General features: G+C 40.6%; 1 protein-coding gene across 2 annotated transcripts; it reads right to left on the reverse strand.

Annotated features, from left to right (window-relative positions):
* Window positions 1–10,534: 10,534 nt before the first annotated feature.
* On the reverse strand, window positions 10,535–95,923 carry npnta (nephronectin a). Of its 2 annotated transcripts, XM_072678470.1 has the most exons (13): window positions 95,601–95,923; window positions 84,434–84,534; window positions 66,023–66,115; window positions 53,568–53,672; window positions 47,491–47,610; window positions 38,327–38,446; window positions 32,387–32,521; window positions 30,641–30,766; window positions 24,207–24,647; window positions 16,919–17,008; window positions 15,725–15,823; window positions 14,426–14,685; window positions 10,535–11,448 (listed from the first exon to the last, which is right to left on the reverse strand). In XM_072678470.1, the coding sequence occupies exons 1-13, from the start codon at window positions 95,669–95,671 to the stop codon at window positions 11,338–11,340; spliced, it is 1,872 nt and encodes a 623-aa protein (XP_072534571.1). In that variant the 5' UTR covers window positions 95,672–95,923; the 3' UTR covers window positions 10,535–11,337. The 2 variants fall into 2 exon arrangements, with proteins under 2 accessions (XP_072534571.1, XP_072534572.1); XM_072678471.1 differs by lacking the exon at window positions 53,568–53,672.
* Window positions 95,924–104,839: the final 8,916 nt, after the last annotated feature.

Genomic DNA, 104,839 nt, shown 5'->3' on the forward strand with positions numbered 1-104,839 from the left:
GAAGGTTGTTGAGTCAATCCCCAGGACCAGCAGGGAGTGGGGGGTTAAGGTACAGTGCTGTCCTCCTACTCCTTCAACCTTCATAGCTAACCCTTGAGCATGGCACCTAACTCTCAGTTACTCACTGGGCACTGCAATGGCTGCCCACCACTGCAGATATGTGTGTGTGTGTGTGTGTGTGTGTGTGTTCACTGCCACAGATGTAATAAATACAGAGGCTGTGTTGTACTGTTGTGCAATGGCTAAGAAGTCTGGTTAATTAATCAATTAGTCAACATGTTATGATGAATGGATCAGTTGAAGTTCTCCAAAATGACTTGGAATAAAAATGGACTTCCACTAAAAGTTGGGAAGGGTCTTCCATCTAATGTACAGTCATCTAACTTTTGTTTTTCAGTGTTTTAATAAAAATAAATCATACAAACATGTCAAACAATAGAGCTTTACTAACATGCTATCAATTCAGTAATAATGTAAAAGAATTGCAGTTAGGATGAGCTAGACGCCCTCTTGAGGTAATGCTCCCAGAGGTCATGTCCCTCTTTGTCAGCTAAAGAGTGTCAGAGTACACTCGCTTGCTCTCCTGTTTGTTTGCTTGTTTACTTTGACTGCTCTCTGACTGTTTGGCCTTTTGTTTTCTTCATTGATTTAGCTCAGCCATTATAGAACTTGTTGTCTATGTGTGAACATGTTGCATATATTCTTTATTATTTTGTAATAAACTGCACTGGTTTTAGGGATTGGCTGGCAGTTTATTTGGGTGCTGGGTTTGAGCTGACTACAAAGTAGAAAAGATAATAATATGAAAATCTATGTTATTTACATCTGTTTTATTTAGAGCACATTTGTGCTAAATCTGTGTTTACAACATCCACAGTTATGAATGTACATGAGAGACATGGACTTCTGACATTTTTGGGGTATGGATCACATGGTTGTGGGTTCGATACCCAGGTCTGCCAAGCTGGGGCATTGAGTAAGGCACTTAACCCCTTAACGCAGAAAGTCTTAACACACACTAAGGTGTATTAATCAGTAACTACAGGCACTTCTGAGCTATTCTTTGCTAATAGACGTTTGTAATAACACTTTCATGCCCAAACAGGGTTAACCCCCTCTCTGCTCCTGGGGCACTGTAGCATGCCTGACACTGGCTTTCTAAAGGCCAATTTATCGTCGAGTCAACACAGAGTCTACAGTGTAGCCTACACAAGCTGCCTACGCCATTGTGAGCATTTCTACTTGTGCGCAGATGCATCTACATCGATCTGCAGCCAAAACACCAGTCTGACAAGGGGGGTTCTAAATGCCACTTTAAATGATGAGGACTGAAACTGAGTGGACACAAGCTAGAGAAGATGTCAGAGGAGGAGTGGCCATTGAACCGAGGCGGGAGGGTGATTTTCTGTGCTTGTCTGGCTATTGTGGCTGCGCAAACCATGATCCATGATTTTTGTCCAACTTTTTTTTTTAAAGTAGTGATGAAGGCAGAGATACAATTGCAGATATTTCAGTCTACGTCGCTGACTGCAATAAGCATAGTTACTTTTCTGGGGAGGTGCGCATCGGGGGACCTGGCTACGCCGCTTTGTGACTAGATTCGAGGCAGAAGCATAAGTATGGCCATGAGCTGGGATATGCAAGGGGATCATTTAGTTTTAGGGTTTACTGACAGGAAAGAAACTTAACGGTTGGTTGTAACAGTGGGCTGACCCTGCCATGCAGAGGCTGTACTTTGGCCTAGCTGGCTCTCACTCTGAGCTGTGCATCTGCTTCCAACACTCAGAATCTTTTGAGCTAGACTTGCTTTGAACCTATTAATTAACAGTTTGACATGGTTTAAGGTAATGATCATTTATATATGAATTTATTTACACAGTGCTAACTGGTGAGGTGTACATGTTAGCAGCATAAGTGTTTTGCCTTAACTGCTAAAGTAGCTTACTGGTTGACTGCTTTTGGGGTAAGGGGATTTTTTTTTGACAAACTTTCTCCAAGTTGAATAAAACAGAGTTTCAAATTTGAGTTCACACAAATGATCCAGAAGCTTGAGGCGGAGAATCCCATTTTCTTTCTCACTGGCTCTGAGCATGACTGGCTGTTGGCGAAGCTCTTTGTAAGGAGTGTGGAATTTACCGAACATGAGCTGGAGACTCCCATTTGTCACATACTCACCTTTTGACCGGGGTCTTCACCTTGGCAACCCCATGCACCCTGCCCTCTCTTCATCCCCTCTTTTTAGTGGCCATGACCAGTTTTTGTTCCAGTTTCCATAGAAACACAGGAAAGCTTTGATACACAAGCAGAAATGAGAATGCTTGATGTCAACAGGAGCTACCTCGAACAGTAAAGCTGTAAATCTATGCTCAGCAAGTATCTGTGAGAGTCAAACACAAGCCAGAAAATGATCATACTTTATACATATGAGAGAAAAAGTATACATATAATTATAATATCTTAAAACTATTATGGGACTGTAGTTGCCAGTAAGTATGCATGGGTTAAAACCTGTTTGGTTTTTCAGAACCAAAGGACCAATGTTTAATTCTAGGATCACCAGTGCCATGCACAAAGAGATACACTATATAGACAAACATATTGGGACCCTCCTCTTAATCACTGAATTCAGGTGTTTTGTTCCCATTGCCACGTGTGTATAAAATCAAGCACCTAGGCAGATGTTCAGATGGAGTGGTGTAAAGCACACCATCACTGGACTTCTGTATCTGGCAGTCTGACGGATGAGTGTGGGTTTGGTAAATGCCAGGACAACGTTATCTGCCTGACCGCATTGTGCCAACTGTAAAGTTTGGTGGAGGAGGGATAATGCTATCGGGATGTATCAGGGGCTGGCTTAGGCCTCTTAGTTCCAGTGAGGGGAAATCTTAATGTTTCAACATACCAAGACATTTTGGACAACTGTATGCTTCCAACTTGGTGGAAACTTTTGGGGAAGCTCTTTTCTGTTCTCTTTTCTGAGTTTGGTGTGAAAGAACTTGATTGACCAGCACTAAATTTTGACCTTAACCCCATCAAACACCTTTGGGTGAGGTTGTGTGTGGCAGACGGAGTCAGCATGAGTCATACAGCATATATTGGTGCTACATACATATATTGGAAGCAGCTTCCCTACGTACAAAGCAGATATCGGTTTCTTGTATGGATTTCCATTAAATGGTGCTGCAGTATTGCATGTGCACTAGGGCCAGAATGTAGCTGCTGCATCATTTAAGGTGTAATGTAAAATAATAATTTAAAAAACAAGTAACTGCCTGACTTTTCAAGCTCAGTTTTCACTGGCTATAGATGAGAGCTATAAAGATTGAGCCGCTGACCAGTATACTACTCCTAGATCACACTCAGAGTCGAGTCTGAAAAAATCAAATGTTCGACATGCTCCGGCTGGTCTGAACTGCGATTGGGAGTCCAAGAATTAGAGGCTGCGCCCCACACACACTTCTTGATTCCCTCTCCAACTGTTGACTGACTGATGAAAAGACCGCAGACTGGAGCCAGCCAGCACAGTCTCAGCCAGACTGAGAATCAGGGTAGAAACTGTAAAGTGTAACCCCAGCTTAACAGGAAGTTAATAGGCCTTGGCTTTGGGAAGTCAAAATACGTTGTGGAACTTTCAGCACCACAGACTTTAGATAAGTAGATGTATGAATAATGTAGACCATGTTTTGATTTTAGAAAACCCCAAACAAATTAAAATTTGTGCACCACATTCTTGTTCTTTTAAAAAACATCTTTCCCCCAGTGAGAGAAAATATACCCCTTTCTAACATTACTTTCATGTGGTTTCAACTTAGCAAATGGTTATCTTTCTCCTTTGTCAGGCCAGTCTGACCCAGCCTAGTCTGATTCGATCCAGTCTACATTAGTCCAGTCTGATCGATTCCAGTCTAAACCAATCCAATCTAAACAAATCCAGTCTGAACAAATCCAGTCTCCTGACTCCTGAATCTGCCTCCTGTATGCCGGAAAATACACCAGAAAATAAACAGCTAAAAAAAATCACTGAAAGTCTAATATTGTGTTGCCTTTTTTGTAAATAAAAAAAGCAAATCATTAATTGCAGTATGCACATTGTCTAACCCGGGTAAAATCATTGCAATGCACAGCTTCTCATCACTTACTGCTGTAATTCCCTCTACCACTAGGGATCCCCAGGTCTTTCCACACAATGGCAGAGCTTGTTGATCTTCACAGGATCTGCTCAACATGCTGCAGTCAACAATAGGCAGGTTATACAATATCATTTTGCCTAGAGCAGACTGTAACCATGTTAAGGCTTGTGCCAGCATTCACAAAGCACCTCAAAATATGGGGTGAAATTACATCAGTAGAAGACAAGAATAGGTACTACCGTCATTATGGTAATTATGGTTTAACAAAATTGTCTGAGATACTTTGTGAATGCAGACCCTGCAGACACCCAAGTACTAAACTTCCCAGGATGATCTTCTTTTTTTGGCTTTCATGTCGTAGTGAAATGGGCTGATGAAGCTCATTGTTTTGAGACAGTGATTGTACTCCAGTATGCTCAACCGATGCGGGAATGTTGTCTGTTTTTTTTTTTTTCCCAGTTTGACGTCCACCTTTCTCAGCAACTGATTGATCCATCTCAAAAACATTGGTGAGAATTAAATATTTTATAGCTGAAATTAAATATTTTAGTCTAATATTTTAGTTTAGTCTTGGTCTCTCCCCTTTAAATAGTTTTCTATTTTCTTACCTGCAGGTTGGAACCTCCCTTATCTCAGAATGTCCTCAGACTGGGAAGCTATTGATAATGGAGTGGAGATTTCTACTTAAGATCTCCTCACACTTGATGAGCAGGCAGTTAGTCTGGTTAGAGTGGAGTTAGAGGCTCATGTTTGACTGAATAATGGGGAAGTCCTGACCTGTAGAAGAGAATATGCAGTAAACAAATTGGAGAGAGGGGGCAGTGACTAAAAATATCTCAAAACTGGATCAACTCAATATGTAAGCGCACCTGGCAATCAGTTACTTCATCATTTTAAGTTGGTACCTTTTTTTACTGTGCATAATTTTACAGCACATCTTTACAGTGTAGTGTTTTTTATTTTGGTAAAACCTGATTGTGGTTTAAAAATATATGGGAAAACTATATATCTGACAGTTAGCGACTCAATGGGATGTAAACAACACTAATAGGCATGTGTTCTAAATGTAGGAACTGAAAGATTGGCATTTTAGCACAGAAAGACAACAATCATGTAATGCTGATGCCAATAAAAGATAGTAAAATTAGCAACATGAAAAGGCACAACTGCACACTGAGCCTACACTCCTTTACTCCAACAGTCTGTTGGCTTTAACTTTTGTCATTTAAGAAAAAGGAAAGATTCCGGGGTTGGGCCTGTCTCAAAGCTTGTACCATTGACTAGAAAGTAAATGGACAACAACAGACTATAAAGTATTTAATGTCAATCTAAGAGCTACTCCTCTAGTAGTCCAGGCCTAGTGTAGTGTATTCTTGCTCTATTCTGAACAGTGCTGCATCATATGAAGAACAAAGCACTGCACTACAGTTAATGAACATATTGTTTTAAAACATTTACTTCCTTTTTCACATTCCTGCTGTTTCCACTTGGATATTGCCCAGAGGAGCCCTTCAGTTAGGCCGTACCCCTTCAGCAGATTGAACAGTTTAGGAAAGATTTTAAAAGCTCTCGAGGGCGAAATTGAGGCAAGACACAAGGATCTACAGCTTCCAATATGACTACTTAAATCCAAAGAATGTGGATGATAGCATACACCTTTAAAAAGTGCATCATCATAATCAATCTAGTGAAAAGATTTGAATTGCACTCCCAAACATATTTTTGTGTACCAGTTTCTGGTCTAGTGTTCTGACGCTTCCACTGAATGGAAGGAAAAGTAAGTAGCCTAAAACAGAGATGTCCCTATATATTATTTATGATAAAGAGAAATTACTTTTTAAAGTAGAAGTATGTAAGAGTGTAATATTCTATTCTATATTCTAAAATATATATAAAATATATATTATATATTAATATATTTTATATTATAATATAAAAGTATTTTGGATAATTATAGAAAGTCATAAAGCAGAAAGAAACATTTTATACTGGAGATTAAAGATATTTATGACATATAATACATTACTTAAAGCTGTATTATGCAAGAATGCGCATTTCTTGCTCACAGGCTCCCCCTACAGTCTGGAAGTGTAATTGTGCTCAGCTACCTCTAAAGGACGCGCTTTATACATGCTTTTCTGAATGCAGTTGTTCAATCTGAGAGATACAGAACTAGCATCTGAAAGGTAAAGAAGCATGTGGACTGAGGTGGTAGAGTAGTATTGCAGGATTTTACATGAACATGACTCGGGTTACACTGTGATCCGTTCTTGCAGGCCTGCAGGGCAGTAGCTGTGGAGTACTGAGTGGCAGTGATAGAGATGCTAGTCTCCTTATTGCAGATCAGTGGAGCATCAACATGAGTTTAAAGCTGCTATTTTAAGGTAAAAATGCTACATAATGTTGCTTTAATTTCTTAAACCACCAGTCCCGTCGGCCCCCCATGTTTGCATTGCTTTGCATGTAGATACCAATCAGTAATCCTTAGGGTGTAATATAATTTACAGAGCAGAATTGGTTAAAAGAATAGTTCAAAAAAGGAAATCAAATGAGCCAAGACACTGATATCTGATGTTTGCAGCTGGAGATGTAACAAACACTGGATTTAGGCCTTTACCAATCTCATCTCTGTAAATACACACCCAAATCAAAAAGCTACATAACCTAAACCTAGACCAGAAGAAGTCATACTGTGTGTCTGTACAACACAAATGAATATCTGGATGTGTTTTGATCCGGTAGAGAAACATTTTTGATCCAGTGTTTGTTAGCAATGTTAGCCTAGCATCTCCCGTCCTGAACTAAAGGTTCTTCAGACACCAAACATGTCTTGGCTGATTGACTGCGACTGGGGTGTGTCATAAATCACATTCATTACATTTTTCGCTGAACTACTTCTTTAATCATGTTTTACAAATGACTGATTATAATAAATGATCTGCAGCTTTCCTACGTCTCCTCCCTGGTTCCTCACCTGCGTTGTAGTTTGTTTTCCCTTCTTGTTTCCAGGTGTTTCGAGTCCTATCTTTGGTAGAAATAGCTCTTATGTCTGTTTGTCTCCATCAGTCTTCTTTTTCCTCTGTGTCCTTCATGTTTGCTTTACAGTGGTTGCAGTGTTTTTTTCCTCAAGTTAATTATACTTTCTTAAACCTTCTTAACTGTAAATGGGCGTCAATGTGACATGATTTTATTTCAAGTCATTTTAAAGCTTTTCTATTGGTCTATTTATCATAAAATACTGACGAGTAAAGAACAACTCCCAGATTCACATACAGGGGTTTTGTCCGACAGCAAAGATATGTAGTTACCCTAAGTGTAGCGGCTGCAAAAATGTTGCATATACCTTAAATATAATTTGCAAAAAATATCCCATAAAACTGACCATGAATTGCTTAAGTAAAGTTTACCTAAGGATTTGGAGACCTACAGTTTTCAGCTTTCATTTTGCTAGGGTTTACAAATGACACATTATCAGGATTAGTGACTGTCCTATGTAAATACTTATTATATTATACACACATAATATTTTCACTGATAAAATCTATTTTTTTAATTTTTTAATAAATACTTAATTATTAAAATGAAAAATACATTCTTAAAACAATATATATCATAAAACTTCTTGTATTTGTGTCTTAAAAATGTAGACACTTATACAGCTTTAAAGTGTTGACTGGAAGATAACTAGATTGAATTCTAGATATGCAACAACAATCCATGAGCAGGAGTTCCACACAGTGCTACTCCTGGGTGGGTCCTCCTACCACTTTTAATGATGCTAGCTGGCATCTTAGTTCTTAGTGTTCTCCACCAAACTCAGCTGATTCTCAAAAGCTAACATTAGAGTTAGGATTAGATTTGGGTTTAGTTTAATTAAATTACATTATATAGAGCATTATGAGAGTTAAGGATAAATTGATCATCTACAAAACATATATAAGTAAAATAATACCTAAATACAGTAAGTATTTTGTATTTTGTAACTTTGTTACAAAAACTTGCAACCTAGTCAAGTCAAGTCAAATGTATTTGTATAGCGCTTTTTACAACTGTTGTCACAAAGCAGCTTTACATAATTAGTAAAGTACAAAAAAACAACAACCACAGTACAACCTACAATACAGAAAATGTCTGTATAAAAATGTAAATATGATTAGTAAAAAGAGGTTATCAAACACTAGCAAGTTTATTTTTGACCACAAACAAGAACCAACACAATAAAACTGATGGAAATGTTATATACAGGATGTTATATAGGAAGTAAGAACCTGTGAAGAAAAAGTACCAAAAGATGAACCTTTCTAAATTCATATGAGGAAGGTATGGAGTGTGGAGGTAAGGTATGGAGTTCTCTCATACCATGCGGCTTTGCCTGTAAGTTGTTCAGATGCCTCAGAATAGTGCTACATTACAGACAGAGGGTCATTCAGTTAGCCACCTAACTTTACCACTTAAATTTGGGTTAAACCATGATGCACAGACTTCATCCTAACCAGCAACTGAATCTTCATCATCAGATTAGACACTAAACCTAAACAGACATTGCAAAATAGGTCCTGTATATCAGTGGTCTTTTTTATTTAAGCTGATTCAGAGAAGAACCCAATTAAAACCTACCTAAACAATTCTTCATGGAGAATATGCTCTTAAATGCTGGCCCCTAGTGTTTAAACTCCCCTAACCTAATTAATAATGAATATTATAATAAAATTAATAAAAAATAATTTATTAATATATAGGAGAAAAAGTACAAAAAAACCTGCAGCCAAAAATGTACTTTAAATAAATGACATGAAGGAGAGTCTACATTCCAATGCACTACAAGAGTATGTAAAAGTATGAAGTAAATGTTAAACATTAAATACCATTTAAATTTGTTTTGTGGTGTGTGATGGGTGGAACCAGTCCTTGCACAGTTTAATTAGTGTGGTTTAATTAATTTAATATAAATTTTGTTGGATGTTTGAAAATACTAATAAGTATTCAGTATGTTGAAAGAAGTAATGCAGTATTTCAGTGAAATGCAGTGAAAGTCTGAGTACTGGTGATGCTTCATCTGGAGTGCTCCTTTTTTGATAGAATAAACACTCATCAGACTCTCAGGAATATCAGTGATTGAGCAGCAGTGAAGCATCTAAATACCTTCAGTAGATTATTAAGAGGGTTTTAATTAATGATATACAATCCATTCATAATCTGCTGAATTCAGCTGTTTCACTTTGTTCTGAGTGTTCGAGTTCAAATCTGTAGCTGTTCTGCTGAGAAATCACTGATCATGGTCTAATACAGACCTTCTTAACCAGCTGTTAAAGATCTGCTACTGACACCAGTCTGGAACTGAACCTTAACTGGATTAGGTTGAATTTAAGTTTTGCGTTAAAGAGGTTAAAGTTAGAATTAGGGCCAGGATGAGGGTTATGATAAGGTTTTGGTTTGAGGTTAAGGTTAGGATTAGTGTTAGGTTTTAGGTAAGGCTGGGTTAGGATTTGTTAATGGTAGTAAGATATTAAGTCTTCCTTATGTAACAGATCAACAGTGAATCTGCTGAATGTAAGTATCAACGCATCAACAGAACATCTTCAAGATATTTCCCTTAGTGTATTCTGATCCTGGACTGATCTGTTGGTGATGTGCTACACTTCTGTGGCAGTGGTGGCTCAGCGGTTAGAGCTCTGGGCTATTAATGCCAGGGTTGTGGGTTTGATACCCAGGCCTGGCAAGCTGCTCTTCAACACTCTCTGCTTCCCGGGCGCTGGAGTTAGCTGCCCACCACTCTCTGTGTGTGTGTGTGTGTGTGTGTGTGTGTGTGTGTGGTCACTACCACAGGTGGGTAAAATGCAGAGGACACATTTCACTGTACATTGGACAGTCACAAAATGTGCACCTTATTATTAATCTAAAAAGTCATCTTAAAGTTCACCAGAAAAGTAGAAAATCCTCAAAAATAATACTGGAGTAAACTACCAAAGTACAATTATTTTAAAAAGTATTTTGCAAATGCGCTGAATAGCTGGATCATGTTGAAACAAGACCTGAGTGATCTAAACGAACCTGTTTCTGATTCCTGAAAGAACTTTCAAATGCTCTTACGGTGAACAGCATCACTAAAACACTTGTGAACCTGTTAACTGATGCCATAGAAAGAACCTATTTTGGTTCCTTAAAGAAACATGTGTATAAGATTTTTATGAGTATGAAAAACCTTTTTCACTTTTTTACTTAAAATGAAGATCTATGGATATCCACACTACACTGAGTTTCATTTAGATGAACCTCTAGGAGCATTGTTGGGCACACCTTTCTTAAATTTCTTAACTTCTCCACTGACCACCATTCATTTCAGCTCATCAGTTCTGGTTCAAATCAATCCAGCACGCATCACTCATTTATACAAGATGTACATCTAGAGTTCATGACTTTTATTGGCATAAATCTTTGAATACTGACATCATCTGTCTGTTAAAACAAGAGTGAGGACCACAGAGTTTCAGGTCAAAAAGGTCCGAACATCCTACTGTAAAGATTTTAAAGGGCAAGTATGAGTACCAATGCCAATACAGGATGGCTGATACAGCCACTTAGAAACTGTAATGCAAAACAATTTACTGGTTTGTAATTTACAATATACATAATGTCAAGAAAACACTCAAAGTCGGGTCGTGTGAACATCGCCCTGCATCACTTATACATGTAGAATTCACATACTGTAATTATGCACCAGCAAAGCATACATGGGGTCTTGAAATATATATATATATACTATATATAGCTATATACACACGGATACATTTACAATAGTACAATGGAAACTGGTTGTCTCTTGACTAGCGCTTAAGTGCTCAGATGAAGCACATAATGCTCTCATTGGCTAGTTTAAGGCTTTAAAAAGGCAGTCTTAAGAGCATATATGTGTCCACAGCACAGCGCCTTCCATTCCACTAGACTCATTAGGGGTTGAATTCAACTGGAAAAAACATTTACAAAAACCAGCACATTGTTTTTCTTTTCCAATTTCGTTTTGTCATATTCACAATTTGAGCTGGGTGCTGTAGGCATCGAGCACTTGGCTACTGGAGCATGCACTGGCAGCCTGGGCAGGAGGCTGGAGGAAACACACCCAGAACCTCCAGGGATCTGCCAGGGAAAGCATGTCCCTCCCTGTGGGCTGCTGCAGCGTTAGGCTGAGGAGTCCGTGTGTGTTGTGGTGTTAGAGCCTCCTCAGGTTGTGCTCTTCCTGACAAGAGCCTCTCCTCAGGCTGATGTCGTCCAGCGCCATCTCGCCGGTCCGACCTCTCCGCCGCTCGCCCTTCACGATCACCTGTAACGAACGGCACATTGAGCATGTAAATGATTAATTGTTTCCATCAATGGACTAAAACCTCCTAGATCTGTCATGGCATTTTACATACATATGTTTCAGCCATATGTAGCCATATGCTGAACAATTGGAAAAATACAATTCAATGATTTTATCATCTATTTTTCAAGACACGGGTTCAAGTGTCTAGATGCTAGTCTACGGTGTACGGAGACCTGTCCTGGACTTGATCATTGGTCTTACGAAATGTAATCTTTTGAGGGTCCTTCAAGGGTTCTTTAGTAAAGGCAATCGGTCTTTACAGGACCTTGACAACTCAACAATCCATTTAAAGGCTTTTGCATTTCATTAAAATTGTTCATTTCATGTCTACCTTTCTAATTATGCTGCAGTCGTCTCAATGTTGATATATATTACAATCTTTATTAGATATTATTTACTATTAATACTATCATCCATGCTGGAGAACTTGCTAAATAGGATAGTTGTATAGGACCTTTAAAACTGCACCAAAAGACATGCTGTGGCCTTTATAGTATTTTTGCATAAACTGCATTTACATTTATATCATTTTGTCTGATGCTCTTCTCCGGAGTGGATTACATTTGAGTCCTTTTATACAGGTACGTGAATATTATGTTAGAAGTCTTGCTCAAATACTGGTCTGTTTGCTTGGCTAGGGAATCAAACCTAATCTATCATGTGGAAGGTGCTGTTGTGACCCACTGTTACACCAACATTACAGAACCACCTGTGTTATTATTTAACATAATTATAATTATGCAGCTGCACATAAATAATCATGACAGTAATAACTACACTTATACGGGTGTAGATATGAGCAGTAATTAAATTTTTAAAACTGTGTTAAAAAGAGTTCTCTCCAATTCAGTCCTTAAGGGTGCTCACTCACTCAGCCATTGCTCTCCTGTTTCAGCTCCAGGACATGATTTTACAGCCTCTGATTACCTGACTTGTGTCAGGTCGACTCATGTCATGTCAGGCACTGGCACACAGGGCGCAAGTGTGAAATGGCTGTGGGCTGCTGAGAACTCATTTGCTTTTTCCAAGAAAAATCTCAATTTAATAAGCAATCTTCAATTCCATTCGTTCCTTATGGCTAAGAAAATAAGAAAATGTGATGTGATGAACCTTGCAACAATGCGTGAAGAAATCTGCACAGCTGTCACTTCATGTCAGTGAGCATGACACACAGCCAAGACTAAGGGCAATAATGTTATTAACCTGGTTATCCACAACAAAATCAGGCCGTAATTTAATATCAATTATTTCTCACCCAAAGTTCAGAAAACAGAGGAGAGAAACTTTCAAAATGCCACAAGATATGACTTTCATTTTGTCAAATTACTAGAACTGTCAAAGCTTCATTATCATCCCTGGTTTGGAATTAATTTGGCCGATTCCATCACCTCCACCCACCATACAGGAGCACTGGCGGTTCTATATTTATAGAGGCATGCAACATCACTGGGCAACCAATGCGCCTGGAGGGAAGCACCACATACCCGGCCAAGACACACCAGCCCACTGATGCCAGTGATAGCCAGCGCCATCTACTCACCCTGGAGAAAGCAAGGCCAATTGTGCTCTCTCTGGGCCTCGGCTGCCGATGGCTATCAGTACCGGGATTCCAGCAATTCTCTGATCATCGTGACAGCGCATTAGTCCGCTGGAACATTTCAGCCCCTTTAAATCACTTTTAAAGCTATAAAGGTGGAGCTTCACTTGACACCGACAGCCTGCACTGTAGTAAGAATCCACAGGCTCGACAAACAAGAGCGACCACTGGCTGTAAATGTGATATATGGTCCATCCCAGAATTGGAGGTACATTTCATAAACCTTTTGCTTTTTTTTCCCCCAAAAATAGTCTTTATTAAATCCGTTTTGAATAATAATACTAATTTATAAGCATTATTATAGTATAAAAAATACTAATATTACATTATTTTTATACGATAATAATGCTTGATGTATATTTGAGGCACAATTTTTACACAAAATATGAACTAAATGACATCCAGTGAATTACTGTCTTCGTCTTCTAATGCAGGCATTCAACTTGGATTTTACATTAAATAATACTATATATTTCTATTTAATAAGTCTAATATTAATTTCTTTTGTGCTTACTCTTTTAACAGTTATAAAGTCAACTGCACTTAATATCTCTTTTCTGTACAATATGTCATTTCAGTAATTAAAAAATACACTTTGTGTATGTCCCAATGTTCAGGTCAAACCTGTTACATCTAAAAAGTTCCAATAAAAAAAACAAAAACAAAACATGACCTGCACTCAGTGAGGTCACTTCCTCTGACGGGGAAGGTAGTGAGATGTCGTGAGACATGTCAAACAACTTCTCTCATTATTTTGTATAAAATGTTGAGGATAAATCAACAGTGTTTTAATTATTTGTCAGATTTATTATTGTAATGTTGAGTGAATCTCCCCCGAAATGGTGGAAAATGGCAACTCTGTTATAGTTAAACTTTTTAAACCATTGAAAGTATTAACAGAACCATTGACAGTAACAGAGTTGACAGTGGCAGTCTGTCTAACCACATGGTTGTCATGTTCAGCTTTGTGTGCATTCACACTGTAAAATGAACTATAACCTATATAACTAGAACATGATGTGCTGCTTTTGAAATTCAATTTCTTTAGGGTGAAAATAAAGCAAATATGACTAATGCAATTCATTGTGGGGTTAGGGTTCGAAGCAGACTGATTATTTATCTAAATGCGAAATGCCTTGAACTCACAGTGCAGTGAGTTAAATCTAAACTGAATGCTGGGAAATGTTTCTGAGCAATATTTCTATTGCTTATAGTTAATGAACAACAGCAAGGTCCAGTTAGCTTAATGCACATGAGCACAAAGACTAACGGCATACTCGGTCACTTCCTTTAATACCTCACTGCAATCTCTCCGAGACTAATGAAGCGTGTACTCACACTTTCCAGTCCATTGCCCCACAGTGTGATCTGTGTGGACCTCCAGCCATTCCCTCCTGTTCGACCCCACACGGCCGGGCTGTGCTGCCGGCCCTTCTGCACAAACACCTGCAGCATGCCCACATGGTGACCCGCCATCTTGTGTCGGAAAGCCAGGCACAGGTTGCCCTCGTTCCAGGGTGTGGTCAGTGGGAGGACCAACTGAGCTCCGCGTCCACTACGCTTACCCAGCACCTCTGAGATGGTCAGATACTTGCCACCTAAAAAACATCCAATCACACATTGCGCAATTACAAAAACAGAAGTCTGTTTGATGGTGATAGGTATTGAGTAAGATACTCGATATGGACAAAAGTATTGGGACATATGCTTATTCATTGATTTTTTTCTTAAATATAAAACAGGATTTATCCTGCTTTTGTTGAAGTGACTGTCAGTTTGATTGCATTCAGCGACGAGCATTATTGAGGTGTTGGATGATCAACACTTCAACTCATCCCCACCATCAGTAAACACAGTTCCACTGTTTCACAGCTCGGTGCTGAGGGCTTTATACCCCTCTAGCCCACGTCTGGCATTAGGCACGGCACCAGTAGGTTCATGCTTATCTGCTCCAGAGAGTCCTATTCTATTGGCAGTTCTTCTCTGAAGGGAAATCGACAAGCTGTATGTGTGTGAACATTTGCATATCTGTGTTGGCAATAGGTGCAACTTAAAGTAGCTGAATGCATTCTTTAGAAGGGGTGTCCACAAACATTTGGACATATGGTGTATATTTATTTATTCAGCCTAAAACTAAAAATATTGTAGTTAAAAATGTACTTACACTGTGTATGACACTATTATCTATATATCTATTTATTTATGAGGCTTTTTAGCTATGCAACATACTTGCAACAGATGATGTGTGTAAATTAAGCGGCAAAATTGGCCTGTTCTGAATTCATTGTTTTCATGAGCTCACAAAAACCAAAGCGTTTACAAGACCTCAACCCTCAAAGCGTTTACAAGGTTAAAAGACCTCAACCCTCAAATAAGATACAAAGATACTGTAGGATGTAGGACCTTTAAAATCCCCTTTAGAAGTCTAATGATTGTTAGCTACATTGTCCTGTTACATACATAGCCCTGTAGCCCCAGTGCAAAACTAAAGAAGCATGTTATTTCATTCACTTCAGACACTAAACATGTCTTGGCTGAAAGACTACATTTTAGGGGAAGTGAAAAATATGGAAATGTTAATATATTGTTATTGTTAATGGATTCCCAAAATGCAGAAGCACCTCATTAAAAGTTTACCTGAAGGGTCTGGTACTGTCTCCCAGTGCACGTCTCCCTCTCTGACCTGGATCCAGTCACAAAGACCATGATCAAACGAGCAGCTCAGATATCCGGCCTCTGTGGAACACAGTATTACAAAACCGTTCAAATATGCAGCTGGATTAAGAAAAAAGAATTATCACTGAATCCACCAGTAACACAACTAAACATGAGTTTTAAACAGGGATCAGGCTAGCATCCATCACCTTGTCAGAGAAATGGATATTTACATTTTTTCATGAGCCAATGAAAGCTCTCTCAATGCCAAAACTCCTGATCCGGTGTTGATGCTCAGTGGTGGGATGAAATCATTAGCGCATTTCGGTACTTCTGACCTCATTTTTAACTGTTTGCACATAACACAACGGATAAAGACCTGGGCTGACTGCCCGGACACAGATTAGACCTTGTTCTAGGCTAAAAAAGGAGTCTGCGTTGGAAATCTGTGCAGTTTCCAAGACTAGGTGCAATCTATGACCAGAAACCAGGTCAGACAGTACGTGCAGTAGATTAAAACTGTTACAAGTATTAGTTACACACACTATATGGACAAAAGTTTTGGGACACACCTCTAAATCATTGGATTCAGGTGTTTCATTCAGCCTCGTTGCCACAGGTGTATAAAACCAAGCACCTATCTGTGTAGTCAGACTTTACACACATTAGTGAAAGAACAAGATCACTGAATTCCAGCGTGGAAAGAATATGGGTGCTGTTGTTACCACTTAAATTAAATTTTTACTTTCTTATCTTCTTATCTTTAAGCCCTTAAAGCCATTCACCTTTGCATGTAAGCTCACATTTTCTTACTGTTGCAATTGTCATCAGTTTCACCGGCCCTAAAATAGAACCCTGTGGGACTCCCCAAAATCTGGTAAACTAAACTGCTAGACAATAGTTTTTGCTTTAGGATTAATGACTGAATGACTGAATAATTAACCTACATTAACAACACATGAACGATTTTATTTTGGACTGATTCTATTGGTCAATATATCATAAAATGTCCTTAAGTTTTAGACCTACAGAAATACAGAATGACTGGCCAACCTTTATAGTATTTCCTGCACTGATGCTGTATTGATCTTAAGCACAGTTGAGATGTTGACAGTATTGACAGCAGGGAATGGAAAATGGAACCAAACTGGACGTCAGAGACATGAGCTCACTTACCTGGGTCATCTTGTACTTCTTCCTCTGTGTTCCCCAGTTCAATATCCAAATCGATACCAAGGCCATTGTTCTGGCCATGATTCCGTGGTACTGTAAGGAATAGAAAAAAGGGTCAGGATTAGAAGCAGCATAACTGAGCTCAGCAGTAAGTGACTGTGAAACTGCATTCATGTTTATTTGGACTTTTTTAGAATGAAGTAAAATGGAATTGCTGGAAGTGCTTCCTGACTGCTCTGTGAACCCCAGACACGGCATGGATTTGTTTAGTTCCACCTGCAGTTCACCTGATTTACTTTAATAAAGGACTGTTTAGATAAACTAGATCTGGAAATGGACAGGAACTGGAAATTACATTGGCACACAGAAACCTCAAATCTCCACTTTTGCAGCTTTATGACATAATGTGAATCTGGCAGATGGACACTGGCTCCAAGTTTCATTAAGAATGGACCAATAGAAATGCTCCAAAATGACAAAAATCTTAAACTTAATTAATCAAATATTTTTACAATGATCTCTACTGACCTCTATTATTTTTCCTGTAAAGTTGGCATTTTTGGAGATTTTTGCATGACAGCAAAACAAAATACTGGCCTTCCTTTTATGTAGCTTTGAAAATGACTAAGCTAACCCAGTCTCAATATATTATAATGTAATATATTGTTTATTTATTTGTTGTAATTTTATTTTTGAACCATTTAAAAACTTTGTGTCCAGATAAATGGTTTTACCCTTATTTTCTTTACAGTAGTTTTTTACTGCACTTCATATTGTACTCTCCTCTAAGCTCACAGTTCTCTTGCAATAACTGCAGTGCTGTAATGCACTTTATTCATGTGGGAATAACTGAACACATCTGAAGTATATCCACTGCATTTTCAGTGTCGGCACAGGTGCAACTAAACACAAAGCTGCTGCTTTAGCTGTTTGAGAAAAATCCCATTCAGTTCATTCCACCAAAACCTTGGCCATGAGAATCTATCCATTTGGCAGCCCTCGTTTTAGGGGACAGGATTGTCATTGCAAATAACTCTTGTGTTGACACTGTTGACTGTGCTATTATTGCTTCTTTTATTGCTAACTGGACGGTGTTTCTTAAACCAAAGGCTGAGCAGAAAGCTGCAAGCAGGTTTTGTGAAGAGCAGCAATGCCCTGGCAAGTGCTCGCTGCTTATCGCACTGCGGGAGAAATATGTTTGAGAGGCTTCCAAGTCTGGAGTAACAGCAGGACAACTGGGCAAAGGCTGAATGATGAAGTAAAATGTCACCTCTGCCTTCGTGAACAATGAATTCTGAAGAAACAGAAGCCAGCCTAATAATTCAGCCATAAAGAGTGAGCTCAAAACCACCCACCCAAGCCTTTTAAGCACATACATATAGATTATTAATGTATTAGAGAGCTTATGGCTTGAATTAACCAGTTTCAAACAATCAGGGTAGAAGATGGTGTAAATTAGGCGAGGACAATATCATATATTAGAATTATTAGATGTATTGATATCTTGTGTTAATTTCAGCAATAAAAAAGCAGGATTGGATATTGAGGAAGAAAATACAGCCTACATTTATGCATGCTTGTTTTAAAAGTAAATAAATATTAAAAGTATAAAAAATATATATTGGAATTTGGCATCATTAAATGGTCAACATTCAAAGTGGTTTGGTGGGAATTGTTCTAGTCCAGAAAAATTTACATAGTCAGCTCCCTGACAGTTAGCTATTAAATGTAAGGAAGCATGAAATGGTTATTAATAAGCTGCCTGATGCCTAAGACCTTGTTTTATTATGCTTTGCGATGAGAATTTTGGATATATTTTGTTCAAAACTTTCAACATAATAGTTAAAAATGGTGTGTGGAGGTTTTGGATCAAATGGTTAAATAAAATGGTTACATTTGTGTTGTACACATCGCAACCCCAGGTTCCTAGCACCACCCTAAAAACAGACTGTGTAGGCTTCTCTGCAATTAACCATTATATACAGAAACACTCCAAATAACTGTTCACATAAACGATTGCTAAATCATTAACAATTGGTGGAATTCTGTAAAGCGAAGTCCTTGACAAATTATACCTCATGTTTAAACTCAACATTTAAATATCAGTATTGGAATTATTATCATTTGTATTATAAATATCATATTATTATTATGAATTGCAACCACAGTATATAATGGGTATTATTTCATAAGAACGTGTACAGTAAGTAAATGTCAGCTTATTGCCCCCCCCCCCAAAGTTTTTCCTCACATTCCTTCTTAGATTGTCTGTAAACATGAAAGCCCATTCCTGCCACTTAAAACTAATTTTAAAATCATCTTTTTATATTAAGTGAATCATATTATTTTTAGATGCTATGTCATTGTATCGTTATCATTCTTGAGATTCCAAGTCATTATATATCATAATTATTATTTTCAGATACTCATTATTTTCAGTGACAAAGCCATTATTTTGAGATGTTATTATTTTGAGATACTAAGACATTATTTTGAGATATTATTCTTGAGTTACAAAGCCATTATTTTGAGATGTTATTATTTTGAGATACTAAGACATTATTTTGAGATATTATTCTTGAGTTACAAAGCCATTATTTTGAGATGTTATTATTTTGACATACTTTCTCTACATTTATAAATTATTTCTTGTTATTGTGAGATGATCTTTACTTATTTTGAAATCCTCTTCAGTTCATTTTAAGATGCCTTCCCATTCTTTTGAGGATCCTGTCTTGTTATTTTGCAGTTCCATATTTATTTTACGTGGCAGGAATACCACGATACCTATCGCAAAAAATGTCTTCAAGTGTCTTGAAGTTTGAGACTGTCAGGTCAGATGCAGATTAGGCTCCCAGCGGGCTGATACAGGTTTTCATTCAGGTGCCATTGGCTTGCTTTCTCAATTTTAGATTGCTTTTTGATCACGGCTCTCCATCTCTCTTAAACCCTGTTCCTATTCATTGCTTTTTCCTTCATCGCAAACATTTGGAAAGTCAAACAGAGCAGTGCTCAGAGGAGATAAACAAATGCTCGAGGCAGGACAAGCTGCCCTCTCAATCTCTTTTCTCCCAAAAGAGGGACGAGCACCTGAGGGTTGCTGACATTTCACTGCTCCGTGTATACGTGCCAATTACAGGGCAGGAGAACAGCGAGGAGATAAGCCATGCCGAACGGGCCACAGTGTGTGATTACTCCATTGATTTCAATTACCTCCCTATCGTCTCGCTGGAAACAGTATTCACCAGACACTCTCCCCTTCCAGCATGAAGAAATAAGCCATGAAATAAACAAACTCTAGCGCACAGTCATTACAGACCACTACAGGTGTTAAGGAACTGCTGCCGTTAGCAATGCTGCCATCACCGCTTCACGCGATAATTATTGTTTCTAATCAAATTCAGACTTTCTTATAATGAGCTTCTTCTTTCTTTGCCTAACATCACAGCCACGAGATCACTTCAACCGCTGTGTAAGACTCTGGTTCCAGCACAGGGTAATTGATTGATGTCCTTTGGCACTGCCGGCCGGTAATGTAATCGCTGTAGCTGTTGTTTCTGTTCTCATTATGTGCTGCCATCTGGAAGGAGGGGTTTTCAGATGCAATTTTCTTTTTCCTAAACCAAACTGCTGCTTCACCTACTGGTGAACCCCTCTCTCTTTTTTCTCTTGGTCTGAGAAAAAACAACCGGCAAACTTAGAGACACAAACATTGTTGTGCTTAATAAACTGCTTAGAAATAGGTTAGAATGGGCAGTGACAATCAACTACACTGATTTGCAGATTTTATATGTTCTGGTTTAACGGTGGACAAAACGGTGCAAAAAGGTGAAAGATAAAAAAGCAACAAAACCCAAAATGCAAAGCCAACCCAGGTTCCTTTTCATTTATATGAACACAAAGTTACAATCCGTCCACCTAGTGCTGCATATTTTCCCATGAGGTAGTTGGTACAGCCTGTGGGGTAAATGTACATTTGCAGTTTCACAACTAGCCAACTATCACAAAACACTGTCCTTATTCAGCCTACCGTCCATGTCCAATTCACCTTCCTCGTCCAATATGGCCTGGTTTTATGAGTTAAAGCAGCATTATGCCAGAATTGGTCTTTTTTTTGCTCCTGGGCTCCCCCTACAGGTGGGAAGTGTAATTCACTCTTAGTCCACAGCCAAAAAATACAAAGCATGCTTTAAGCTCCCTCCCAAGGATGCGCTTTAAACACACATTTCTGGACAAGCTGAGAGTGTTAATGACGGAGACACCGTTCACCCTATTACAGGCAGTGGAGCATCAGAACGATTTTGAAGCTGCTATATTTTATATATATGCTATATATGCTATATATTTTTAATAAAATTTCTACATAATGTTGCTTTAAAATAAGCTGGATAAGCTTTTTACTGGAAACAGAACAGTGGGTGATAAAGCATAAAGAATAAAGTAAGAAAAGGAAACTGAACAAATGTAAGTCATTCTCTCTATGTGTGGCAGCAAAAAAGAGAGTGGTGGAGGAGGGGTGGGGGGAGACAACAAGCAGAACTCCTAAACCCACTACAGTTCCCACTTAAGGTTTCTGGGTGGAACTCGTGCTTATAAAATTAGGTTCCGCATTACATTTGCCAACCTTTATCTGAAATGTGAGGGTGCTTTGTCTATAGTTTACTGTGTACGGTGTATTATATGAATCATGACGTCTGTACCATGACGGCACAAGTGCATTGTTACATGCTTTCTCCACACACACACTAACACACCTCTGACTGCCTCACAGCAACTGAAATGTGTATTACTGCGGAAAGTCACTAAAGACATGCGCTAGAAGGTTATGATATGTTTTGATTGATCACACAGACAGATGACAGAGAGCCTGACCATTTATTTTCTGGTCAGTTTAGGTCAAAGACACATAACTACATACCTAACAGGCTAAACCGCTTCTCCATGAACCCCTTAACACTCCAAGGCTTATTACACACTAAGATGTGTTATTTAGTAACTATTTAGGGACCTCTGTACAAACTGATGGGGCTATTCCTTGGTAATAGAAGTTTGCCTGTTTAAGGGGTTAATATTCACTGTTAAACTTCAGTGATTTGCTGTAAAGCTGCAATAGAAGAGTGAAAAATACTCAAGTTTCTTACCGGCTTTAGATGTTGTAAGCTTCTATGGTTTTGGTTAGGTCTCCCTCAGGTAGTATCAAACTCAGTCTGCATCTTAAATGGGTTTTTTTTCTGTACGTCCTATATAGAGTACTAAGGCTGAATCTCAAATGACTTTTTGTTGTGTGATATTATGCACTATTGAGATGCAGGAGACATTACTTCAACACCTACAGAGGACATAGTTTGGGAGCCTGAAGGCTTAAACTTGAAACTGCACAGAGAGGCTAATGGAAATTAGCATTGTTGTCGCGGGGGTAATTTTGTAAGCAAAAACTACTTATAAGGCAAAGATTTCTCAATTAAACGCTGCTACATTAGGCTATCTGCATTATTAAATGACAAAACAAAAAGTTCATGAAATTACTGCAATATACCATTTTCTGTAATGGTCCGTGGTTGCTTGGCAACAACAGTATGCACTATTCAAAATACATTACTGGGTTGGTTTATTAGGATTGTAATTATTAATACTTATTTTATTTATTAAATCTTTGTGTATTTTATTATAGTTTATTCTGCTTTGCATGTTATAAAAGCAATAACAGTGATACAACACTTATGAGCGCTCATTACAACAACTTTATCGCGGCTAAGGGGGTTTTACTTTGCGTTGTGCCTTATACCCTTAATGAAGGACTGGCCATAGGGACCATAGCTATTTGTCCCAGACCTGTTGCCTACTGGTAATTCCCGGCACCTGCACACTCCAGACCTTCCAACAACACCTCAGTCTTATTCAGATGTACCAAAACTTGGATATGTAATGGGACTGATTCAGCATTTTTAGCATGTCTACTACTGCTCAGCATATTAGTGATTTTATACGGTTTTAAGTGTAATTACATGTTTCTGAGATAATACTTTGTTCTTGGTTTTATTTGTTCACAGTAGATCACAATTTTTATGGTTTACTGCTTTAAAAATATATTAATATTATAATTATTTAAGCATAATAAATTATGCGCACATTTTTGGTCATCATCTGATGAGTAGCCTACCTTTCAAAAGATGTTTAAAGAAATGTGTAAAAACCTCTAAACCAGCCATGGATGTTGAGACAGTTCCTTCAATGTCCCCACCTCACATTTCTAGCAGTCCAGGGAAATTAACCAACAACCTACCAGCCCCAAGTCCCCTTCTGCAACCTTTAGGCCATGGTTTCCCCCAAGACTATGACTGCCCTCATTAGGGTTTTATAGTTATGGTCACAAATAGTTGATGCTCCACTAAATGTAAAAGAAAGAATAGCAACTCTATCATTGCCACTCTGGGTTTAGCACGCTGCTAACTGCACTATGTGACTCAACGCTTACAGAACTGAGGAACGCTGCGTAACTCCAGTCATATTTGTGTAAAATTCTGTCACTTTAATTTACCGCCTCAGTCCCCATACTTTTTGCAATTTCAGAGACGGTTCTGTAGCTCTCAGTGTTTTCACAAATACCAGTGTGGAGCAAGTCCTTTGCTGAGAATTTCCCCACTGTGGGACTGATAAAGGATTATCTTATCTTTGGAGGTGGCAAAGTGCAAATGCCATTTCCTGGCTGTAGGGGGAGCCCAGGAGCAAAAAATACTTATACTCTCGCACAATACTGTTTTAAACGTCTATGCAGTTTTTTAAATAAAGGTGCCAAAAAAGCCATTTGTACCTCTTTAAGGGTACTTCCACCGAATGTACAGATTCTATACCCTTTAAAGGTTACTCTTACAACTATTGTCCTTTTCATACTTGGCATTAACATCTGTCTCAAGTAACCTGATCACAAGTGAAGATGGGAGATGTACAGCAGTCTAAGCTTGGCATTTCCACATCTCTCAAATGTGTCTCCAGTGACCAGTGATTTTGTGGAGGAAGTGAGTGGAGGAAGGGTCTCTATGTATCTATGTGAGAAATATTAGCTATCACAAATTATTAACAAACAGGAGGAGAGATAAGGAGAGGAGCTAAGCAGATGCATTAGGCTCTGCTGTGATGACACAGCTGATTCGGTGGCTCTCCTTAACTGTCCAAAACGCGTAACTGTGCTTTAATGTTTATACTCTACAAATGCTACAGGGTCATACATGTCTCTGACCTAATTCAAGGACAAGGATTGAGGTGTAACGCTAGCATGGTGTCTTGTACTTACTGTGGACATCTCCTCTTTGTTTCTCGTTGAAGTCTTTATGGATGTTGTTGTCCAATGGGGTCACTGGTGGGGCAGGAGGCCTTTTGGTGGGGATCAAAGAGACCTTTGGGGTGGGCACTGGTGCTTTGGTGGTGGGAGGTCGACGAGGTGGGACGTATGGCTTTTGTGTGACGACTGGGGGCCTGCGAGTTGGGACAGGGGGCCTGCGGGTTGGGATGGTGGGTTTCTTAGGGGGTGGAGGAGGTGTCTTTGGGAGAGAAGGTGCTTTGGTGGTGGTGGTGGTGGTGGTAGATGGTGTTGTTGGAGAAATCCTCTTGGGAGTGACTGGTGGTCGGACAGTGGTGGTGGTCCTTCTCTGGTCAGCGTCTGGAATCCTGTTGTTGTTGTTGTTGGGCGTGGTCTTTCCAGGCCTGGGAGGCTCTATAACCACTTTGGGGATGGCTAAATGGACAAAAAGCACTTTATTAAACATAAAGCATTTACAGAATACATATATAGACACTTACTCTTAAAGGTGCTTCAACTGGTTCTTTGAGCAATGCCAGGGAAGAAACACGTTGGGTTCAATTAAAAGAACCATGTCTGAAATAGGGATGTGTAAATGTGAAGAAGCTTTCAAAGGTCTAAAGAACATTCACTTGATGTAAACATACTTTACGTGTTTAAAGGATCTTCATACTCTGAGAGAAAGACACAGTTCTTTATAAAACCAAAAGTGGTTCTTATATGGCATCGCTCAAAGAATCCTTTGAGGCACCTTTATTTTTAAGTCATCTTTTTTTTGAGTGTACATTTTTCAAAAAGATTTCCCTGACATTCAGATTCCAGGCAGTAAAGTGGACCTTCTATGTGATTATTTAAATTAATTGCTACAGTTTGCTATGGCAAACAGATTTATCCTAAAATCCCACCAGCAAAACAAGCACTAACTCAGTTTTTACTAGTAATGCATCACTGTAATGCAGTTTGTACTAGTAGAAGCTTTCATTTCAGATAATCAAGCTATTATCCTTACTAGTAATAATATCAAATCTACAGATCTATAAAAACTAGTCATACTGGAAGCACGACGTATACTCGTCATTTCAATATAATTGATTAGGCACATGTTACCATTCATTTACAATTGCATTTCAGCTAGCAGAAAACTAATGTTGGACACTATAGTGCAAAAGTAATACAGCATTATCCAGCAGAGCAAAATGCTTCTAAGGCTTTTGCTTTTACAGTCGAGGTTTCAGTTTTTTGGAGGGCTTTATTGGAGAAAACTCAGAAATGAAGGAGTCACTGGCTGTTCATGCTGAGGATGCCACATCCCAGGACTCCATACCAAGTATGAACATGTGTGTGAATGACGCAAAGCCCTAACTGTAGCTATAAAGGTAACCTGGTAATGTGCCAGGTTTGAGAGTAAAAAGTGCTTTAATGGAGAAGCAGTTTAAAGCACTTTGAAGTCGACTCAATGTTCCTGCTACTTCTACAGAAAAATATCTGTTACAGAAGGAGAAAATCTGTTTATTGATGATGCTTCAAATATCACTTCTGTCCCCAAAATAATCAAAATGGCCCTTTTTTATCAAAGCTGGGTAGAAGCAAGTGCAGATTGCCTGGAACGACGTCCAAACTACTCCACATCTGATTTGTGTGCTGAGTGGAAATGAGCAGCATCCCCTTATTTACTTATCACATGCAAATGATGCCCTAATTTATCCTTATAAACATATATTTTACATGAAACACTGCCTGACTCATGCAGCTGCTGGGGTAGTGAGCCAATAAAACCTTGAATGACTGTCCTCCACTTAAAAAAAATTGGCCACTCAAAAACAGGGATGTAAGAATGATACTGCAATATTATTAATTTTAATAATTGATCAAGCATAATATCGATAATTGCTTTTAATATCGATAATCTTTTATTACAGTTGTCCTAAAATAATTTCAAAATCACAATATTTTGCCAGGCTTATAGTAGTGTAATATTTCACTACATGTTGAACAGTAGCCCCTGTCTCATGATGCATATGGTATTTGCAGGTCTTTGCCAACAGACAGTCCTATCAAAGAACACCATTAATCAGCATGAATAATCAAATATAAATGGAGTGATACTTTAGAACATTCTGGTAAAACCTCTTTACATTATGTAAGAGACATCTCTGAGACTAGAGCTTTGATATGTAATTTCACATGGGACGTAATTCAATCTCCTATCAGCTCTAAGAAGCACCTGGGGTCATATACCTATATATAGAATTGTTGGGAGTATGCACGGATCTAAGGCCAGTTTCATGTACTAAAGAACAGAATTACAAGGCCGGTGAAAGCCGATCCTGGTAGACAGCCTGCAATAATAGAATAAATGGAATAAAGGCTTATGAAGGGTCAGTTGCCTAAGCTTCAACAGCCCATTTCCCACAGAACACAGATACAAGGCTTAAAGGGGAATTCCACAGATGGTTAAGAATTTCTGCATAATTCAATCATTGGGATGTAAATGAAATCATTCAGAGTGGTTTGATGTGAAATGGTTCATTCTAGAGAAACTGACTTTACTTCTTTACAGTGGTGGTGAAAGGAACCAGGGCTCTTGATGTCTGCTACACAAATACAGCTGTTCTATTCACTATTCAAAACCAGATGTCATGTAATAATTGATTTTTTAAATAGTCGTGAATGTGAATAAAATCTGTTTTATTCGGCTATCATTTTGACTGACACTACATGTGCAAATGTTTGTAGACTCTCGTTCTAATAAATGCATCCAACTACTTTGAGTTTGCTGACACAGATGTGCAAATGCACACACACACAGCTTGTCTACTCCTTGTAGAGAAGTATTGCCAAAAGGAATCTCTGGAGCAGATAAACATGAAGCTATTGGCGCCCAGCATTGAATACGTTCTCTGGGATGATGGTTGGTGCTCCATCCAATATTGTTGGGATGATTGTTGGGATGGGGGTGGGGATCATCCAACATCCTGACCTGAATGCAGTCAAATCTTTACAGCAATGCTCCGGAATCTAGTAGAAAGCCTTCACTGTACGGTAGTAGGGTTATTAATCCTTGATTTCAGACAAAACAATGAATGAACAGGTGTCCAAATACTTATATATATATCCATATTATATTAACCAGCCAATACTATATAAACAACCTCTCAGACATCAGACAGCTCATCCATAACCATTTCACGTAACAGGTTGAATTCTGAGAAGAAGCTTTTAGGGGCAGTACACTCTTGAGACGTCTGGTTCCACATAAGCAAGTTTAAGATGGCTTAACAGCTCAGTGTGTAATGATTTAGGTGCTCAGTTTGCTCAAAGCTAATTGCTACACAAAAGCTTCCATTACTGACTACATTAGCCTTACTGAAGAAGCTAACTTTAGACGCCCACCATGTCTTTGCTGATACCTGTGGGATAATGGCATGGTTGTGTAAATGTGACATTTGCCTTAATCTATGTCCAAGGAAATAAACAGTTCCACTTTATTGGATACCCCCCCCCCCCCTGCTAAAACGAGAGTAGACCAGCATCATATACTGATAAGAAAAAAGAAGTGAACCTCTGTGTTAATTACTTCTCTAAGAGCTAATTGGCAAAAGGTGTTTAAATTAGGAAAAAGAGATTGGAGGTGTGGGTTTCACAGTCTGCTGTCTGGTGACTGACAAATTCCTAAAGACCTCAGAAGACATTTTACAGAAAACACATGTAGCTGGAAAAGGCTACAAAAGTACTGTTTAAGACCTGGGTGTACGTCAACCCACGTTATACTATTGTCTACTAATGGAGAAACCTCAGGACAGTTGCTACTCTCCCTTGGGGTGGGTGTCCATTTAAGATCACTGCAAAAGCAAAACAGGCAATCCTGAAAGTGATGGGAAGGAACCCAGGGGTGACAGGAAATTACCTACAGAAGACTCTACAGAAGAACTGCAAAAACCTTTGTGTCTGAGTGTTCTGCTATTAGAAAAGCCCTGAACAAGAATGAAAAACAATGGTATTCATTTAAAGACATCACAAAGAAAGCTTCTTCTGCTGTCCATGTCGTCTTGCGGCCCATCTCAAGCTTTCCCAAGACCACCAAGATGTTCCACAGTGCTTTTGGGAAAATATTCCATGAATAGATGTTTGGAGGAAAATAAATATTGCATACCAACACCAAAACCTCACCCCAACCGTGAAGCACAGTGGAGGGAGCGTCATGGATTGGGGCTGGTTTGCTGCCTCAGGGCCTGGACAATTTGCAGTAATTGGTGTATACACTGAGGGAATGCACATTTTACATGAGAATGGAAGCGCAACAATACATGACCTCAAGCTAAAAAGGCATTGGGTCATGCAACAGGACAATGACCCAAAGCAAACAAGTAAATCAACTAAAGAATGGTTGAAAAAGAGGAAAATTTGTGTTTAGGAATGGCCACGGTCAGAATCCTGACCATAATCCTATGAAGATGCTGTGGCGTGACCTGAAGAGGGATGTGGTATGCAAACTCCTTTGTAGGGAGGAATAGTCTAAAATTCCTTCTCAACGTTGTACAAATCATATTTGCAACTAAAGGAAAGGTTTGGTGGGAGTAATTTCTGCTAAAGAGGGTTAATTAAACTCAGGGATCACTTACTTTTTCTAGCCTGCACTGTTTACTCAATTTCTCCAATAGAAGGCTTTAACAGTTTAGTTAAGACTGTGTTTGTCAATGCAGAAATCAATGTAATTCCAAAAGGGTTCACTTACTTCTTGCAACTGTATGACTTCACTATCTGCTTTTTTGGAGATGATGTTGAGCGCCGGTTGGAAAAGAATGTTAACAGTGTCTTGTGCCAGTAGAGGTTGTCTTACCTTCTAGAGGATTAAGTCATACATTGATTTTAATGTTTTTTCTGCCCCAGTGAACAAGCAAGAGCTTTTAAAATCTTTGGGTCTTGTCAGTGAAGTGTAAGCTGGTGAGAACAGACACCATACCCTGGGGGAAAGTGTGTGTGCGCGCGTGTGTGTGTAGCGTGTATTTGTGGAGCTGCCATTTGATGTTGTGAAGGAAAGGTATGCCGTTCTTTTGTCTGCAAAGACTGAAACGCTAGAGCCGTGAACCTGAAGAGACTGCTGCTAGAGAGCGGAACAGACAATAGGCCTTCGGCAGCAGTGACGACAGACAGACGGGAGGTTTGCTTTCAGCACTTCTGAGGAGAATCAATAAATTCTAGAAATGTGGTTGAAACACTGTGTGAAGTTCTGGGGGAGCACAATGTATTGAAAGCCATGTGAAGTGATTCCAGTGGAACATCTCTTTAGTATTGCCTTTACAGCCCTGGTGATTGACTTTGATGCAGGACAAATGTTAGCAAGGACAACATGAAAGTGTGAGGCTGCTGCACGGCCGTGTGGTGAGGGGGACTTTCTCTGAGGAGCAGCATTCTGAGAGTATGATCACAGTGAGTCGTGGTGTGCTGAGCTTTGTAGCGTCTCTGAACACTGTGGCTCAAGGGTCATTTCACACATTTTGCACATTTACATTTTTCTCATATTTTCTGTCTAAAACCCTTTTATGCTAAGCTGTAGAGGGCTGGTCTTCTTGCCACGTATGCCATACATCCAATACACAAGTTTAAACACAATTTAAAAATCTTTTTTGACTTTTAGCATTCTATAAAGTACTTTATGCTGCATTTACATGTATGAAAGGTGATATACATATCGCTGCTGTCCAATGAAAAACGTATCTTCATTTTGTCCATTTTTAGTGAACCCTGTAGCTGCTCTGCACACTGTGTAAATAACACTGGATGAATGGACCAATAGAAATGCTCTAAATGACTTGGAATAAACTCTTATTTCTCCTTGACTTCCATTTAAAGTTTTTTTGCCTTCTCCTGTAAAGTCACCATTTTGGAGATACATGTGTTCTATTGGACAGTGACAATAAAATTCATATTAATGTATTAATACAATTGTATAAATCTTATTATTATTATTATTTATTTATTATTATTTTTGTGAGACCCACATTTCATTTCCAATTACTAAAAGTAACGCCGATACCAATTTAATATTTCTTCTTAAAAGAAACTAATCTTTAGTAGTGTGTGTAGTGTGTACAGTGGCTGTAGTGTGCAGGGTCCACATGGAACCTGAGGCACTAAGCATGTATTAATGGTGCTGGTGGGGCTCACCAGAAAGCCAGTGTGGTTCTACAGTTACAAAAAAGAAACAAGAAGAAACACACAGCTAACATCAACATCATGAGTGTGTGCTGTTCCAGGTGAGATCTGTTAGCAGACTGCCATTACTGATGCCAATTTATATACATATGCCATCTCTAATTATATATATATATATATATATATATATATATATATATATATATAATTACATCTAATTTTTTTTTGTGCTGTGTCCCTCGTTGCTGCCGCTCAGTGTGAAGCGTACTCACGTTTGCAGTCGTGGCCAAATCCACCACGGAAGCCATCCTTGCATTTGCACTTGAAGGAGCCCGGAGTGTTGTAGCAGGAGGAGTAAGGGCCGCACTGGTGCTGCCCTGTAGAGCATTCGTCCACATCTGAAAGAGAAATACACCACAAGTTTAACCTGTGACAGAGTACTTACAAACCCATGCAGCCAATATACACCAATTAGTTACTCTTACTAAAAGCGGAGATCTGTTTAACGTCTCTTTGGGGCTACATCCTGAGAACACTTAGTGCTAAAACCTCAGACAATATGACCAATTAGTTTCTGCTTCTAACAGCAGACATCCATTTAAAATGTTTTCAGGGCTACAAGCCCAAACCTTTAGTACTAACAGCCACTTCCATCTGTAGTATAATCAATACATTCTCTTGTGTCCATGCAGAGGAAAGCAACAGAGTTGAATGACTCTGCGCTAATGAGAAAAATGAAGGCTAAGTCCAGCACATTATATAGCCTTTGTTACTGGCCAGTTCTTTGATCAATGGTCATTTGAGGGTTACAGAAACACAACTTTGGTCGAACTAATATTTAAAACATTAGAACACTGAGAACCCAGAAACGCACTTTTTAAGATATACACTACTGGTCAAAAGTTTTAGAACACCCTCAGTATGTTTAGTAGTCCACTGGCAGTGCTGCCTAGGCAAGACTGCTTTTTGTATTTTGCCATCTTAGCCATGACTTTCTTGCTGTCACTGTAGCTCCAAGACTTCTCTTTAGAGTTGAACTTCGAGACTTGGTCCAGTGTTAAGCTGAGCTACACGCTATTATTATATGAGCTGCTGACTCTCGCAAATTTCTCGTATTTTGATGCTGTTGTGGATTTGAGTGTGTCAGGCCTCTGTCTGTACCCGACTTTTTCAGTTTTCTTCATTTTTGATGGAAAGTGTACTCACCACACTTTGTAATTTCTCTAAAGAAGTTACAATCTGTATTTCTTGGTTATGTGTCTTTCTCTGGACAATGTTGTCTAAATGCTGCAACAGAATGCAGTAACACAGTTTGTTCCAACACCATTTGGCATTTTTGGCATTTTTTATTTTTTGTTTACCGAATTCTTCCCTTTTTCTCCCAATTCTGTACTAAAAATAAACCCACCCTTTTGTAACTCCCCCTAGCACTAGCAATGCTCCTGACACTAGGAGATTAAGGACTTAACATGTCTCCTCTGATACATGTGAAACCAGCCACCACCTTCTTTCGAACTGCTGCCAATGCAGCATCAACAGATGCCGGTGTCAGCCAACATCGCTTTTAGAGTGATGATGGGAGTGACTACCATCTTCCCACCTGGAGTGTGCTTAGCCAATTGTGCTTTCTGACAAAGCAGCATTAGATTCGAACCCTTGACCCACGGGCCATACTGGTAGCTATGACAAAGGGTTTGTTATCTGTAAATAGCTTGAGGTCAAAGGTTTATGCACTGGACTTGTCATTAATATTGTTAAAATCTGGAAAACTTGTGAATATGCTAAAATATCTTGACTGGTAGATTTGTAGGATTTGTGCCCTTTAAAGGTTTGGTCAAGTATCATCACAGATAATGGTCAGTTCACTGGACCTCTTTGATATCTATAAATATGAATACATGCTTACTTCCCATAACTGCAGTAAGTGGTTTTTTTTCCCCCGCTCTATGCACACACTGGTCAAAAAGCCTAATCAGATACATGACCTATGTGGCAGTGTGTCAGGTGACTGTGTTTACCGATGCACTGGTATTTCCCGTTGATGTACTGCAGATCGAAGCCATCGTGGCACTTGCAGATGTAACTGCCGAAGGTGTTGATGCACTTGCGGAAGCGGGGGCAAACGGCAAGGCCTGCAGCGCACTCGTCCACGTCTGAAAAACAAACAGCTCTATTCATCATCTACCAGCCGACTTCTTCCATTTATTCATATCATCCCTCTCTTTAAACCTGCTCTAATATTCCCAGGCTGGGGAGATGTGGATTAAGAGCTAATGCAGAAAGAAAGCCTAGGGCAGGAGAAGTTCAAGCCAAAAGGATCTCTGGACTTGAAGTGTGCACGGATAATTAAATACCCAGTAAACTGTTCCAGGTGTCAGTGCTCAGAATCACTATTTAGGTTACAAAAAGGCTGCATAACTTCAGGAGAAAATAAGAAAGTTAGGTCTGGCAGTTCTGTGACACAGACAGAACTGTTGAGATATATAATGCAAGTAATGCCTTACCAAACAACGGCCAACGGCTCAGTCAGCTTTATGCTGTATTAACCCTCTGGCGTCTAAATTCGTCTTTAAGGCACTTCCATCTTAGATAATACCCACATGTTTTATGTCAAAATGTTCAGACCAATCTCATCTTTCTCTAGAATGAGGCCCCATGTAACCTAGAACACTGTGTGGAGAGATAATCCGGCCCTAAACCTAAAAAAATGGACAAATTGTTTTGGTGCTTAAAATGGTTTTACTAGAGTTTTAGGGGATTGTATTAGTTTAATCTTATACAAATGTGTAATAAATACAATTTTGTAAACTCAATTACTGAGTAGAAGTATTGTCGGTCACATGTCTTGCTACAACAGTCATGAACTTTAAGAAAATTGATTGGCTATTAGGTTTTTAACTCTTATGCCATTTTCCATATGCCGGTTTCCGTCCAGCTGCATATAGGATGTCCTGAGTGTCCATTGGTCACAAAATATACATGGCAGTTAGACACGGCGAGAGGCAGAGACCAGTGTCTTTATAGCCTCATAACTCTGGATATGAGTCACGTATGATCTTGACTCTACAGATTCAGGAAAAGTTTGAACCATATTTAGCATATTCAAGCATCCTGCAGTAATATTCTCTTCTCTGCAGTTTTCTACATTTAAGTGTCTTAACAGTAAAAAAGCACATGGAGATCAAAGCTACTCAGAACTGAAATCTCTATTCTGGATGACACTTGTAACCATGTTTGTTAAAAAACTTTTTAAAATGATCGCCTCACTCTAACATCTCATTTACAATAATAATACTATTTAAATAAACATTAATGTATGATTATTTTACAGCATCCCTTCAAAGAACCCTTTTCTATTTTTAATTTTCTTTTTCATTATTGTTTATTTAATGTGAATCTGGCAGTTGTTCTTGTAAATGTCCAAATATATGTGGACACCTCTTCTTCATGTCAATGCTCAACAATCTAGCAGAAAACCTTCTTCCCTGGACAGTAGAGACAGTTATTCCAACAAAAGCAAAATCAACTCTTTTTAATCCCCTTGATTTCAGGGAGAACAATGAATGAGCAGGTGTCCCAATACTTTCCACACTGTGTATGTTTCGGGGAAGACATGGCTCACGTAAGTGGTGGCTATAGAGAGAAATGCCTTTTAATCAGTTTCTTGAAACCGCCTGACCATACAGCATGACTAACAGTGAAACTGTGACACCGTAACAAGCCTGCTCTGCACACACACACACAGACACACACACATGCGCCCCTGCAAATGGACAGCCATGAATGCATTTCACGGATTTCGGCTACATTCAGCCTTAACTCTTAAGAAAAAAACATTATGCACAGCATCAGGCAAAGGGGACAATAGCCACTCGCTAGGGTATTTCACTCATGGTCAGTTCACTGAACACTACTGTGTGTGCTCATTTTTGTGCGTCATCTTGTGTGCATGTGAGAAAAAGGAGAAAGTGAGAGAGAGAGATGGAGTGAGAGACCCAGGAAAAGAGAGAGTGAGAGATGCAGCAGTTGCTCATCAATCACTCCAGCTCTCGTCCATTCACTCACTCTAGAGTTGAGATTCCCGGAGCTGCCTTTGATTCCATAAACATCTAACGAGGATCATTTCCTTTCTCTTCTCTTTGATTGATCGCTCAGTCAGACGTGGAAACACAGGAAATGACACTATTATTCAAGCTAAAAATCAACTCGAGAGAAACAAAATAAGAGCCCATGGAAAGCATAAATCTAAAGTCTCTTCAACCACGCTGCTGAGAGATGGATACAGAGCTCATTTGTGGAGGATGAGTAATGTCTGCAGAATGTTAATATGACCGTTTGAGAAAAGCCCAGTGGCTGCAAAAGCTGAAGGATGACAACCTGAGGCTGGAAGGTTACAACACGCCGGATAGAACAACAGCTTAATCACGGCACCTTTGGCCTCTCTGCTGGTTTGCGTCTGAGCTGGTATGTGTGTGGACATGTGTGTAAAAGGGGCACACACACACAGATTGTACATTAGGGGCTGCTGTGAAAAAGCTTTGTGATTTTAACTCTAAAATGTAAGTAACCTAACTGAACTTATGAACTTACTTTAATGGGCAACCATGCTCCTTTCTGGTGAAACTGACTAAAGCCCTATTTGGACAGGCCTAGTTTTACATGAGGAGATTTTTTACAATGGGATGTCTGTAAATTTTACAGATGTCCTGTTGCACAGCATTAGAAATCTTGGCATAACTGACTGAGATGGGAGTGGCTCCCTGATTTACGCACTGCCGTCAGTCATCCCCCAAAAACCGTGATGATGATCAATCTTATGACCCACCTACAGTAATGCTGAACTACAATGACTTGCCTAAAGCTGCCAGAGGTGGGGAGTCTTTCGGCTCATTTTCTGTGCCCGAGGTGTCTGTGCCATTCACAACAACCTTACATGCTTTCTTGAGCGCCTCCATACTTGAGAAAAGCCACAAAACTCAAGGGTATTAAAAATTATAAACAAATGTATCCTACTTTTGTTGGAGTAACTGTCTTCACTGTTGTAACTGCTGTAAGGATTTCCTTGCATTTAGAGACAGAAGCGTTCAGGATGAGGTCAGGATGTTTGATGATTACCACAGCACCTCATCTTCAACTCCCCAACTCACCCGAAAAGGACTGGATGGAGCACCACCATCCATCATTCCAGAGAACACAGTTCCACAGCTCCACAGCTCAGTGCTGGGGGCTTTATACCCCTCTAGTCCATGCCTGGCATTAAGCATTGTGCCAATAGGAACACACGCTTATCTGCCCAAGGGAGTCCTATTCTATTAGCAATACTTCTCCACAGGGACTAGACAAGCTTTGTGTGTGTGTTTGCCCATTTGCACATATGTTTTAGCAATGGAAGGGACATTTTGGAAGGAGTGTCCACAAACATTTAGACATTTAGTGTATGACTGAATAAAGAAGCATCCTACAATCAGAAAGGTCCTGCTGGAGGGCTTTTAACCCCTCTAGGACATATGTGGCATCAGGCTGGGTGCCACGTGTTCTTGTTTATCTGCTGCAAAAAGTCTTATTCCATTGGCAATACTTCTCTAAAGTAGATGAATGCAATCATCAGAAGGGGTTTCAACAAACATTTGGACATACAGTGTGTCCTTTAGCTGGTGCTGGGGTCAATTGTTGACTATTTAGGAACATTGCATGGCTTTAATATGCAGAAGTAGCAGTTTTGAGCTTGAGGTTTTAATGCTAAAATTATATTTTAATGCTATAAGAATTATAGAAAATGACTATATAAGAAATGAAACTGTTTCCAAAGTGTGTGAAACGACACTGAAATACAACCAATATATGTATCTCAGTCTCAGAATGATCCACCCACTGCTAGCTGCTAGTATTAACTGAACGATAAACCATTTTTTAATGTCCAGAAGACATGAATTATGTTTTTTTAATTATGGTACATGATGACTAGCGCACTGCTGTCCCCGAATAGCCATTAAATACACAGACTAGTGAAAACGAGCAGTCACGTAACCTCACTAGCACACATGCGTTCCTGCATTATTGTTACTCTGCCCTTTCCCTTGGGCTCGTAAAAGAGTCCCTCCTAAAATATTTCGAGAGCTGAACACCTGTGCCTTGCAAAACACTATTGATGGCCGCCTCGAGATTGATGGGCGTTTGTTTGAGGGCTACTGCCAGTCCACCCCTCCCTGCTCGGCCCCCGGGGTGGAAGGGGGCCTGAAAGCGGGAAAATGAGGAACGAGGGGGGTTGGTCAGAAGATTTAGTTCCTCCCCAGCTAAAAGAAGAATGTATTTCAAACGTGACAAGGGTTAACTGTTCCAATTTGTTCCCATTCCAGCTGTGATTTAGTGCCCGGCCATTAACGGTGGCTCACGTGGCGGGGGAGAACAGGACGGATGCTACTCTAATGTCTCTGCACCTGTGGAACAGCATTAATACGGTCGTTACCGAATGCCACTATGCAATCTCCAAGCACTTACACTATAATTAGAGTATCAAAGAAAAGAGCTCGTCGTCTGGTTGTCAAGGGCTGTTGGAATACCAGAGGAACAGCGAGGAACGAGAGAATCGCTGTCATTCGCCGTGTTCGCTTTGTACTTCACTGTTATTTGAAATAAAAAAAAATCAGGCGCCTGCTGTTGAGGGTTTGGCGTCTTTCTCTTCCAACGAAATGACAACAAAAAAGCGTCCCACATTTGATCAGCACGCTCCAAATCAGATTCAGAAGTTGACGAGCGAGGCTCAGAAGGAAGCCTCTCCATGTTGTGCGTCTTTGTACAAAAATGCCTTTGAATTTGAACGGAGCGGTTTGGTAAAAAAAAAAAAAAAAAATTAATAAAAAATCCAATTTTCTCATTTTAACTACATTTGGGGCTTCAGAGACAACTGCATACATAGGATTTTTCACCAAATCACTTCTTTGTTTCTTTCGTTTCGCACTGGATCTATGGAAGGTAATGTGACTAACAGACTAACAGAAGATTATACCACATTAAGTCGGCTGCACCATGCCAAAATCATCACACACTTGTCTCACACCACATCAAGTTATTAGGTGATATCAAACAGACCTGATTATGTGGATTCTGGCACTGCATGACACGCTGCTTTCTATGAGAATCAGAGTGATTACTCGCATCGGTTCACATAAACAGAAACATTAAAATCACACGCTTTCCACAGTGTGAACAGCTTTCATCACCGCTGTCCAGTAAGAGCAACAAAGGCTACATGCTCCTACATTTGACTTTATATATCACCCATGTCACCATATATCATATTGTAGCTGTCACACAGAAACCTGGTAACTTTGAAATGGAAACTTTACAGGAGAAGCAAAAAATATATATTCCAAGTACTTTTGGAGCATTTCTATTGGTCCATTCATCATGCAATTTTGACCCAATGTAAAGAACAACTGCCGGATTCACACATTTACTCCTCCACAACTGTATCCTCTTGCTCTCACTCAGCTCAGGCATTCCTGTTACAGCAGAGGATCTCACAGAAAACTGGCAGTCTAATCGGCTGTTGCTTTTGTTAGTCCATAGAGCTCCCATGAGCATTTTTAACGTAAGGTACTGTCTTCTAAGGCACTGTTGAAGGTACTGATTTAAGGGCCATTTTTAAACTGTAATTGAATGAGAGGAGCTATCAGAGTATGTCACAGCACCTGAGCAGCTGGGCTTCAGCCTGCACCACTATGGGGGGTCTGAATTTGAAAATAGTTGGTGACGTTAACTGCGCATTACTGATGCATGAACTTAGACCTAGCTTGTAATAAGGCTAACCGGAAGCTTTGAGCTTACTGTCACTTACCTACATTAGCCTTTTTTATTTCAGTGAACTGGACAGGACACACATTTCAGACACTAAACATGGTTAAACATGTCTTTTTTATAATCCTTTCTAAATAAAGCTGTGGTGTGAGCAGCCATACCTACGCAGGTCCTGCCATCGGGGGCCAACTGCAAGCCAGGTGATGGACACTGGCACCGGACTTCTCCTTTCATCACCTCACAGCCGTACTGGCAGTTGGCCATACTGCACGATCGTGCATCTGCAAAATATTTACACACACACACACACACACACACACACACACACACACACACACACACATACAGTGAAAAAAGGAGAGAGGCAGGATTGTTAATGGACATTTACTCTACCAGTGAGTTCCCCAAGTCAAGCCACAGGTTCATTTTTTGTTCCCTAAAGAACCAAGTTTAAAAAAAGACATGCGAGGGTAAAGAACCAATAAAAGGTTTAGAGAACCTGCACATGTCTTTCTAGACTCTTTCATGATGTGGAGCTTAAAACTGGTTCTGTGAAGCCATGGTTCAAAAGCTGTTCAGACCGTCCTGATTTTTGCTCCAATCCAAGCCTGCAGAATATACGGTCAGATCAGGGTCATGGGTCATCTGAGGTTTCCTGGGGAGCAGCTTAAGAACCACTGCTCTAGAGAACCATTCACTGAAAAGTTCTTAAGGGAACCCATACTTATTCTTCAATAACATCACATAGAAAAACTCTGTTAGCAGCCTTATTTTTCAGAGTGTATATGATCACATCATCATCATCATCATCATCATTATCTTCATGCTCATGCACATCAAGCATTAGGAAATGTTCTTCCAGAATAAATGGCAATCTTTGAGGTTACTGATGACTAACTTGATGAAAACTGGAATCAGAGATAATGAAAAGGAAAATCTTTAAAATTGTATAAGACTTTTGAGTGGAGAGAGAAATCAATTAAACATTATTAAAAAGGAATTTTCGGGCTATGGTTACAATTACATTTAAAACTGGTATTAAAGGTTTTTGCCTCCTAAACACGTTTAAATGTGATCCTTCTTTAATCCCTGTATTCTGTCAAATGTAGCTAATCTGGCTTTAATGCTCACAGTGACCTCACAAAGCACTATAACTATAGAACAGCAATAAAAGTGCTTAAAAAAGAAAAACAACATCAAGGTTGAAAACCACAGTGTGCTTTTTTGGTCATACTGGTAAATCTCTGAATGGTATAATTACACTGACTGTTCATTTTACATGCTTAAAGAGCTCTGAGCAGCATTCCTAACCCTGCTGATAGATACAAAGTCAACAAAAGTGACAATGGAGTTCAAATATGTTTCTGTGAGGCTTTGTTTCTATTGAGCTGCACAGATGAAGCAATGCCATTTTGTTGCAGTACCTGGGAACAGTGTGATCTGCTGTGTGTGATTGCCGCATTTTTAATTATGAGGTTCAGATTTGATTTTCAATATTTCATGTGCGCAAAATGTCTTGCAGCACAATACAAACTGCTGTATTTATATACTTCATCTAAAATAAGTAACAACAATAGCAAAAAGGTCAGTAAAAATGAGAAAATCCAATAAAATGAAAGCCAGCAGATTCAGGCAATGCTCACATCATCCTTCAGAAAGGGGAAAATATATAAGCAGTGATTTTGTATGTATTCTCTCCCCTCCCCCCCACCAGACGCAACGCTCCTGACACTAGTGAGGGCGAGACCAACCCCCCCACTTTCCGACACATGCTTGGCCAGCCACACCTCTTTTTCGAACCGCCGCTGATGCGACGTCACCAGGCAACCAACGCGCCTGAAGGAAAGCGCCGCATCCTTGGCTCTGATGCACCAGCTAGCAGATGCCAGTGACGGCCAGCACTGCACTAGTGTGATGTGAGAAAATAGTGCCATCTACCCACCCTAGAGAGAGCAGGGCCAATTGTGCTCTCTCTGGGGCCCCGGCTGCCGATGGATGAACCAGAGATCCTCAAGAGATTTTTGGTGCCAGGCAGCCTGGTTTGAGAGTGTCCTTTTTGGTGCTATCTAGGACCATGTGTCTTTAAAGTTCTATATAGTTTTAGCCCAATGTGAAGAATCTTATTTCTAAATTGACCCCCTTTTTTTACTCGATTTGGATGGCCAATTACTCTCTGTTCATGTGACCCCCCCCCCCCCCATTGCTAGCAATGTCCCCAAAACTAGGAGCGTGAAGACTAGCATATGTCTCCTCTTATACCTATGAACTCAGCCACCGCCTCTTTACAAAGTTTACAAAGTGCCGCTGATGCAGCACTGCTAGGCCCCCCCAGGTCTGATACAACAGCTAACAGACTCCTGTGCTGACCAACATCACACTAGGTGTGATAAGGGGAGAAAGTGCTGATGGATGTGAACAACTTTTTAACCAAGCAAAGAATTTTGAATGCATTGAAATGGTCCTTTGAATTGACATTAACTTAAAAAAAAAAGAGCGTAGGCATAAAAAAACAAAATGGGTCAGTTTCTCAGCATCATGCAGTGTGAGGAAAAGCTTAACTCACAGTCCCTTAAATAAAAAAAGGCTTAAACCCTGGGATGAAAATGCGATTAACCTAGTTCTGAAGATATCACTGACAGTGGTGACTGTTAAAGATGCCGAATGTAATACTACATGAAATTGCTACAGTCCTGAAGGCTTAATGCACCGAAGTAGACCTTCATCTTTCAGGACCACAAAAAATGGGGGCTGACAATATTGTTTCTTAATCATCAGCACAACATCAGCATTTGCCAGGCTGATATAGCAGAACATCATCACTGTCCAACATCACTGTCACAACTCCATTTTTGTTACTTTTCACTTTTTGACAAAATGTGAATCTGGCAGCTGGGTGTTGTCATGATGAATGGATTAATAGAAACACTCCAATGTAAAATCTTTTTACATTCACTTCTATTTAACCCTCCTGTTATGTTCAGCTGTGAGAAACAGCATTAATGGTTTGGGTCAAACTGACCCAAATGTTTGAGTCCATATACACTGCCTTTAGCTCAATTAATAATAATTTAATCAATATTTAGTGTAATCAAATTTTTATTTCTTTCAGATCAGAGTTTACTTAAAGTAAATAAAATAAACTTATAATAAAAATACCCTTTTCTGTACAGTTGCAAAAAAATAAAAATAAAATAAATTATTATTGGACTTTTTATTTCCGATTTGATCTGGTCTTGCAGACTTGGCACCTCCTGTATTTTTAAACTCTGCAATGGGTTAATTTGACCTGCAACATAACAGAAAGGTAAAGTTAAGAAAGGCTTTTGTCCCTTCTTCTGTAAAGTTGCCATTTTGGGGATATGATGTTTTTGAATGACAGCAAAAATGCAGAAATATCTAACTATAATATGGTAATTTTGTCCTCTGTCTTAATCTCCCTACTACCAAACGCTCTCATATTCCACTACCAACTACTAAGTAACATTTAGTTCCATTTGGGGACACCTTATTTAACACATATATATAAACAAGTAAAACTTAAAATGTGACTTCCCCTCTAAATAGTCCAGCCCTACCACAGAGACAGAGAGGAACTAAACTCTGCATGCGCCTCTGTGTGACCGGGAGGCAATCGGCTACTACCAGAGCAGATAACCTCCATTATTACCTCTCTATCTCCCACAATGCACTGAGAAAACCACTCTATTCTCTATTCTCTAACAATAACAGGTCATCCTGGAGTTCAGCCTGCTTCTTTCTCCAAATAACAAGAAGATGAAATCGCTTATTATGCCTACGAGCCAAAAAAAGGGGAAAAGAGGAAAGAAAACACTAAGAGACACAAATGTGCTCATTCCGAGTGGTAAAAATAGAGGTGGAAAAACCTCTCTCTGGAAGACCGCTGGGAACAGAACAATGTAAAAGTGACAAAAGCTAAACAGCAGTATTAACACCGTTCTGCAGCAGCCGTATGGGAAGTGCTGATGCAAAGTACAGCGCCCGAAACGCTCAGCAGAATTTTCTATTACAGACTGGATACCACTTAATGCAGACGTCAAGCCCATTTCAAACGAAGTGAGCGCACTTAAAGCGGCCATTCAATGAATTCTTCATTATGTGAGCTTATGGGTTTAAGAATTCTGACTTCGGCGGATCGGGATGTAGAGGACGTTCTACAGAACAATCTTACAAAATTAATCTTTCAGCAGAGAAAGAAAATATCAAATGTGCGGCACTGCTAGGCCTGGAAATAAAATAATAAGCCATGAAAAGCCACAATGTGAGATAATGCATGACTTACTGCTTTTATAAAATAGTGACAAAATACATTATATTAATCATAAATTATACTGATTTCTAATATATCACTGCAATAAACAATTATTCAGAAGTGATGTAATTCATTAAAATTGTGCTATGGTTGCCAAGCAACATAATGGCCAAAGATTTTTCAATAAATACAATTGATGTGGGGTCATATGCATATAGGGCCGCGGTTTTACCAACGACTCACAAGCTGAATTTTGTCTAAGACTGGATGTAAAGTTAATACAGTATACAGCAGCACTTTTTATTATAGTATGTGGTAACACAGTGCTAGCAATATAAGCATATGGTTCAAATATAAGCAGACAGCAGAGCTGTCCATGTCCCATATGCGAGGAATGTGAAAAGTTTTTTTTTAACAGATATAACAGATTGGCAAGTTATCTATAGCCAGTATTTGGCACCCATTTCGCTTACTAATGCAGGTTGCTTAGCAACTGTCATTGTAACATATGTTTAGCATAGACATGCACTGCTACGACCGGTCTTAATAGAGTCTAGGGGGAACTTCGGTTGTTGCAACAAGCAGTTAAGATCCTCTGATTTAAGGCCTGTTGGTCCCTGATGCTTGTCCACAAAACCAAAATGGTTCAACGCCTTCCTTCTTGATGGCAATGGTCAAAACCCTCTAGCCTCACATGTAGCTCAGCTTGACCTTCCTTCCTTCAAGATACTAAATGTTTATAACTGCAAGGAATGGTCCTATGTCAGCATCGTGTCTTTAAATCCAGGCCGTATCCCAGCAATATCTACGCCTGTCACTTGAGCCATAATAGAAATAAGGATAAGACTGATGGGGAAAACCAGTAGAATTGGGCAAAAAATCATCCACACACAAAAAAAGCTATACTTTATTTTATTAATTTGACTAATATTGTGTGGATCCCCCTTATGCTGCCAAAACAGCTTTGACCTGTTTAGCCATGGACTCTACAAGAGCTCTGAAGGTATCTGGCACCAAGACATTACCAGAAGATCCTTTGCATTTTGTAAGTTGAAAGGTGGATCAGACTCTATGAATTAATTTTTGACTTTGTCCAGCACATCCCACAGGTCAAGCAATCGTTTGAGATTGAGATGTTTATGTAGGTGGTATGTGACAAAGTAACCTCCACACGAATGCCAAGGCCCAAGGTTTCCCAGCAGAACATTGCCCATAGCATCTCACACTCAATCATCCTTTGCCTGGCCTTCTTCCCATAGTGCATCCTGTCTCATGCACCAGGCCATCCATATAATGTACAATAAACAAGACTCATCAGACTAGGCCAAATTCTTCCACTGCTCCATGACCCAGTTTTAGTGCTTATGTTCCCACTACACTAACTTGTGCGACTGTAGATCTTCTATAGGATTGGACCAGCCTTCACCTCCCACAAGCATCAGTGAGCCTTGGGTGCCCATTAACCTGAATTCAGGTCAATGGTTGTCCTTCCTTGGTGCACTTATGGTAGGTACTGACCACTGCATAGCCGAAACAGCCCTCCAAAACCTGCCATTCCTGAGAAGCTCTGACCATCTAGCCATTACAATCTGACCCATGTTATTTTTCCTGCTTCTAACACATCAACTTTACAAAGTGACCATTCATTCGCTGCCTAATATGTATATCCCACCCCATAAGAGATGCCATTGTAACTAGATAGTCAATATGATGCACTTTACATCACAGTACTATCTGATGATGTGACTGGTTGACTGTGCAGCACATGTGAAACAAAGGCAAAAATAATTGTGAGGCTCACAGGAGAAACATGAGTCAGCTGAGTTTCTCAACCCCTTAAAATTCCAAGGCTTATTACACACTAAGGTGCATTACTCAGTAACTACAGGGACCTCTGTAGAAACTGGTGGGGCTATTCTTTTTACAGAAGTTTGTAATGACACTTTCGGCCCACTGGCAGCTCATATAGAATATAGTCTAGCCTAACTGCACATATACATCTGGGTATATATTGTTTAATAGGACAACAGGTCACTTTTGTAAGTGTCTCTGGATGGGAGCGTCTGATAAATGCATTCATGTAAATGTAAATCACTTTCCCAGAACTGTCCCAGCCTCTTCTAGACCGTGGGAACTCTGCTAATAAGTCTGGAATGGTGCAGGTCTTTAAGCAGTGAGGCCTCAAGGTGGCTGAGAAAAGCACCTTCTTTTCTTCTTTTGTTGGGACAACCCCTAAGGTCACGTTCTACTCCAGTATCATGACAAGTCATGTGGCTAGCCGTGTGCCCACCAATGACCCAAAAATAAATGACAAATAAAACTAATAGTAGCTTTTGGCCATGAGTAAGACATGTACACATTCGACGGCCCCTCTCTAAAGTGCTTCAGACTGAACAGACGACATTGTGAAGGCCTGTGGATGGTCAAATTAGGTAAGCACACACACACACACACACACACACACACACACACAAAAAGAAAAAGTCTCTCAAAGTAACACGGCTGATGACACCTTTAACTCACACTTAAAAAACACTTTGATGGCTCTGTGTTTGCAGCGGTGTGAAGCTTATAGGAGGAAAATAAGAGGAATCTCGAACCTTTGCAGCCGGCAGTTAGTGCAAGGCAAGCACAGGCATGGCCTCCTCTGTGCAGGGAGAATAGCTCAGGGCCAGCAATAAGAATCAGGCTTCACTGGCAGGGTTGAAGTTCACATCTCGCTCTCTCTCACTCTCTCTCTCTCTCCCTGTCTCTCTCCCTGTCTCTTTCTCTCTCTCTCATTTTTCTTTTGAGTCATTTTAAAACCCTCCACATGAGCACTGGGTGCCCCGAGCTGATAGGGTGACTGCTGGAAAAAAGCAAATCTCTGGAGGAAGAAAATGTAATCGCAGGGGCAGGCGACAGTGGGAGAAAAATTGATGTCAGAAATGCAGTTTTTCAAAAATTATGGCTTTATTCAGGAGCTATTTTAAATAAACGGAACTGCAAAACTCACTGCTGAACTGTGAACACTGTGAACTGCTGAAAACCTAATTTCTTAGCTGTAGAAAGACACTTATTTTGAGGCTGGTGTTATTAAAGCACAACAATAGGTGGTGCTTTTGAGTTTTAAGATGAACTAACTTGACTACATTTTTACAGTCATATGCTTAGAACTTCAAAAAAACTGTTCAAACTTTTGCACAAAATATATGTGTAAAATATTACATTTGAAACAAATTAAGAATTTGTTGACTTGGCAAATGTAAGTGAAAGAGGCATGTGGACTGAGACATGACTTGGGTTATGTAGCATTAAAGCTGAGTTATGCTTCTGCAGTGGAACAGCGCAGAGACTATGCCGTAGTTTGTGTGAGCTGCATATGCCATTGTGCACGTTTATGCTATACGTCACTCTGCAATTCCACTGCAAAGCAGCAGCTGGTGATGGGGTTTCTATGCCACTGTGTTGACTACTTTGGCGGCTGAAACTAAGCTGATTATGCTGGAGTTGGAGCTAATAGCTGTTGAACAACACATAAAGGAGCAAAGAGGACATGGTCCAGGAAATGGACCACAGAACCAATTCAGTTCGTTCTGAATTTAAAAAATGGCTTAAATACAATAGTGCCAAGCGGACCAATCACAGTTGTTGTGGCCTGCATTTGGTAGAGATTCAACACAGAAGCATAAATTGGCCGTTAAGCAGTTCTGGCAAGAAGTTTTGTGCAGTTCCACCAAAGTAACATGGTGCAGTAGCAGCGTTCCGGCCTGGGAGGACGTCATTCTCCTGATTACAAGTCAGTGTACTATCAGAATGACCCTCAAGCTGCTACCTAATGTTACCTTAGGGATACATTTGCTAGTTTTTGCTTATCTTAATTTAAACTAATACAAGCTCAAGATGTTCTGACATCTGAAATCTTATTAGTGCTACTTAACCCACTAATGCCACCAGCCTTTTTACACACTAAGGTGTGTTATTCAGTAACTACAGGGACTTCTGTACAATCTGGTGGGGCTATTATTTGGTAATAGAAGTTTGTAGGGGGGGGGGGTTGGGGCTTAGGCTGATTAAGGGATTAAATCCATCTACAATGCTTTAAATTTACTATGTGATTTTGCTTGATTCTAGTACCTTTCTAGTACCCCTGATTTGGGTTTATTTGAAATCTTTTTAGACACTGATTTTCACAGTGTAGAGAGCAGTGTATATTTATTTCACGGATAATCACTGTTACCTACACTATATTTGCTTTATCAATACATGCATGTTTCATTTATACAGAGCTTTTCTAACACCAAAGCTTTGGTACTTTATTCAACCCAACATATTTGTACTATTTGTGCAGCACCAGTGAGCATGTTTTGAGAGCAAATAATTGCCTTGGCTGTTCCACATTATTCTTTCTCTCACATTTTTCCCACATTTTCAGCATATTTGTTTCTTCTGAACAGTTGGGCTGCTAATTGTATTACGCTGAGACAAATGCATTGTTATTTTTGCTTGCACTAGGTTCTAATTTGTTGCTATTTAAGCCGAACAGATGAATTTGCCAGCAAATGTACAGGCAGATGAATTGTGAAAATGCCCCAGATTTTGTGTAAGGAGAGAAATCTAGGTGGTGCAAAAACAGCATGTGCTCATTAGGGTGAAGCCAAAGTTCCGAGCCAATTTGTCCAATGAGCAAAACCACAGCAAGACGAATACGCTGCTGTTTGTGGTTCTTATTGCTAGTTGTAATTTAGCGTTATTTGTGCTAAACATATGAATTTACAAGTGATTGTACATAGTGAATGTACTCTATGCAACTAGGGATGTAAAATGTAAACATCATAAATATGGTATATGTATATGTGAGGCAGAAACAGCATGAGTGCTAGGCCATTTCTTTTCCCATGGAAACAGAGCACAAATAGTTGGGGGGGCATAAAGAACAGTGGTGTGTGTGCTCTGTTCCATGTGAAAGGAGTACAAATGGCTGGGGAATGCAGACAACAGCGGTGTTTGCTGCGAAGCATCACGCCGGCATGGTGGCAGGCGGCTAAATGAGACAGTGTGTGAGAAATGACTCACTTCCGCAGGTCCCATCAGGCTGAAGCATGTATCCGTTGAGGCAGTAACACTTGTAGCTGCCGTACGTGTTCATGCACCTGTGTTTGCACGGCCGAGGCTTCAGGCCACACTCGTTCAGATCTGCGAGAAAGAAAGAGAGAGAGAGAGAGAGAGAGAGAGAGAGAGAGAGAGAGAGAGAGAGAGAGAGAGAGAGAGAGAGAGAGTTTAAAACATCCATATAGAGGACTCAGGGGTTGGTGGAGAGGGAAAGGGATTAGCCAGAGGTCAAAGTCTAAAGGTCAATCCCCTTAAAGCTGAGAGGCTGCGGAGCTGTGTCTGGACAGGCCCACCCTGGAGAATCCACAGAGGGGAAGGTACTACAGGTAACCTGCTTATTACCCTCCAATAGAGGAAAACTCTTTCCTACTCAACACTCCTAACCACTAAAACGCACCCTTAGAGATAATGTCATTTTATCAGAGCCAAAGTATCCATGACAGTGAATGTCAGCAATTTGTCTACCTCCAACCTTTTAAAATGTTATTATAACAGTGATACGTCTAGTTGGGAGAAGAGGGATTGCTAGGTTGAAGATTAGCACCTGCCAAAAGCTCAGAAAGCGCATGGAAAAGTCAACAGCCTCCGGAAATGAATTTCAGGATGCCAGCCTGGCATGCATGGTGAGAATACCAAGAATTCCAGCCCGCATGCATCAAGGTAAAACAACAACAAAAAAAATGTTCTCCACTCTGGAGGTGGTTTGGTTTTAACTTGGACCAACGTTTCTAAAAGCACCTTTTAGCAGCTGCCCAACATCCTCAGTGAGCACAAAGATGATTAAAGGAGGTCACTAAAATGACTTAGACAGCATTCATCGGCATCTAGATTTCAGCCAGATTGAAAGTTGTTTTTTTATTTTACAACTTCGGTCAGAAATGTTAATAACATCCTTTCTATGGGCCAATTTAAGTCAGCTTGGCCAAAACTGACCTGGACGTGCTTAATGGGTCAACTCTCGACTTATACTAATAACTCTGGTTCATAATCCTGCACTTACACAAATGTTCCTTGAAGCAATTCCACAAAATAGTCACTTTTGGTTGCCTTATAAACTTTCAGTAGTTCAGTAGATGTGAAGAACCTTTTCCAAGTTTAGAGAACCACATACAATTACGACTCTAACTACAGAGCCATACATCCAGCGCAGGAATCCTTTATGGACCTCCACAACATCAAACCCTCTTCTTTAAAACCCTGGATCATGCTTTCAGAAGCTCACATTTAAACTCTTAAAAACAAAGAGTGCCAAAAAGAGTTTGTTGAAGAACCAATTTTAGTTTCCTAAAGAACTTTCAAAGAGATTATGTAAAGAGCTGCTGTTGTTGTAATTGAGATGTTCAAGTTTAAACATTTTTGGAAAGTTTAAAGAACCACAAAAAGTAAAGCTGCAATACTAATTAAAGGTTTCTCCTAGAACCACACATCCAATCCATGAACCTGTTACACATTCATTACTTTGAGTTATTCAAGCTTTTTCTGCTTGGACCCTTACACACTCCAAGGACCACCACTATCAGATCTACCAATAATGGTCTAAAGGAGGTTCCTAAGACCACAGTAACATGCGTTGGGGGGCAGATCCTACAGTGCTTGGCCCCCTGACTTTGGAATGTCATTCTTTAAGCTCTCCACCACTGCTTCTCAAGATGCACTGTAGAATTTGCCTATTCTTTCAGCACTTCCACCAGTGATATTATTTAAGTATATTAGGGATGCACAGATACGGGAACTGCAGATATTTTATATTTCAGTGATCCAGCAACTCTTGAATATTCTGGAGTTTAAAATTTCAGTAAAATCTACAGTAATCTGTCTGAAGCAGATACTTGATGGCAATAATGATAAGATTGCAACATCATCGTACATCTCTAATTAACATGACTACTATGAAGAGCTGAGTACAGACAGGAGTCGACAGTGACTAATTATGTATTGCATACATCTCTGTACTGTAAGCTACACTGCCTGTTTTCTGGGCCACCCGCTCTGCACGATGCTCCCGGTCTAATTTACGCTGCAGTGAAAGTGGATCCCTCTGGCAGGAGTCTATGAGTGGCTCTGGTGTGGCCCAGTTCAGAGAGAATGGCGCCATCTTTAGCGATGGGCTATGCTTGGAATGCATCCTGAGAAACGGCATGCCTGCTATATCCGAGAGGTGACACCGATTTAAATAGACAAATGACGCGGTCAAATTCTGACGCAGAAACCGCAATGAGGTCACATGACCCAGCTGACTGGTGGGGGGGTGGGTGGGGGGGGGGGGGGTGGGGGGGTTACAATAAATCACTTTCTGTCTTAATCAAAAAAATTCAATCAGTTTAATCTGATAAAAATGAAGCTGACCAGTTCAAATCTTATCAAGAGGCAGCACTTTAATTCCTGAGTTCTGCAAATGCTCTAAAAATGCAGAATGTCTCAAAACAAGCACATCTAAAGGGCAGCGAGAGATTCTTATCCTACGACTCATTGTTTTTCTGACCCATATGACTTAAGTTCTTTATCGGTCCAACTTTATTTTTTTTTATTCAGCCAAAATTCCTGACATTTGACACCCTTACAAGAAGCAGACATCTTCGTAGTATTTGCCACAGAAGGCAAAAAAACAACCAAACAAACAACAACAACAAAAAGACTCCACTCCGTCTAAAATCACCCACTCCTGAAAAATTAATACCCTCATTTCACTCCAGCACTTCCAATTAGACAGCAATTACCTGCTGATTGGGATCATAATTGCAAGATGTCCAAACGGCTGAACCTTTTGTAGAAATGTACTTTTTCTTGTGGATATCATCGAGGCCATTCGCCAGTGAATTTACATCACTCAGGTGTCATTAGGATGTGAAAAATCAAATTTAATGGAAGTGAAATGGCAAATATAAAGAGACTAAAAGGAATGAAAAGTTATTTGTAACTTCAGAGAATTTGTAGCTATTATGTTTGTTTATTAATAATAAAGGGGCGCATGTGGACTATTACTCTTTAAAACCTGAGCAGTGGAGCAGCTCATACCTGACCTTACTACACATACAATCCAAGCTCACTTGTACATATGGTCAGGCAGCATAGACCATGTGCTAGCATAAGAAAAAAATATGCTACTCTAGAAACCATAGAGCTTATATAGCTTATTTCTACTTATGTATTTAGCTAATTTTCACTTCAATATGTACAACATCTGCTCTTATGTGAATGTACTACTGACCATCACTACTGTCATCATTAATGTACGTATTATTGGTATCTAATGTAAGTAACAATGCACATAATACTATATCTATTCTAAAGAACTGCATGGGCAAATATCGGGCTTTGTGAACTTCTACCTGTTAAGAAAATATTGCCATTTTTAAAAAACCACTGTAGCTAACAGCAGTAACCATGTACTAGCATAGAAACCATTGTAGCCTATTTATCTATTTTTTTATTTAGCTAATTTTTACTTCAATATATTGTGTAAATAGTAAACTAACATATATTAACATTATTATTATTGATATTTAAGTGTCATGATTAACTTTATACTATATCTATTCTACAGAACCATATGGACATATTTTGGCCTTGTTATCTATATGTTTACCTGTTTAGAAAATATTAATAGTAAAAAAAAAACATTGTAGCTAAGATTAGTAACCAGCATAAGAAAATGCTATGCCACAATAGAAACCAGTGCAAATGGCTGCAGACACCATGGTGGCATAAGAAAGTGTAATGCTAGCATCTGAAAAACATAATAAATAGCATAAGAAATTGTTAGGTCAGCACAGAAAGTAGTATAACTGACAGCAGGAACTGTCTGGTAGTATAAGGCAATGTTATACTAGCACTGAAACACATAAAACTGCAAGCTGGAGTCGGGTGCAAGTACAGGAAAATGCTACAGAAACTGCTGTAATTGACAACAAAAAACATCTAGTGGCATAGAAATGGCTCTACTAGCGTGAAAGCTGCTGTAAGTGACAACATAAACGATGTGGTAGCAGAAAGAATGTAATACTAGCACAGAAACTGGTGTAACCAACTATTTACCAGCATAGGAAACTGCCATGCTAGCACAGAAACCAGTGCAACTGACAGTAGGAACTGTGTGCTAGCAGCAAATGTTCTCTGACAAGCAAGAGCCTACAACCATCCCTTCCTCTGCACTCTTCTACACCCCAATTTGTGTTTCGCCCTTTTGTTTCTTCTTTATTTCTGTGCCCTCTCTGACATCTCAGTAATAACCTCGACCTGGGCCAGGAACTCAACCCTCAGGTGACCTCTCTGCCAAACTCGTCTCGCCAAACTGGGCTAGTCACTCTGTATTAGCACCACACACTGTCCAGGGAGTGAAGCGAAGCATTTTCTACACAGAAATGTCTTTGCTTCCCTGCAGAAAAAGCTGAAAACAGCAGAATTTAAATGTCACAAACGTGGATTACTGGAGCGATGCGTCCAGCGTCAGGCGGCAAGCTCTGAGCTACAGCACATGCGGAGGGCAAATGGAAAAAGTGAAAAAGAGGGAATATGAAGCTCAACAATCTGCTGTGGGAGGAGAGAAAACAGGAGGGAAGGGGGAGACGGGAAGTAAAGACAGACAGGGGGAGAGAAAGGAAGAAAGAAAGGAACACTGAGAAGATCTCCGGAGCTTTCACTGCAAACGAACTGTGAGAAACTCGCTAAATGATGCAGAGAGAGACAGAGAGAGATTTGAGGAATTTCTGTTGTACACAGAGAAAAAAGTACACACTTGAAGAGAAAGAAAATTATGAAATAAAAGGAAAAAAATAAAATAAAAAAAAAACATGGAAGTTAAAAAATGTCAGTGTGAGTCGTGTGATCATCTCTGTACTGTGGCATTTAAAGCCCAGCTAAAAATAAGAATCCGTCTCTTGTAATGAATTCAGACACTTAACAGCATCGCAGACAGAATTCCAGAGCTGAAGAGGACAGCAGTGTGAGCAGTGGATGTAGAGAGCAGTGAGAGGTGGAGGGAGGTGAGGAACGAGCGAGGGAGAGTGGACAGATGAAAGAGAAGAAGAGGAGGAGAGCAGGACGGCCGGCTCCCTGAGATGAAAGATGGTCTGGTTCACAAGTTCAGAGAGCTGTGAATCGAGAAAGACTGGCAGATGCAGTGTGTGTGTGTGTGTGTGTGTGTGTGTGTGTGTGAAAAAGTGTGTGTGAGAGAGAGATGGTGGTGGTGTCAGATAGATAAAGAGGGGGAAGAGATGAAGACAGAAAAAGAAAGAGACGAGAGAGAGAGACAGAGAGAGATAAAGTCAGAGAAAGAAAGAGAGAGATAGAGACAGAGAGAGATAGAAAGAGAGAGAGAGAGAAAGAGAGAAATAGAGACAGAGAGAGAAAGAGAGAGAGAAATAGAGAAATAGAGACAGAGAGAGAAAGAGAGAGACAGTGAGACAGAGAGAGCATGAGACAGAGAGAGAAAGAGAGAGAGAAAGAGAGAGAGAGAAAGAGAGAGAGAGATAGAGAGAGACAGAGAGAGCGCGTGAGACAGAGAGAGATAGACAGAGAGAGAGAGTGAGAAAGGAAGAGAGAGAGAGAAATAAGAATGTGAGAAATGAAAGAAGAAGAGAGAGCCCACCTCAGACAGTGATGTATTATTAAAATGCTCTCTCCTTTCCTTTGCTGAAGGTCAATAATTTAGTAAAAAAAAATCCTAATTTTTATTTTTATATTAATTGCTTTTTAAGTCAAGAGAAAGAGATAAAGCTCGAGAGAGAGAGAAAGAGAGAGACAGAGAGAGAGAGAAAGCATGTGAAGGAGAAAGCACAACGTGCCAGAGAACAGCTTCTCTGTACAGTCTGGAGGGTCCGGGGGGTCTGGAGATAGCATGCTTGCTTTCTGTTGGCTTGTCATTCCAGCCATGCCCAACCAGGCTGTGGGAGGCACTGCACTGAGAGTGTATGTGTGTGCATGGGGGTGGTGTTCACTCTCTTGGCTGAATGGACTGCGCCATGCAGGTGCTGCAGGAGAGGGCAGAGGGGGGGAAAGAGGGAGGGGGTCGCCCAGTGACCGGTCGAATTGCAGTAGCTCACCATCCGGAGGCACCCCCACAGGCTGCTGGTCCATGGTGGGAACAAAGACAGGGGGGTAACTGTCCCACAGAGGCATAGAGGGGTTTACATAGTCCTGTTCTTCTTCTTAAACATTAGAGGGAGAGAAAAAAAGAACATGGGGATGGGAGAGAGAGAGTGAGTGAGTGAGTGAGAGAGAGAGAGAGAGAGAAAGAGAGAGAGAGAGAGAGAGAGAGAGAGCGACATATAACACACACACACATTCTTGAAAGTAGAAGAACAGGTTCTTTGGAGTGGTGCCACAGAAGAACCTTTTAGATGGTTGGATGCTTCTTTATGGAACCATACACTACATGTCCAAATGTTTGTGGACACCCCTGCTAATGAATGCATTCAGCTACTTTAAGTGGCACCCACTGCAGACAGAGATGTGTACATGCACACATATAGCATTGTCTAGTCCCTGATGAAGCTTCTGGCACAATGCCATATGGAGGCATGGGCTAGAGGGGTATAAAGGCCCCAAGCTTTAAGCTGTGAACCAGTGGAACTGTGTGCTCTGGAATGATGGTGTGTGTGTGTGCTCCATCCAGCACTTTTGGGATGAGTTGTTTATGAGTTGGGATGAGGAAGGCAGATATCTTCCAACTTCTTGACCTCTCTAATGCTCTTGTCGCTAAATGCTGTGAAATCCTCCCAGCAATGCTTAAAAATAATCTAGTAGAAAGCCTCCTTCCCTGGACAGTAGAGACAGTTACTCCAACAAAAGCAGGATAAGACCTTTAAAAATACCCTTGATTTCAGAAGAAACAATAAATGAGCAGGTGTCCCAATACTTTTGTCCATATAGTGTATTTTGAAAATGGCATTAAAACCTTCTTACACTTTGCAGATCATGTACAGGTTCTATACCAAAGACATATCTTCCCAAACAACCGTGTTGTCCAAGCCAAGAACCTTTAAAGAACCTTCATTTTCGAGAGTCCCATTATATAAAGTAAATGAACACATCCAGCAGATTACACACCGTTAACCAGTCCACATTCTTGCTGGGGAAAAGAGTGACATTATGCAGTAAGAGGATTACGCTTGTGTGAGTCTGAGTCACATTCCTGTAGAGACAGAATGGTGTCTGGGTGAGATCTGGCGCGTCTCTCAGCCTCCATCTGCTTCCCCGGAACAAAAGCAGGCAGGGCTTTGGTGTCACGATGTGGAAGAGAGTCACGCCCAAAAACGTCCGGATCACTCTGCTCTGTGCCAGTAAACAGCCTTTATTGTTAGCGACAAAAGGGGGATATCGGACATTAAAATGCTTGGAAGGGTTTGAAGGCTTTCCCTGTCTGAAGCCTTCATAGCATCAGGCTCTTTTTAAACAGCTGTGCCACTTCTATCCCGGTCAGCACTCCTAAATGCTCAGCCCAGTGACAGTGACATGTCCTTCATGTCCTCAGTTACTGTGTGATTTGGGATCTCCGCGGGTTGATCAGAGGACAAAGCGGCAGAGAACTGTACATTCAGCTTTCAAAAGATCACAGGCGGTGCAATGACGAGCGTCCCCAGCATTTACGGTCCCAGAGGTCTCTGTGCATCCCTCACTCTCTTAAAGCACCTCTCCTCAGTTAAGTAGCAATGCTTAAAGTTACATTCTGGCATTAAAGTGACATTCTGACATTCTTAAAAGTCCCCCTCCTGCCACTGATATCAATGATGGACATTTACATGTGTGGAAAGCTCTCTCTTGCTCTCTCTGGGTGGATGAGATGGTCCCCCACTCCATCGCTGGTAGCATTGGTGGATATTAGTGTACTAGCTAGTCTGTGGAAACTGGAATTGACCAAAATTGGGAAGAATATAAATACTATAGGGATTTCTACATGATATATATATATATATTGATATATAATGATATATAATGTGTGTGATATATAATGATATATAATGTGTGTATGTGTATAGAGAGAGACAGAGATTTATAAATATATATGATAAGTGAATTTACATGGAGAATATGTTACTTTTGAATTTTGTAAATCATTACATTCCTAGTGCTCAGGTGTAACCACCAATAGGACTCACTCAGTTATGTTGATTTTGAACCAGATGGAGGAAAATCTACTTGCTGCTTCAGCTCACATCCAGCTTTCTTGAACAGCTCACGGCAAACCTTGGCTTAGCACACTGTCAGTCTGTCAGGTTAGCACTGATTACACAGAATACATATATTATACTTTAGGAAAACACGTTTTGAGGCTAGCATGAAAGTTCACCACACAGAAGTTTTGGGATTCTGTTTCGTGATGAAACAAAACTGAAACTTTTCAGGCCTGTGGATCAGCAGTGTGACTGAATGAAGCATACGCTGAAACAAAGACCTTGGCTACAGAGAAACATGGTAGTGACTCTGTGATGCTCTGCTTTGCTACCTCTGTCCCTGGAAACCTAGAAATTGGAAATCCTAGGAGAAAGTGGCATGTCTTTTGTTAGAAGGCTGAGCTTGGCGTCATTGGACCTTCCAACGGGACAATGATCCTAAGTCCATCAAGGCTTGGTTTAAGAAGAAGTCCTGGAAGATTCTGGAGTGGTTGTCACAGTCGCCTGACTTTAACCCCACAGAAAATCATTTGATAAAGGCAGTTGCAGCAGCAAACCCAAGAATATTAGTGAACTGGAGGCCCCTGCCCATGTGGAATTGGCTAAGACTCCTCAGGAACACTGCCAGAACTTGGTGTCTGGCTATGCATTATGTTTGCAGCAGGTCCTAATAGTAAAGGGGTGCTCTTTTAAGCACTAAAGGTGCTTGTCAAGATGGGTTGTAATAATTCTGAGACTGCAGAGGTCATTAAAAGTGTATTTGTATTGTGGTTGGTGTGGCGCAACAGATAACACCACTACCGGCCAGTAAGCTACCACACCATGTGAAAGACTAGGGTTCGATTCCTGGTCTGGGTGACTGTGCTCCACTACACCAATAAGAGTCCTTAGGCAAGACTCCTAACACTACATTGGCCCACCTCTGTAATACAAGTAACCTTGTAAGTTGCTCTGGATAAGAGCGTCAGCTAAATGCCACAAATATAAATGTAAATGTATTGAATGTGGAGAAAGCACTTCTCACATTCATTAGTAATAAGCTTTTATTCTCACAATTTTTTTATCTTGTTTGACTGTTTTTTTGCAAACAGCTAAAGCTTTGTACATTTTGCTATTAAACCTCATGAGGGTAGAAACATTTTGAGTGCAACTGTAGGCAATACTAAGAAACTGTGAAGCTTTAGCATTTCTCTAAATACAGTCAGTGGGATACCAAGAGTCCTGGAGTGTTGTAAAGCGTCGAATGGTCAGGTCAGGGCAAACAATTTTGGAGACTAAAGATCTAATTCTCTGCAGTTTTATCCTTTGATCAGCTGTGGGGATGCTAAACCACACAACAACAGAGGACATCAAGGACAGCTCTAAGAACTCAGCCTAAGACCATTCAGCTGCTTAATAGTTCCTTATCCATCCATCAGAGCCTGAGGAAGAACGGCAAATCAAATAACCTTTGAAAAGTTAATACTTCAGGCTGTATGTTTTTGTGCTGTTATGATTACTGTTTATTTTTGAGGTTGATAATGCTGATTTAGTCCCAGTTTGTATCTTTTATAAATGTACTGAAAACTTCACATATCAGCATTTCCCATTTTGGTGCATCCTTTGGTTTTCATATGCTTTTTGATATTAGAGGCATCTCATGTGATGTCCAATGTTTATGTGTTTTTTACAAGCTTCTGTTATGGACACCCTGAGGAAAATCCCTAACAACTACGGAAGCATGGCAATAAATACTGACGGAAAGTGTTTGGAATGGTTTGAAGGGTTTCTGTCTTTGAAGCCTTTGTAGCTCGAGGCTCTTTTAACTCATCTGTGCTGCTTATATCCTGGTCAGCATGACTAAACGCTCGGCCCAGTGGCATGAGAGAGGCGTCCTTGATGGGGCAGCAGGGGGGGAGCGCATTGCGGTGTAATTGAACAATGCGTCCGTGTTAGGGCTAATTATATGATGACACGTAAAGTATGCTCTGTAATCCACTCAGCTCTGTTATCCTTTCAACTTATAAATATCACAAGCAAGCAGACGGCCAGTGCCCGTGCCCGGTTTCCACCAAACACTGTTGTCCCACGTGCAGAGCTTACGTGAAAATGAAACAGCCTGATAATAGAGCCAGGCGCTTGTTGATTTTAAAATTGGACACCCATTTGTCAGCCAGGGCTGGAGCCAGAGTGATTCCATATCTGAGCTGATGATCTCAGAATAGAAGCACTCAGAGACAAGAATAGGATACACAGCACCAGCTGTTAGTATACAAAGAACTTCTTTTGATCAAGGCTCTGTTCCACAGGTTCTGTAATAGGAGACACCATTGCAACAAGTTAGTTGGTGAATTTTCCTCACTCCAAGATATTCCACGACTAACAGACCCCAGATGCCAAGGTGGCTGCCAACTGTCCCGGGTGGGTGTGTTCACTATTCACTAGTGTGAGTGTGTATATGTGTTCACTGATGGGCAAAATGTGGAGGTTAAATTCTGTCAGACTGCTGTGCAATGGCTATGAAGCTGTGATCTTCCCCCGTTGTTCGGTCACATTAATTAAGTTACTTTGGGCTGTGTTGAACTGGAGGGGAGGAAGGAGAACTTGCCCTGTTGTGAAAACAATTTATACCGCTTCACAAAGAAAGCCATGCTCAGTGGTCATGTGGTTGGTCAGCCATGTGGTTGGTGTGGCGCAACAGATAACACCACTACCTGCCACTGAGCTACCACACCATGTGGGAGACTGCGGTTCGATTCCCGGTCTGGGTAACTGTGCTGCGCTACACCAATAAGAGTCCTTGGGCAAGACTCCTAACACTACACTGGCCCACCTCTGTAATACGAGTAACCTTGTAAGTCGCTCTGATAAAAGCGTCTGCTAAATGCAATAAATGTATATGTAAATGATGTGCTACCAGTATGGTTTGGGGGTTGGCTTTGCCATCAGTTGCAGGAGTCAGGAAGAGCACAGTTGGATGTGCTCTCTCCGGGTGGATAGATGGCGCTCTCTCCCCTCATTGCTCTTAAGCAATGTTGGATGGCAGCTGATGCAATGAGCTTGTTGGCTGCCCAGAGATGCAGCATCAGCAGCATGTGTCAAATGAGATGTTTTAAATATGCACAGTTAATTGGCAGTTAATTGGCAGTACCAAATTGGGAGAAAAAACATTTGACAAAATCTAAATAAATAAAAAATAAAAAAGGAAAGCCATGCTGAGATAAGCCTACTGAACAGCATAAGTGCAGCTTTCTTGATGTCAAAAGCCCTTCAGAACAGCTGGAAATGATATCTCATTGCTAGTGTGAAAAGAGGTTAAATAATCTTCTAATATTCTTACAACAAATCTGAAAATGTGAAATATTAGATATTTAGAGCAGACTTAGGATTTTGTTTGCAGTGTTGTTCTCAGGCAAGGCTGATAATACATTCTTGACACAGAGCAGGCACAGCAGGTGCGCAAATTCTCATTTACGAAGTCCCCTACAGAAAATAATCATCTTATTAAAATGATTCGATCCGTGCTGAGTGAAGTGCAGCCCGGTGCCATCTCAGTGCTAAATGGATTAGTGCCTTAATGAGTTTATTTGTTCTGGGCGAAGACACCCATCTGCCTTAAATCAGCAGCATGACAGTGATGCTACAGTGATGAGCAACTCTGGGCAATCTACATAAAATGGAGATCAAGAGAGGTTAATGCTAATGATGCTATAATTGGAATCCAGTTTAAAAGCCAGATCTGTGAGACTGATTAGGCTGCAGCATTGAGTAATGTTCGAGTGTTTGAACGGGACGAGTATACAGCCTTGAGGCACGCCCTTCTTGAAATGCAGTGCATGGCACTCGGCGAGCGTTCCTTGATGCTGATGGACTTGAGTAACAACTGCATTGTTATCTGTTTGGCACATACATCTTGCATATTTCTTATGGCCATAAATTCAAATTTAATATCCTCTGAATAATCACATTGTTCTCAGCGCCTGTTCACATTACACACACTGTCACTTCTCTCTGTCTTATTCATCCACCTGCTTGAGGGCTGTTCCTTTGACTGTACATGTCCGCTGTGAACAGGGGTGTTTGATTAGCGTATATTTACTCTCACCAAGCGATGTATTATGAGAACCAATTGTGTGGCAGCAGTGCAATGCATGGATTCGTGCATGCATGGGCCAGCAGCTTCAGATAATGTACACATCAGCCATCAGAACAGTGAACAAATTAGATCTTGGTGACTTTGAGCGTGGCATGATTGTTGGTGCCAGAACGGCTAGAACTGCTAAACTCCTGGGATTTTCAGCACAACAGTCTCTAGAGTCTCAAAATGTACTCAAAATGGTGTAAAGAATAAAAAATAAAACAGCTGGAAGAGCTGTGTTCACGACAGAGGTCAATGGAGAAAGGCTATGGTAACCTAAATAACCACTTTGGTAAGAACTGTGGTGAGCAGCAGAGCATCTCAGTATGCACAACACTTCAAACCTTAAGGTAGATGTGCCATACCAGCAGTAGACCACATCAGGTTTCTCTGCTGTCAGCCAAGAACAGAAAGCTGAGTCTGCAGTGCTGAGGAACGAGCTCCCCAAAACTGGACAGAGGTACTCAGAGGTCAGAATTTGGCAACAGCAGCATGAATCCAAGGACCCAACCTGTTAGTGGCTAGTGGATGTGGTGTAATGATGTAGAAAAACTTGATTAGGGCACTGTTGCTGACCATGTGCATCCCTTCATGGCCACAATTTATCATCTTGTAACAGCTAGCTCCAGCATAATGAAGCAACATGTTACAAAGCAAAAGTCATCTCAAACTGGTTTCAAGAACACAGCCGAGGGTTCAGTGATCTTCAGGGGCCCTCTCAGTCACTGGATTTGAATCCTATAGAACCCTTTTGGGATGTGGTAGAATTTGGGATAAGGGAAATCGCAGTATGAAGATGCATCTGAAAAATCTGCATGGCAACATGGACCAGCATTTCAAACACCCTGTGGATTCCCTACCAGGAGAAATTGGGGCGGTATTGAGGAGCACTAGGTACAGTCATCTTAATAAAGTGCTCAGTGAGTGTGTATGTATGCACATATACTTTCATCAAAGAGACACAAGAATGAACATGAAGTGCGAACATCCAACCGTGCGCTCCCTTTTTTTGGGTTGCATCGCTCATTATTAAATAAACAAATAAATAAAAAATTCTGAAATATGACAGGATTCACATCAAAGGCTTACTCATTCAAAGCTTTAACGCAGCACCAAGCTTGGCTGTTTATAAATCGCTTCATTTGCTCTTTCAAGGTTAGCTTCTGTCAAAAAGGCCGGAACGAAATGAGATTTTAATATGCAGCCAAGCATCCATTCTAAACAGTGGTTGTCAAAGCCACAACTGTACAAGACAAACGAGGAGGACTGTGAGCTACTCACTGTACCTTTCCTCGTTTCCTCTTTTCCGCATATCCACCTTGGCCTTGCAAGTGTAATTACACTGACTGTAACTTGTCCGTTACAGCAAGGTAATCATTTTCTCCACTCAAAGCTTAATACAGTGGTCACAACAAACTGCCACATAACTACACTGACCATAAATATTTCAGGGGCACCTTAGTTTCATTTCTAGTGTTACATCTCAAGGCTTACTATTCAGCAACTCTATATGATATCATGTACAATTCCAAATATGTCACTGGTGATTAATTCAGAGACTCATAATAATTTGTATACAGAATCATTGGTGTGAAGCATGTCCATATTTAAATGAATAAGCATCTGGAATTGGAGCTTTCAGTGTGCAGCAAGTGCCACGCTGGCTTTTGTTTGATCTGCTGAAACCCAATCCCCTCCTTGCCTATTGAGGCCACCTTCACCACAATACAAGCTTGGTTTTCCCATCTGTTCCTCGTTAACAGACATGTTTGGGTGTATTTAAGCTGTATTCCCCCTCCTCGCCTAAATTGGGGTACATCCTAATCGTCTACAAATTAGTCATGTTAATAGCATACTTGGTATTTCTTACTCCTAAGTTCCCCCTTCAGTTAAAAACTGTATTTCATGCTTTGAACCACACTTAAAGGACATGCTTTACACGTGCATTTCTGGACAAGCTAAGAGATACAGAACAGTCACTGAAAGTGAAAAGAGCATGTGGACTGACATGATAAATAAGCCCAGATAAGCTGCATTTTGAGGCAGCTACGTTGTAAAAGTCTGTTCCAAGGTAAAGGACCCTTTGGATATAGCCTGGAAATGCAGCCCATGTTCAGAGGGATTTGGAGGATGCAACTGATGTATCCTTCCCAGCCCTCAGCTACCCAAATATATATATATATATATATATATATATATATATATATATATATATATATATATATATATATATAGGAAAACAAAGCCTCCAGATCAGAGTTCTCTTAAAATTGTAGTTTGTATAATTCTAATTCATTTTCATGAGAAAATAAAAAATACCTGTGTCTTTCCTTCCATAACTGCAAGAGGCTGTTCTATTTGTGTGACCAACAGGCTACTAAGAGTTTTCATAGGATGCTCTTCCCAGCTGCAAGTCAGCGGAGCATCAACTTGATTATGATGCTGTTTTTATTGTATTATTTTATTATTTTAAAGATAAATTGCTACATAATGTTGCTATAAGCTGCATTTGCCCTCCTCGCCTACAGAGGACACCTTCACTACAATATTAGATTGGTTCTTTTACCTCTTCCTCATCAGCAGCCGTGTTTTGGAGTATTTAAGTTTGGCATTTTTAGTTGAATCTTGTTTGGTCTTGCGAAGTAATACTCTCCTTGTGTGGATTTCCTGTCCTGTCCTGTCCTGACCTTGCCTGTTCATGACACTGTTACTAAATCGTGTTCAATAAACCTGCACCTGACTCTTAACCATTGTAGTGGAGATCTTCCTGACAGCTTTACTGCTGGATACACAGCTGATAGTTCCTGAGTGAGCCTGTACACATTCAGAGCACACTTCACCTCACTGTAAACACTGTAACAGCTGTTATTGATTTTAGGTCTGTCAGATTTAACACAAATGAACAGCCCATACTAACAAGTTAAAGCTTTTTCCAAACTTCCAAACCATCTGTAGTTCAAGACTAAATTACACCACCTGCTCAGAGGCTCTGAAACTCAAATATAATGTATAAATGCTGCGCACTGCTTGTGGGGGACCTGTGGATAATTACATTAGCAGCAGGCTAACCAGCAGTGATTGATTACTTTGTCTATTTTGACATCCAAGCATGTAGTATCCAGAGTGTAGTATGTGTATGTATCTACTCCACCCAGCGCGTAGTGTGTGTATGTATCTACTCCATCCAGAGTGTGGTATGTGTATGTATCTATTCCATCCAGAGTGTAGTATGTGTATCTACTCCATCCAGAATGTAGTATGTGTATCTACTCCATCCAGAATGTAGTATATGTATCTACTCCATCCAGAGTGTAGTATATGTGTCTACTCCACCCAGAGTGTAGTACGTGTATGTATCTACTCCACCCAGAGTGCAGTATATGGATCTACTACTCCATCCATAATGTAGTATGTGTATGAATCTATTCCATCCAGAGTGTAGTATGTGTATGTATCTACTCCACCCAGAGTGTAGTATGTGTATGTATCTACTCCACCCAAAGTGTAGTATATGTATCTACTCCATCCAGAATGTAGTATATGTATGTATCAACAACATATATAGTAAATGTATCTGGTACACCCAGATTGTAGTGTATGTGTCTGCTACATCCAGTGTGAATCTGGGTATCCATGCTGACTTTTGTATTTGGCAGTATCTAAGCTTAAAGATATCTTTGGACTCTATGTTGGACAGGTATTGTTTCTGATTGAAGTTGCTCTGGATAAGAGTATCATCTAAATGTTGTAAATATAAGTAGAGCTCCAGTTCTTCTTAAAAGCCTTCACTGTAACAAGAATCCACAAGTTGTATGTTCACTCTGTAAAATCATGTGAGTTCTATGTTAAGTGTGAGTGAGTTATTAAAAGTAATGAATACAATATAATGTTAATGGATTTGTTTACTTATATAGTGCACTGCTGTTTTAGAGCAAATAAGGCATTCCTTTAATAACACTTAACTACACATAATACAATTAAAAATAATGTGATTTATTTTTGGTCAAATTAGTTGTTTTGTTTCAGCACAGAAATAACTAAAGACAACTGTACTGTATAAAAATAGCTATTCATATGCTTGCTTAGTACTAGCAAGTGTTAATGAGTGCTGACATCAAAACAAGGGTAGAAAATGCATAGGTGTTATTCCTAAGGCAGCCCTGCCACTAATATTTACACATGTAGTCCTGTTTTCCTCTATCTAAAGTTTAGTCTTAGGATTAGTCTTTAATACCATGCTATACTATAATCTATTGCAAATTGATAAACAAAAGATACTCATTAAATAAAAGCCTATTTGAAAAGTTAGGTGTATTTAAACATTTGGCAGCCTGGTGTCCATCAGGATTGAAAGTTCTGCATTCCTGAGGGGTTTTGTTTTCTTTCTCCCTCCCTCCTTTTAATTACGCCTTCTCTCATTGCTTTCTTAGAGCGAGAGACTGCACTCCTTAAATCTCCAAAGGCTTCTGCTCTCAGAGAGGTTTGTGCGGTTTTAAATCAGGGGTTATCTACATTGCCTGTATCTCTGCCAAGGCTACTGATAGAAATACCCCCAAAGGCTGGTCTAATGCTGTGTGAGTTACCTCGGGGGCAGTATTTGAGATCTAGGAAATGGCAATTACTTTTAAAGGATCTATTAAAGGACTGTTTCCTACCTCCAGTCCTGTGGTCCACCTGCACTGCACAGTTTCATCCATTTTTCCATCTGAGTCACATCATTAGCTAGTCCTTCTAGAGCTGAATAAGCTTTGTTAGAACAGGAAAAACAGAGTAATGCAGGTGGGGTACAGGACTGAAGGTAGGGAAACACTCCAGTCTCCAGTGTTTGTATTACTAATCTCTTATCTGCTGCACCTGTATCAGGTTGTTTAAGAGGGACAGTGAATTTGGCATGTTTCCCTGTGCTTACTATACATTTATAATAGGTAGCTAATGGGTAGGTACTGAGGATACTGTAAATTGGTGTCTACCGTAAGTATGCTTTGAGTCTGAGGAGTTTCTGTTATTGTCTAAATACATCAAGGTCTTGCTTATAGCAACTGACCAAATGTTACATATATGTAACATTTGGTTTATATATAACATTTACATTATTTGGTTTATATATAACATTTACATATATATATATAAGACATCAGGTTGAAAAAACACTGCAGTGTTCCTTAAGTAGCCCTCACTCCCCTCACTTAGACACTACTGCTCATCCATTCTGCTGATTAAGCCTTTACCTAATGAACGTGGCAACAACGTCAGCAAGTGGCAGGTAATAAAGCATTCTGCAAACTGTGCCTCCTCCTTTCCCAGGCACACAAATGGCCGCCATTTCTGATTCTTAATTGTTTTTTTTTTATTATTAATAATAATTCGACCCCACACTGATGTTTTTGCTTTTACCCGATTTGAAATTAACGTGAAGTCGAGAATTTGTAGATTTGGAGTTTATATGTGTCACACATGTATAAAAGTCACATATTTCTGACATTGTCCCTGTACTCTCATTGAAATGCACAACCATAAATTGCTTACCACCCCTAACCAAGCCTTAAATAGTCTTGTGTGATCACTCAGAAAAAAACATAGTGTATCCAACAAGAATGAAGGCTTCAAATGTATTTTATACTGCAATACAATACAATACAATGGTAGAAAGACAGCAAACATTTTCCAGTCTACATGTGGCGAAATTTAAAACAGAACAAATACGGAACCAAGGAATTCAGCTAGAAAAATGGAAACTACAGGGTGTGCAGAATGAGGTTAATCCCACTTACATTAGAGCTGAGTCTAAGTGTATTTAGTGCAGGGAGGTGTGTGTGAAATGTTGAAGCAAATTTTTTTCTATAGGTCTGTAGTGTGAACACAACCCCTGTACATAGGTTCATATTAAGCAAAACCGTTGCAGGTTAGGGAGAAGATTTGAGTTTTTATTAAATCAGCTGTTTAATGTAAATGGTACAGTCCTTCCACTTTTACTTTCACTTCCAGAAGGTGCAAAAATAGAAGTGAAAAAAGCATTATTTTTTCAGAAATTTCTAAAATTAAGGAGAAAAAGGCAAATCAGAAAAGCTATTAAAAAACAGATTCGAATTTCTGTCCTCGCCTAAAATAGCTCTTTTGTCACCTTTCCATGTCTGAGAAAATCCCTGTGATTGACATGTTTTGTTCTTCTTGCCAAGCAGTTGATGTGTTTATGCATTCGGCAGCAAATGAATGACGGATAGAGTGTGTGTGCATGTGTTTGAGAAAGCATGTCTGCAGCATCACTTACCCTGGTTGCAGGTTTTTCCAGTAAAGCCGGGGTGGCACTTGCATTTGTTGGGTCCAACACAATCTCCATGCTTGCATCCGTGCTGACACAGCGCTGCAGGCATTACCATACAGGGTAAAACAACCATCAATGACAACCAGCCAGCCAAGGCTGTAATTTAAACAGTCAACAGAAAAACACTATATTGCATAATATAAAAACATTGTGATGTGATACAGCTTCACCCTGTGTGAGACTCATTCCATTAGGCATTGTTGAAACAGGAAAATGAATTCTACAGTATTTACAGGTGGGAATCTCTCACCAACTGTGTTTAAACTGAGAGAAATGATGGAAAGATTTTAATAAAACACTGGTTCGGATCATTTCATCCTTTCATCAATAATCCTTGGCTTTCCTTTGGTCAGTTTTAATTGTAATGGCCTTGGGCTGTAAAGAGTTCACGCTACTCCACACTTCAACTTTATGAGTCATTTCATCTGCCGTTTGCATTGGGACTCAAGCCCAGAGCTGTACCCATTAAGAATCTTCTCAGCTCCAAGACGGCTTCAGATCTAAAGTAACACAGACATAATGCAACTTCAGGCACTGCTGCCTCCGAGCCATCACAGCAGATAGAGAGTGAGCAGCCTGTGTTGTCTGTGCCAGCTACCCACAGCAGAAGAGTAAATCACAGTCTGCACTGTTCTGTTTAACAGCGATCTTCGAATTTGCACTTGTGGGCATTTTATTGCCACACATGCCCAAGGAATCTAACCTAATTTGATTTGCCACAACTTTACCTTTGGTTAGTGCACAATACCATGTTCTCCTTTCTGATATAAACACTGAAATCTTGCGTACCAATCGATATCAATCTGATCACTGTTCTTTAAAAAGAACTAAGCTTAGAAATGAGCTGTTCTTCATTGAAAACACTTATTTACTTCAACACCTTACCACCCACAGGAAGAAACACACAGCTAGCACAATTGAGTGTGTGCTGTTCTAGTCCAGATTTATTACAGTCTGGATTCATTCTTTTTCCCCTCTGATATCCAAACCAACTTTTATTGCTGATATTAGCAGCCATACGATATGGCATGATGTATAGTCAGTGGTGCCAGATAAAATAAACAAGTGCTCAGACTAGCCTTAACTTATAATTTTTTTAATAATTCTGAGCAATTACTTTTTTTTACCCTCAAAATCTGATAAAAATCAGGCTAATTTAAGAAATTAAAAATGATAAATTAGGGTGGGTGATGTGACAAGAATATAACGTTGTGCTTTCCATAACACATTTTCTCTATTAGGGGTGTGCTTTCTGACTTATTTTGGTATTTGAGTTAACAAACAATGATTGATTAATGCAAAAAAAAATAAAAACAGCTAAAGCAATGTGGGACTGATGATATTAAAAATATATAAACATATATATTGCTATTTAGAGCATTCCTTTTGCAGAAATGACAACTGCTCAAAAACAACTGCTCACATAATGCAAAGAAACTATTATAATAATTGTAATGCAAAGAAGTTATTATTGACATTTAAACACAGTACTAATATTTTATTTTTGAGAGCATTCAGAAATCACTATGGTGAAATAACCTTGACTGCCAATCACAGCTTTCATGTCTTGGCCAGCTCTCCACTAGTCTTCCACATTGCTGTTGGGTAACTTTATGCCATTCATGCCACAGAGTGGAGGCGCTGTGGGTGCTCACATTGTTTATGTCCCTGTCTGAGAACAGGCGGTGAAAAACAAGTAACCATATTTTCAAGTTTAGCAACACTAAAGTTCGACTGAAAGACAGAGCAAGGATGAACCAGTCCACTATGGATTTTTTTTTTGAGAAATATGAGTGTGATGAACCTTTTAAAAGACTTAAAAACCCTTCACACAAAAGATTCCTCATGGAACCAAAATTGGTTATTTTGGTTATAAGTGGTTATATAAGTGGTGCAGTGTCTTCATCTACAAGAGATGTTTTTTGCTCAGTGGATGATATTCTAACGTGTTCGACTGACAGAGAAAGATTGTTCATGTCACTATTTCTCTACCCTATCTAACATTAGCTAGAGGTGCTAACATCTGATTATGTACATATATCTACCATGCCGTCAAATTGTCCACCTCTACTAAGCAATACAGGCTCCTAAAACCATGATGTCCCATGATTCTTTCCAAGTACACGTCCTGTATTAATGTAGTCTCAGAAGCCAGACATCTGGCTATTGCCAGAAGGTCCTGTGGATGGAACAACTGAGACTGAAGAGAAATTTCATTTATTTCGTTTCTGCTGACACTGGAACTCCATTATTTCATTTGGAGAAGCAAACTGGAACACCATGTACATGCAGCAAAATCTATGGTCCTGCATACTCATCAAACCCTGATTTCAACTGATTCGAACGCATTTGGGAGAATAACACAACGTGCACTTTTCTCCGTAATGGTGGCGCAGTGGTGGAGAGGCAGCAAGCTGTTGGCTGAGGTAGCGGCGGCTGGGCGTCTCTCTGGGAGCTGGTGCCATGCTCGCTGTGGCGCACTCACGCTGGCTTCCACCCAGCTGAGACTAATTTCCATTAAAAGCTTCATTAAGTCTGTCATAATACTGGCCTATCAGAGTCGTTAATTATGCCCAATGTGGGCATGCAGAGACAGAGAGGGGAGACAATGAGGGGCAGGCAGGCCAGCCGCCTCCATCTGCCCACACACGGCCCAAACAAACACCCGGAGTGGCTGCTGAGCGGCGTGATCGGACAGACAGGTGGAACATCCGCCCCAATGCTGCTGTGCCAATGCATTCACCCTGTATTCACACTGACAAAAACAACAGCGGCCCCAATAATAATACCAAAGCCGGTAATGGACACAGCGGCTCATGGTGGCTCTTTGTTCCGCCCTCGTTTTTCCATTGCTGTTGCAATTATTCAACATCCGAGTATTTCAGCAAAAGCATCAAAACACCAGCGTGCTTTCCTTCCTTATGATCAGAAAGCGCAGATGTGTGACCCTGCTATGTAATTATTTGATCAGTGATTAGGGGACAGCCAGGCCAAAACCTGAGCTTTGTGATTGAGCCTCAGAGATGAAAGCAAGGCGGATATCGATTTTCTCCCTCTGGACGCAGTTTGCGGCACATTCAAAGGCGGGAAAGGCTTTAGGCCTGATTCTCCAAACTCAGGTAGATAAGAATTATGTGGTTCCATTTCACCTTATTAGCTTGTGTAAGCTAACCGCAGAGAAGCGCTCACCTTGCTTTTAACGTGTGCCATTTGATAGGGGTGTGGGGCAGTGTGCTGTTAAAGCCACCAGATTAACCCCCCCCCCCCCACACACACACACACACACACACACACTCCTCTGCACACCCCCTTAAGTTAAAACATAAAAAGGAGAACCACAAGCCCTAATTTGGTGCCAAGACCAGCTAGGGACTGACACGGCGAGCAGCAAAAGCTGTGACATTGAGAGTCTATCCAGGTCACTGCCTTATCTGGTCAACCAGACAGCAATCAAACGCTGATGAAATCATGGATTAGTTCTGGAGATGCTGCCCACTCACGAGCACAGGGGATATATTTTTAAGCATCGGTGCATCAGCAGGGGGGCTGTTATGGGGGTGGGTCATAAGCGAGTAAGGGGAAACCTACCCCTTGCACCGGCTTCGGAAAATAGCCATTCGCTTGAAGTGCATGCACACATCGCACACAGGCCAAAGGAAATACCCTGCTCTGACTAACCACATCAACCAACCCCAGTGGCCTAAAAACAGCCAACCCTCTTCCCCCACTACAGCCCCACATGCTGAGGTGCAGCCTCAAAAAAAACTCCAAATATCCGCCTGCAAAAGTCAGTAAATCAAACACAAGTGAATGTGACCTGAATAGGTTAGACCTGGAAATGCGGATATGAAACCTGTAAGACCCATTTAGTGCTGTTGAAATTTAATTCACTGCAAATTAATCATTAGGATCATTCAAAATTATTAAGAATGTGCCAGTTAGTGACATAAAGCAAGTTGAAGGTGCCAGTATAAGCAACAAATTTACATTTCTGACACTTTCTAAAGTATTAAAAGGAGAAGGAAAAGGAGCTCAAATATCATTATGTTGATAGTTAGGTGGAAATTAAATTTTTCAGAGTTTCTTTTAAGCAAACGTAGCCACTCAGACTAGATCAGAGCTTTCTGACACAGCATTATCCACTAACTATAAAATGGTTTTAAAGAGAGTTGCCAAATGGCTTTGCTGCCTTCAGTTCATACATTCTGCCATTCAGAGTCTTCAAATCTGGACCTTAAATCCAGCTTCTGATCCTGGATTTTGTAATAAGTGGTGGTTAAATAAACTGTTGATGTAACTGACTATCTATCAAGTGTCTAGTGTACCGATTATTACCAATGACAAAATCCAGGACCAGAAACTGGGTTCAAAGCCTGGATTTGAAGACCTCTGGTAAGATGGAGATGCCAAAGCCATTTGTGGCCTAGAGTCTATGAGAGCGTAACTGTGTACGCTCTTTGTGAGTGGGTAGGCTGGCCAGCCTTCTGTTAGTTGATGTAACTGTTCTCCTTCAATGACATTATGTTAGTAGCAGGCTGAAAAGATGTGGTGGTGGAGGAAGCATGTGCTAGCCTTCACTCTCATGTGTATGATGCATTAAAAAGCAAGTGAAAGGGTTAACTCATAACTAATTATTCATCTTTTTTATTTTTTCCCAATTTTCTCCCAAATTTATCTGAGACATTTAATCCACCCACTCACTAGGATCACTTCCCCCAACACTTGCAATGCTCTCGATACTTGGCGGGTGAGAACAAGCACATGCCTCCTCCATTACATGTGTAGTCAGTGACCACCTCTTTTTAAACTGCCGACAAAGCAGCATCGCTAGGCAGCCAACACGTTCTGAGGAAAGTGTTGGATCCCCAGTTCTGATCAGTAAACAGAAGCTTGGAAGTGCCATATGTGCCAGTGCACTTTTTTTTACAGTGTACTATTAACATGTACAGTGTAAATTTACAGTGTAAAGAATCAGTCCATGCTTATAAATAACTGTGTGTCAAAAAGCACCACAAATCACATGACCCAGTCTGTCAGACTTTACTTAACTGTGTGTTTGAGGCCAGTTTGCATGAGGCTTATTGGTGGGGTTTAATCTACCATTATTTCTAATCTACAATATCTTTGTAGCTTCAGGGCCAAAGTAAAGAAGCCATGGTTGATTGACTACATTTGATATAACTATCATTAAAACTGTAAATACATAACCCACACAATCAACCATATTTTTGTGGTAAATTAGCTTAACATTCATATTTTAGCTCTCAGACAAGGTATTCCATTCATTTTAAACAGGATCTCATTCAAAGGTATTCAAACACTGTTGTTAATGAGACATGTCTTTTAGCTTGCTGAGTGATGAGACAGGACTACACAGACGCTGATGAAGTGGGGGAAGGTCTCACAAAGGTAAAAAATAGAAAGTGATATGCTGGATAGAGTCCCACTGCTCAAGCACACCAGCGCAATCACAGGCTGCAGCAGGTGGGAAATGTTCGCGCAATAACGGCATCTGCATCAAACACGAGCACACGTTTTAAATAGAGCAGAGCTTAGGATTCAGAGCATGTGTCCTCAGGAAGACACTAGGCAAGATGACTGCAAATGGAAATATATGGTGCTAACCTTGGGCCTGGCACTTTATCCCGAGTGCCCTGTGGGTTAAGACGTAGAGGGCTGCAAAACAAACGGCCAACAAGAAAAGACGTGGGGAGGGGGGGGGGGTTGAGGAGGGGAGATGTTCCAAGCTGAATGAGGTGAAAACATTACAATAGGAGCCATGCTGTGACACAGAAGCATCTGTAACACCAGACACATATGAGATGCATGCACACACAAGCACACATTCACAGTCTCTCACATTCAATTTGGTTCAAGAGCAAATATGTTACAATGTAATGGCGAGGAAATGCTGTTTTTTTTTCCTCTTGGGAAAGCTACTGAGTTTATTTTCAAGTGACAGTCCTGGAGAAAGCAGGAAAAAAGAATGTGTTTTAGGGTTTTTTTCATGTACTGCCTTGAAGCAAACTCTTTAATATTAGATTGAGTTTTCCTACTTCAGTGAACAAAGAAAAGACATGGCATTTTACAAGTGCTGGATGCAGTTCTACTTGGCCACTTCAATTTTTAACGAAACTGCTTGCAATTGTATTAATTTAGCCTATATTCATGTTGCCTGTGTTTGTACGATATAGACCTGGTTCATAGAACTCAGTATTAAGTCAAGATAATCAATTAATTAATCATTATGAATTGAATACATAGGTAATGAAAATAAATTGTATATATTATTAAAACACATAGGGGTGCAAAGACTAATCCACAAGTTAGTTGGCAACTAGACGATTCCTAGGTAACTTCATAACTTGTGCTTCTTGAGCTAACTAGTAATTATCTGGGATATATGTGTACCGCAGATTAACCACCAACATTTAGTTTTAGTCTTGCTTGCCTCACGTTTTACAGTAATAATTGTCTCAATTTGGACGTGCAAAAATGCAGTGAAAACTTCCAGACTGAGCAGCTGTGAATGGAGCGAGTGGACAAAATCCTTACAGAGCTAGAAGGCAACACGGCACACGTCTGCAGCGCAATCACTCTGGTGTGTAAGTGGAGAGCAGAGTTATATTAGTGTGAGGCGTACGAGTCAACCCAGAGACTTTTTAAATGAGGAGAGCGGCCACTTGTTAAAATATGAATGGTAGCTAGTTGTCATAACATTCGTTTATAGTTAAAGTTCCGCCCTTCAACAAAATGAGCCAAACAGCTTGCTGGTTATGCAACTAGCAGAGGTTGGTTGGCAATACGGTGGCTCCGGCAAGTCCATTTTTTCTGATCCGAAAGATTATGGGAGTTGTATTTTATTGCTGCTACTTTGAGCACCCTTGCTGTTAAATTTTGACAAATATATAATATGAGAAATAAACATTTTATATAAGCAAGAAAGTTCATTAAAACAGTAATTTTTTGAATAAGGTATTCATTTTTATTGTCTTCACTGTTAGGTAGCAAATGTATAAAACAACCTTAGGCTAAATTTATTTGGGAATTGAGCAATTCATGCTAAACTTTATTAAGCTACAGTGCATTAAGGAGGAGAAGGAGAAAACACCCCTAAACTGAATGCATGTTAAAATAACATGATCCTCTATTTTCAAATGGTGCAAAAGCTAGCTTTGAATCAACACTGAAGGTATTCGATATGATTGACTGGGTGACTGATGGATAAAATACTGCTTTGTGTTAAACAAGAAACATGTTGATTGTAGGTGTGTTATTATATCAGTCTGATAGGCGTATAATAACATATATTAAGCCATAAGCTGTATTCTGCGGCTGCAGCAACACAGTAAGCCCTTCCATCGCCGCCCATCAGTGACCTCTCCTTTCCCACTGTAATGCGACAGAGTACGGGTGGAAATTCCATTCAGCTTAACTGTGCCACTCTGTCTTAAGCACACAATACAGGGGCAACAGCTTCATTATGGGCTTAAAAGAGGGGTCGTTGGCCCTGATAACCCGAGCACCTCATTAAAATGTAAAAGTCCTGCCTAACACAAATAATTTGAGCCAAAAACACGAGTCCATTCAGTACAGCCTCAGCCTGAGCATATTTAGGCAGAATACCTTTAACAAAATTGCTGCTTTGGCTCCAAATGTCGCTTGAATTTTAAACTGTGACTGGTTTACACAAGGGGCATTGCATTTCACAGCTGTTCCAGCTGTCATTAAGACAAACCGAAGTGAACGATCCTCAGATTCCTAAACCCTCCAAGATTTCAGACACAAATGCTGATGGCCCACTTTCTTCTCTGTCATCTCAGGAGAACGTGTTTTCAAGGTGCCACACTACTGGCAGCTATAACAACCTTTTCTTCATAAAGTGACGCGAGAAGTTGACAGATAGGCCTACAAAGTTAATTTGTAGGCCTGCTCAATGTTTTATTCTTTTAAGAAACATGGCCACCTCAACAACGGCTGGTGGCCCACCCTCTTAGCACATTTGAAAAATGCACACTGTGGGGTGTGGATAACAAGTGTGTGGATGAGGGGCTTTGTGAGATGTGGGTGGAGCAGAAAGAAGCTAGTTGGAGAGAGGGGTGTCAACATTCAGAGGGTTGCTGCTCACTGCTGCACATTAGTGGTAAAAATCTTTACTATTTTAAAAGATATTTGTGAATCTGTTGTTTTTTTGATATTTAGTTGAGAATTCTCAATGTTTTTCTACTTCTGTTGCTTTTTAAGCTCCAACCAAACATACAAAATGAAAAAATCTGTTAAACAAATCTGATTTTCTTTCTTTGGTTGGTGTACTCTAGAAGTTACTGTCTTGTAAGCTTTATTCAGGTTTGCTAGCCTCAATCAATCTTTGGAGTTTCACCTTGTTCAAAGGAAGTAAACATGTTGCTGTTAAGGAAGATGACATGACAACACATCATAATGAACCCTCTGGAGTCTACGATCACGGCTTTTTTTCAACGCTTTAATTAATATCGTTGTGATAATAAAGTGCAGAAATGATTCTGTATAGCCCACCCTTCCCATTGCATCTTAACGACAGGTTGTACATGCCGCAAATTACAGATCATACATATTTGCACCCAGAGTTGCAAGGTTGTGAAGACGGGTGGAGATACTCGTCTCTGCCTCTGGATCTGCATCTGATATGTAATTGGTGGATTTGTGCATCCATCTATGTTTTGTGTGAAACTGACCAATTGACACTCCTCAATGAGCCTCTCTGTTTTTATGCTATTTTTTCATACATTCCACTACTTTTTTTATATGGTAAAGCCATTTCAATCATCAAAACTATTGGTCCACATGAGTAAAGTTATGTTTTTACAGGAAATATGAAGAATTTCTAAAATTGGACTTTGTTTTTCAGGTTTAGGATCAGAGGATCTCTAACATTCAAGTGAACCTCTTCCCTCACTGTTTACTTTTGAAAAGGTAGAGGTCCAGGTCTACACATCACTAATGAAATCAATGTAGCCATATTTCTTATGACTGACAGTCAGCTCATAGTAAGGGGAGGTACCACACAAACCTGTTTTTAGTATCAGATTAACTAATTGTTTTTCAATTTCTGATTTTGGATTTTCAATTGATTATGAAAAAGCAGAAGCCTCTTGGGGGCGCACGAGCCAGGCATGTAACAGCAAAAGCGTGGTTTATGGGTAAATGGCTATTGTTGGAGAAATTACTTGTTTTAACAAAGTGCAAAAGGAGCATGTTGGTGAAAAAGTGTGGTTGAAAAAGGTTATTTATGGTTTACTCCTCCTCAATCCTGATCTCAACATCAGACATCACAACACTGACAGAAGTGTGCACTGTGCAAATTTGCCTCCAATTTGCCAGATGCACTAAGCCTTCTGTGCCAGTTTTAGGCACCAAGCAGACAAATTCCATCTGTGTGTTACACACAGAACTGGTGCACAGGTCTAAACCTGCCATGTGCGTGGAAAAATGCAGCATAAGCATTTGAAGAAGGATTGCAGAAAATGGGGGAGGATCCCACAAAAAATGGGTGGAGACATTGGAAGTGCAGCTGATTACATACTCCACTCAAATTACATTTGGGCAACCAGTGGTGACCAGTTTTAACATGGATTTTTGTTTCTTATGACCGGCCACACTATTGTCAGGGGAGCAAACAGCTACAATACACTACAGCTAAGCAGAGGGATGATCCATGCCAACAGCACATGCTAAAATAATACATTTGAGTTTTTTTAAATAAGCATTTCGAGCTATTAAACCTTGTAATGAACTGCGCCTACACTTGTACATACGATTTGAGCTGAAAGTCTATAACCACATCGAAAATTTAGGATTGTTTTGTTTAAACCTGGAAATAAACAGGAGAGCATTGAAATATTGATATAATTTAGAAAATCCTAAAGGTGCCCTACAATGGAGAAGTATGGTTACACTGGCATCATTGAATAAATAATCAGAGTTTGGTCGATGGAAGAGACATATCATGAACCTCAAACAGTGTTGTCTCCACCTAAAAATAAAGCTGTAAAATGGGCCAATTCCAAAACCCCAAGATTGTATTATTTATGACCCCAAAGTTTGCATACACCCACTGGCGAAAGCCCTAATAGCCCTAGTCAAAGCTGCAATGTTGAAACTAGAAAAAACAGGCAAGTTTGAGACCAAAATATCTGCTATTTATTGTGAAGAAAGTTCTGTGGCATAAAATGACCGCTATTATATTTTGTGTACCATTTCATGTGACCCTGCCTAGTAAAGGAATCAAGCTATGCTAACGCCGCTGTAGCGATGCTAGTTAGATTTAACATTTCTCATCAATTGCAGCGGACATTTTGTTACTATGTCAACTACTATGGATTTCTGACCATATGCGACTATAGTCTGCTAACACCTTTTTAGGTCAGTTGTAATTTCGAAGAGTCAATACTTATAATCTAAGATTTAAGACACTGCCTTTCGGTTGCACTAAGCCATTGTTTATCGATTTGCCCCTTCTTCTCCCAGTTTGGTACTGCCAATTAACCCACCCATTCAGAGCTCCACCTAGCGCTAGCAATGCTTCCGACACTAGGAGGGTAAGGACTTAACACATGTCCTCCAATACATGTAAAGCCGGCCACCGCCTCTTTTCAAGGACTGCTGATACAATCTGAGGAGAACTCCGGGTTAACAGCTAAGAGACAGCTATGCCAGCCAACATTGCTTTTAGGGTGTTGAGGGTAGAGAGATCAACTGTACTCTCGTGACCTCCGGGACCCCATCCTTGTCCTTTCTACTGAAGTGCAAATTCGGACCTGATCTGCTGATCAGAGGCTTGTGGTGTCCATGCTAGTTCAAGAACATAGTAGCAGGTTTCGTGATCTTGCTGTTCACGAAGAACTCACATCCTAGAGATGAGAACTAGCCAAGTAAAGAGTTTAAATCAATCTGCCAATTTCTCAATTTTATAGTCATGACAGATTTCTGGTTCAAAGTCTAGGGTTAAATATATTCATTGCTGTATCGATTGATTTCCTGCCTCTTCACGCATTACTATCTCCTATAGTACTTGTATCTATGAACATGCGATTATGTATTGGTTTATGTTACCAATTAAAAGTTCATATTTAATCCAGGCGTCTTTGTCCTCTAATCAGGAACTAAGTAGGCAGAGAGAGTCTCTGACAGATCCGAATCCTTCTGGCTTTCGGAATCTGCCAGTGGGATCAAAGCAGTAGACCATGTGAGAGAGAGTAAATATGAGCTTAATCTTGCCACTGTAAATCCACTCAGTGAGAGAGATGGGAGGGCTGTATTTGAGATATTCTATCTATTTTTCTTGCAGGGTTTTATCCTCACAGCCTGCATATTCAGTGTCAGCCTGTGCCTTTAAGACAATCCCTCAGAATTCATACTTTACGTCAGACTAGGGAACATTTTCCAAGGGTGTATTTGATCTAGAGAACTATGATTATGCTGAATTCACACTTCAGCCTGAGTCCCCTGATAAGGAATGGTAATTTTCCAATTGGGAATTCAAAATGAAGGCCTGCCCCCACCACTCTAAAACAGCTGTTGGTGAAAGTCAAATACACTGGCAGTCAAGAAAATTGGTTTGATGAGCATGTGCCATACACTGATATTTAGCAGCTGTTTAAATGTGTTTGAAGGGATCCGTCAACAACAATCTAACAGCTGGGGAAATTGTGTCACTTAAAAGATGGAAAAAATGACTAGATATTCCAACAAGACAATGACAGTCACTGCATTTGAATTCCAATAAGATCCAGTTCATCAAAGCTACATGATGACAACTGAGAAACACTCTTACAGCTTATTTTTATTTTATAAATCTGCAAAGATGTAAGGGTGTCTGCATCACTAAGGTTTGTGGGTAAGCGTAAAATCTGTAGAGGCCACAACGAGCACTAATCACTAATTCACGAAGCTGTGCCTCAAGCAAAGCTCATTGACTTTTTCTTCTTGGGTTTATCTTCTGCTTGCAAGGTAGGCTTCTTTTGAATATACTCTTAACTAGATTCTGTTTTAACTCATCTGTCCCGGCGGGCCTAAAGCTTGGTGCTCGTTAAATGTTTCAGGTGTGATTTCATGATTTTGCCCCCCTTGCCCAGCCCTGGAGTTTGCTGAATTCCTTGCTCTAACAGACCTAATAACATGGCAATTAGCAGGTGGGCTGAATCAGTTGTGTTTGAACAGGAAAAGAACAAAAGCGTCCAGGAATCTGGCCCTCTAGGACCAGAGCTGCCCATCAGTGTTCTTTGAGAACTCTCTGGTCACTCCATCTGCAGTAGTTGTGGATGACCAGTAATCATTCTCAACTCATGCTGCAAACTTGACTTGATCGTGCAGATTTTCTCTTCACAACACATAAAGAATTTGACCCTTGTCAGGCCACGAGGTGCTCTTTCAGTGTGGCTGGTCTTTCTATGCATGCCATTGGACCCTTGATCCTGAATGTAACGGCACGACTCGTCTTCAGTCATCCTCTGTTCAGCCATGTAACTGTAGCTGCACATCAGATTCAAAACCCTGACACTGGCCTACAAAGCTAAAAATGGACCAACCCCTCCATACCTGATGGTCAAAACCTGACCGGTAACAAGAGCCCTTTAAGCTTTAGGAATGGCTCATGTTGATCCACTATCCCTTAAGACAAGACGAGCATCTAGACTTTCCCCAGTCTTGGCACTGAGATGGTGGAACAAACTTCCCCTGGGTGTCCTAACGGTAGAGTCGCTTGCCATCTTCAAACGCCGACTGAAGACCCATCTCTTTCAAGAGCACTTAGTTCAGCACTAATCCTGTCTTTATTAAAGCTTGTGATTGCACTCATGTCTTACTTTGATGTCTTTGATGTTAAAGCACAGAGCAGTGTGTGTATCTATACATCTTGTGTAACTAGGTATTCATCCTGACTTGTATTTGGCCGTATCTAACTTTTGAGGTATCTTTGGATTCCAGGCTATTCACACTGGCTAGGGATATTTTCTAAGTGCACTACTAAGCACTTCTGTAAGTTGCTCTGGACAAGAGCATCTGCTAAGTGCTGTGAATGTAAATGTATTGAGAATTTCCCCACTGCAGGACTAATAAAGGATTATCTTATCTTATCGTATCTTATTCTGTAGCACTGGAGGCAGAAGGACACCCAAACAACCCTCTATTTGACAAAGACCCAACACAAAATCAAATGGAGAAAAATTGGTTTGGTTTGGATCAGTTGGCACCAGAGGTGTGAAATGAGACATTCATATTACCATTTTTAATTAATTTAATATTAATAATTTTAATATTGAATTTTTAATGAATTAATATTAATTTAATTTAATTTAATTAATATTACAGTTATTCTTGGAGAAAGATGGGAAAACACAAGACTTTCCTTTCCACTTTTTATGCACTCTGGTTTGCATACTGACCCCTAGTGCATATTGTCACTGTCCAAAGAAAAACATGTATCTCCAAAATGGGGACTTTTCAGGAGAAGGCAACAATGTTCTTAACTTTGAATGAAGGTCAATGTAAAATAAGTTTATAAGAGTTTAGAATTTTCTATCAAAATTCTATTGGTCTGTTCATCCAGAATTATTTACCGAGTGAACAGCAGCTACAGGGCTCAAATGATGGGAATACATGGTTTTCATGGGACAGCAGTAAAATATTAAGTTCACACTCAAGTACATTATTATGTGAAAGACAATTATGTGAACGTCTGCGCACGACGAATGACTGCTGTACATATTTGTATTCTGTAGTTTCTCATTTCCTGTTTCTGTTCCTTTTTTTTCATTTTTTCATTTGACCTTATGGTGAATAGCAGGTGTATGAGAATTGCCATGGTAACTCATCTTCGTTTAGGATGTAATTAAAGACATGGAAATTCATCAAGGTTCATCATGTACCGTGAGAGCACAAGACGTATTACATATAGAAATCCTAAGTCTGGAAGAGCTTTGATACTGCCCATGCTGCATATTAGCACTGTTACGCAAAATGTGCATTTTGTTGTTTTTCACTTTTCCACATGATCTGAATCTGGCAGTCGTTCTTTACATTGTTTTACATTTGTATGTTGAATGGGCCAAAATAAATGCTCCAAAATTACTTACTGAATGAATCTTTTTACATTGACTTCCATCATTAATTGGACGTTTTTTCTTCTCCTGTAAAGTTTACATTTTTGAGATACAAGGTTTTTGCATGACAACAATGACAGTATGGGCAGTGTTGGGGAGGGGTCTGTGGGGAGTAGGCTCTCTCACTTGGAAGCCAAGCCCAATATTTAGCCCAAATGGGACGTCTTTTTTGGACCACATATAGCCCCAAAATAACCATAATAATAATTTGATGAAAAGCCTTCTGTAGTCGCCGTCATGTTTTACTGCTACGCCAGCCTTGACTAGGGCCAGCAGGGCTGGGCGTATGTATTTTGGGGCCTAAATAAAATTGGTCAAGCTGCAGTGTTTTAGGTGCTGTTATGCCAGTCAACCAGCATGATTATGCTGGAAACCAGCACTAGACCAGCTAAGACTAGCATAGAATTTATTTTTTCCCATTCTTTGATAAACACATTATATTTTGGATGTTTCAAACTAAATATCAACTATTTCATGCTTCATGTTTTGCAAGCCATGTTGTCAGGTCATTTTTGACCATACTGCCCACCCTTAATCGGGTCAGTGGTCATTAAAAAAAATTGACTGCCAGTTAGTGTATCCCTACCTGTCTCTCTGTCCAGACACTGAAGTGAGGAGATCTAATTCTGATTTCACAGTGTTTGGCTCAGTAGCTGAGTGTTTGGGTGCACTAAGCAGAGCAGGTCAGTAAGGGAGCTCAGTTTTGAGCACTTTCTGGTCCAGAACCTGTAACTTCAGCCAAGCTTTCATTAGCTGCTCGCTTCCCTGCCTGCTACTGGATGTGACTCGGACTGATCAGTTACAAACAGCTCAGGTCTGGAGGACGTAATGGAAAAGTGGAGCCACTGAAACGCTGCAATCAGCCCTGCAGAGCTCCTGCTGTCTCTCAGTCACCTTTACCCCATCTCTCTCCTCTCCTCAGGCCACTTTCAATTACCACTGACCAAGTTAATGATCCCCTGATTGCATTCTTGCCAGGCCTGATTGGGTACACTCTGTCAGTGATGGCCTTGCCTGGGCATGTGCTCCATGCTCAGTGTGGACATGCTGAGATCTGTGAACTACTTTTTATCAGGATACTGTTGCAATACTGCAGTGTTCGATGTACACTAGTCTTGGACAAAACTGCTACTAGATGGAGAACCAATTTTTTTACATTCAATTATTTGGCTTATTCTTATTTACCTGGATCTTCTAGGAGATTGGTTTGGAGCCTACTAGTAATTAAAAGAGGAAAGATTTGTGAAAGGCTGTAACCAAGTGTTTAAGCCTAGCGTGGATTCCTGTTTGCTCCTCTCTGCATTTGCGTCATTGCGTGTTAAGTTTAACTTTTTAAGTTTCCCTTCTGCAAACGCTAGCACAAGAAGAACCGCAAGGTCTAGTGCACATATGAACCTGTAGTCCCATAACTAGCAGAGTCCGGAGGTGACGTGCTGCTTTCCAGTATCAACAACCCCTAAGCCTTCTGTAGTCGCCGTCATGTTTTACTGCTACGCCAGCCTTGACTAGGGCCAGCAGGGCTGGGCGTATGTATTTTGGGGCCTAAATAAAATGAGTCAAGAGTATTACATAGTGGTTTTGGGGGTTCGAAGTTGGCCAGGAGTTTTCCAGATCTGCTTTGGTTCTGCTGGACTTTCTTTTGAAGGAGGAGACAATTGTGTATACCGAACTCTCATATATGCCACCAATGGCAAGAAAAATACAGTTTTCCATTCTAGGGCCCCTTTAACTCAAGGACTTTGTCTGTTTTCAGGGCCGTATTTGAAAGAGCGCCAAAGAAAATGTAAGAGACGTATGCACACTCACGCTCACTCATCCGCCACAACAGAAAATTACAGGGATGCACCGATGCTTCATTTTCATACTGCCCCACCTGTGATAATGTGACAGGCGGCAGATGAACTAAACGAGATAACAAAGACTTGCGTCTTGCGTGTGCTGGCACGTCAGACACCACAGGGTTAGAAAAGCGCTGGAGCTATTAGTTCCAGCTCCCTGAGTTAATGATGGAGATGAGCTTCCTTCTCTGAGCGGCAAAAGAGCAAACCCCAAGATATATCGCGCTTCAGCAGCCAAAGCAACAGCTGGACTATCATGCGCACAAGCCATGCAGGGAGCACCATTCATTTGTCAGGCTGCTGGACATGCTCAACTCGCTAATAATATCTTTACATGTCTCCCAACGCATCTTACAACAAGTTAAACAAGGCTATTTCTATCTAGTGATAAGGCTAAATATTTAGGCAGGAATAAGCCATGTCTCAACAGACATTTTTCATTGCATTTGCACAGAACATATGGCAACAGACAAATGAAGCATGCTAATGGTTTTAATGCAAGTGGTGGTGGCCCATCCTCTAAATGCTCAATAAATTTGATGAAATGAGTTCATCTGTACAGGGAAAAAAACTGGGAGAAGAGATAAATCTGGTGCTTTTTCCCCCTTGCATTAGAGAGCTCATCACTTTGAGTAGGACATAAGAGGAGCTCATGAGTAGCGCAGCTCTTTGGACTTCTCCAATGATTGCACATTCATTTAGGAGGCCCTCAGTGAGATCACTTTAATCAGCAGTGCATGCCTTTGGGATTCATTTCCTGCTGAATATTTTGGAAGCAGAGTGTATTTTATACCTCCTGTTTCCCAAATTTTAACAACCCAAGAAAATACAAGAGTTGATGCCTTTTCTTGCCACAGTATCACCGAAAAAGAAGCTTATTAGCAGCCGTCCTCCCTGAGCTAGAAAGTAGGTGTTACCTGTGCACTTGAGAATATTTGGAGTATCTGTCAGGGTGTTGTAGTATCTAAAGGTTCATTCTGACCTAACACAAGCCACCAGCTCATCACATGCAGTGGGGGTTATCCATTTAAGGTATAATTCTAGTCCATAATTGACTGACAAATTTGTAATCATAAAGCAATCTGTGTGATTTGGGTATTGTTCATGTACACCAGAGGCGTTTACTGTAGTCCAGCACATTTCCCTGCTCAAACACTTCTGCTGCTAAATATAGGGATTATATAAGGATTGTCACATTTATTCAAATATATGACTATGCTCTCTTAAATTAATTGCCATTTAAACAAAGCATGTGTAGTTTCAAATTAAATATAGAAATAATTCACATTTTATTTTGTTATAAAATACATTTTACAAATACATTTTAATATCACAGAAAAGCAGATGGACAAGATTGCATTTCACATTAAAGGTAAAATGATTAAATAATGAAGTTAACCTAATTTAAACACAACAGAAATCTGTGATCACTTATACTGATTAGGCCAAACTAATTCAAAAATAAATTTAGTTAAGATACACAGTTCATTTGAGTAAGATTTTTTGAGACTTTGGCATATTTTGAGGCAAGGTGAATTTACTGGGTTGAGTTATACTAACTGAGTGAACTGAGTCGTTTCAATAAAAATATGTGGCCATTATGGTGTGCCTTATGTTTAGACAGTCATCAAGCTCACCTTGATGAGTAAAACTTAAACCTTTCCTATTAACTCCTGGCGCCATTTATTTCCTATGCCGCTCATTCACCATCAGTATGCAGTCATTCCCCCCAGGCTACATTCTATTTTGTGTACATTTACATTTAATTACAATTAATGGCTGACTTCTTGTCCTGGCTGTTGTAGGTTATAAGAGTAAGTTACTGATATGCTGTACTGATATGAGTACATAGTCATAAGATTATACTGTACGTGCTTTTGGCAGTTTGATAATAATCAATCATAGAATGAGTAACCTTGCTGCCTCAAACGTTTTGAGATGGGTGAACTTATTAGGCCTTTTTATCTCTCACAGATTGAAGTATCAAATCTGTGGAAATTACATTTAAGTCTAAAACACGAACATTAATTAATCAACAAAACAATCAGGTATGAGCAGAAGGTGCACTAAATAACCCAATGTTAAACATTCTGCAAACAATATAAAGAGTTTTTCAGTGGTGAATTTAATTATTATTTAAATCTCTGTTACTAAATCTGGTAAATCTAATTGTATTGTAAGTGTTTGAACAGGAAAATCACCAAACGGACTTGCTGGATTGTGGTCTCTACCATAACGAACTGGTGACTTGCTGTGTGGTCAGTGCGAGTGTGAGAGTGTTAAGTATGTGCGGCTAAGAGTTCAGAGCATGTGACAGTAGTGAAAGCCCCTCTAAGCTGGCCCCGGAGCCCTGGTTGCCCACAGTAGCAGCGGTTACTCACGCTGGCAGTGTCCCCAGGAGCGACGCGTCCAGCCCCAGCAGCAGTCGATGCGGGCGCCGTAACGGCACAGTCCATTGGACGAGGCCATCTGCCTGGGCCACCTGTCAGAGAGACAGCATCGTCAGTTCTCAGTCACTTGAGGCAGAGGACTACTTACCAATGCGCTGCAATATATGCAGATTCATGCAACTGATTTTTTTTTTCCAATTTCCCTCAACAACGTATCCATTTTTAGTACAAACCTCATATACACTACACATACTCTAAAGCAATGGTTCCTGGTTCTGGTCCCTGGGGTTCTCCTGACCTGCATAGTCGGGGATCCACGGTGTGAGCATTTCCCTTATGTTTGCCAATGGAAATGGCTGTGTAAGCTAATAAATAAACTCTAGGAGAAACCAGAACCTCTACACAAGCTTTTACTGTTACAAAATGCTCATATCTGGAAATTGAATATGTCTATTTTTTTGTGATGTCCTAAAAACCAAGGCCTAAACACCCACCTATTTGTTCTGTTTAGCAGTTTAGCTCGGCCTGTATCAGATTAGCACTTTGAAACTATAAAAAGCGTTTCAGATTCTCTTTGAATGAGATGAAATACATGGTAGCCTTGCAGATTCAGCTACTTCCTTCACATTACAGCCTATGGCACGCTCTGAGAAATGTAATCACTCCTTTTGCCAATCATTAACATCTGCTTTGCGACCCATTTTCCACACATCCAATGAGGCGTTCACCGCACTGTACCTCCTCTCTTTAATCTATGAATCCAGTCACATACCTCGCAGGTATTTATAGCCTGATCATCCTCGTGCCAAGCCATCTGCAGGAGCCTGGAGTTACTACCACCCTAAACACACAAGGTGACTAATTGTTTGTCTGGGAAGCTTATCTACCATTTCACCGTCTTGCATTTTACTGTACTAATTACTAAGTACTAATTCTTTATATAAACTAGCAATCCATTAACATCTCTGAGCCTAAATGCTTTTAATTAACAGCATCAGATCTAACTAGTTCTCTAACAACCGCAACAAGCAACATATGTGTAGTACGAGTGTATAGCAGGACCAGGATTGTGGCCCACTGCTGTAGAGCATCCTTCCTTCTAGCCAGGATCAGAGACGTAAAGAGGTTAAAGTGAATTAACAAGCCTCAGTGCTTCCAGTTCAGAAACTGCTGATTCTGGCAGCGGCCATTTGTAAACGATGAGGGCGTGACTGCGGTGTGTGGCTGATGACTTCGAGCCCGACTCGCTGAGGCCTGCTTATCCATACATCAGTGAGCCAATGACATCTTATCTGCATTCACACTGCTCCCATTGTATGTCCCGATAGGGGGGCTGCAGATAACGCCTGGGTGAATTATCTCCCCGCCATCCCATAATAATGGCCGATGTTCCTGTGTGGTTGCTGCTGGTAGCGGAGGCGAGACGGGCTCTATCTGCTCTCCCCAGAGATACACCAGCAAGCACTGGCGATGGGGCAGAAAATGATAATGCCATTTTTACAATGAAATACAATGTGACCCAAATGCACAAGAGAGAGCGAGGATCGTTTGTGAAGACGCCGCGTTCAATTCTCCACAGGTCATTTCTCAGTGAAATGGGGAAGAGGATGTTTTAAGGCTCAAATGAACTGTTCTAGTGAAGAGATAGAGTTTCTTGGCAGCTCTAAACAGAGCTTTTTTCTCTTTTGGAGAAGGCGCCAAATGTTTTTGAGAGGGAGGGAGAAGATCGAACCATTTAAGGTCTCAGAAAATAAGTAACAGAGTCCAATGTTTGGTCATGACATAAGCTGGACGGATCAAAACCGAGGAAATTCAGTCAGTGCAGAGCTCTCTGCCAGTTTACACTCGCGTAACATCTGGCTTCATTACCATTTACAGAGAAAATAAGAGAACGAGAAAGAAAGAGGGGCAAAAGTAGATAGAAGAAAGGGTCATAGAGAAAGAGAAAGGAAGGGAAAGGCAGAGAAACTGATAGAGAAAGAGAGGAAGTGGTATATATATTTGAGAGAGTAAAAAAAAAAAAAGATAAGGATAAGAGGAGTGGAGTATTGCCAATAGAATAAACCTGAACCTACCGGCACCAAGCCTTACACCAGGCATGAGCTAGCAGGGTATGAAGCCTCATAGCATTGAGCTGTGGAGCAGTGGAACTGTGTTCTTTGAATTGATGGATGGTGCTACATCCAGCACTTTTGGGATGAGTTTGCGAGCTGGGTATCAGGTGTGGTGGTGATCAACCAACATCCTGACCTTACTAACGTTCTTGTTGCTGAATGCAATCAAATCCTCACAGCAATGCTGCTCCAAAATCTAGTAAAAGGTAGACAGTTACTCCAACAAAATCAGGATGAACCCTTATTTTTCATACCCTTGTCCCAATACTTTTGTCCACGCAGTGTCAGTCCATGAATACCAGCATGTGGTGAGGACCAGGCTTTGACAGAAGAGACCCAAGTTTATGCTCTTGAAACACGGGAGGCCTGCTATATACCTGCACCTGCCATTCTCCTAATTAAAACACCTGACTTTAATTAGCCTTTTAAATGAGCTCTTCCTACTACAGGTTCACAGTCTTTATCCATCTACGATATTTAATGTTGGTCAATACGTTAATGGAAAAACTGAGACAGGCAGAGAGAGAGAGAGAGAGAGCATGCGAAGGGCATCGATGGTGTAGCACATCCAGAGAGTGGAGAAAAAGAGAAGTGAGACAGCAAAAGGGTGAGAGAGCGTGCCCAAGAGAGACTGAGAGAGAAAATCGACAACAACAGAGAGAGAGGAGATGGGCAAGAAAAGCAGAGAGGAAACAGAGCGAGGAAAAAATGGAAATAGAAAGAGAGGAAGAGGGAAAAGAGGCGAGCAGGAGACAGCAAAGAGAGCGAGAGGAATGGGGTGCATACATAGGGAGCCGAGAGTGAGAAAAAGAGAGACACGTAAAAACAGAGAGAGGGACTGGAAATGAGCACAGCATTGTTAATTCCAGCCACACTCTTCCAGATCACCTTCGGTTAGCCTCGGCTGGCGGGCGGTGAAAATGCTAATGCTGCCTCCTGCACTGCCAATCACTGCGAGAGCAGGCTTGATGGAGAGTGTTAAGTAGGAATGGCAGGCCTGGGGAAAATGTTTGTGTGCAGCAGTCTGGCAGAGAGACAGGGACAGGGCTCTTCACAAAGACTCCAAAGACATACCGGGCATGCCAAGAGCTAGCGCCTGGCTTTAGGCTGACACTGCCATCGCTCGCTCTTTCTCTCTCTCTCTCTCTCTTTGTTTTTTCCCCTCTTTCCGCCTCATACACACACAGACGCAGCTGGACGGATGCTTTTTGCTGTCACCGCGTCCGTCTCTCCTACCTGCACCTAGAGGCGAGCCGGCTGTCAGTGATACCCCCCTGTCCCATCAAAATGATCGGGAAGACATCAAATGGCTATAAAAATCACAGGCCATCACACCGCATCAGATCCCGTTTTATAATCTCCCCCGATTACACTCGTTTATATAATGAGGACGCTAATCGGTGCTAACAAAACCGCAGACTTCAGAGAGAGGCGCGGCAGATTGCTTTATTGCCACATTAATAATTAAATCTCCTCATGGCCCATCTCCAGATAGTCGTTTTAACCCCACTCATAAAACCAATAAAGGTTTTTGCAGCAATATGGCAGCGGGCCTAGCAGCTGAGTGCGGATAACATGCGCAGCCCACGGTCCTGGAGGCAGACAGACAAAGAGACAGAGAGGGAGAAAGAAAAAGGAGAACAAGAGCGTGAGCCATCTTCAGAGAAGATCTAATGGTTTTTGGATAGTACAAAAGAATCGGTCATTTTAAGCAGATTTTTATTTAATGTGATTTAAGTTTGCCGTATTTAAGCTTTTCCAATATTGTAGCAGTTCTGCTGTTTCATTACTAAGTTTTGGTCACAAACAGAAGGTTCTTCACTATGGTATCTAGGCCAGGGCTGCACAATACATAATTTCAGTATTGCCACTGCAATGTGTGCATGCTCAATAGTCACATTGCAGGACCTGTAATGTTTTATTGGTACAAAAGATAAATTTGCACAGCTCATATTTTCTATGACATATCTACCAGACACACATTAAATTCTAATATAATTTACTTCACACAGAGTGCATTATTAATATCACAACATCATTGACATTGATGTGAAATTATGGTAAAATCTGGTGTATTTTCATGAATGTTTTGTAAAATCTGGTGTATTTTGGTTAACTTGTAGAGAAATATTGGTTAAATGTGTATTTTTTATATATAATATAACACTTTGGTGAAATGTCTTTGGTGAAATGCTTTTTTAATATTTAAATTTTCTAATATCATGCAGCCCATGAGCATTGGTTAGACTTTCCGAAGCTGTATGTAATTAGTCAGTGACAAAGGAATCAACCAATCATGTTTTCATTTAGTATGGGGCAGATTTCATGAGAGAAAATCTAGGCCAGACACCACTAACAGGAGGACAGTGGCCCAAGTACCTACCAGGCCCTGTACCTATAACTGGTAAACTATTAGAACCAGTTACCAGTGTTTTTTAGCCTTCATGGTACAGGTTTAGCAGCCCAGAAAACTCACAGGCCAATCGCATGCATGATATTCCTAACTGGGCTGCTAAATCTGTACCATAAAGGCTAAAATCTGCTAAAATCTAAGATCTGTGCATTATGATAAACACTATGAGTAGGGAGGCAACAAGAAGCAGCAGTCAGAGGAAAGTATATTCACCTGGTTGCTCTAAAAAGAGAAAAGGGACGGGAAAACCTTTTAATATAACTATATATATAACTAATATAACTAAACACATAACACTGAAGAAAATGTTAGAGCACCATCACATTCATTACAACTTAAAATGGCTAGAATTAGAATCAGCTCAGAAGCAGCTCATCAGCGTTTCCTCTTTTAGAAAAGGTTTTGGAGGAGCCTGCCTTATTTAAACCCCAGACATTTAGCTTGGTTTGCTCTTGATTGCTTAGCGAGATCCAAAGAGCTCTCTGAGGCCATCTTAAAAAAGGTTGCAGATGCGTATGAGTTTGGGAAGGGGTTTAAAAAGATCTTAAAACACTTCGAAACCAGCCGTTCCACTGTCAAATAAATAATTTACAAGTGAAATAAGTGCCAACTGTCTAGCAAGCCCAAATGCAGACCACAAAATGTGTCACAGTTGATGTGAAAGGACAGCATCTACCATCAAAAAGAGACCAAACTAGTATGATTTGCAAACTTGAGGAGATGTGCAAGAAGGTAGTGTATAGATTAATATTTAAGTAAAAAAGGCTTAAAATTGACATCTCTATCCACCCCTGCGAAGGGCCCTCCTGGATATGCAAGAGGCTTGAGGATGCCGGAGTTCACACAGGATGCCGGAGTTCATCTGAGTGTTCGCATGACCAGGAACTGCGCAAGTCTTCGCGTGCCAGCGTGCAGTTTGTGAACTCTGGGCTGCATCCAAGGAGATGCCAAACCGAGGGCGAGCATGAGACAGAGAGTAAGAGAGAAAAAAAGATGCCTGGCGCCAGGCTCAGTGCTTAGCTGGGGTAACGAGACTGTCACAACAAATCTCTGCCACCTAGCAGGACGCCTTACCCTGTCAAAAGGTGCTCCTACCACACACTCTCAATGGATCACTTTGTCTGAATTTAGCATATGTATTCGTCCTGTGGGCGGCACAGATCCACTTAGAAACATCTCTTCGCTCTCAAAATGTGAGAGCCAAGATCCAAATTACTGGTGGATGCAGCTATTTGCACTCCTACACAACTGAAGGTGGGGAAAAAAAACACTCATGTAAAATTCATGCAATTCATGTTTCCAGTTGCTCACTGAGGGCCTGTAGCTTGTGGTTCCAAATAAAACTCATATTGTGTGTTGCAGCAGCATGTAATATGTATAGGGTCATCTCATGAATAATGGATTAATGATGCCAGGAGCAGTTCAGAGAAAGCGTGAGAACAGGATTATTACCCTTCACATTACTGCGACACCTCCTTCGACAGGCCTGCAATTAGACGGGGGTAATCAAACACACACATGACAACCACATCCTACTCATTCCGTGGCGTCTTGCAACAGACGGTGTGGTGCGTGTGCACTCAAATGCCAGTTCACCAGGGAGCGTGTCTCCAGCAGGCTATGGAGGGCTAATTACTCATAATGAAAAAGGTGAGGTTAATGACTAACCTCAGGAATCCACCATCGTCTCTCAGCAGCTGAGGGCACCTTTGCGGCAGGGCGGCATCTGTGCTCAAGCACAATTCCACTAATTCTGATTCCAAATCAAACCTTGGTCCTGGAGTAATTATGTCTTGCATATTTCAGTGTTTCCTCAACACTAAGACAACACTAACAACTAGTCAGCAAATTAAAAAAGCCCTTTCAGAGATGAATGTGGAAGAACAGTGAAGTGATTAAGTGAATTTACAGTGTGAACCCTTTAGAGGTTTCTATATTTCTGCTAAAATGTGATCTAAGGGTGACCAGATTTCCCCCAAATTCCTAAAGGTATGAATGAGACCATAATATTAGACTTGGTCATTTATTTATTGCTGTAAATGATCCAATATTACGTATCTGTGAGCAGCAAAAGTATGTGAACCTTTAGGATTAGGACGATGAAATTTGAGTCAAGTTGTCTCAATCTATAGAAAATGACAGTGAGGTGTAAGTGAGCCATTTTACTATCTTCACAACACACATTTGTGGCAGTGTATCATGGTATGAACAAATGAGATTTCTGAAGACCTCAAAAGAAGAGTTGTTGATGCTCATCAGACTGGAAAAGGTTACAAAAGCATCTCTAAAGAGTTTGGACACCACCAATCCACAGTCAGACAGATAGTGTACAAACTGAGGAAACTAAAGACCATTATTACCCTCCCTAGGAGTGATCGACCGACAAAGATCATGCCAAGAGGAAGACATGTAATAACCTTTTTCACATTGGCTAATGTTAATGTCATGATCCCACACATGGCAGGGTTGCAAGGAAAAAGCTGAGGCTCTTCAAAAAGAACACTGTTGCCATCTGCATTTTGCTAAAGACCACATGGCCAAGCCAGAAGGCTGCTGAAACAATGCTTTGTGGACAGATGAGGCCAAAATAGATCTTTTTGGTTTAGATGACAAGCATTATTACGCATTAAAAGGAAAACCCTGCATTCCAGCATAAAAGCTTTATTCCATCTGTGAAACATGGTGGTGGTAGTATCATGGTTTGGGCCTGTCTTGTAGTCTAGCATGGCAGTTCATGGCTAGCATACACCATGAACTGAGGAAACGTAGCAGTTCAACCTTCAGTGCTCCTCTGACCTTCAACCAAACGTCCAAACAACATTAAAGCAGTACATTACTCCCTCCTGAGCTGCAGCAAGTTTTTCTATCGATTAAACCCACCGTCATGGGACAGAACGCCTGTATGCAGTTTAGGCGCGAGCCATCCCTCAGGTATGCCTCGGCCCATTAGGCGGGGGCTCTAAATTGCCTTGCCGAAGGACTGGAAATAATGAATGGGCCACTCGCGGTGCGCTCTTGCAGAATATTCTGTCTATGAATTTAGATGGAGGCAGCGAAGCAAGTTTATAAGCAGTGGAAATTGGCAAATAATGACCCGGGTGACAAGCTCCCTACATCATGGCTGGCATTAATAACGTATGCTGGCGGGTTAATGTACATGCTTATTATGCACCAGCTAGTCGGCTTGCCCAAATGTCAGCATGCTACCGTCCAACCAGAGCGCATACAACTGTGCTCCTAGACATCTACCATCCTCCAACACTACCCCAACACACCTCCCTCCCATGTTCACATGTTTCTATTCTTTTTCATCCGACCCACCAGGTGTGTTTGGTCATGACTGGAACTAAAACACTCTTGGAGTGGATGTGGACACACTGGACATCGCATAGATCTCAGGAGATGAGGACAAAGTAGTGATGACATGACTCACAATCAGGAGAACGTTAAGATGAAGATGAGGAACATGAAGAGGATTCTGATGAAGATGATGAAGAACATAAAGGATGGTTCTAATGATGAAGAACATCAGGATGGTTCTGATGAAGATGAACATAAGGATGGTTCTAATAAAGATGATAAAGAACATAAAGGTGGTTCTGATAATGAAGAACATAAGGATAGTTCTGATGAGGATGAACATATGAATGGTTCTGATGAGGATGAACATAAGGATGGTTCTGATAAAGATGATGAACATAAAGGATGGTTCTGATGATGAAGAACATGATGATGGTTCTGATAAAGATGATGAAGAACATAAAGGTGGTTCTGATGAAGAATATCAGGATGGTTCTGATGATGAAGAATATCAGGATGGTTCTGATAAAGATGATGAAGATGAAGAAAATACACAGAAGAACATAAAGATGGTTCTGATAAAGATGAAGAACATAAAGGTGGTTCTGATGAAGATGAAGACCATAAAGGTGGTTCTGATGAAGATGAGCATCAGGGTGGTTTTGATAAAGATGATGAAGAACATATGTATGGGATTTCAGGAGATGAGGACAGAAAGTCGAGGAACAGGAGGAAACACACACTTCAACATCACGTCACACAATGGGATTTGGATCAGATTAATTCTTCTTTCCAAACAGTATTTTCTGATATCAGACTGATGCACATTCCCATCAATATCGACCTGCCATTTCCACCAGAAAGTCAGCAAACTTATGAACAGAAGAACTCACACAGACTTTGATGCTTATCTGTTTTGCCACCAGTTGTGTAAACAAGTGCTGATATATCTGGGTGGATAAATGCACTGCTTGAGGGTAACAGTTGTATAGTAGAGGATGGACATGCACAACAAAAAGCAGGTCACAAGAAACCCAGCTGTGACTTACGAACACATCTACAGACGTTCAGGTCATCAGTGAAAGGTAAAAAAGAAGCCGAATCAGAAGCAGATCAATACAACAGCTAAAATTAGAGATGCACTGATATGGAAGATAGGGAAGTGTACCCAGTATATTTAATGTACATACGCTACATTTACAAAAGGTCCCTAGGCATTAATATGGAGATGGTCCCCCTCCTTTTACAGCTCTAACGGCAGGTATGGAGCTCTGCAGTTACTGAGCCAGCAGAGGGATTTATAGGGCCTTTTATGCACTATGCTCCTCTTAACGTGACCTTACGTGGTCTTCCACTTCATGGCTGAATTGCTGTGGTTCCTAAACACTTCCACTTTTCAATAATACCACTCACAGCTGATCTAGGAGGGAAAACATTTCACCAACTGGCAACAGTGGCATACAAGCTGCATACAGGCGTTCTGTGTGAAGGCAGACTGCTCGATTTTACACACCTGTGGCAATGAGACTGAATGAATTTCCTGAATTATTATTTTTCAGTGTGTCACAATACTTTTCTCCATATAGTTTATCTGCTAATGCTGATCTACTGGGAACGGAGACTAAAAAAATGTACTTAGAGTTTCGTTACAGAGGAAAAGAACACATACCAAAAAACATATGAGTGCATCAGCCCCTCCTCATCAGTCCTCAGGAGCTCATGAAATACATTACATACATACATACATACATACATACATACATACATACAATACATACAACTAATGTAGGGTATATGTAGGGTACCCTGATGTAGGGTTTATATAGGGTATATGTAGGGTACCCTAATGTAGGGTATATATATATAGGGTATATGTAGGGTACCCTAATGTAGGATATATATAGGGTATAGATAGGGTACCCTAATGTAGCGTATATATAGGGTATATGTAGGGTACCCTAATGTAGGGTATATATAGGGTATATGTAGGGTACCCTAATGTAGCGTATATATAGGGTATATGTAGGGTACCCTGATGTAGGGATTATATAGGGTATATGTAGGGTACCCTAATGTAGGGTGTATATATAGGGTATATGTAGGGTACCCTAATGTAGCGTGTATATATAGGGTATATGTAGGGTACCCTAATGTAGCGTGTATATATAGGGTATATGTAGGGTACCCTAATATAGGGTATATGTAGGGTACCCTAATGAAGGGTATATTAAAACCATCTGTCCAATGCTAATATGTTTTTTAAACCAGATATGAATCTGACACTGTGTGTCCCTAACTAAGATGATAAAGAAGATGATGATGATGATGATGATGATAATGATAGTGGAACTATGAAAACACATGAAAACAACATAAAAGCAAGAAAATCCAGAAGAAAAAGATTAATTAAGCACCAACATGAAGATCATGGGGAAAAAAGACATGATGGCAATGAGACAGGAGCCATGAAGGAGCCTAGAAGATTAAAATGATAGAGGAAGAAGATAAAGAGGAGGATGAAGCCAAGAAGAAAACAAGGAAAAGAGTTGAGAGATGATGAAGAACATCAAGAACAAGATGATGATGAAAATCAAAGAATATGAATTTTAAGAGAATTTTAAGAGAATGAATGTGATTATTATGATGAAGCACATAAATAATAAAAGCATGAAGGTTATGATGAGACCAGCTCTTTCTAAGACCAGCTCTTCTACTTTTCCTCCTCTCCTCAGTGCCCAGGTGTGCCCCGTCCTGTCCAGCCCCGGAGCGCTCACTGCCCCTCTCTGCTGGCCGGTGGCTCGGAGCGCTGAGCCAAGCGCGCGTTGCATTCCCACACCAGCATGATGCAAGCGCTGGAAAGTTACTTCCAAAATAACCCCGTGTGACAAATGGAGTTAAAACGGGGGCAAATCGACACAGCGCGGCTACAGTTAGACCACAGAACTCTTACAGCGCCCCACTGACTTCAACTGCAGGCTGAGAATGTGGACCCCACACCTCACCCTGGCTTTAGGTGGAAGGTGCATCTCCGGCGCGCTTCTGCGCCTCTGCTCAAATATTTCAGGAGTCGTGTTTGGACTTGAACGCGTGGCCACAAAGAAAGCGTGCACTGCTGCAAGCAGCCTACACACTCCGATCCTTCTGCAGGACTTGCATCTTTTACCATGGTAGTGTATTCATCAGACTGTGCAGAACTTAAAGGGAGGGTGCAAGGTGGACTAAACGCACTGGTGAGTGCATTAGGGAGCAAAGACGTTGCCGCGCGCCCTGCGCAAAACCGACTACATTAGATCTGTGCTGAAATCCCACAAGCTCTTCTAGAAAGCCTTACCTTCCATCAAAGTCCGCTCCCACCGCGAGCCAGCAAGTCCACAACAAGACCAACTTCAGCAACATTTCCATGTGCGTTTCTACAACAAACACACGCGCTGTAATCCCACTATCCAGTAATACCAGCCCTGCAGTTACTTCAGCCTGCTGGAGGGAGGAAGGAGTCCAGCAAGGGTTCTTCAACTGGTCACAGAGAGTCCACCGGCATGGGAGACACGCTTTTGTCCTTGTAAGAGTTCATCCACACTGTGGAGAGAGATAGAGAGAGATAGAGGGAGAGAGAGAGAGGGGGGGGGGTGCGCTAGCCTGGCACGAGCAGTGCGCTGCTGACTGCTCTGCAAAGCCGAGTGCACTCTGCTGGCGGCGTGATGGACTTATTCCCCCACCCGTATTCAGAACGCCCCGCCCTTCTGAGCACCCATTGGCTAGTAGGTGTGCACCTCCTGCGCCAAGAGTGGGTAGTAGTTTATACTTCTGTATCAAGGCTGTGTCCAAACGCACATAGGCCTACTACCACACACCACACACACACACACACACACTGGGGAATACTCTACCCATCCTGTATTATGGTGCCATACACTTACACAATACACAATAATTAAGGTGCTACAAAGAGTTCTTTGAGTGATGAAACAGAAGAACCACTTTGGGTTCCTTAAAAAACGTTTGTAAAAGTACCATTGCGTCAAGTGGAGGTTCTTTAGATCTTTCTTTTGATCTCATTTACAAAAGTGGTTCTTTATGGAACCAAAGGTGGCTCTTCTATGCCATCACTCGAAGAACGCTTTGTAGCTCTTGATGTTTTGTTTGTGTGCATCAGGTTAGTGGTTCAGTAGCGAGTGTGTGTAGTACTTTAGTTTTTTTTTTACGGACATTGTTAAGAATTAATTATGTAATTAGTGCTTCAAAGCTTTTGAGAAAACTCACCCCTGATTCATTAACCTTAAAGGTGGTGTACATGATTTCAGTCCAGGCTCTGTAAATGGGTTGGTGGTTGGTGTGATGCAACAGATAAAAACCACTAGCTGTCAGTGAGACCAGGGTTCAATTCCCAGTCTGGGTGACTATGCTGCGCTACACCAATACGAGTCCTTGGGCAAGACTCCTAACACTACACTGGCCCACCTCTGTAATACGAGTAACCTTGTAAGTCACTCTGGATAAGAGCGTCAGCTAAATGCCACAAATATAAATGGGAAACAAAAACAGCCACACAGCCAGTCAGTTACAGGGGGTGTCCTCATGCACAGGACAGGGGGGTGGAGGAGGAGGAGGAGAGGCAGGGCAGACTGTGTCTGGCACCTGATACGTGTTGAACTAGACACTGTCAAAGAGAAATGGCCGAGAAAAAGCCAAAAAGGAAAAGGTCTGATGAATAAAAGCTGCGCAGAAGGTTTCGGTGATCAGGCAAGGGGAGCTGGTGTTGACGTTGATGCTGAGAGAACTCTGAACATTGAAAGGCATGAAAAGGGATAAGGGTGTCGCTCTATTTCTGCTTGATAGGCAGGTAACATTGAGATATTTCTGAAAAAGTAAAAATAAGTCAGTGTTGTTTTGTCCAGTTTGTGAACGCTTGTGATAGAAAATCTCAACTGGTTTGTTTTGGACGTTCTATAATTTGAAACTGTGAAGAAATTTTATAAGGTGCTTTAAGGAACCTCCAAGAAAAGGTTTTTAGAAGGTTTCACGAATTTCAAATGAAAGAACCCCTAAAAGTTTCTCAAAGAACTGTTAACAGTGAACCGTTTGCTAATCCACAAGCTAGCTAATGCTAATCTAGCTAAAGCTACATGTCATTGGTTTGATGTTTTTAACATTTTATCATGGTTTTGATTGGACAATATTTGAGGGGTGGTTGGTGGCACATACATACCATGTCTTTAAGAGTCATTCAAAAAGAATGATTCATACACAAACTGCCCTTCGCTTATGTCTGTTTGGCAATACAGAGAACGTGAAAACCTGTAGGCCAAAGACAGGGATCGTGGTTAAAGTATCCCACCACACTGGACTAGTCATGGTTGAAACTGATAGTCATGTGTGCATTTTGTTGTTGGGGTGAAGGGGGTGGCTTTCACAAACGTGCCGCAGCCTTTGGCAGACAGCAGAGAATGCAAATGAATCATCTTATGCATGGAAATTAATCCTGGTGTTGAATAGCTTACAACTCAAGGACAGACTGGTCACTCCGAGTAATTGTTCGAAATATACTTTAGAAGCTTATCTCAGAGCTCCCCTAAAACAAAGTCACGGGCAGGCCGTGTATCCATAACCGTTCTGTGTAATAGCTTTCTGTGAAGTAGCTTTAAGAGGCATTCAACTCTTCTGATGTTCGTTTCCATTCACCATCACTATGAACCACCACTGTGAACAATATTGACTCAGCAGGTTTCTCTAGAACAGAGCATTTCATACCAAACCACTTGAATGGCCTTATTTACATTTTAGCCCTTTAATCAGACAGAAATGATGCATGGATTATTTTAGAGAAAATAAGTTTAACTACTTTGTGTTTCTTCAGTTGTTTACATCTGGAGGCAAACATTAGGCTACAAAAGTATTAGGACACACCTCGTATTCACTGAATTCAGGTGTATAAAATCAGGCACCTAGCCCTGCAGTCTGCCTTTACACACATTAATGAAAGAATGGATGGTTTTAATAAGCTCACTGAATTCTTGCGTGGTGCTGTAATAGGAGCCACTATTGCAACAAGTCAGCTGGTGAAATTTCTTCCCCCTTATATATTCCACCATTAACGTGTTCAATTTTTATAATTTTAAAAATATCTATAAAAAACAAATTTTTGGTTTGGTGCTTTTTACAACAGCCAGTGTCACAAAGCAGAAATCCAGGACAGGAGATCAATCAACAAAACATAAAAAACTAAGACCCCCCAGTGAGCAGCCAAAGGCAACAGTGGCAAAGAAAAACTTCCTCAGGGAGGAACTAAGACTTACAAGGGGGGACCCATCTATCCTCCTCTGATCAAAGCTACTAATATATTATTGAAAAAAAGTCAGTGTACCACCACATAAGACTGTTCTACTGCCCAGGTGTGCTGAGATCATCATAATACTATGTCATTAATATAATTATAATAAAGAACAGTAAGAATAATGAAAGCAATGTAGGTTAAGGGTGATAATAATAATATTAGTAGCAAATAGAGTCCATGTAAATTGTAAATAGAGTCCATGTAAAAAACATAGTCGTCAGGCAGCTAGCAGTAGCAGGAGGGTGGACAGCTGGTCTGACGTAGGCAGCAGGAGAGCCCGGTGGTCAGTCTGGTGGTCAGGGCCGAGTGCTGGGGTCTGAGCATATTGCAGAAAAGTCTCAGAAGCTCACACCTGCGTTTAGAGCTGCAAAGGGGGACCAGCTCCATAGTAATGTCTATAGATTTAGAATGGGATGTCAAAAAGCTCCTGTTTGCTCCTGTGCTCGTTCAGTCTCTCGTCACTTCAAGGCTTGACTGCTGCACCTCTCTTCTGGCTGGTCTTCCTCTGCGCACCATCAGGCCCCTGCAACTTATCCAGAATGCAGCGGCACGGGTCGTCTTCAACGTTCCTAAATTCAGCCATGTCACTCCACTGCTGCGTTCTCTCTTCACTGGCTTCCTGTAGCTGCTGCCCTCATCAGATTCAAAACCCTGACGCTGGCCTACAAAGCCAAGACTGGACCAGCCCCTCCGTATCTGATGGCAATGGTCAAAAGTCGATCCGCACCAAGAGCCCTTCCAGCTTCAAGTACGGCTCGGCTCAACCTGCCATCCCTCAAAATCCACGGAAGACGAGCGTCCAGGCTTTTTTCTGCCCTGGCACCAAAGTGGTGGAACGAGCTTCCCCTGGGTGTCCAAACAGCAGAGTCACTCACTCGCTGTCCTCAAACGCAGAGAATACTTGTCAAGGCAAAAAAAATTGGACCCTTAACAACACTGCTAGATCCGATAGACCACTACAACTACCCCCATCAAATAAATAGCACTGAAAGCTTTCATCTTTGAGAGTGACTAGGAAAGAAACTCCATTCTCACTTCAAATATGAGAAAATCCTAAGTGTTGCTGTCCGTCCTTCCACTGTGAGAAGACTCAAGGGTCTGAAAGGATGTGGAATTGATCAAGAAGCTCTACAGAGAAAAGCAAACAGACAAACAAGAAGAACATTTGATCCAATCAAAACTGCCGAAGCTGCTGCTGTTCTCAGATCCGTAGTGACCATAGAGTCCAGACCCCATCATTATTGAATGTGTTCAAGACGACGGTCACAAGAAGCAGAAAATGCTCCAGCTTTTACAACTGAACTACAGCTGAAGATGTGGAAGAATCTCTTTGCAGAATTCTAATTCTTTGTTTAATCAGGGTGTTCAGAGCGCCATCCTGTGGCCTCAAGGCACTGTTAATGGACATTATTGCTTAATTGGCAGCAGTGCGGAGAGCCTTTATTTTACAGTGGAACATGAAAACAGACCATAATATCTGACCCTTTATAAAACTCCCACCGAAACGCTCTGTTTTACCAGCGAGAGATCCGGAGAACCGCTCCCGTTCAGAACCGAGAGGAGGCTAACGCTAACACACACTATAGAACCCCAAACCACAGCATCACATTCACCCACTATAAAACCAGTTATTACACACCAGTAGACCAACAACAACATATATTAGTCCAGAGTGTGTATCACTACACACACACAGCGTGATTAGACTGTGGTGTTGTAAAGGAGCTGGTAGCTGATTGGTCGGGAAGGAGAGTCAGACTGGATTATAAGATATTTAACATTTTAAGAAAAGTTTTGACTAAACTAAATCCATCAGTCCAGAATGTCTGATTATAGAAACTGACAATAACAATTGTGATTCTACTTCAGTATTAATCTGCAGCTCATCTTATCTAAACTGTGGCTGGATTATTTATACAAACACAAAGATCAGATCTGTATCGGCTGATACTCAACATTAAGAGACTCGAGATCGGATCAGGGGCAAGATAATCCGATCAGGACATTCCTACACGACTTCTATGTCATTTTCTGTTAAATACATGTCTTCTGTTTTGTATAACTTATTATTATTAACGTATTAAATGACTGTTTTAGGTGGAAATTAAGAAAGTGAGGTACTGTATATACAGTATTTGCAAATAGAGAGCTGCACAGAGCAGAGAAACATGGATTTTCTGTCAAAAAGCAGAATGTACCACCAGTCAGACAGCCTTCTCATTCAGATGACAAAACATTGATGGAAGTATCAAATCTGCATATTCATGAATCAGCTCAATAATCAATCCATCAGAACCCTAAACACATTTCTGCTCTGTGATGCAGGTGTTCCCGCATGCTGGGGTGAGGATAAATGCATTTTTCAAAATGTCAACCAAATACTGAGCTAATATACAGTCTTATCAGAATATTATAAACCACCCCTGGTTTGGCAAAAACTCAGCCCACTATATCAGCTCCACTCACGAGCCCTATGTGGTTCTAAAATTACAGACTGCTGTAGTGCATCTGTTTCTCTCCTTTCACCCTGTTCTTTAATGATCAGGACCAGCAACAGATGAGCTTCTGTCTCTGTCTTTAAATAGGTAGGAGTGTCTAATAGAGTGGACAGTGAGTGGACACATCGTAGGATTTTTAAAGAATTTATTTGTAAATAATGGTGGAAAATAAGTATAATAACAAAAGTTCAACTCAATACTTTGTAACATAACCTTTGTTGGCAATGATAGAAGTCAGACCTTTCCTGTAAGTCTTCACCAGGTTTGCACACACTGTAGCTGGTATTTTAGCCCATTCCTCCATGCAGATCTTCTCTAGAGCATTGATGTTTTGGGGCTGTCACTGTGCAACACATGCACTCCCTCTACAAATTTTCTATGGGGTTGAGGTCTGGAGACTGGCTAGACCACTCCAGGACCTTGAAATGCTTTTTACAGAGCCACTCCTTCATTGCCCGAGCGGTATGTTAGGGATCATTGTCATGGTGGTAGACCCAGCCACGTTCCATCTTCAATGCCCTCACTGATGGAAGAAGGTTTTGGCTTAAAATCTCACGATACATGGCCCCGTTCATTCTTCCCTCAACACGGATCAGTCGTCCTATCCCCTTTACAGAAAAACAGCCCCAAACATGATGTTTTCACCCCCATGCTTCACAGTAGGTATGGTGTTCTTGGGATGCAACTCAGCATTCTTCTTCCTCCAAACACGACGAGTTGAGTTTTTACCAAAAAGGTCTATTTTGGTTTCATCTGACTACATCATATTCTCCCAATCCTCTTCTGGATCATCCATTTGCTCTCTGGCAAACTTCAGACGGGCCTGGACATGTACTGGCTTTAGCAGGGGGACACGCCTGGCACTGCAGGATTTGGGTCCCTCTCGGTGTAGTTTGTTACTGATGGTAGCCTTTGTTACTTTGGTCACAGCTCTGTGCAGGTCATTCATCAAGTCCCTCTGTGTGGTTCTGGGATTTTTGTTCACCGTTCTCATGAACATTTTGAGACCTTGCGTAGGGCCCCAGATCGAGGGAGTTTAGCAATAGTCTTGTATGTCTTCCATTTTCTTACAATTGCTCCCACAGTTGATTTATTCACACCAACCTGCTTGCCTATTGTAGATTCACTCTTCCCAGCCTGGTGCAGGTCTACATGTTTCTTCCTGGTCTTGGCCATGGATAAATCTGGAGTCTGACTGTTTGAGGCTGTGGACAGGTGTCTTTTATACAGATAATGAGGTCAAACAGGTGCCATTAATACAGGTAACAAGTGGAGGACAGAAGAGCTTCTTAAAGAAGAAGTTACAGGTCTGTGAGAGCCAGAAATCTTACTTATTGTCCATCATAATTTACAAATAAATTCTTTAAAAATCCTACAGTGTGATTTCCTGATTTTTTTTTCCTTAACTTTGTCTCTCATAGTTGAAGTGTACCTATGATGAAAATTACAGACCTCTCTCATCTTTCTAAGTGGGAGAATGTGCACAATCAGTGGCTGACTAAATACTTTTTTGCCCCGCTGTATTTCAGGGAAAGGATGAATTAAGGTGACCTCCTGTTCTGGCTTGCTTGGTAAAACATGGTTACAGGTTATTTGGGTGCATTCTTAACTACATCATCATTAATACTAATAGCATTTGCATGGTGACAAACAATTATTTAAGTAAGTGAGACAAATGCATACATAGATATGGTGTCTTCCAAAAGAACTGGATAAGTGAAATCAGAAATGCTGTTTCTGCAGTTTTAAAGAAACTCTATTAAGCAGATTATATTTGGAAAAATGGAATAACTACACTGTCTTTACACATTTATTTCTGGCATCTAAAATAAAAAGTGCCCTCCTCTCAGCCTTTCAAGCCATGCCAGTGAACAGGCCTGGGGCTGAACCATGTGGGCAGTTGTTTTAAATGTTCTCCGCCTGTAAATGATTTAGCAGACAGCTGAACGTCCGATTTCTTAATGTTCTGAGATCTTTTTAACCCCCTTCCTGGGCATTTCTGTATCTACAACAATTCTTTTTGAAGGCCTCATAGAGCTTGTTGGATCTAGCCACTCATTTCAACAGTGAGAAACAAATCACATTAAATGTCTGAGGGTTAAAGAAGACAGGCTCCTCCAGAATCAGTTCAAACCATTATTGTAATCATGTGCAGCTGATGTGAAAAGAAAGAGCACAATTGGCCTTGCCCTCTCAAGTGGGTGGGTTGATGGCACTTCCTCCCCACATCACCCCTAGTGTGATGTTGGTCAGCAATGGTGTCTGTTAGCTGTTGTATCGGAGCTAGGGAGCCGCCCTTACCTCATCTCAGAGTGCTCTGGCTACCTGGCAATGCTGCATCAGCATCAGTTCGGAAAGAGGCTGCGGCTGGCTTTGCATGTGTCGGAGTAGACATGTGCTAGTCTTCACCCTCCTAGAGTTGAAGGCATTGCTAGTGACAATGAGAGTTCACATGAATAGGGGGTAATAAATGGGGTAAAATTAGAAATACATTATGGAAAAATATTACTGTAAATGATAAAATGTCTATAAATGTTTAAATGGGTTAAAAAGGCTTTCATGATGTGTCCAAATATTTTCACTGTAAATTCTTCAGGTGTAACAACAACAACCAGACAAGAGCTTATTATGGGGGATGAAACACTGGTGTAACACAGGTAGGTTATTTTCTTTATGAATTTATGATGACTTATAATATATGATTGACACTGTCTCTGAAACCTGTTAATATTTTGGAAATGTGACTTATTGCAAAAGCACATCATCAGCTCATCAATGCACAGCTGTGTCTGAAATCTGGGTTGAGCGTGCAGCAGAACCTGCAAGACCACAAGGTGATGCTGAAAAATATAAAAAATCAAGTGTTCTTTTTTTTCCATGAAGATTTTAATAATAGAAATGACCCGTTCCTCTCCTGCTTCTAAGCAGCATTTCCATGAACATAAAACCTGCTTGGTATTCAATGGAATCTCCTCAAAGCATGATCCAAGGTTTCAGGTGTTTTTGACAAGCTGAGACGAGGTATGTCAGAATGCCAGGAGCATTTTAATACACACACACACACACACACACAGGATCCAAATATAGAGATGCAGAGCAAGGCAAGCTCTGCGTCTTCAGGCCAATAAGTTCATCTACATTTTTCCACTCAAGCGAATACGCAAAGGTGCATGAGGGCAAATATCTGCATTCTAATAGTGTCCACTGGGTGAGAGAAGCTCAGAGAGATCAGTTGAAGATCTAGTTGATGTGTATAACGCTCTGATCAGGCCCTGCCTGGAGTATGGGAGGGTGCTGCTGGTGGGCTGCACAGAGGAACAGTGAGGACAAGGTTCAAAAAAGAGTCAATTAAGACAGGTTCACAGGATCTACCTCCACCTCATCCAGATTTACAGAAACTGCAGGAGCATGTTTCCTTCCACTCAACTCTGTAAGAAAGGGAGAACGGGTCGTCTCCTGCCGAAATATCCCAGCTGTCACTTTTGCATAGGAAAACTTGCAAGACTAAGAAACTATTCCATGTGGCAACGGGTTGTTTCATTCGTTCTAGTGCTCTGTACGGACTGTGTGTCGGGGTGTATATTTGTGTGTTCTTATATATTTGTTTTATTTATATTTATATAAAATATATGTATTTATATGAAATATGTGTGTATATGTATTAGTATGGTATATTCACACTAAAAGCTGTGGGGTTTTATATGAAAACATCTCAAAAGCTCTCCTGATGGAAGTCTAATT

The sequence above is a fragment of the Salminus brasiliensis genome, chromosome 4 (genome assembly GCF_030463535.1).
Source record: "Salminus brasiliensis chromosome 4, fSalBra1.hap2, whole genome shotgun sequence".
Classification (NCBI taxonomy): Eukaryota; Metazoa; Chordata; class Actinopteri; order Characiformes; family Bryconidae; genus Salminus; species Salminus brasiliensis.

Coding starts and splice junctions, on each gene's coding strand:
- npnta (XM_072678470.1), bottom strand. CDS start 95,671: ATGGAAATGTTGCTGAAGTTGGTCTTGTTGTGGACTTGCTGGCTCGCG. Junction 38,447..47,490: donor GCCTGATGGGACCTGCGGAA/GTGAGTCATTTC, acceptor AATATTTTGCAG/ATGCACGATCGTGCAGTATG. Junction 15,824..16,918: donor AGAAGTACAAGATGACCCAG/GTAAGTGAGCTC, acceptor TGTGTTCCACAG/AGGCCGGATATCTGAGCTGC.